The 122670-nt window shown below is 51.4% G+C and overlaps 3 protein-coding genes across 4 annotated transcripts in view; all 3 read left to right on the top strand.

The window, feature by feature from the left end:
• The first annotated feature begins 5661 nt into the window (after positions 1–5661).
• On the top strand, positions 5662–30305 carry ilf2 (interleukin enhancer binding factor 2). 2 transcript variants are annotated; one of them, XM_059642964.1, is made up of 14 exons: positions 5662–5739; positions 5835–5877; positions 12095–12199; positions 13018–13095; positions 14179–14281; positions 15996–16061; positions 18308–18424; positions 19744–19822; positions 21510–21597; positions 23842–23903; positions 24198–24312; positions 25858–25948; positions 28126–28270; positions 30140–30305. In XM_059642964.1, the coding sequence occupies exons 3-14, from the start codon at positions 12101–12103 to the stop codon at positions 30156–30158; spliced, it is 1062 nt and encodes a 353-aa protein (XP_059498947.1). In that variant the 5' UTR covers positions 5662–5739; positions 5835–5877; positions 12095–12100; the 3' UTR covers positions 30159–30305. The 2 variants fall into 2 exon arrangements, with proteins under 2 accessions (XP_059498947.1, XP_059498948.1); XM_059642965.1 differs by having other exon boundaries at positions 28126–28302.
• A 9073-nt stretch (positions 30306–39378) lies between these two features.
• LOC125449751 (atrial natriuretic peptide receptor 1-like) lies at positions 39379–85303 on the top strand. The gene is made up of 22 exons (XM_048525626.2): positions 39379–41399; positions 43506–43705; positions 44862–44975; positions 45619–45754; positions 47698–47792; positions 49296–49431; positions 51145–51232; positions 53038–53158; positions 54253–54327; positions 55416–55493; positions 57321–57425; positions 58104–58175; positions 62939–63098; positions 65698–65850; positions 67953–68124; positions 71030–71176; positions 72873–72996; positions 73709–73777; positions 75245–75419; positions 77050–77148; positions 79000–79091; positions 81748–85303. Exons 1-22 carry the CDS (start codon positions 40607–40609, stop codon positions 81808–81810), a joined length of 3267 nt encoding a protein of 1088 aa, XP_048381583.2. The 5' UTR covers positions 39379–40606; the 3' UTR covers positions 81811–85303.
• An 11172-nt stretch (positions 85304–96475) lies between these two features.
• Positions 96476–122670, top strand: part of ints3 (integrator complex subunit 3) — a 97434-nt gene continuing 71239 nt past the window's right edge. The window contains exons 1-6 of the mRNA XM_048525789.2: positions 96476–96685; positions 100071–100154; positions 104225–104308; positions 107720–107833; positions 119972–120056; positions 121105–121171. Of these exons, the coding sequence (XP_048381746.1) occupies positions 96611–96685; positions 100071–100154; positions 104225–104308; positions 107720–107833; positions 119972–120056; positions 121105–121171 (509 nt within the window). The 5' untranslated portion in view covers positions 96476–96610. The remainder of the gene's footprint in view (positions 96686–100070; positions 100155–104224; positions 104309–107719; positions 107834–119971; positions 120057–121104; positions 121172–122670) is intronic.

Here is a 122670-nt window from a genome sequence, read left to right as displayed (position 1 = left end):
ACAATGATGTACTGCATCCACTGTACCCGGTGCGGCTTTCTCTACATTGGGGAAACCAAGCGGAGGCTTGGGGACCGCTTTGCAGAACACCTCCGCTCAGTTCGCAACAAACAACTGCACCTCCCAGTCGCGAACCATTTCCAGTTCCCCTCCCATTCTCTTGATGACATGTCCATCATGGGCCTCCTGCACTGCCACAATGATGCCACCCGAAGGTTGCAGGAACAGCAACTCATATTCCGCCTGGGAACCCTGCAGCCATATGGTATCAATGTGGACTTCACCAGTTTCAAAATCTCCCCTTCCCCTACTGCATCCCTAAACCAGCCCAGTTCGTCCCCTCCCCCCACTGCACCACACAACCAGCCCAGCTCTTCCCCCCCCACCCACTGCATCCCAAAACCAGTCCAACCTGTCTCTGCCTCCCTAACCGGTTCTTCCTCTCACCCATCCCTTCCTCCCACCCCCAGCCGCACCCCCAGCTACCTACTAACCTCATCCCACCTCCTTGACCTGTCCGTCTTCCCTGGACTGACCTATCCCCTCCCTACCTCCCCACCTACACCCTCTCCACCTATCTTCTTTGCTCTCCATCTTCGGTCCGCCTCCCCCTCTCTCCCTATTTATTCCAGTTCCCTCCCCCCATCCCCCTCTCTGATGAAGGGTCTAGGCCCGAAACGTCAGCTTTTGTGCTCCTGAGATGCTGCTTGGCCTGCTGTGTTCATCCAGCCTCACATTTTATTAACTATATAAATACCATGGTTACAAAAGCAGGTCAGAGGCTAGGAATCCTGCAGCGAGTAACTTGCCACCTGACTCCCCAAAGCCTGTCCCACCATCGATGAGGCATAAGCCAGATGTGTGATGGAATATTCCTCGCTTGCTTTGGTGAGTGCAGCCCTGACGACACTCAAGAAGCTCAGCAACATCCAGGGCAAAGCATCAACTTTATTGGTACTATATACAGAAGCATTCACTCCCTCCACCACCGACGCTCAGTAGCAGCAGTGTGTACCATCTACGAGATGCACTGCAGAAATGATCATCTAAAGGACAAGGGCTGCATGTACTCGGGAACACTACCCCCTGCAAGTTTTCCTCCAAGCCACTCCCCATCCCGACTTGGAAATATATCAACGTTCCTTTGTTTCTGGGTCAAAATCCAGGAATTCCTTCCCTAAGGGCATTATGGGTCTACCTCCAGCACGTGGACCAGCTCACTGCCACCTTCTCAAGGGCAGCAAATGTTGGCCCAACCTGTGTGCTGTGAGTGAATAAAAATACCAACTGAAATGAGCACAGAGTGCTGGAGAAACTCATCAGGTCTGGCGGCATCTGTGGAGAGAAAGCAGAGCCAATGTTTGAGTCCAGAATATCTTGTCCTCAGAACTGAGCCATGCTAGACTTAAACAGAAATTGCTGGTGAAACTTAGCAGGTTTGGCAGCATTTTATGGAGAGAAAGCAGAGGCAAAGTTTCAATCCAGTGATCTTTCTTCAGAATCACTTTGCAGAAAGGTCATTGGGCCCAAATCATTGACTCTTTCTGTCCACGGATGCTGCTAGACCTGCTGAGTTTCGCCAGCACTTTCTGTTTTTGTTTCAGATTTACAGCATCCACAGTTTTTATGTTTTGTCTTTCACACTGGACTTCTTGGGCTGAATGGCCTACTTCTGCTACTGTGTCTTCTCTTCAAACCGGGCTGATGGGGGTTAGCTACAGATCAGCCATTGATCTAATAATGGAGAGATAGAGTTGTTAATTTGGTGCAAATCTTACGGAAGTAAAATTCTGCAGATGTTGGAAATCTTAAACAAATACAAAGAGTAGCAGAGTTGCCCTGGGCTCACAATGGTAACTGTGTTCCTCATTGCACAAATGCTGCCAGACCTGCTGACTTTCTCCACCGTTCCCTGTGTTTGTTACAGATTTTCAGCATCTGCAATGTTGCTATTATTTTAACATTTACACCTGTTTTACTCTGATTCCCCTTTACCTCATTGTCACTGCCTTTGTCTTTGGTCTGCATCACTTTTTCCATCTATTCCACTTGCTTTGTTTACAGCATAAAGCCATCATTTTCCAGCTCCTTTCAGTTTTGAAGAATAGCTGACCTGGACTCTGAAATGTTAACTGTGTTTCTATCTCCACAGCGGCTGCCAGACTTGATGAGATTCTACAGCATTGTGTTTGTTTCAGATTCACAGCATTTTGCTTTTCTAAAACTGACAAAGTCCTCTCTCTCTTTCATCTCTTAAAATTAATTAATGCCCTCTTGCTCACCCTGTTATTTGTCTTTTTCTGCTCGGAGAGCCGTGGTGGAGTTGTCACTGTGTGATAAGTATGGGCACCACATGGCTTTCGCATTGCCTCCCCTCTGGAATTCAGACTGCTTTGTCCACGTTTGGACATGTTTCGGAGATGGGGACCCTGTCAGAACTCAAACCTAACAGCAGTTATTGTCGAGTAAGTTAGTGCAGGTTGACAGCATTGTCGAAGACCTATTTTGGTGGTCCATCTTTGATGGCTGTGCTTTCATCTGCTTTGCTCCAAGCTCTGGAATTTGCTTTCCTTAAACCTCCCTGGTCTTCTCCCTTTAACACTGTTCTTAACACCTGTCTTTCCTATTGTGTCACCTACTTCCTTGGGAGCCTTGGCTTCTAATCTTGTCACAATCTCTCACTATGAAGCACTGTGGATTTTATCAAAAATTAAAACTGCTATGTCAACAATGTTGTTGTAAAGGTGCAGTGTAATAGTAGATGAGCTGTTAGATGACCTTGCTGAAGTCAAATAGTCGTTCTTTCAGCATCGTATTCTCTCAAACATTCAGAAATGTCAACGGCAAATTAAGTTACTTGACAGGCATGTGAATGTACCAAGGTTGTTGTTAATTTCCATGATTGGGGAAATGTTATAAAACAGCAGCTCTGTGAATTGTATACCTAATCATCTGGACTGTTGAGGCAGTGCAGCCTTGTTAATGAAGATCTCATTCTCAGTTAAGCACAATTCCAGGTAGCAAACCTTTTTGACTTCTGTTTTAAATGTAACCCCCTGGAATAAGTCACCTTGGCTTTTGGCGTTACTTCTATTTTGCTTTGAATTTAGTACTTGCCTTTAGCCTTTTGAGAGTTTGGTGCGTTACAGCAAAAACAGCATTGACATTTGCAATTGTCTACATTACCCAGTTGTAACTGATATCAACACTCTAATCAATGCAGGTGTAGAGAAAATGTGCAAAATTACAAAGGTCATGGTACTCACAGGAACATGTCTAGGTTCTCCATATTGGCCCTGAGGGATGGATGCTTGTGGTATAAGCACCAGTGATTAAAAATCTGCATTTTTGGGGCATTAATACATCTTACAGTAGATTTAATTGGATTAATAGAGATCAAATCATCCAATGGCAATGGATACCTATTGAATATAAATTTCCAGATTATAATCTGGATAAAGATGAGAAATTTCATTATAAGGAGGGTTAATTGTGTGTTGAATGCCCTACCAAAATATGGGTGTAAGCAGCTTTTTTGAAGGGAAGTTGTGTTATAATACAGATGGGCATGAGCTGGCACAGGCAGGCTGAATGTTGTGTCTGTGCTGTCACATTGAATAATTCTGAGATCCCCAAAGCAGGACGCTGTTGCAGAAAATTTTCGACATGAATGCGCAAAATTCCTATCTCAAAACCACATTTGAATGTGGCATTGATGATGCCCACGGTTAATTCTAGTGAAGACAGTGTATGTTGTACCCACAACCTGCCGCAAGGTTGGCAGTTTTCACTGTGTCAGGAGCAAGGCACAAAGCTGGAACACAAACACACACTCTGGTTACATTGCAAGAATTTAACCTGTTCTGAGAACTCCTTCCTCATTCCTCCAGAGTTTTGCTTCTCAGCCTTTCCCATTTAGTATCGGCTGTGATGAAGTGAGCAGAACTGTTGCCTTGAGGTCAGAACGTTGTGGGTTCAAATTCCACTTCAACACTTGTAAGTCCCTGTGCAACACTGAGGGGTGCTACGCTGTCGGAGGTACTGTCTGTGGATGAGACATCAAAAACAAGGGCCGATCAACCCCCTCATGTTGATATTGAAGATTCTCTGTCATTACTTTGACGAAGAGCAGGGAAATTATCCTGGTGTCCACACTGTCAACCTTGCACAAGCAGCTTGTTATCGCATAGCTAATTGTAGGAGTACATTTGACTTAAATTGAATGCCATATTTTAATAATGCACTTCATTTCAAACATACTTCATGGCTATAAAATACTACGGAGTGTTTGGCATTCATGAAAGGTGCTAGCCTTTTCCTTTTGGCTTTCTGGCAATGTGTCCTATTGATTTCCCCCCCCACACTGCTCTTGTATTGACCTGGAGTTTTCAGGATGGGACTCTGCACTTTTTTGTACACAGTGACTGCAGGCAGACCATTTACAGTCTGAACGCACGACACCATGGAGCAAATACTATGCACAGACAGCTCCCCTTCATGTTTAAAAAAAAACTGACTTTGAGAGCCAGTGAATTTCACCCTGGAAACTACAGATTAAGCTCACCTATTGGACATAGAATGCTAGGACGATGCAGGGACCTGGAGGGATAATGTTTTCACACAGAAGGTGGTGTATTTATGGAACCCAGGTGCCCAAGGAAGTGGTGGAGGCTGTACAATTACAACATTTAAAAGGCCATCCGCATGGGTATGCAAGTAGGAAAGGTTTAGAGGGATATGGGCTGTCTTTTTCTCTAAGGTGGGGGATTTCAAGACTGGGGGGATATATTTAAGGTGACATGAGAAAGATTTAAAACACGTGAGAGGCAATTTTTTTTGGCTCTGTTTACACTAGTTCATATGTGGAATGAACTTGCACAGAAAGAGGTGGATGTGTGTACAGCTGCGACATTGAAATGACATTTGGATGAGTACATGAGTAGAATATGATGGGAGGGATATGGGCCAAGCACAGACAGGTGGAGCTAGTTTAGTTTGGGATTATGGTCAGCATGGATTAGTTGGACCAAAGGGTCTGTGTCTGTGTTCTATGACTGTGAAAGTAGGACTAGACAACTCGCAACTGGAACGTTCCAAGGAAATGTTTCTCAATGACATCCAATTAGACCCCCATTTAGGGAGGTTTGGAGGGGCTGGGGGAATGATTGGGACTCACCATCTATGGAACAATGACGAGTGAATGTAGGATAGTGTGAATGAAAATATAGGTGCAGAAGGTAAGTAGATGTTGATGTTTTGAGGGAAATTGAATGTTAACTGACATTATTTAAGCAGCAGAACAAAATAGTTGTCGGGGATTAATGTAATGACTTCAGCGTATGTAAACAAGATGGTTCGTGAGCTTAGACTGGCCACTTTTCCCAACATTTCCTTTGGGGACTTTAAGATTCTGTCCCTGTTATTGCTGTCTTCTAGATTTGATGCCAGCATCATTTTTGATCTGTGCTCTTTTTGTTTTCGTTACTTGTGACTGATTTTAAAAAGTTGCTTTTGAATCCAGGACTTGGCTTGTTTGGTATTTTTGGCCACATCCAGGATTCAGGAGCTTGGACACACTACGCCACAGACCACCTTAATGCTGTTTCCTTGGGGTTGCATGTTTTCCCCACCTACGGAGCTTGTATCTGTTTTAACTGCGCATTCATATGCTTTCTATTGCAGAGGCGACAGAGGACGTGGCCGTGGACGTTTTGGTGCAAGGGGTGGCCCAGTTGGGGGGTACGTGTCACGAGACAGTCGTTTGCTAAAGATTTTTTCTGTTACAATCCAGATTTTATTAATTTGAAACTTTTATTTCTCTCCAACGTAAACAGGTTCAGACCATTCGTTCCTCACATCCCATTCGACTTCTATGTGGTAGGTGACAGTATCTTTTCTCAACACGTCACAGAGCACTGTGCAGCCGATGAGACAATTTTGACACCCAGTCATTGTTATATGTTAGCTAATTGTACACATTAAGCTGTATGGTAATGACTGGGTAAACTACAACAGGGAGTTGCTGGAGTGAATATTGACCTAGATGCCAGAGCCTGCCTTTGAGTGGTTACAATGGGCTCCTTTACCTCCACCTGAGAGTGGAGATGCCAGTGTTCGACTTGGGTAGACATAGTCAGAGATCACATGACACCAAGTAAGAGCCCCAACAGGAGATAGCAAGAACTGCAGGTGCTAGAGTCACAGTCCGAACAGGTTTATTTGAATCACAAGTTTCAAAACACTGCTCCTTCGTCAGTTGAAGTGGAAGGACCTGTACCGGCACAGAATTTATATGCAGAGAGATAATGGCAAGATAATTACAGGTAACTAAGAATGGTCATCCCCTCACTTGCTAGTCTGCTGTTGTCACTTCACTTACACCATTTAACACTTTTTTGATCACCTGCATAGAAATGTTATTCTGCTTGTCAATACTCTACTCACACACTATTGGGGAGCACTGTTGTGGGGAAATGTTAGCCCACTCAAGGACAGTGGAGTGAGTGTGTGTGTCTGTGTGTGTGTCTGTGTGTGTCCAGAAGAGGTCGGTGGAGAGGTCTTAAAAGATAACTCTGTACCAGTATTTGTGAAAGAGAAGTAATTGGAACAGGGGTGATCTCAGGGAACAGAGAGTCGCATTACTAAACCAAGTTGCTATTAAAAAAGAAGTGGTGATGTGTGTCTTAAAAAGTATTAAGATAGATAAGTCCTCTGGTCCTGGTGGGATCTATCACAGAATATTGAGGGAGGGAAGAAAGCCCGTCGCTGGACCACTGACAGGCATCTTTCTATCCTCTTTGGTGACAGGTGAGGTCCCAGAGGACTGGAGAATAACCATTGTTTAAAAAGCGTATTGGGGATAATCCAGGAAATTACAGGCCTCTAAGCCTCATGGTGGTAGGGAAATTAGTGCAATAGATTCTCAGGGTCAAGATCTATAAGCATTTAGAAGCAAATGGACTGACTAACACTCAACAGCATGGTTTTATGCAGGAGAGGCCGTGCCTCAATAACTGATTTGAATTTTTTGAGGAGGTGATGGAAATGATTGAGGGAAAAGTGGCTGAGGTTGTCTACATGGACTTCAGTAAAGCCTCTAACAAGGTCCCTCGTAGCAGACTGGTACAAAAGATGAAGTCACATGTTATTGAGGTGAGCTGGCAACATGGATACAGATCTGACTTAATGATTGGAGACAGGGTAGCAGTGGAAGAATGCTTTTCAGAAGGGAAGGTTGTGACTGGTGATGTTCCACAGGGATCACTGCTGGGACCTCTGCTTGCGATCTACATCAATGATTTGAAGGAAAACATAGCTGGTCTAATTAGTAAGTTTGCAGATTATAACAAAGATCGGTGGAATTGAGAATAGTGAGGAGGATTGTCAGAGGATACAGCAGGTTATAGATCATTCGGAGGTACGGGCAGAAAAATAGCAAATGCGTGTTTAATCCGGACAAATGCATTTTGGAAGGTCAAGTACAGGAACTTATACAGTGAATGGCAGAACCCTTAGGAGTATTGACATGCAGAGGGATCTTGCTGTGCAGATCCACAGATCACTAAGTGGCTGTGTACGTAGAAAGGTGGTTTAAAAAAGGCCTACAGCAGCGTGCTTGCTTTCTTTGGAAGGGGCGTTGACTACAAGGATAGTCAAGTTATGCTGCGGCTTTAGAGAAGTTTAGTTAGGCCATACCTAGAATATTGCTGACAATTCTGGTCCCCTCACTGCCAGAAAGATGTGGATGCTTTGGAAAGGAAATAGAAAAGGTTTGCTAGGATGTAGCCTGGAATGGGAATTTTAGCTATAAAGAAAGGTTGGATAGACTGGGCTTGTTTTCACTAGAATGCAGGAGGGCAGCTAGAAAGAAGTTCATAACATTGTGCATGGCCTAGATAGTGTGAAAAGAATGCGGTCTTTTCCCAGGGTGAAGGGGTCAATTACTAGAGATACAGATTCAAGGTACCATGGGGGTGTTCAAAAGAGATGTGTGAAAAATGTGCCTTGCACAAAAGTAGCATTCACGAATCACTTGAATGAATACAAGCATAGGAAGGGAATAGAGGGATATGGATCCTGTAAGTGAAGACCGTTCTAGTGTGGAACGGCAAAATGTGCTGGCGCAGGCTTGGAGGGCTGAAGGACCTGTTCCTGTGCTGGATTGTTCTTTGTTCTGTTGTACTTATCTTTTGATACTCTTAATTACCTTGAATTATCTTGTTGTTATATCTCCACGCATAAATTCTGTCCCAGTGCGCTTCCCTTCATGTCACCTGATGAAGGGGCTACACGCTGAAAGCTTGTGATTTCAAATAAACCTCTTGCACCATAACCTGGTGACAAGTAACTTCTGACTTTGTCCATCTGAAAGGGCAGGTGGGACCTTATTTTTACATTTCCCTTAAAGCTAGCGCCTCTGACACCACAGCCCTCCTTCAACTACCACACTGATTTGTTGGCCTGTATTTTGTCCTGATGTTCCTGGGCTGTGAACCCATGGCCTTTTGACTTGGGGGACAGTGCTCTGCGCTAATCCATGGCCGATGTACAGTGCTTGTTAAAGCTGGCACAGTGCATTGGCACCACCTGGGCTCCTCTGGTTATTCTGTTACATTCAAATGTCTGCCTGCTTCATTGGGCAATATGTAGGGTCCACTTGACCTCCATGAAAAGGAAAGTTGGGTTGTGTGTGTACTGTTGTTAGAGCAAGCATTTGGAGCTTTATATCTGCTCTGTAAATTCCACGAATTTGGTGCTTTGTAGCCTGACTTCCATTTGATGTTAAAGCTTGAGCGCATTGTTGAGACGAACACTCCACTGATGCCCGTTAGGCCAGACATTAAACCAAGGCACCTATTTGACTCGTTCAGTATAACATTCAAAGACTCAATGAGACTGTTCGGAAAGAAGCAGTGGTTTCTTGATCCATTGATTATTCTGTGAAAAAGCAGACTAAAGCAAGTTGTTGTAATGTTTTGTACATCAAGATAGCTGAATTTGGAGTGTAATTGATTAATGGGAGGTGTTTTTGAAATATTTGAATGTTTTATGTAGCATTTCTTTTGGTTAATGAGAAATAACTTGACACTGATGACTTGGTTGACTGTGGTCTGGTGAGAGTGGCAGCTTCTACCTTGTAAGACACCAGCTGGTTTAACCAGTTTGCTCCTGATGTTTACTTCGCTCAATCCACCTGCCTCACCTGGAGCAGTCAGAGTCATATAACATGGAAATAGACCCTTCGTCCAACTTGTCCTTGTTGACCAGATATACCAATCTGACCTAGTCCATTTGCAAGCATTTGGTTCATATCCCTGTAAACCCGTCTTATTCATATACCCGTCCAGATAACAAACGAATATTGTAATTGTACCCGCTCTGCCACTACCTCTGCCAGCTCATTCCATACACACACCACGCTTTGCGTTTTTAAAACAAGGTTATCCCTCAGGTACGTTCTAAATTCTTCCCCTCTCACCTTAAACCTATACTGTCGAGTTTTGGACTCCCCCCATGCTAGGAAAAAAGACCTTGGCTATTTGCCCTTTCTATGCCCCTCGTGACCTTATAAACATCTGCAAGTCACCCTTCAGGTGCCGATGGTCTGGAGAGAAAAACCCAGCATATTCAGTCTCTCCCTATAACTCATACCCTCTAGTCCCAGCAACATTCCTCTACATTGGGGAAACCAAGCGGAGGCTTGGGGACCGTTTTGCAGAACACCTCTGCTCGGTTTGCAATAAACAACTGCACCTCCCAGTTGCAAACCATTTCCACTCCCGCTCCCATTCTTAAGACAACATGTCCATCACGGGCCTCCTGCAGTGCCACAATGATGCCACCCAATGGTTGCAGGAACAGCAACTCATATTCCGCCTGGGAATCCTGCAGCCCAATGGTATCAATGTGGACTTCATCAGCTTCAAAATGTCCCCTTCCCCCACCACATCCCAAAACCAGCCCAGTTCGTCCCCTCCCCCCACTGCACCACACAACCAGCCCAGCTCTTCCCCTCCACCCACTGCATCCCAAAACCAGTCCAACCTGTCTCTCCCTCCCTAACCTGTTGTTCCTCTCACCCATCCCTTCCTCCCACCCCAAACCGCACCTCCATCTCCTACCTACTAACCTCATCCCACCTCCTTGACCTGTCCGTCTTCCCTGGACTGACCTATCCCCTCCCCACCTATACTCTCCTCTCCACCTATCTTCTTTTCTCTCCATCTTTGGTCCGCCTCCCCCTCTCTCCTTATATATTCCAGAACCCTCACCCCATCCCCCTCTCTGAAGGGTCTAGGCCTGAAACGTCAGCTTTTGTGCTCCCGAGATGCTGCTTGGCCTGCTGTGTTCATCCAGATTCACACTTTATTATCTAACATTCTTGTAAATCTTTACTGCACAATCTCAAGTTTAACAAATCCTTCCTATAGAAGGACGACCTGAACTGCGTGCAGTGTTTCAAAAATGACTTCACCGATGTCCTGTATAGCTGCAACGTGACATCCCAACTCTTGTCAGAGATAGTAAGGACTGCAGATGCTCGAATCAGAGGTAACTGCGTGCAGCTGGAGGAACGCAGCAGTCCGGGCAGCATCAGAGGAGCAGGAAAGTTGACGTTGCAGGAAGGGAGCTCAGAAATAGAGAGGAGGGGTGGGGCTGGGGAGGATAGGTGAATGCAGCTAGGGGAGATGGGGATTGGTCAGTGGGATGGATGGAGTGGATAGTAGAGAAGCTGGAAAGGTTGTGTCAGGTTAAGAAGGCGGGGATAAGAGGGAGGGTTGGACATGGGATGAGGCCACCTATCCGCCCCTTCCACCTTACTGACCAATCCTCTCTTTATTTCAGACCTCTGTTTCCCCCTCCCCATTTTTGAAGAAGGATCTCAAACCAAAACAGTAAAATTCCTGCTCCTCTGCTGCCTGGCCTCCTGTGTTCCTCCAGCTCCACACTGTGTTGTCTCTGACTCCTGTACTCTGTTCTGACCAATGAAGTCCTTCAGGCCCAGAAGTGATTGAGTCTTTTGAGCTTGTCAACATTAAGGAGAAAGATTTAATGTTTCAGGGGGTTTCAATTAGAACAATGCAAACATGAAATAACTGAACAAAATTCAACTTGAATCGCATTGAGACAGAAGCAGGAGAAATTTGTGATGGAGAATAAGGAAATGTTGGAGATACTAAACATTCTTAGTGCCTATCCTCATGTTGATAAACCAGGAAACTATTCAGAAATAGTGGGTGACCAAGATGCTAGGGAGACAAATGTGGAGAAATATGAAGTTATCCACTTTGATTAAAAAAAAAATCAAAGCAGACATTTTTGTTTTAAATGGGTATTGTTACTACCGATCCCTTATCTAATTAATATTAGTATTGAGTAGTTTTGTGTGTCCTTGAATACAAATTGCAAAGTTTACACACAGGTCCAGCAAGTGAAACAAATAGTGTGTTAACCGTACTGCTCCATAAAGGGAATAAGTAGGAGTGTTGAGTCTTACTGTAGTTATGTACAGCCTTCTTGGGACTACACCTGGAATACAGTGTACAGTTTTGATATAGTTATCTGGGAGGAGTGTATTGAAAGTTAACTAGATTGGTAACAGATATGAGGGATTGCTCTGAGCATAGGGTCTCAAATGAATTGGGAGGACATTTTAGTGGGTCATAGAATTCCAAAGAGGCTATAGGTTATGGGGGCTCAGCATCTCAGAATCATGAGTTGAGCTTTTGGGACTTGTACACATAAGCACCCAAATCCCTTCGATCTTCCACAGTGCTGAGTGTAATACCGTTTCCAAACCATGATCCTGCCGTTGAAGTCCTTTGCAATGGTCACTCCTCTGGTTATTACTGAAGGGCCCAATTGTCTCTGAACCACCCAACGTTTCAGGAAGTCTTTGCCCTATCTACCTGTCCTGTGGTTGACATTTCATTTAACCACATTCACTGCTTGCTGGTATTGCACTTTGTGTTTTATGTTGACCGGGTACTCGTGCCTTGTCCGTTATTTATTGAGAACAAATTGGTTATTTGACTTTATGTGCTTCCCAAGTTTTATTTTTCCAAATGGATAAGTTTCTGTTATCCTGTCACAGTGTGAAATGGCTTTTCCCCGGGTGAAGCCTGCCCCTGATGAAACTACTTTAAGTGAAGCCTTACTGAAGCGGAACCAGGATCTGTCTCCCACTCCATCTGAACAGGTAAGAATGTGGAAGTGCATGGGCAGGTTAATGAGCACCTCTTAACAATATACTGGCTGGTCAAAAGTTTAATTTCCACCAGAAGTTCAACCATACAATCCTTTGGTGGTGTGGTTTCCCAAACAACCAGGAGTGGGTGTGTCAGTGCAGCTTGGAAGAGTTTCCATGTGGGAAATAGATGCTGCAAAGTGGCTCTCCCTGCCACTCCCATCAGTAATGCTGAACAACCCCCAATCAGTAAGGGAGCACCCTTCTCCACCAGCACAAGCTGGTCCCCATGCACTGGAGCCATGACACTTCCACAGCTGGTGCTGTTCAGGCTAATGAAGAGTCTAGGCCCGAAACGTCAGCCTTCCTGTTTCTCTGCTGCTTGGCCTGCTGTGTTCATCCAGCTCCACACACTGTTATCTTGGATTCTCCAGCATCTGCAGTTTGTATTATCGCTGTTCTGGTTAACACCTCTCAATTCCTTTTGAAATGTGGGGTTAGAAATTGTCTCTCTGCTAAAGAGAGTTAGCCTGTCTGACTGGATACTTCCAGGACTTTGGTAGATTGCTAACAAATGACACCTTTGTGTTCAAAAGGCCCATGCAGTTGGTCTGTTTCTTTTTTGGAGTGACGTGGTTGCAAACTAGCTACCCTAGTTTTTCTGAAATGGTTCCTTCCACCGCAGCTAATGGAGAGGCTTGAGAGCTTCTTGCTGTCGTTGTATGACTGGAAGCAGGAGGTTCAGCATTTAAAGCCATCATGTTATGAAAACGTTTGAAATCAATCTGTCACCTAGTGATTCTCTTAATTGAGATATTGCAATTTCCTAGGCCTCAATACTGTCCTTGGTTACCAAGATTAACAATGTGATTGACAACCTGATTGTGGCTCCAGGCAACTTTGAAGTGGTAAGTTGCACAATTGCTGTCGCTGTTACATGGGTTTGTGTTAATATTTACATACGGCACCTTTTAAATGTATTAAAACACCCCAAAGTTCTTCACAGGGTCAATACTAAGGTAAAACATGCCAACTATAATGTAGAGATATTAGGGCAGATGACCAAAACTAACTCAAAAGTAGTACATATTATGAAATGTCTTCAAGACAGAGAGACGCAGAGGTGTAAGGAATGCCTTGCGCTATTTAGAGCCCATGCAGTATAAAACAAAAAGGCGATGTTGGTGATCAAAGGTGAGTGATTACTCCCTTGACTCTTTAAATGGCCTTTTGCCTACAAGAATTGTGCATCCCTTGTTCCTGTTCCTTTTCAGCTTTCCCTTGACAGCCGAGAGGGTGGAGAGTCAGGTGTGAATCCTTACTGGAGGTGGTTTTGATTACTTGTGTTTTCAGAGTTAGGGATGTCTTGCTACAGTTCTACCGGGCCTTGGTGAGACCACAACAATGGACTCTTTACCTAGGAGAGGATGTACTTTGCTCGTCAGGAGTGCAGCAGAGGTTCACTGAGCTGATACCAGGGCAAGCCATAAGGAGAGATTGGTTCCATTGGGCTTCAGTGGTCTAAAGGGGTCTGTCTGAAAGCATGCAGCTGTAATCTGTTTAATGATCGATTGTACATTCCCCATGACAGACGACAAAATAACTAGCCTGTAGTTTCCTGTTTACTTGAATTGAGAGTTATATCTGTTACTTTCTGGTCTGATGGGACTTTCTTGAATTGAGAGAATTTTGGATAGCCATTACCAATGCATCTGCTTCCTCATCAGCAACCCGTTTTAAGGCTCTAGAATGAAGGCCCTCTGGACTCAAACATGTCAGCCAACAGTTCACTTGGCACCACTTCTGTGGTGATTGTAATTTCATGAGGTTTCTCGCTCATTTCCATCTCCCGATTTACTAGAATTGGTCTATTTTTGTAACGTCTATAGTGAAGACAGAGGCTATGTTGTGATGGTCTAGTGCCACTTTGATCATGCTTATTGTGTTTAAATGTTGAATCTATTTTGTTATCCTGTCTTTTGTCCCTAAAGCAAATCGAGGAAGTCCGTCAAGTTGGCTCCTACAAGAAGGGAACGATGATGACTGGTCATAATGTCGCTGATCTTGTTGTTATCCTAAAGATCTTGCCAACTTGTGAGTACTGCCTACAGATCAAGGGAGTGCCTCAGTCACAGTCCTTTCATGGTTGTATTTAATATGTAACGCATGTCTTTAGCACTCTATCAGGATTGCGTTGTCAAAGTTCTGGATCTAATTCTACCCTGATGCCATTATCATGTCTCCTAACCCAAATGCTGCTGAATTTCCATGCAATCCTGATGTGACTGGTTTCCTTGTATGGTTCTGTTGCCCAGTCCTTGGGCCTGGTTCTAATAATGTCTTCCTTAGACTCTGCAGCAGCAAGGTGTCTAACAGCAAATCCTGAGCATGCAGGGCTGTTATCTTAGCCAGTCAGTCCCATTTGTCTGTCTGTTACGGTGACTGTTTCTTGTTATAGCACTTAGTTTTATTGAAAATTAATCCCCATGGTTTAGTCACCATGAGCCTGCATATTGCAAAATTTAATTGCTGTGTCCACAAACGTCCCCATCTGATCTTTTTTTTTAAATCAACCTGCTCAAAGATGTTATGATGCATCTCTGTGGCAGACAGGACTTGAGCCCAGAAAGTTCACTTTCTCCCCTTAGAGTCATAGTGATGTACAACACGGGAACAGACCCTTTGGTCTAACTCGTCCACGCCAACCAGATATCCTAAATTAATTTAGTCTTGTTTGCCAGCAGGTGGGCCCTCTGAGCCCTTCCTGTTCATGTACCCATTCAGGTACCTTTTTAAATGTGGTAATTGTAGCAGTCTCTTCCACCTCCTTTGGCAGCTTATTTCATGCACGCACCACCCTCTGCATGTAAAGGTGGCCCCTTACCTCCCTCCTAAATCTTTCTCCTCTCACCCTTAAATCTATGACCTCTAGTTTTGGACTCCATACCATGGGAAAAATACATTGGATATTCACTTTGTTCATGCCCCTCATTTTATAGACCTCTATGAAGTCACCCCTGATCCTCTGCTGCTGCAGTGAAAATAGTCCCAGCTTCCGCTTACAGTTTGAACCTTCCAACCCTGGCAACATCCGTGTAAACCTATGTGAACCATTTCAAGTTTCACAACCTCTTTGTACAGCGGGAAGACCAAAAGTGCACGCTATCTTCTCTGGCTCTATTCTTAATACACTGAAGAAATTTGTACTTGTTATGGCTATATCTCTCACGTCATTCCTGTGCACCTTGTGGATTGTCCAACCCTTTCCTTCCAATACTGTAACCTGATGTGCAGGTGTCGGTGTTGGACTGGAGTGGCAAAGTCAGAAGTCGCAACATCAGGTTATAGTTCAACAGGTTTATTTGAAATCACAAGTTTTCAGACGTGAGCTGATGAAGGAGCAACGCCCCGAAAGTTTGTGATTTCAAATATGTCTAGACTATAACCTGGTGTTGTGTGACTCTTGACTGTTGTAATGTGAGCTTCTCTAATCCTCCAAGTGGCTCACTCATTCACACTTGATGCTCAATCTTGGGCCATCCCTAGCTTCCTCCAACACCACAATATCATTCATCAAAAACGAGACACTCAAGATGCAAAGTCCTGGAAACACCCAGTAAGTTCTCCAACATCTGAGCCAAGAGGCCATTGGTCTTTAGCTGTTCTGAGGAAGGGTCTGCAGCAGCGCTGTGTTTTATTTTTCACTTTTTGTCTGTACATGCTATTGTTCAGCTTGTAACCAACTGTGCAAAATGGCTCTCAGATCAAATGTAATTATGTTTTTTGTTAAATTCTTGTTTGCCCTCAGTGGAAGCTGTTGCTGCTCTAGGTAACAAGGTGGCAGAAACCCTCCGGGCCCAGGAACCATCTGAGAGTAAGTGCTTGCTAATCTTGTCTCTTTAGTATTCATTCTGTCATTTATAGCTTTCCCTTCTGGTATTTATTTTTCACGTTGTGATTTGGTTTTACCTGGCATGAAGGTCCTAAGTGTTGTGACTAAACCACTCGTGGATTGCCTGTTGTCTTGTCCCCAGAAAGTCAAGATGGAAAAACCAGTGTGCTGTAGATGTAACTATTGGACCTGCAGTTTGTAGAGCTCGTATCTAGAACCGTAACGGAGATGGCTGAGAGTTCTAGTAACTAACGCTGTCATGTCCATTACACTATTTGTGACATACTGTAGATTAAATTTGTTAAAATGCCTTCAGGCAAACAAACTCTCCTCCAATGGGAGGGGAACTGACTGTGTTAAAAGTTCAGTGAGAAATAGTCCTTTGAATTCAGATGTGTGCAAGGGTCTTTACTGTGACAAGGAATGAGGTTTGACCAGTTGCAATTAGTTTGTAATGAGCGCAGTCCTGACATCAAACTGTACTCGGTCTGGACGAGGGCAGGGGTTTGAGAGAGACAGGCTGTGAATTATCAAACTTGCTGTGAGCATGGTTGCTGTGGATAATGCTTTCTTGGTGCTAAATGATGTAGTACAAGTTTGCAGTAACTTCTCCTTTTATCTTGTGTCTGCTCTGTTGTCAAATAACATTTGAGAGATCAGGGACACAATGGAGAAGTAAATGATAGAAACCTTTGCTGCTATTTGGAGTAGAGTTTAACAACCTGGTCTTGGGGAGTGTTGCTGAACAACATGACCTTGGAGCACAAGTTCATAGTTCCCTGAAACTGAAGTCACAGGTAGACAGGGTAGTGAAGAAGGCATTTGTTGCCTTTGTTGATAAGTGCATTAAGAGGTCATGTTGCAGCTGTACAGGACATTGGTTAGGCCACTTTTGGAATACTGTGTTCAGTTCTGGTCTCCCTGCTATAGGATGGATATTGTTAAACTTGAAAGGGTTCAGAAAAGATTTACAAAGACGTTGCCAGGATTGGAGGGTTTAGGAAGAGACTGAATAGGCTGGGATTATTTTTCCTGGAGCGTCGGAGGCTGAGGGGTGACCTTTATAGAGGTTTATAAGATCATGAGGGGCATGGATAGGGTTGATAATGAAGGTCTTTTCCCCAGGGTAGAGGTATCCGAAACTAGAGGGCATAGGTTTAAAGGTGAGAAGGGAAAGATTTAAAAGGGACCTGAGGGGCAACATTTTCAAGCACAGGGTGGTGCGTGTATGGACGAGCTGCCAGAGGAGTTGGTGGAGGCTGGTACAGTTACACCATTAAAAAGGCATCTGGATGGGGACATGAATAGAAAGGGTTTAGAGGGATATGGGCCGAATGCTGGCGAATGGAACTAGATCAATTTAACATATCTAGTCAGCACGGACATGTCGGACCAAAGGGCCTGTTTCTGCCGTGTTGACCCTATAAATTGGTATTTGTGATGGAATTCTGCCCAAGACCCATATAAAGGCACCATTAGACATACAACAGGGGAGTCGGTATGTTGGTGAAACCGTTGGACTTGAAGCCAGAGGCCCAGGTTCATGTGTAAGGGCAATCTCATTATGACAGCTAATAAATTTGAAGTTCTGTTACTAAATCTAGAATAAAAAGACAATCCCAGTGGTAGTGACCACAAAACTATCATGGACTGTCATTAAAAACGCAGGAAATCTGCAGTCTTTATCTGGTCAGCCCTATGTGTAATCCTGGGCCCACAGCAATGTCTTGACTATTAACTGCTGTCTGGCCCAGTCGCCAACCCTGGTCAAGCGCAGTTTATCATGGGTAACAGAGAGCCTTGTCAGTGACATCCATGTCCCATGAAAGAATACCCTTTCTAAAAAAATCTCTGCTGTCAGCTGGGACGAAGTAGATTTGACCAGAGCCCAACTCCTAATCAGTGGTTAGTGACTTTTCCTCCAGCAGGGTGGCATTTGGTCAGTATCTCTGCAAGTGACCAGTGTTCCCCAGCGCTTGGTACCTGATTGGATAGCAGAGGTCTCAGCACCTCTGCCTCTGTATCCCAGAAAAATATCCCTTTTCAGGATCCAAAGGAAGAAATTGATGGAGCGGTGGTGTTGAATTGCTGCTTGGTTTTATTTGAGCTGCGTGATATCATCAAGCTGTACAGCCAGACGATTGCCTTCTCTGGACAACTATGTTTCAATCAGGTGTTAAAAATGGTTTGGTGTTTGACTACACTAACTGTTCTCCTCTTGCATCCAGTTCTCACTATGATCACCAACGAGACTGGTTTTGAGATCAGCTCACCTGATGCCACTGTCAAAATCCTCATCACCACAGTCCCACCCAACCTACGTAAACTTGACCCAGAGCTTCATTGTAAGTATTCTTACTGCATATAAACATTCTGAAAACTTCACATTGTTTAACCTGCCCAATACTGCTTTTCCCAAAATGCACAACAACCCTGAAGCAACGTAGCTGCCAACTTATGGTGAGGGTGGCCTAATAGTCCAGAGAAGATAAACCCAATGCTGTCTACTCCTGTGTGTAGGAATGATTGGAACATCGTGGGCAAGTTCTCTGCTCTGCTTTGAAATAACCGCACACTGAAAACCGCTTTACTGAAAGCATACAGGTTCTCAGTTTTTAGTGTCCCATTGCAAGCCAGAACCTTCAACAAAACAGTATTCCCTCAATAGCACCCATTTGTAATGGTCAGAACTTAGGCTTTGGAGCGCAGTCCTTCAAATAGCAATGACACTTGGACTGCTGAGCCATTTTTTCTGTAACTTTTCAGTTCTAAATATCTTGGCATGCGATCCATTCCATTGGAAATCCTGACCGGTTCCATACCTGGAGCTTGGTGCAGTGTTTCCCTCCTTGATCAATGAGTACACTTAAGCACACACAAACCACCAAATCATCCTAGATAGTGACCTGCTCATCTGTGACAGGACGTGTAAATCGAATGGAATTCATTGTTATCTGTGGATTTTGGGTAACTGTTTTCTGACCTGTGAATGCAGTTAGTGGCATGAAGCTGTGGGAGATAGATTCTAATCTTGTTATTGTCCATTGTTTGCATGTACACTCCAGCAGGCAGTCAGCAGAGAACCATCAAGCCGCCACAACTAATTCTCACACTTCCCATGCCAAGATTGTTGTATCACTGTACCCCACAGTTCAGAATGAAACTTGGAACCCACCGATCTCTTTGCCTTGGTGCTGAAACGCTGTGGGAGCTTCGTAAATTGAATAATTGCTTTTAAAGTTTGCCCCATTTTATTGAAATTGTCAGGCTCATGGGTGAAAGTTTTAAATGCGTTACACTGTAATACAGAATAGAATTGATCTATTGGGGCTAACTGGTGTGGGTTGTTCAACCTAGTACTTGCTACATTAACTGCAAATTCCCACCCATCTTCAAATACTGACAGGGTTCACATTTCATTGGGAACAAACATCTTTTTTAATATTGTCAATGTCTCCTCATATAATCTGTTTCTTCATATTGGTATTAACATATTATAGACAGAAACACTGCAGGAGTTTTTTAAAATAGATATTCCTGTTGAAAGCTTGTTTTGTTTTATTAAAAATTGAGGGTATCCGATTGTCTCCACTGGTAAGATATGTGTTGTTTTTCTCTCTCTCTCTTTCTGCTGCTAATCTTGTAACATGGCTTTACTTTCTAGTGGACATCAAAGTCCTGCAGAGTGCTCTGGCAGCAATTCGTCATGCCCGTTGGTTTGAGGAGAACTCCTCACAGTCCACGTAAGTCAGTGTCTGATTCCACTCCTAGGGAAAACCTGTTCTCTGAAAGTTGTAAGAAATAACTTCATTATTCTACACTCTTCGTATTTAAAGGTGGTACTGACTGAGTTTGTACAACCCACTGGATAAAGAGTCATGCTTGGTTTTGTCCAAATATTGCATCCAAATTTGTTTACTCTTTTGAATGTTCTGGCTATTTGAGGAGAAAAATTCCAGAAGTGTAGAAAAGAGCCTACTCCATTTCACATAGCTAATATCTATGTTAAGTGTTCCCAAGAGCGGTGAACACTGGCTAAATTATACTTCACTACGCTGGCCCAGCAAACTCTTCTACACCATGGTAGAGATAGATATCAAGTTTCTTTCGTTACTGTTTTCCCAACTTGACATGAAGCAAAGCTCCACCCTACACTGTCCCCCATCAAGCCCACCCAGGATGGGGTTAGGTACAGAATAAAGCACCCTTAACTTTTTAAAATTGAAATTAAACTGAACGTGAAGCTCCCCTGATGCTGACCCCACTGCCCCAAAAAAAAACACTCCCCAGAAAGGGACAGCCTGGGGTCAGATATTGAGTAATGCACTCTGTACTCTTTTTTTACACAAAGTAAGTTGTAACTGAAGCTATCTCGCTTTTTAAAAAAAAACCTGCAAGTAAAAATGCCTTTACTCTTTTAAAGTAAAAAGAAAATCTCCCTCAATACTGTCCCTGCTGGACAGGGACAGCACAGGGCTAGCTACAGAGTAAAGCATCCTCTCTTCTTTTTTAACTGAAAATAAAGCTACTTCTTTCGAAAAGAAAGTGTCTCTCAACACTTTGCATCAACCACTCCCAAGACAGGGATTGCACAGAATTCAATGTGAGCCCTCCTTTCAGTTTTGTGCCTAAATACCCATTGCTGTTTTGCCAGCTTTTTTTATTTCCCACAGTTGTCTGTTTAACTCCCTGCTTGCTGGTTTGTGTACATATATGCAGCCCAGAACCGGGAGGGTGGTTTAGAATGTGGAGCAGTGTCTGCTACCATTTAGAGGAATGCAGGAAACAGAGACTGAATGATCCATGTTGTGATGGTTCTGTTGCAACTCCCTGCTCACCCTCGGCAACCCGTACGTTTGGTAAACATCATCAGTCGTGACTGGTGTCTCATATTAAACGAAACAACAATTTCCCATTAGCGGCCAGCGTTATTGGGAGTGCTGAAATGTTAAATTCAAGGGCTTACACTTGAGTCTAAACATCAGCAGAGACCAATTATCAGTGAAGATGGAATTCAAATTCAGATTTAGAAAAACATTATTTTCTTTTTAAGAGAAGAACATTTGCATTCAGTTACAAAGACTTTCTGCATTTGAATGTACATTGAATAATTCATTAAACTACAGGCCAAGGTTTGAATATTATTCCTGGGCTTGGCTAACATATCCTATACAACTAAACTCTACTTGTTTTGCTTATTGTGGTGTTGTTTTTCAATGTCCTGGAGCAATGGGACAGGCTTTTCCTCACACAGTTCCATCATTGATTCATAAATCCTAAACCGGAGATTGAGATTCTTATTGTTTGAAGTGTATTAATGGGGTGTTTGACTTCAGGCTATGGGGTCCTGAAGATCCATGCTGTGCTCACAGACTCAATGTTCACAAAGACAAAAGGGTGGCTTTACTAACTGCTTTCACCTTTCTTCAGAGTTAAAGTATTGATACGGCTCCTGAAGGATTTGAGATGTCGCTTCCCTGGATTTGAGCCTTTGACACCTTGGATCATCGATCTTCTGGTATGTATATGGTGACAGCAACAAATGGTCACATTTATCTGGCTCTTAAGAGCCTCTGACAGGTTAATCCAGTGAGGGACTGAGCTGGCTGCAGAAGGCCTCCTCTACGTTGGGGAAACCAAATGCCAGCTTGGGGACCACTTTGCAGAACACCTATGCTCAGTTTTCAATAACAACTGCACCTCCCAGTCACAAACCATTTCAACTCCTCCTCCCATTCCTGAGATGACATGTCCATCCTGAGCCTCCCGCAGTGCCACAATGATGGCACCCAAAAGTTGTAGGAGCAGCAACTCATATTCCGCTTGGGAACCCTGCAGCCCAATGGTATCAACGTGAACGTCACAAGCTTCAAAATCCGCCCCCCCCCCCGACTGCATCCCAAAACCAGCCCAGCTCGTCCCTGCCTCCCTCACCTCAAGCCGCACCCCCATTTCCTACCTATGAACCTCGTCTCGCCCTCTTAACCTTGCCATCTTCCCTGGACTGATCTATCCCCTCCCTACCTCCCCACCTACACGCACCTCTCCTGGCTCCATCCCCACCTCTTTAACTTGTTTGTCTCCATCCACCTATCTTCTCTATCCATCTTTGATCCGTCTCCCCCTCTCTCCTTATTTATTTCAGAACCCTCTCCCTCTCCCCTTCCCCCTTTTCTGGTGAAGGGTCTAGGCCCGAAACGTCAGCTTTTGTGCTCCTAAGATGCTGCTTGGCCTGCTGTGTTCATCCAGCTTCACACCTTGTTGTTTTTGTTACAGTATAAGCCCAGATGGGTAATGTGCGAATCAGCTGACTGCTGCTGGTATCAGTTTACAGTAGGACTTGATGCCTGTGAAGTGCGGAAAGGAGGGAACACTCCTTGTCCTGACTGCTATTTAGCTGCCTGCTGGCAATACTGTGTGTGTACTCCTTCAGGATAAGGCCTGGCTTGATGAATGGCCTGTCAACACTTCACTGTACACACCCTCAGATAAATAACAAAATAGGCAGTAACTCCACTGTTCCTATGGAAGGAAGGGCAGGTTTAGAACAGCGGGTGAAAAAAAGACACTTTTTAAAAAATATGTAGTCACAAAATAACATGATTGAGCTTATGTGAAATCTCTGTTCATCTACTGTATTGTCCCTCCCTCCCTTAGTGACGCCCATTTAACTACTGGCTGTCTGACTTTTTACTTAAGAAACCCTATCAGCGCAGGGGAGAAATAATTCTTTCTTCGCCATTTCACAATTGCTCCTGGGAACAAGCGGTTTTGTTTTGTTTTCTTCTGGGCTGTAGAAGTGTAGTTCTGTGGCGTGTGGAAGAGAGTGCGTCAGGGATGATTTGATTTCTGAATGGGAGGAGACGCAGATACAAAAACACAGTGCTGGAGAGGCTCAGCAGGTCTGCCAGCTCCTGCAGAGAGATGGTCCAAGTTCACATTTCGACTTTGATGTGACTGCAGAAGCATTCAGATTTCTGGCATGCATAGTGTTTTAGGCAGCAGAGGCAGTTTTGTTTTAAGATTTACAGACCAAGGAATGAAGTGCAAGGTGGCTTTGCCCCTTCCCATCCCTGCTGGATATGCTGCATTGAGGAGCAGCATCATGTGGCCATCCATTTCCAGTAACTTGCCCCAAATAAAACCCACTTTTATCCACTCCCAACACCAACCTCTGCATGCATAGACAGATTTGTTTGGATAATTCTCAGGAGCAGGGACTTCGATCAGTTCGAGACAGTAAGTTCCTTCCTGGCACTGGGTCTTGCAGGGGATTTGTAAAATCCAGGAAATTCAGCAAACTGCTCTTCATTTGTCATTCGACCGGACTTCCCTGTTTTAATTCTACCATTTGCAGTTGTCCTCTTCAAATAGTTCATGTAACTGTTCTAAACTCTTGTTTTAATCACCATTTATGTTAAATAAACCCTAGGGAAGGTACCTGTTGTTTCCCCTAAATTCTCCTGATGATGACTTTGAATCTCTGTCACTTTCTGAAAAACCAGTTCACAATTCCTAAAACGCAGAAACATTCTGAGGGTGTAAATAAGTGGCACAAGTAAAGCCTTTTACTTGACCTATCCCACTCTTGTCTGCTGAGTGCTTTCCTGTAGGATTGGAGAGAGCTGTGTTGTGACTTCCTTGGGCCTTGAGAGGGAGCAGTGGCTGGCAGAAGGCAAGACGACAACTTGTTACAAGAAATGTATAAAGTGACCAGAGTGTTTTCATCTGGAGCTGACTGTTCCCTTGAATTACCCTGCAGGGCCACTCTGCTGTAATGAACAACCCATCCAGACAGCCGTTGGCACTCAATGTTGGCTTCAGGTATGTGCCAGGAAGGGAGATGGGGATGATTCCTGTTGACTGTACATCCGTGGGTTTGATGATCCTCTTTCCCACATGTTTTATTCCAGCAAGATGATGATCAGAGAAAATGAAGGCGTCAGGCTGTGTGTGCCTGTTTGGGGTAGAGATGCATAACTTGAAAGTGGAGTAAGAGCTCCAGAGCAGTCTCTACTGTCATGGATTTGTAAGACACATCTGCCTGAGACATGATCGTCTCTGTTTTGGGAGTGAAATCAGACCAAATATTTGATGCTTGATTGTTTTCTTTTACAGGCGCTGCCTACAGCTCCTTGCAGCAGGTTTGTTCCTGCCAGGATCAGTGGGAATTACAGACCCTTGTGAAAGTGGAAATTTTCGAGTGCATACAGTGATGACTCTTGAGCAGCAGGTAAGGATCTTCCTTCAGACTGAGGTTACCGACTTACCATGCTTTCCTGAGGTTGTGGGACAGATGAATTTCAAAGTGACCCTGAGCCTGGTAGTTCACTGCTGAGCCATTGTTTCATTTAACTGGGATGTTTGCTGAATCTGACTTGTCAGAAAATGAATCCTTTCAGCGTACATCATATGGAGTACCATGTCCCAGCAAGGCCTTAGTACCTTCCAAAGAGTCGATAACAGGTAAGAAAGATGTGAAAAGCTGCTGAGAATTAGATGCATTTGGCTTCACAGAGGGTTCTGTCTCTCACAGTATGACACAATATTTTGCATTCCTTAAAAATAGCTGAAGTTATTAAGCTAAGTGCATTTGTGCCTTCTAACTGTTTCAGACCACTATATAAGTGTGTGGAAGAAATCTCCTCCCTTCCTGCTCCATTATAAACTTTGTACAACAGAAAGAAGCCCTTTGACGCATCATGTTGATGCTCTTTCTTTTGAAAGAGCAGTCTTGCTTAGTCCCCTTGCTTGACACACACTGCTGCAAGTTGCTCATCATCAAACCCCTATTCAGGTCCTTCCCATAAAATTATCTGTGGAATTCATCCTTTTCCAGAATGAGCATTCCAGGTCCCAGCAGCTGTTCAGTGAAAACATTTCTGCTCACCTCCTCTTTAGATCTTTGCCAGTGATTTTAGGTCCGTGGTCTCAGGTTGTTAATCCAATTGAGAGAGAAGCTCTATTTTATTCTTTATATGGACTGTACCGAAACCATGTACCAACTTCCAAAGCATTGTTTGAGTGACCTCTGTTCTGAGAAGAGTAGACCCCTAACTTTTCTAATCTCCCCATCCCATCCCTGGTCACATCCTGGTAAACCACCCTGGTCCCTTGTTAAAGGCCATTATGTTTTCCTTTTGTTGTGGACAATCTGGGCACCACAGTACTCCTGCTGACGCTGAGCCTGTAGTTTATAAACTTCCGAAATGAATTCTTTGAGTTAGGTTCTGTGCCCACGTTGAATGCTGTCTTAGCCACCTTATTAACCCACCCTGTCACTTTAGAGAGTTAGTGTAAATGGATGCTGAAGCTCCTATGGCCACCTGTACAGGCTTGTGGAGGCTACCTCTGCAACTCGCTCTCATCGATTCTTGAAGAACCTGGGTTGTTCTACTCCCGATGGGCTCAGTTTTTATGTAGCTGCCAGTTAATAGTTGAGTAATGAATTTTGAATGTGTCGGTGTTTCAATAGCAGTTCCTCCCCGAACTGAAATCTAATATATCCAGCCCCGCTGCAGGAGCTTGAGTACATGATGGCAGTTGACATGCTGGAGCAGGGGTGACAGAACACCCGCACTGTGCTGAGGTGCCACCTTTCTGATACAGCGTCAGTCTATTCACTTATCCCCTTCTCATTTGAGAGACCTTGCTGTGTAGCAGCAAGGGTGACCAAACTTCGGGCAGGCACTTTGGCTTTCAACAGAGCTTGGGTTGTTTTGTCTTCTGTTTCCCTTGTGACCGACCTGAGTGCACTGAATCTTATTTCCTCTTTTAGGACACAGTGTGTTTCACAGCGCAGACCCTGGTCCGCATCCTTTCTCATGGAGGGTACAGGAAAATCCTTGGGTTAGAAGGAGACGCCAGCAGTAAGTGCTACTTGACATTATCCCTCTGCCTTTCTCTCTCATCCTCCCAAATATGGGTGTCCAGGAATCTAAACCATTTCTCCACAAAACCACCTGTACTTGACAAGTTGGAATGGTGAAGCATTTGAAGCAAAAGGAATTCCTCCTGTAAGGATGACAAGAGGTGCCATCTTTGAATCCCCATGTTGTTATCTCACTGGGCAGTGGGGGTGGAGAGTGAAAACTACCCTTCTGGCCTTTTGCCTTTAGCCTGGGGAGGTGAGAAATCAGCTGGGCTTCATGCCCCTGACTGATATCCAACCAGCCACTGTGGATGGGCATGAATTGAACAAGGACTTGACCTGGTTTCTAATATCCTCATGATCAGTAGAGTGCTCTCAGAAGTTGACCACTTTGCACCAGAAAGTGATTGATTATACGCAAACTGCAAGGGTCTTCACAGGAGGAGGAGGAGAGAAACCCAAGCATGCATCGTCTGGTCATTGTGAACTTGAGAATTAGAGCAAAAGTAGGCCATTCGGCCCCTTTAGTCTTCTGCGCCATTCAGTAAGATCGTTGGGTTCTGAATTCCACTTGGCCATCTAAACCCAAAACCTTTAATTCTTCTACTAGACAAAAATCTGTGCCTTGTAAATATTCCGTGAGCTCTCACTTGCTCTGCCTTCTGTGGCGGAGCGTTCCCATCTCTCAAACTTCTGAGCGAAAAGAATTCTCATCTCTGCCATAAAAGACAATCCCTAATTTTGGAATAATATTCCCAGGTTCTTGAGAAACTGGACTCCCCAAGTTCCAGACTCGAGGAAACCACCTTCCTGTGCCCACCTTGTCGAGACCATTCAGGTTCTTACGCATTTCGTTACCCCTCACTTTTTAAGCTGCTGTGGAAACAAACCCAGTCTGTTCAAGCTTTCTTTGAGACAGCCCATTCGTTCCAGGTGTCAATCTGTTAAACCACTTCTGAACTCCCTTCAATGTCACATACATCAGCTGCTGTAATCCCAAACGTAGGCAGAAAGCAGTGGGAGGTTAGTTTCTTTTTAGTATTCTTTTACGTAACTATTTTCCTTTATCAGTACGTCACTGAAGTTAGCAGTAAGGCTGTTTTTAACAAACTGTTGCCTTGTGAATATTCAGCACACTGCAGGCAGGGCCAGCCTCAGTAGATCTGTGCTTGTCTATTGTGCTAATTTGTAACACAAGCATGTGAATATTTTGGTATTATTTAGATCTGAAACATTGAGTTTATATGTGCCTTCTTTGGACACCAGTGCTACAGATTTAATGCATTGTTTTAAGACCACAGGCTTTATCTATTGGCTTGATTTTTAAAAAAAAAATAAAACTTGGCATTCAGGGACTGACACACAGATTTTTCTCCTAGAGTGCTGGCTGCATTGCTTTTCAGTATTGAGCACTTCATTGAAGTGGCCAAATTTGTTCGAGCTCTGTGGGGAGAGCGTGTGACTTGGCTGCCCAAATGGACCTTGAACGTGAGGCACAAGGGACTGTCCCGAGCCACCGCTTAGTAATTCTAGAACAGGTGTACTAGCGTTGAGGCTAGTGGTCAGGTTAATACTGCCAAATTCTCTGAGGCTGTAGGGGGTAAGTTAAGAGGACCCCAGGTTTAGAGTAAATCTTTGCGCACACCTTCTCATGAGCTTACAAACGGAAGCATCAGGGGATAGGATAGTGACACAGCATCAGGGCTGGTCCCAACGGTAAAGGGGACTGGCAAAGAGGCAAGATGAGAGCTGTTTGTGTTCCACTGTCCAGTCCAGAAGTTATGAGGAACATGTCAAGAAGGTGCGTTAAATGTTGAATGGTACGCAGGAAGGTCAGCTCAGAGTGCCAGGCAATGTCAATCAAGCTTCTGGGACACTGCACAGATTAATGACAAGAACACATGAAGGAAACATCTTTGAGAATTATTTACAAAGCTGCTGAAGATTTGAATTAGTTCCAGAAAGGGGAATGGTTTCACACTGATTCTCCACTAGATTAATTAGAGTCCTGGAGACTACAGTTTAGGTACTGTCTCTTTTTTGTCTTGCTGTTCCAGGAATGATTATAACTTTGACTCCTGAGTATTTGGAGGTTGGGCTTTGACATGTGCTTGTGTTTGGTTCTGTGTGACCAGACCATTGTGTGAAGCAGTGATCTCTCACTTTGTTTGTTAGGTCTAGCTGTGGAAATGTCCACTTGGGATGGAGTGATAGTGACGCCCTCCGAGAAGGCATATGAGAAGCCACCTGAGAAGAAGGAGGGAGAGGAGGAGGCCACAGAAGGAGCTGAGGAAGAGGAAGAGAATATGGAGACTGCAGAGTAAAGAACTCTTACTGTGATGTAACTTGGTGGTATGTGCAATGTCACATGGTGTTATCATCAAGATTGTTTCGCCCACTACCACTGGTACTGTTTTGTTTAAAAAAATGTCTTCGGTTATATCCACACTGTCCTTGCCACAAGTGATAGATCTGTACCCACCGGCAAATCGCTCCCGTGTTATCTAGCTTTCATGGCCTGATCTCTCCAGATATAGCTCTGGCCAAGAACTGTACTGTTTCTCTGATCCACGGCTAATGTAAACTAAATGATGTGCCCATTATAGAAACATAGAAAATAGATGCAGGAGTGGGCTGTTCAGCCCTTCGAGCCTGCACTATCCTTTAATATGATCATGCAACCTCAGTCTCCCATTACCTCTTTCTATCCATAACTCCTTAATCCCTTTAGCCACAAGTGTCACAAACAGCTCCCTCTTGAATATATCTCACAAACTGGCCCGAGCAGTTTCCTGTGGGAGAGAATTCCACAGGTTCACAACTCTCCTGAATGAAGAATTTCTTGCTCATCTCAGTCCTGAATGACTTACCCTTTATTCTTAGATTGTGACCCCTAGCTTTGGCCTTCCCCAACATTAGGAACCTTATTCCTGCATCTAGCTGTCCAGTCCGATCATGATTTTATATGTTTCTATGAGATTTCCCATCTCTTCTTCGTCTTCTTCGTCTTCTTCGTCTTCTTCGTCTTCTTCGTCTTCTTCGTCTTCTTCGTCCCGTCCCCCCAAATCCTTCTTCTAAATGCCAGCAAGTACATGCCCAGTCTTTCCTCATGTCAGTCCTGCCACCCCAGGAATCAGTCTGGCGAACCTTCGCTGGACTCCCTCAGTAGCAAGAATGTCCCTCCTCAGACCTAGGAGACCAAAGCTGCACTCAATACTCAAGGTGTGGCCTCACCAAGGCCCTGTATGACTGCAACAAGACATCCTTACTGTGATACTCAAATTAAAGGGTACTGAAATTCTTATGACTACAATTTTTTGTTTAAATTCACACCTGCCAAATGCCATCGTGTTAATGAGTGATATTTGTGATGTTTAAAGCAGCTGTGTTCTGGTGCCAGTATTTGTAACAAAATATGACTTAAAGGGGAAGCTGTGCCATTTGGTAAGTTTAAAACCAAACTGGCGAGACCAGTTGGGTTTGATTTGTTCCTTCAGATACGGCGAGTGGAATGTCATGGGGATTTTAGTGGGTCCATGAGATCAATTGGTCATCTGTGGTCAGGTTTACTTAGTGAAGATGGCTGAGTGCACTGCTTGAAGGTGTGTTGCAACGTTAGCAATCCTGTAGTTCAGAACATCATGGAGTTATTCTGGGACCTGGTCCATCGCCATTCCTCCCTGTACCAAAATGTTAAAAGGCAAATTTGTTACCTCACCCAGAGTTGGTGGGACAGTGCATGGAGAAATGGTGTCAAGCTGGTCTGTTTTAGTGTCTACTGTTCAAAGTGAGAAATGTGCAACAGTTTGTGTCATCCTCAAGCTGTGATTGTGTGGCTTAATTATTACATACGTTTAAAGCAGTGGGTGATAATTTTTTGATTATTAATGGCATAGAGGGATAGTGTGGGTACAAGGCATTGGAAATGTTCAATTAGCCTCGATTTGTATTAAATGGTGCTGCAGGCTTGGTAGGATGAATGACCTGCTCTGCTCCTAGTTCCAGTGTCATTTGCATGCCATTTTGGTTAACGTTGCTGGCTGCTGCTCCCTGGTCAGATGAGTTTTTATTTATGAATTTCGCAGCCGGACATGTAGTCAGTCCTCTCTGCCAGGCTTTAACTGAAGTTTTTCTCTTTCTCCTTTTTTTAATTTAAAATGTTTGCTCCTTCCCCCTTTCTCTCTTTCAGGTCAGCCCCCAGTGTCTGAGCAACATTCTGACATTCACACACACACACGCTGCTGCCTTGCCACTGGACCAAGCAACAGACTGCTGCCCTCTCCTTTTTCGCCTTGTTTATTGTATTCTTTTTGTAGTTGATTCCAGTTGCAATAAAGTTGTTTTTTCTATTTCCATTTCTTGTCCATCGATTAAAATGTGACATTGGATGGTTCTTGAGGTTGTTTGCTTTTGGCTGAGTAGCAGAATGGTCTGTGGTAATGGACCTCTGTTCCTTGCCACTCCAAGCTTCTTGCTCTGTTTGCTTGTGATTTCACTGAGAATATAATAAGCCTATCAGAATGCGCACTTGCAAACTGGTTTCACTCAGAATGTAACTTCTTCCAGCTCCTGAATTTTGGAAGGGCCAGAGCTGAGTAACCGAGGGTAATCTAATCGAGGATTTTGGAATGGTTTATGTATAGAATAACAGACACCCAGGAGTTGCAGATTGGAATCTAATCAAGGATTTTTGGGTGGTTTATGTATAGAATAATGGATACCTGGGAATGACTTGCACTCTGGAAACTTAACAAGGGGTTAGTGGGTGTGTCTGTGTGATGCAGTGCTAATGGCTCTCTTTCTGGGACCGTGGGGTTGGGGGTTTCAAAAGCAAAGTGCTGTGAAAGCTGGAGATTGGAAACAAACGCTGATAACTTTGGAGGAACTCTGTAGGGTCAGGCAGCATCTGTGGAGAGCGAAACAAAGGTAATGTCTCAAGTCTGCTACATCTCATTCAGAAAAAGATTTAATTTGTCTGTTTCAGAAATGGGATCTTCGCTGAAAGCTCCACAACGTTTACCGTTTGCAGCTCCCGGATACTCAAGCAGTTTATGTCCAAATATGAGGTCAGGCTTAAGACAGACAAATGTCAAGTGTCAGATATTGGTCGTCTCCAATGTAGAAACCTGTTCATTGCCCTATGACATCACTGAATCCCCCAGTATCAACACCCTGGGCGTTACCACTAACCAGAGACACAACTACGCCTTATAAATATAGTGGCTTCAAGAGTAGGTCAGAGGGAATCCAGCAAACAATTCACCTCCTGACTCCCAAAGCCTGTCCACCATCTGCAAGACACAAGTCAGGAGTGTGATGGAATACTTCTCCACTTGCCTCGTTGAAGCAGCTCTAACAACATTTAAGAAGCTCTAGGATAAAGCAACCCCTGACCACAAACATCCACTCCCTCCACCACCAATGCTTGCTAGGAGGACTGTCTACTATCTACAAGATGCACTCCCACAACTCACTAAGGCTCCTTAACCACCACCAAGGCCCATATACTCTCCTATCTAGAAGGTCAGGGCAGCAGCTACATGGAAGCACCACTACCTGGAAATTCCCCTTAAAGCCACTCGCCATCCTGACTTGGAAATATATCAACATTTCTTTAGTATTGCTGGGTCACAATGTTGGAATTCCCTCTCATGGCATTATGGATCTACGTACAGTACATGATCACCAGTTCAAGAAGGCCACCTCAAGGGGCAGTTAGGGATGGCGAATGAATGCTGGTCCGCCAGTGGTGCCCTGAATGAATTGTAAACAATACAGGTCGGCAGAGTCAGTTACAAACAGATTTCTAATTGAGTGGCTAATAATATATCAGGAAAGAAATGTGAAATCTGTTGAGACCTAGAATGTGTTCCTTTGTAGGTTTGTGTTTCTGATTCCCAGTTTTATTGAGGTGTGGTGGTTTGGATTGTTAGAGCCAAAGAACGCTGGAAAATTGTGAATGACTAGATTTGCTCAGCTCTGGAATGGTTTGCTAAAACAGCTTTTTCTATCATTGTAGTCTATTTCCATCTTTTGGGTCATTGTTGCTTTTAAATGTTCCTTGTGTCTAACAGCTGAAGTCACTCGGATGGGGGTGTGGAGGACAGATAAAAACCTTGCTCATCTAATCTCCGTTTCCTTCACCTTGCAACTTTAGTCCCTCAGGGAGACTGCTCGGTGCTGGACAGTGTTGCTGAGGCCTGTGTCCTGTGGGAACATAAGTCCTTTCATGATATGAAAACATGAAGTAAACAGCATTTACAGTAGTCCATGCAGCCTCTGGTATTCGCTGTCCCATTTAATAATATCACTGATCTACTCACAGCCACCCGATGTGAAACATTAACTCGGCTTCCTTCCCATGGATGTTGCCAGAACAGTACAGCAGGGGAACGAGCCCTTTGGCCCATAGTGTTGTACTGAACATGATACTTCTGCCTGCCCTTGGTCTGTATCCCGCCATTCCTTACAAATTCATGTCCTTATCGAAAAGTCTCTTAAATGCCCCTATGGTATCTGATTCCTCCACCAGCAGCATGTTCCATATACCACACTGCCTAAAAACAAAAATAAACTTTGCCCTTCATATCATCTTTGAATTTTCTCCCTCTCACTTTAAATACATGCCCCCTTGTTTTAGACACTTCAGTTCTGGGAAAAAGAGCCTAACTGACAACCCTATCTATGCATCTCTCAAGTATCCCCTCAGCTTGCTGAGTTTCTCCAATGATTTCTGATCTGCACAACGACACCCCTCTGCTCATCCTTTCCCTATTCTGCCTACGTTCTGTCTACGCAAGAATTTATGGACGTCTATCTTGGAGTTTAGGCCAGTTGGCCCCCTCAAACCTGCCGCGTTATTCAGTAAAGCTGATCTGGATGTGCTCTATCTCTGTCCTCCCCCACATGACCCTGACTGCTTTCTTAAAAGTCTGGTGAATTAATTCAATGATCCAGTCTCCAGCTTTAACACAATACAAATGATTGCATTGAGTAACCTGAACAACTGAGTCCTGCAAAGGTTCACAACCCAACAAGGGAATAAACTTCTTAACTTTGTCCAAAATGACTGGCATCTCCTGAAGCGACAGCCCCTTGGATTCAGATCCTACAACAAGCAGAGTAGTCTATTCGCTTCCCATCCTTTGTTTCCATGAAGATGTTAGTTCATACTGTGTTCCAGCTCCACACGCGTCATCTGTGCTCCAGTAGAACTTTTAACTTTTTTGCTTATTTCTCTATTTTTGTACCGAATAATATATTTCAGTACCTAAGCATTGTAACTAGGTATTTTGTACCTAAGATGGTGCTGTGTGTGGTGACATTGTACACTTTTCACTGTATTCCTGTACATGACTACATGTGACAATAAAACCTATAGAACTCCAATTAGAGATAATGGGAACTGCAGATGCTGGAGATTCCAAGATAATAAAATGTGAGGCTGGATGAACACAGCAGGCCAAGCAGCATCTCAGGAGCACAAAAGCTGACGTTTCGGGCCTAGACCCTTCATCAGAGAGGGGGATGGGGGGAGGGAACTGGAATAAATAGGGAGAGAGGGGGAGGCAGACCGAAGATGGAGAGTAAAGAAGATAGGTGGAGAAGGTGTGGGTGGGGAGGTAGGGAGGGGATAGGTCAGTCCAGGGAAGACGGACAGGTCAAGGAGGTGGGATGAGGTTAGTAGGTAGCTGGGGGTGCGGCTTGGGGTGGGAGGAAGGGATGGGTGAGAGGAAGAACCGGTTAGGGAGGCAGAGACAGGTTGGACTGGTTTTGGGATGCAGTGGGTGGGGGGGAAGAGCTGGGCTGGTTGTGTGGTGCAGTGGGGGGAGGGGATGAACTGGGCTGGTTTAGGGATGCAGTGGGGGAAGGGGAGATTTTGAAACTGGTGAAGTCCACATTGATACCATATGGCTGCAGGGTTCCCAGGCGGAATATGAGTTGCTGTTCCTGCAACCTTCGGGTGCAACCCCCTCTCTCCCTATTTATTCCAGTTCCCTCCCCCCATCCCCCTCTCTGATGAAGGGTCTAGGCCCGAAACGTCAGCTTTTGTGCTCCTGAGATGCTGCTTGGCCTGCTGTGTTCATCCAGCCTCACATTTTATTATCTTAGAACTCCAATTAGGATGTGCTCAGAATAACACACCCGGTTCTGGTCCCCGCACTACCATTAGGATGTGGATATTTTAGAGATGGTGTGGAAGAGGTTTACCAGAATAGTATGGGGGATTTTAGCTACGAAGAAAGGTTGGATAGACTGGGTTTGTTTACACTGGAGCGCAGGAAGTGGCAAGATGACCTGATAGAAGTTAATAAGATGTGAATGTCATGGATAGAGTGGAAAGTATGAGGCTTTTTCCCAGGGTGGAGTGGTCAGTTACTAGGGGGCACAGGTTCAATATGCACGGTGAGGAGAAGGGATGTTTAAAGGAGATGTGCAAGGCACATTTTTCACACAAAGGGTGTGGAGGGCCTGGAACATGCTGCCAGAGGGGTTGGAAGCAGACACAATAGCAGCATACAAGAAACACCTGGATGAATGCATAAATAGGAAGGGAATAAAGGGATATAGATGCTGTAGGTGAGGACAGTTGTAGTATGGAAGGGCAAAATGTGTCAGCGCAGGTTTAGAGGGCCGAAGGGCTTGTTCCTGAGTTGTATTGTTCTTTGCTCTTGTTCTAACTCTGACCATGTCTGTCTCGGTGAATATCTGTGTCCTTTACAACTCTGTAATGTAGCGTGCCCACTTTCAGGAGATATATATATTTTCAAGCTAGTGTTAGGGTCTGGATAGTGATCCTGATTGAGGTTTGCTGACTGCAGTGGAGAGCAGACTCGTTCCCTCTGCAACAGGACTGATCCCACATTCCTCTGAGTTAGTGTTGAACTAATAAGCATCTTCGCAATTGCAATATCACCGGCAGGTTCTGGGCTGGAGGTGTCTGTGGAGCAGTATTATCCTGTTTCTCACACTGCGATTTTAATTTGCTGGAATATTCCTGACCACTGGAACACTTTCCCATCACATTCTGCTTGCAGAATCCTCCACTGACTATGCTAGGTTGTTTCTGGAATTGAGAGGGTTGGCTTATGAGGAGAGAATGAGTCGGCTGGGACTATACTCAGTGGAATTTAGAGGAATGAATGGGGGATCTTATAGAAATACGTGAAATTGTGAAGGCAATAGATGGGATAGAAGGAGGGAGGTTTCCACTCATGGGTGAAACTAGCATTCGGGGGCATAGCCTCAAAATAAGGGGGAGCAGATTCTTCGCCCAAAGTGTAGAACATCTGTAGAATTGCCTGCCCAGTGAGATTGCTTTGTTGAAAGCTTTTAAGGCAAAGATAGACTTTTGGACAGTAAAGGATTACGGTGAGCAGGTGGTTAAGTGGAGCTGAGCCCATGAAAAAGATCAGCCACAATCACATTGAATGGTAGGACAGGCTTGATGGGCCAAGTGGCCTCCTCCTCCTCCCTGTGTCTTATGTCCTTGTGACCATGTTTCCAGCCTCAGCCTTTCTGATTCTTCTCACTGTTTTGCTTTCTGCTCGGCATCCTTGAAAGCAAGCGACTAGTGATGCTTTCCTGTATATCTCCAACACCATAATAAATAGTATGGCATTTTCCTGGCTGTATTTAAAACAACCTGTCAAACCGTTTCATTCCGAAGATTTATATGCCCATTTATCCCTGATCTACTTAAAGCATCTGATGGATGGGAATAGTGTCAAAGAAGAAATGTTCCCTGAACTTGATTTGTTTATTTTACAGCGTATTCTGTCTGTCTCCCTTTAACCAGTGCTGGATAAAGACTTTCCGGGGGAGGGGGAGGGGGGGGCAGCACAGCAGCTCACTGGTTGGTACTGCTGCCTCACAGCACCAGGGACCCGGGCTCAACTCCAGCCTCGGACGACTGTCTGTGTAGAGTGGGCACATTCTCCCCGTGTCTGCGTGGTTTTCCTCCCACAGTCCAAAGATGTGCAGGTTAGGGTGGGTTAGCCATTGGAAATGTCGGGTTACAGGGATGAGGTATGTGTGGGTGGGATGCTTATTGGAGGGTCAGTGTGGACTCACTGGGCTAAATGGGATTCTGTGATTGGATGCAGACTTGAGTCGCAGTCATACAGAACCCTGGTTCGACCCTACTTGGAGCAGATCTGGGCCGCACACCTTAGGAAGTATAGCTTGGATCTTGGAGGGAGTATAACATGGATCTACAAGAATAAGACCTGGACTTCAGGGGTTAAATTATGAGGAGAGGTTATTTATTACAGTTTCTTTAAAAAATTAATTGATGGGATGAGGGCATTGCCAGCCAGGCCAGCATTTATTGCCCAGAGGGCAGTTAAGAGACCAACATGTGGGTCTGGAGTCACGTCTCGGCCAGACCAGGTAAAGGGTTTTTCAGTCAACCGACTCATGGCCATCATTAGACTCTCAGTTCCAGATTTTTATTGGATTCAAATCCCACCATCTGCCGTGGCAGGATTTGAACGCAGGCCCCAGAATGTTACCTGGACCTCTTGATTAGCAGCCACTCGGTCACTGTGTCCCTGGAGGGGAGATTAAGCCTGTTTTCCTATTAATTTAGAAGGTTGAAAGGTGATTTGATTGAAATTTTCAAGATGTGGAGAGGAAAAGACAGGGTGGATAAAGATAAACTATTTCCACCAGTTGGAGATTCTAGAATGAGGGACAAAATCCAAAAATTAGGGCCAGACTATTCAGGAGAGATGTTAGCGAGCAGTTCTACACACACAGCGAGGGAGAGGTTTGGAACGCTTCCACAAACTGCAGTGGATTCAGTTGTTCGTTTTAAATCTGAGAGAGATAAACTTTTGTTAAGCAAAGACACTAAGGGTTAGGGGCCAAAAGGGGATGTAAGGAGTCCGGCCACAAATCAGCTGTTATTGAATGGCAGAACAGACTCGAGGGGCTGAATGGCCCACTCCAGTTCCTGTGATTAGCAATGTTGATTTGGCTGTTAAGTTCAGGATTGTGTTCCAGCGGAGAGACAGTACCAGAGTGGCCCAGGAGATGGTAGCATCCCTCAGCTGATGCAGCAGCTCAGATTCAGTGATTGTATGTGTCCGGAGAGATAGAGAGGCCATTCGGGCCAAGATTCGCATGATAGCCCTCCAGAATCTCTGCTTTCAGGACAGCATCTCCCCTACCACTGTGTGACTGAACAGTTTCCTCCCCAGTGCCCCATTCCAATATGACTTGTCTCCAAGGGCCCTTTGACACCCCACCTTGTAGAGTTAGAATAGCCCAGCAGCTTTTGACTTGAAAGGGACCCTCTTATGTTTATTGTCGCGGTTTGAGGCTTTGTTAACTCTCTCTGCTGCTTCTGCGGGGGGGGGGAGGTGTACGTGGGCCTGCCACTTGCTCTGGAATTTGCAGCTGAAGCGGGGGGGGGGGGGGGGGGTCACGTGATTAAATATCCCAGCTGTTCCTGCTCTGCCAGGTCAACATTAAGGATACTGAGGAGGGTGGGGTGAGGGCAAATGAGGAATCATTGCTGGGGGGGGGGGGATGCTAATCACATCAGAAGTTGTGAGGGCAAACAAGCAAGGACTGCGATGCCCCTTGTTTTCGAATAGCTTACCCCCGTGGAAATCATACACTTTCCCACAAGAAAGGTGCCAGTCTGCAGTGTTGTGTTAAACGGCCCCATTCTCATGGGACCAACGAGCAACACCGGAGCAGGAGGAGGCCATTTGGCCCAGTGAAGCTGCTACCTCATTTGACTAGATTGTAGCTGGCCCACCTGGGCCGTGTTTGCCCTGCGCTACCCCTCAATATTTCAATACTTTTGAATCGAGGACTATATGTCATGTGACTGTGGGCCTCCCATAGTTTCCAGCTCAGGCAAGACCCCTCAGTTTGATAAGGAGGCCTGAATGAAAGGCCAGGCTGATGATAATTCATTCCTTGAGGGGTGAAGCTGCACTTTCTGACTGACAAACCCTCCCTCGCCTGCTCGGAAGCTGCTTTTCCTTTCAATCACTTTAGACTTATCATTGAATAAGCACACGTGTGTGTTTCTGGTTAGATAGGTCTGCGTTTGGTAGTGAGAGAGTGAGCATTTTCAGACCTATTGGAGGTCCATATCCTGACATCCAGACCACCCCTCTCCACCCACCCTTCTCCCCACCACTGTCTCCTCCTCCACGCCCTCCCTTCCACCTTCCCTGCAGATTTCTTACAGTGTGGAAGCAAGCCATTCAGCCCTTCAGGTCTACACCAACCCTCCAAAGAGCATCCCACCCAGACCTACACTAACCCTGTAACCTCGCATTCCCTGTGGCTAACCCACCTAGTCTGTACATCCTGGGCACTTTGGGACAATTTAGCACGGCCAATCCCACCCTAACCCGCACACCCCTGGGCACTACAGGACAATTTAGCACGGCCAATCCACCCTAACCCGCACACCCCTGGGCACTACAGGACAATTTAGCACGGCCAATCCACCCTAACCCGCATATCCCTGGGCACTACGGGACAATTTAGCACGGCCAATCCCACCCTAACCCGCACACCCCTGGGCACTACGGGACAATTTAGCACGGCCAATCCACCCTAACCCGCACATCCCTGGGCACTACAGGACAATTTAGCACGGCCAACCCACCCTAACCCGCACACCCCTGGGCACTACGGGACAATTTAGCACGGCCAATCCACCCTAACCCGCACATCCCAGGGCACCCGGGGGAAACTCACGCAGTCACAGGGAGAATGTGCAAACTCCACACAGACAGTCGCCTGAGGGTGGATTCAAACCATGCTGGCCACTGAGCTACCAAACCTGCCAGTGGAGATTATAGAAATGGGAGATGGGTTGCAGAAAAGTTTCCTTCGCTGATTTAACACAGAGGAGGCCCAGTGAGGCCAACATCCCTTATTCACCTCCTCAAGGGAGCAATTCACTTAATCCATACATATCCTCCTGTCCCACCTGCCCACCCTTCTGCTTTCCCCTGAGCCATGCACATCTTTGTCTCTTCCAAACATTGATCCAGTTCGAATTTGATTGTCCTTCTCTGATCCTGTCAATCAGTGCATCCCTAGACTGGGATGTGGGGCAAAATAAAAAGCCCCAGAGCTGTCTAGCACCCCCTCTGCTCCTGTAGGCAATGGTCCTAAGCCTGCCCTGTCATGGTGCTGTGGGGGGCGGGGTGCTAAACTTACAGCAGTTTAAGATAAGATCTGGTTTCCTCCCATCCCCAACTCACCAATGTCGCAAAAGCACACACTGAGAAGCAGGAGTGCATTGATCAGCCTGCATCTGGCAATGAAAGGGTCAAACAATTCAATCCCATTGAAGATCCACACGTTGTTCCTGTTCAGACCACCCACCCTCTCTCCCTCTTCCCCCTCCCTGCAATCTCATTCAGTACGTCCTCTGCTTTAGTACCTGGCACCAGTCACAGGCAAGCAATGCTGAACCTAACGTGTTGCAGGGGCTGTTGACCCAGTAGGGAAATTGACTGCATTGAAATTTGACAGCCTTTTCCGCAGTAATCCAGGAGGATGTGGACTGGAGCGATGGCTTGCTGCGAGTGATAGACAGACAGATCCGTGTGGGGGCGTTGGGGACACTGCTTGAGAGCGTTTGGATGGCAGACTGAGAAAAGAGTTTTGAGCATTTAGAGTGGGAAAGAGCGGGCTTGGTGTCACTGATCTCAGAGTGCCTCACTGAATCCTCACCGTCAGCACTGTATCCTTCTCCGAACAGGACAGCCCTGCTTGCTCAGGGAAAGAGGGTGACAGTGCACACTGAGGAGAGGGAGATATTGGAGGGGAGGAGAGAGTGAGGACATCTACGAGACGTGGGGGAGGGAGACAGTGCCTGTCACTAGAGGAGTGAGGGAATCTATGAGAATTGTAGAGGAGAGTGTGTGACGGCAAGGGGCACGGGGGGATTACATGTGCAAGCGACAAAAGAGAGTGTGTGAGAGGATAGGTGTGAATGAGAGGGAATGTGGGAGAAGAGGTGTGATTGAGAGAGAGAGTGTGGGAGGAGAGGTGTGATTGAGAGAGGGAGTGTGGGAGAAAAGGTGTGATTGAGAGAGGGAGTGTGGGAGGAGAAGTGTGATTGAGAGAGTGTGAGAGGAAGGGTGTGATTGAGAGGAGTGTGGGAGGAGAAGTGTGATTGAGAGAGTGTGAGAGGAAGGGTGTGATTGAGAGGAGTGTGGGAGGAGCAGTGTGATTGAGAGAGTGTGAGAGGAGAGGTGTGATTGAGAGAAGGGGTGTGGGAGAAGAGGTGTGATTGAGAGGGAGTGTAGGAGGAGAGAAGGCAAAGGAGAGGAGAGGTGTGTGACCGGAGAAAGGGAAGGGAAGGCTGTGTGAAAACAGTGCACAGGGTGAGGGAAGGTCTGTGAGAGACTGGAGAGTTTTGTGTGTGGGTGTCTGTGAGAGAGAGAAGAGTGTATGAAAGAGTGAGAGGCAGAGTGTATATGAGAGACAGAGACTGTGTGAGACAGTGAGTGTGCAAAGTGGAGAGTGCGCGAAGGGGAGAGTGTGAGCGGAGCAGGGAGTGTGTGTGAAGGGAGGAGCGTGTGCGAAGGGAGAGTGTGAGAAGAGCAGGGAGAGTGTGCGAAGGGGGGAGAGTGTGTGTGAAAGGCGAGGGAGGCAGTATGGGTTTGTGATGACTGACTGTGCATTGAGGATGGTGCTAACCAGAGTGACGCCAGCCAGCGGCTGCCTTGCTCTGAGCAGCCAAGGGCTGAAGGATTGGAGTGGCACGGTAAAGCTGGCCTGGGTAGCCTGGGCTCTCTATGGCCTCCTGCAGCTGGGGAGAGCCTCTGGGCCAGAGCTGCTAACTGTCGCTGTGGTGCTGCCTCAGAACAACACGTCGTACCCGTGGGTTTGGCAGAGAGTGGGGCCGGCTGTCCGGCTGGCACGGGATGCCATTAACAAAGACCCTCAGCTGCTGCCTGGGCACCGCCTGACCTATGTCTTTGGGAATTGCGAGGATGAGCTGGGGACCTGCTCCGAGTCCATCGCCCCACTGGTGGCTGTCGACCTCAAGTTTGCCAATAACCCCAACGTCTTTGTGGGGCCCGGCTGTGTGTACACAGCGGCACCCGTGGCCCGGTTCACCGGTCACTGGAAAGTTCCCATGCTCACGGCCGGAGCCCCGGCCTATGGCTTCTCTTTCAGGTCGGCCAGCTACCCGCTGATGACCAGGACTGGGCCATCTCACGGCAAGCTGGGCGAGTATGTGGCCCACGTCCACCAGCACTTCAACTGGACGAAGAGAGCCCTGTTCATCTACAACGATGAGAAGACAGACGACAGGCCGTGCTATTTTGCTGTCGAGGGCCTGTACCAAGAGGTGCCCAAATTCAGGAACCTCTCTGTGTTCGATGTCCCCTTCAAAGAGAGCGCAACCATTGACTACCACTTCTTGATTCAGGAGATCAGGCAGAAAGGACGCAGTGAGTACCAAACCAGAGACCAACCTTCTATTCCATAGGGATAGTGTGGAAAGTGGCCATTTGGCCCATCGATTCTGTGCTAGCCTTCCGATGAGCATCCAGCCCCGACCCAGCTCCACCCTGTCCCTCTAACCCCATGACTAACCCACCGAAACCTGGTCAGAAATCACGCGACACCAGGTTACCGTCCAACAGGTTCACCCAGAAACAAGAGCTTCCAGGGCCTCGCTCCTCCTTCAGGTGCGAGTGATTCACCCCACAGTGCTGCTTAAGAAGGCTTGAAGCCATCCACGGAAAAGCAGCTCTCGCTTGGATTGGCACTGCACCCACAAAAGTCCACTCCCTCTGCCACCGACGCTCAATAGCAGTGGTGTGTACCATCTACAAGATGCACTGCAGCAACTTGAGAAGCTTGACACCTTCCAGGACAGTGTTGTTGGAGCTGTCTCCATCAGGGATAAGTGGGGAGTATTCCATCACATTCCTGACTTGTGCCTTATAGATGGTGGGACAGGCTTTGAGGGGGAAGTCAGGTGGTGCTAGAGAATCCCCAGCCTTTGACTGTAGCACTTACACTTTAATATGTGATGTGGAACTGAATGGTATTGTCTTGCAGAGAGAGGAACAGCAGCACCCAAACTATTGAGAGTAATTTTGTGTCATAAAAAATGAAAGCGTTGAAAGGATTTGTCAGCCAAATATTGAGCAGTCTGTGTGGGCTGTGAACAGCAGGAAGTGAGTGATAGACCCAGTGATAACAGCACTGAAAAGCTGAATTTGATGCAGAGTTCTGGAATGGAGGTGGGAGGTACAGCTGACATCCCAGAGGAATTGCGGATGAGCCTAGATCAGGCACATGGGATAACCCAATATCCCGACCCCCTTTTCCCTCTCTGTCAATGTCTCCCCCCAGCCCTGTACCACATGCTAACTGCACTTGTTAAGATGGGTGGTCTCATTTCTCCACCCCCTCCCCGGGGGCCTCCGCACTATCCAATCAGGCAGCGCTTATTCTGTCGCACCCACCCACTGCTCGAGCAAGGCAGCAGTGTAAACACAACTCCCAATGAGGACATGGGGCTTAGTCATAGAGAGCTGTACAGCACAGGAACAGACTCTTTAGTCTAACACATCCATGCCGACTTGGTATCCTAAATTCATCCAGACCTAGTGGTCGTTGATATATATATTGAGACAAGGCGGGGGCTGGTGGAGGAGGTAGTGATGAATTCCTGAGGCTAGCAATAACAATTAGTGAGTGAAAGAAAACTGAGCAACTGCAGCCTCGGGCACTGAACCTCATTCAGGTGGTGAGTACATAGAGTACATAGAACATTACAGCACAGTACAGGCCCTTCGGCCCTCGATGTTGTGCCGACCTGTCATACCGATCTCAAGCCCATCTAACCTACACTATTCCATGTACATCGATATGCTTATCCAATGACGACTTAAATGTACCTAAAGTTGGCGAATCTACTACCGTTGCAGGCAAAGCGTTCCATTCCCTTACTACTCTTCGAGTAAAGAAACTACCTCTGACATCTGCCCTATATCTTTCACCCCTCAATTTAAAGCCATGCCCCCTCGTGCTCGCCGTCACCATCCTAGGAAAAAGGCTCTCCCTATCCACCCTATCTAACCCTCTGATTATTTTGTATGTTTCAAAAAGTGAGGTTGAGAGGAGGCGAGGGTTGTGGAGGGTAGGAGGCGACATCACCAGGGGCAGGATAGAAAGGTCAGACCCTAGGGGAGACCAATGTGGGGGCATGGAAGGGGTTTCAGAAGAACGGTGGGCGTTCACTGGTTGGGGAGCCTCGAAACTGGAGTTGGGGGGGTGGTTAGAGGCTGTGGTGTAATCACAGGGAAAGGGGAGTTAGGCTGCTGGGACGAGGAGGGGAATCTTTTGGAATTTGCGTTCCCCCCAAAGCAACCCCAGAGAAGTGGGAATGCTCAGATTGATAGGATGCAGCTAGAGGGGCCAAATGGAGGCCCAAATGTTCACCGTCGACGAGCTGCGGGATGGGAATTTGCAGGGGGAGCTGGGTTCTCATCGTTTATCATTGTTACTCTCCCACCTCCCATCTCTCTCCCCTCCCCTGATAGTTGTCTACATTTGCTGCTCTCCGGACACATTCCGCCAGCTGATGCTCAGCGCCAGGCGAGCAGGCCTGACCAGTGGGGACTACGCCTTCTTCCATGTGGACGTGTTCGGGGAGAGCCTCCAGGGAGGGCAGGGACGGGAAGCCCTATTGCCCTGGAAGCGGCAGGACCCAGAGGACCAGGATGCCAAAGAAGCCTACAGGGTAGGAGGGGCACCGTCACTGATCGGGGGTGGGAGGGGGTGTAGGTTTGGGTGGAGGAAACAGCACCCACCACGGCTTGTTCTGTTCACCAGGAAATTTCTGGGGACTCCCACTGGGTCATTGAATTCCATTGAGATCAGATTGAGGAGTCCCATGATGACCATGAAATCAGTTTGTGGATCTCCCCCTCAATCACATGATCCCGCCTCCCCCTCATCCTGCCTCCCCCCGATCCTGCCTCCCCCGCAATCCCACCTCCACCCCCGATCCCACCTCCGCCTGATCCTGCATCCCTCTGATCTCGCACCCTACTGTTCCTGCATTCCCCAATCCCACATCCTTCTGATCACACATCCCCCTGATTCTGACTCTCCCGATCCCAACTTCCCTGATCCTGACCACCCCTCTGATCCTGTATCGACCTTGATCCCGCATCCTTCTGATCCCACATCCCTGCTTCCCTCATCCCTCTGATCCCACATCCTTCTGAAACCACGTCCCCCGATGCAATGTCCCCCTGATTCCCCTGATCCTGCTTCCCCCCAATCACTGCTCCCTCCTATCCCAGCTCCCTCTCTTTACTGACTGTGTCTCTATTTTTGCCTTCCTCCAATCCTGTTGTTCTGCTGCACACGGACCTCCTGTTTTCCCACCCCCCCACCCACCATTCCCTTATGCTCCTCTCCCTTTCTCCATTGTGTGTTTATTCAGCTTCCGCCATCAATGCTGTCAGCTGGATGGACCTCATAGAATCTGAGTTCCCTGACTGGGGCTGTTAGTCTGGTCCAGTCAGGGAGCCCTGGCTGACAGGTATAAACAGGAGAGTCAGAGGACAGAGAGCTGGCTCTGAGGGAACTGGATCAGTGTCAAGGACTCCTCACGTGTAAATAAAGGGTGACGGAGTGGCAAGCTAGTGGCTTCTGTGAAGATATTTCAGTATCTCTGTCCCAACTCACTGTGGGAGCGAGCTGCACATTCTCCCAGCCTCACGGTAAAGACATTTATTCCTGAATTCTCGATGGAATTAATCAATATGTGAGGATTATGACCAGAAGTGAAGTATCCAGATTGGTTTCTTGGGGATTGGCCAGTGGCTGTGTCACTCACATACACACTTTTCCCAAACATATCTTTCTGTTGTGTTCCTCTCTAACAGGCAGTGATGATTATAACGCTGAGGGAGCCTGACAATTCCGAATACCAACAGTTCATGCACCATCTAAAACTCTATGCCAAGCAGTATTTCAATTTCACCGTCGAGGATACCCTGGTGAGTAGACGCAGGGTCAGAAAACTAGAGGTTTCGAGGATATCTGTGTGTGTACTTGTTCCTGTCACCGGCCCCTGTTCACCCTGTCAGCTCACAGTTACCCACCGGACCCCCAGTCACAGAATCTAGTCTTCAGAACTGACAGAGCAGGCACTTTGGGAGAGTCAGCGCTGAGGGAGGGGACACAGTCGGAGAGTAAGTGCTAAGGAAGGGGACACTGTCAGAGGATCAGCACTGAGGGAGTGGGCACAGTTGGAGGGTCAGTACTAAGGGAGTGCCGCACTGTCGGAGGGTCAGCGCTCAGGGAGCGGGCATTGTCGGAGGGTCAGTGCTGAGGGAGCAGGCGCTGTCGGAGGGTCAGCACTGAAGGAGCGGGTATTGTCGGAGGGTCAGCGCTGAGGTGTCAGGCGCTGTCGGAGGGTCAGCGCTGATGCAGCGGGCACTGTCGGAGGGTCAGCGCTGAGGGAGCAGGCGCTGTCGGAGGGTCAACGCTGAGGGAGCGGGCACTGTCGAAGGGTCAGTGCTGATTGAATTTTGATCTGTCAGATTCTCTGTCAGTCTGTGCCTCCCAGACCACAGCATTAGCCTGTTTCTCTCTGAAAAACACAGCCTGACCAGAGCTGTTTCCTGCCTCCTCCTCCAGATGAACTACGTGGCGGGAGCATTCTATGATGGGATTATGCTGTATGCACACGCTCTGAATGAGACCTTAGCTGCTGGAGGGACTGCTAGAGATGGAGTAGCCATTACCCAACAGATGTGGAACCGAACCTATCATGGTAAACTGTCCTTCTAATCCCACAAACATCTGGATCGATACCTCTCTGAGAGAGAGGGGACTGAGGGATGCCTGCCAGTGTACAGATATCTCTGTGTCAGAGAGAGAGATGTGACTGAGAGGCACCAGTCAGTGTACAGATATCTCCCTGAGAGAGACGGGGGGTACTGAGAGACACCAGTCAGTGTACAGATATCTCCCTGAAAGAGAGAGAGAGGGGACTGAGAGACACCAGCCAGTGTATGGGTATCTCCCTGAGAGAGAGAGGAGGGACTGAGAGACGTCAGTCAGTGTACAGATATCTCCCTGAGAGAGGGAGAGAGGGGACTGAGAGGCACCAGTCGGTGGGGCAGATATCTCCCTGAGAGACAAAGAGGGGAGACTGAGAGACACCAGTCAGTGTACAGATATCTCCCTGAGAGAGAGAGAGAGGGTGTTCTGAGAGACACCAGTCAGTGTACAGATATCTCCCTGAGAGAGAGAGGAGGGACTGAGAGACGTCAGTCAGTGTACAGATATCTCCCTGAGAGAGAGAGAGAGAGGGGACTGAGATACACCAGTCAGTGTACAGATATCTCCCTGAGAGAGAGAGGAGGGACTGAGAGACGTCAGTCAGTGTACGGGTATCTCCGTGAGAGAGAGAGAGAGGGGGTCTGAGAAACACCAGCCAGTGTATGACTATCTCCCTGAGAGAGAGAGAGGAGGGACTGAGAGACACCAGTTGGTGAGCAGATATCTCCCTGAGAGAGAGAGAGAGAGGGGACTGAGATACACCAGTCAGTGTACAGATATCTCCCTGAGAGAGAGAGGAGGGACTGAGAGACGTTAGTCAGTGTACGGGTATCTCCGTGAGAGAGAGAGAGGGGCGTTCTGAGAGATACCAGCCAGTGTATGGGTATCTCCCTGAGAGAGAGAGGAGGAACTGAGAGACACCAGTTGGTGAGCAGATATCTCCCTGAGAGAGAGAGAGAGGGGACTGAGACACACCAGCCAGTGTACGGGTATCTCCCTGAGAGAGAGAGAGGGGACTGAGAGACACCAGTCAGTGTACAGATATCTCCCTGAGAGAGAGAGGGGACTGAGATACACCAGTCAGTGTACAGATATCTCCCTGAGAGAGGGAGAGAGGGGACTGAGAGGCACCAGTCGGTGTGCAGATATCTCCCTGAGAGACAAAGAGGGGAGACTGAAAGACACCAGTCAGTGTACAGATATCTCCCTGAGAGAGAGAGGGGGGGTTCTGAGAGACACCAGTCAGTGTACAGATATCTCCCTGAGAGAGAGAGGGGGGTTCTGAGAGACACCAGTCAGTGTACAGATATCTCCCTGAGAGAGAGAGGAGGGACTGAGAGACGTCAGTCAGTGTACAGATATCTCCCTGAGAGAGAGAGAGAGGGGACTGAGATACACCAGTCATTGTACAGATATCTCCCTGAGAGAGAGAGGAGGGATTGAGAGACGTCAGTCAGTGTACGGGTATCTCCGTGAGAGAGAGAGAGAGAGGGGGTCTGTGAGACACCAGTCAGTGTATGGGTATCTCCGTGAGAGAGAGAGGGACCGAGAGACGTCAGCCAGTGTACAGGTATCTCCGTGAGAGTGCGCGTTGGTAAATATTACCTGTGTGGGGTGTCCTGGTGAAGTGCTGGGAACTGCCTTCTGGAAGCACTGGTCTCTGTGGTGCACAGGGCCCTGATGGTGCAGTTCAGGAGGTTGTATCAGTGACACGGGGGGGAAGAACTGGTGTCACTCCAAGGCAGACTGTTTATCTCTGATCGTGGGCATCTGTCACCCCCACTCCATGAACGGGACGTGTGACTGTGTCTGAATGGGGGGCAGCGTGCTGGTGGGGTCTGGGGTTCTCAGTCAGAGTTGGAGAAGATGATGTCATTTTGCTGACCATTCCATACTCTTGGAACATGTATTATTCTGTTTCACATTGTCCAGGGGTGACCGGGTTCCTGAAGATGGATGTAAATGGTGACAGGGAGAATGACTACTCCTTGTGGGACATGACCGATCCTGATCTCGGAACGTTCCAGGTCAGCAGCCCTACCTGCTCATGTTTCACTCTCACAGGCTTTTCGCTTCAGTCGCTTTCATTGTTTGTTTGTGGGAAACACTCTGATCAGTAACACCTCACTGTGGGTGCGGAATCACGCTATTGGAGACTTCATCAACAAATGTTTGTTTACACATGATTGCTGCCGACTGTCCAACAGTGTCTGCTTCCTCACCACGGAACCTCCGACAGTGCCCACTCCCTCAACGCTGACCCTCTGACAGCTCCTGCTCCCTCAGCTCTGACCCTCTGATAGTGCCAGCTCCCTCAGCACGGACCCTCCGACAGTGCCAGCTCCCTCAGCACTGACCCTCTGACAGTGCCAGCTCCCTCAGCATGGACCCTCTGACAGTGCCAGCTCCCTCAGCACTGACCCTCTGACAGTGCCAGCTCCCTCAGCATGGACCCTCCGACAGTGCCCGTTCCCTCAGCATTGTCCCTGCGATGTTGCCCACTCCCTTAGCACTTACCCTCTGATAGTGCCAGCTCCCTCAGCACTGACCCTCCGACAGCGCCTGCTCCCTCAGCTCTGACCCTCCGACAGTGCCAGCTCCCTCAGCACTGACCCTCTGACAGTGCCAGCTCCCTCAGCATGGACCCTCCGACAGCGCCTGCTCCCTCAGCTCTGACCCTCCGACAGTGCCAGCTCCCTCAGCACTGACCCTCTGACAGTGCCAGCTCCCTCAGCATGGACCCTCTGACAGTGCCAGCTCCCTCAGCACTGACCCTCTGACAGTGCCAGCTCCCTCAGCATGGACCCTCTGACAGTGCCAGCTCCCTCAGCACTGACCCTCTGACAGTGCCAGCTCCCTCAGCATGGACCCTCCGACAGTGCCCGCTCCATCAGCACTGACCCTCTGACAGTGCCAGCTCCCTCAGCACTGACCCGCCGACAGTGCCTGCTCCCTCAGCACTGACCCTCCGACAGTGCCCGATCCCTCAGCACTGACCCACTGACAGTGCCAGGTCCCTCAACGCTGACCCTCCGACAGTGCCCGTTCCCTTAGCATTGACCCTGCGGCGTTGCCCACTCCCTCAGCACTTACCCTCTGACAGTGCCCACTCACTCGGCGCTGATCCTCTAACAGTGCCCAGTCCCTGAGTACTGACCCTCTGACAGTGCCCACTGCCTGAGCACTGACCCTCCAACAGTTCCCGCTCCCTCGGCGCTGATCCTCCGACAGTGCCCACACCCTCAGCACTGATCCTCCGACAGTGCCCACTCTCTCAGCACTGACCCTCTGACAGTGCCTGCTCCCTCGGCGCTGACCCTCCAACAGTTCCCGCTCCCTCGGCGCTGATCCTCCAACAGTGCCCACACCCTCAGCACTGATCCTCCGACAATGCCCACTGCCTCAGCACTGACCCTCTGACAGCGCGTCCTCCCCTGTATTGATATGGGAGTATTCATTTCCCTTTGTCCATCTGAACCAGAGGTGAGAAAGTTCGACATTGATCTCAAGCTCCCCCCATGTTTCCGCAGGTTGTGTCCCACTACAATGGGACTCTGAAGAAGATCCTTCCCATTTCTGGATTAGAGATTCACTGGCCCGGGAACGCGGTCCCAAAAGATGTGCCTCGCTGTGGGTTTGAGAATGAGAACACAGCGTGTATGAAAGGTCAGTGTTTACCTACGGTACACCTCGGGACTCAGCCCTCACTCATTCCTTTCGACCCCAGCCCAGCCGAACTCAGAGATTGCACATCAATTACTCCCCAGTTACCCCCAGCACACTACCCACACACCCTGTCAGCCCTCCCCTGTGCTGTGGTGACCCTCAGGTTAAACCACTGACAGCCAATCTTTCTCTGCCTCTCTCACTCCCTCTCTGTCTCCCGCTCACTCACTGCCCCCCCCGCCCACCGGCTCACTCTGCACCCTCCACTCGATCACTCTCCCCTGCTCACTCACTCTCCCCCGCTCACTCACCGCCACCCCCCCCCCCCAACTTATTCACTCTCCCCCCGCTCACTCACTCACTGCCCCCCGCTCACTTGGTCTCCCACTCTCCTGCTCACTCACTCTCCCCCTTCTCACTCACTGCCCCCCACGTGCTCACTCTGCCACTCACTCACTCTCCCCTACTCACTCACTCTCCTGCTCACAGCCTCCCACTCACTCATTCTCCCACTCGCTCACTCTCACTCATTCTCCCACAAAGTTTCTCCCCTTTCTCACTGTCTCTCTCCCTTTGTCTCCCTCTCTGTCTCCTGCTCTCTCTCTCTACCGACCCCCCGCCGCTGTGTCTCTCTCTCTCTCTCTCTCTCTTTCTCTCTCACGCCCAGTCTCTCTCTGACTCCGTCTCTGTCTCACGCTCTCTCTCTCTACGCTACCTGCTCTGTCTCTGTGTCTCTCTCTCCCCCCGGTCTACCCCCACTCCCCTCTTCCCACCGCTCTCACCCCACCACTCTGCCCCTCCCCCTTCTCCATTACCCCCTCTCTATTCCCCCCACCTCCCTCTTCCCCCTTTCCTCTTCTCCCACTCCCCCCTCTTTCTCCCCATCTCTCTCTCCCCTCTCTCTCCCTCTCTCTCCCCACTCTCTCTCCCCCTCCTTCTCTCTCCCCCACCCCTCTCTCTCCACCCTCCTTCTGTCTCTCTCCCTTCTCCCTCCTCTCTATCTACCCCCCTCTCTCCCCCCTCTCTCTACCCTCTCTCTCCCCCTTTCTCTCCCTCTCTTTCCCCCCCTCACCCCCACCTCTCCCTTCCCCTTCTCTCCACCCTCTCTCCCCCCCCACCCCTGTCTCTTGCCCCTGTCACGCTCTCCCCCTCTCTATTCCCCATCGCCTCTCTCTCCCCTTCCCCCCTTTTTCCCCCACACCTCTCACTTCCGCCTCCACCTTTCTCTCCCCCTTCCCCCACACACCTCTCTCTCCCCCTCCTCCTCTCTCTCCCTTCTCCCCCACCTCTCCCCCCTTTCTCTCTCCCACCTCTCTCCTCTCTCTCTCGCCCCGAAGGAGACTATTGGGCCCCTCTGGCTTGTGTTGGCTCAGCTGCCGGGTTTGGCCCACTCCCTGTAGACCCTCCGCAGTTCCCCCTTAGGAAACCTCCCTTGCACCATCCATAGAGTCTGAGTGCCGTAAAGCATACAGCCCAGAACAGAGGACAATATTGTGGCTGGTCCTTTGGCAAAGGATTAGCCGACCATCTCAGTCCCTTCTACTGGAGAGTCACCATCTTCAGGCAGGGTTTCACCACCAACCACACCCCCCCCCAACCCCCTAGAAGCTGGGGTTGTCCCCGCCCTGGGGCCAGGGTCGGACCAGAATCCCGGCCCCATCCTTGTCCTGACTCGGTGTGTTCCTGACTGGGATTCTGTCGCCTGTTCCACAGGGAGGATGTTTACCATGCTGGAGGTGCTCGCTATTGTCGGCAGTCTGATCCTCCTCATCATCACCGTCACCTCGGTCCTCATCTACAGGTACGGGTAGGGGGTCGCATTCACTTGGAGAGCTTCCTCATGCGAGAGAGGGGAGTGTGACTGCCCCCCTGCACAGAGGCTGAGCCACAAGCTACAGCAATAAAACAGCCTCCATAATCCAGGGCTAATCGATCTCCTGACAGCTGGGAAGGTACGGTGTTATCACTGGGCTGTTAATCCAGACCCAGGTTTGAATCCTGCCACAGCAGGTGGTGGAATTTCAGTAAAAAAGAATCTGGAATTAAGAATCTGGCGGTGACCGTGAATCCATTGACGATTCTTGGACAAACCCATCTGGGTCACTAATGTCCTTCAGGGAAGGGAACTGTCACCCTTACCTGGTCTGGCCTACATGTGACTCCAGACCCACAGCAATGTGGTTGACTCTTAAATGCCCACTGCGTAATTAGGGATGAGCAATAAATGCTGCCCTAGCCAGTGATGCCCTTGTCCCGTGAATGAATAATTATTAAAAGCAGCAGGTGAGAAGCGCTGGGTCTGAGGAATTCAGTCCATGGGGTTACTTGTTGGAGCTGTAGATAAAGAGAGTAGGGGAAGGGTTGTAGTGGAATGGTGGTGTTGGGGGCGTCTGGCGGTAGTTATAGCCTGGTTGGTCAATGGGAGGGATGATTCTAGTTGGTGGCTGGGAGGGAAGGTCAGAAGGTGGAATGGAAGGCAGGAGATGGGGCTGGAAGGGGAAGCAGGCATGGGTCGGAAGGAGAGCTCAGTGTTGAGCCCTCCGGGCTGCAGGGTGCCCAGGTGGAAGATAAGATGGTGTTCTTCAGATTTGTGTCCTGAGTCACTGCGACACTGCAGTAGGTTGGGGATGGACATGTCGGAGGGGGAGTGGGGTCGGGGAGTTGAATTGGGCAGTCATGAGCCAGGCGAAGATGCTCGGTGAAATGATCATCTAGTGTAGGTTTGGTCTCATCGATGTAGAGAAGACCACAATGGGAGAACTGGATGCAGTAGACTAGGTTGGAGGAGATGCAGGTGAATCTCTGTCTCACCTGGAAGGGCTGTTTAGGGCCCTAGAACTGAGAGCTCCTTTCAGTGTCACAGTCACTGAAATTACAGCAAATTCTGTTTTAACCAGCACCTCACCGACTGGCATTCTGGATAAGCCAGTGACAATTATATATCTCAAATACCGCAATGCCTGTGTAACGATCCTGTAAATCAAGTATAGCACTGATGCGTATACCCCAGATACACTGACCCTCACACACTGACTGTCACATTGCAGACCCTCACACACTGACCCTATCACGCAGACCTCCCCCATCGCCGTACCGACTCAGTCACACTCTCCCCCACCATTGCCACACCGACCCATTTACCAACCCCCACCCCCCCAGGATCTTATATGTTTCATTTAAGTAGCCTCTGACTTTCTAAACTCCAGTGGTTACAGGCCAAGCCTGACCACCCTTTTCTAAGAGAATTCACCCTTTTCCAAGTAATAGTCCAGTCAATATTCTCTGCACTTCTTACAAAACATTAACGTTCTTCCTTAAATAAGGAGACCAGCCTTGTAACTGGTAACTTGTAGCTCCTGGGGTGGACTCAGCCACGCCCTGTGTCACTAAAATGATGCCTCCCTTCTTTTGCCTCCAATTCCATGAGCCTTCCGTATTACCTGCTGTATTTGCGCACCCTGCTCCTGTGATTCAGTCCCCAGGATACACAGACACCTCCCCATCTCCAAGCTCTACAACCCCGCACTGATTTTATTCTGTGAATGGCAGAGGAAATACAAGGATGTGGTGTGCTCCTGATTCTCTGGCTGTTCCAACCTTTTCTAGGAAGTTTAAATTGGAGAAGGAGCTGGTGAGTGAGCTGTGGCGGATACGCTGGGAGGACATTCAGTTCAGCAGCTTGGAGAAGAATCTCTGGAGTATGGGCAGCAAGCTGACCCTGTCGCTGGTAGGTATGGGTGTCAGTTTGTCTGTGAGTGCGTATGCACGTGTGTGTATATAGAACATAGAACAATACAGTGCAGAACAGGCCCTTCAGCCCTCAATGTTGCGCCGACCTGTGAACCAATGTAAGCCCATCCCCCTACACTATCCCATCATCATCCATATGCTTATCCAAGGACTGTTTAAATGCCCCTGATGTGGCTGAGTTAACTACACTGGCAGGCAGGGCATTCCACACCCTTACCACTCTCTGAGTAAAGAACCTGCCTCTGACATCTGTCTTAAATTTATCACCCCTCAATTTGTAGCTATGCCCCCTCATACAAGCTGACGTCATCATCCTCGGAAAAAGACTCTCGCTGTCCACCCTATCTAATCTCCTGATCATCTCGAATGTCTCTATTAAATCCCCCTCTTAGCCACCTTCTCTCCAATGAGAACAGACCTAAGTCCCTCAGCCTTTTTTCATAAGGCCCTTCCTCCAGACTAGGCAACATCCTGGTAAATCGCCTCTGCACCTTTTCCAGTGCTTCCACATTCTTCCTGTAATGGGGTCTCCAGAACTGCACGCAATATTCCAAACGAGGCCGCACTAGCGTTTTGTACAGTTGCAGCACGACATCACAGCATGTTGGTGTGTGTGTGTGTGTGTGCGTGCGTGTGCTCATGTGTATGTGTGTGTATATGTGTGTGCGCGCGTGCATGTGTATGTGTATATGTCTATGCGCGTGTGAATGTGTGTATGCATGCGTGCCTGTGTGTATGTGTGTATGCACACGCATGCGTGTGTGTGTATGCATGTGCACGCGCATGTGTATGTGTGCGTATGTGTATTTGTGTGTATGCGTGCACGTGTGTATGTGTGTGCATGTGTATCCTGATGGTATTATCCCCAGAATAACAAATACACCCAACATTAGCGGCCCATTCTGTCAGCAACTGGTGGCCTATTCCCTCCCAGCGAAAGGAGGTGAACTCCCCCAGTCATGGGGGCATGTCCACCCTCTGCCTTGCAGTTTGTTTGATGTCCATGTTAAACATGGAGGAAATATTTAAGGAAATTTGAGTTTGCTATTTTCAACAATCTGTCTCTTCTAGCGTGGCTCGAACTATGGCTTCCTGCTGACAAATGAAGGGCAGTGCCAGGTCTATGCCAAGACAGCGTATTACAAGGTAGGAAATCACACCAGGAACAGCATGGAACCTCCCTCCAGAATGAGCCCGTAATAGATTTTATCTGTTGCTGTGATACTGGACAATACAGCAATTATAGATGGTCCTAGGGGCACTGGGACGATAGTGGTGGGGACGGGGATGCTCTTGTGGGGTGTGGTGGGAAAATGGAGGACTCACTCCTAGAGGGAGTGGAGGAGAGTAGGAAGGGGGACTCGGTCCCACAGGGAGTGGTGGGGAGAGTGAGGAACTAGCTCCCACGGGGAGTGGGGGATAGGAGAATGGGGGAGTCATTAAGTGGGGAGGGGGAGAATGGGGGAGTCGCTCCATTGGCGGGGGGGGAGAATGGGGGAGTCGCTCCATCGAGGAGTGGAGTACTCGCTCCGGCGGGGAGTTTGTGGGGGGGAATGGCAGACTCCCTCCTGCAGGGAGTGGGGAGAGAATGGGGGGCTCGCTCAGGCAGGGAGTGGGGGGGGGGGTGTGGAGAACAGGGGACTTGCTCCCTTGGGGAGTGGGTGGGGGAGAATGAGGTACTTGCACTTGTGGGAGTGGGGAGAATGGGGTACTCGCTCCTGGGGGAGTTGGTAGGGGGGAATGGCGGACTTGCTCCCACGGGGAGTGGAGGGGGAGAATGGGGACTCGCTCCATGGGGGATTTGGTGGGCGGGAATGGCAGGCTCGCTCCCACAGGGATTTGGCAGGGAGAGAATGAGGGATTCGGTCCCGTGGGGAGCGGGAGAATGGGGGACTCGCTCCATCGGGGAGTGGGTGGGGGGAGAATTGGGGACTCGCTTCTGTGGAGAGTTGGAGGGGTGAATATCCAAGATGCGGAAAAGGGGGAAGCTGGATAAACACACGAGGGCTGAACAGACCGGAGAATGTACTGTTGGGATGTCAGGGTGGGTGGCACTGACAGACACGAGATGATGCCAGTGAGCAGACTGAGGTGTGGCATCTGCGTAATGACGAGGACATGGCCATCGGTGAATATCCATGATGAAACTGACCTTCTCTGTGAGAGTGGGGCCACCACCTCATGTCTCTCACACGCCCATCCTATTTGTGCTTTCCTCTCATTTCTCTCCTTAGGGAAATGTTGTGGCCATCAAACACATCAACCGCAAAAGGATGGAACTCACTCGAGACGTGCTTTTCGAGCTCAAACACGTATGTCCCAGACCAAGTGTCTTCCATTCTTCTGTGTCTGACCTTCTGAGCAAATGGGAAGAGGTTTGATCCATTGGGATCCTGTCCAATGAGAGAGAATGGGACAGGGTATGGGTCCATTGGGATTTTGTCGAGTGGGAGTGAATGGGAAGGGGTTTGGGTCCATTGGGAGTGTGTACAGTGGGAGTGAATGGGATGGGTTTGGGTCCATTGGGGTTGTGTACAGTGGGAGTGAATGGGAAAGGGTATGGTTCCATTGAGATTTTGTCGAGTGGGAGTGAATGGGAAGGGGTTTGGGTCCATTGGGAGTGTGTACAGTGGGAGTGAATGGGAAGGGGTTTGGGTCCATTGGGAGTGTGTACTGTGGGAGTGAATGGGAAGGGGTTTGGGTCCATTGGGATTGTGTAGAGTGGGAGTGAATGGGAAGGGGTTTGGGTCCATCGGGATTACGTACAGTGGGAGTGAACGGGAAGGGGTTTGGGTCCGTTGGGATGGTGTACAGTGGGAGTGAATGGGAAGGGGTTTGGGTCCATCGGGATTATGTACAGTGGGAGTGAATGGGAAGGGGTTTGGGTCCGTTGGGATTACGTACAGTGGGAGTGAACGGGAAGGGGTTTGGGTCCGTTGGGATGGTGTACAGTGGGAGTGAATGGAAAGGGGTTTGGGTCCATTGGGATTACGTACAGTGGGAGTGAATGGGAAGGGGTTTGGGTCCATTGGGATTACGTACAGTGGGAGTGAACGGGAAGGGGTTTGGGTCCGTTGGGATGGTGTACAGTGGGAGTGAATGGGAAGGGGTTTGGGTCCGTTGGGATTACGTACAGTGGGAGTGAATGGGAAGGGGTTTGGGTCCATTGGGATTACGTACAGTGGGAGTGAATGGGAAGGGGTTTGGGTCCATTGGGATTACGTACAGTGGGAGTGAATGGGAAGGGGTTTGGGTCCATTGGGAGTGTGTACAGTGGGAGTGAATGGGAAGGGGTTTGGGCCCATTGGGATTACGTACAATGGGAGTGAATGGGAAGGGGTTTGGGTCCATTGGGATTACGTACAGTGGGAGTGAATGGGAAGGGGTTTGGGTCTATTGGGAGTGTGTACAGTGGGAGTGAATGGGAAGGGGTTGAGGTCCGTTGGGATGGTGTACAGTGGGAGTGAATGGGAAGGGGTTTGGGTCCATTGGGATTGTGTACAGTGGGAGTGAATGGGAAGGGGTTTGGGTCCATTGGGATTACGTACAGTGGGAGTGAATGGGAAGGGGTTTGGGTCTGTTGGGATTACGTACAGTGGGAGTGAATGGGAAGGGGTTTGGGTCCATTGGGAATGTGTACAGTGGGAGTGAATGGGAAGGGGTTTGGGCCCACTGGGATTACGTACAATGGGAGTGAATGGGAAGGGGTTTGGGTCCATTGGGAGTGTGTACAGTGGGTGTGAATGGGAAGGGGTTTGGGCCCATTGGGATTACGTACAATGGGAGTGAATGGGAAGGGGTTTGGGTCCATTGGGATTACGTACAGTGGGAGTGAATGGGAAGGGGTTTGGGTCCATTGGGATTACGTACAGTGGGAGTGAATGGGAACATTTAGTCAGTTGGGATTTTATACAGAGGCAGTGTGGATTTTAGAAGCTGTCTGGTTAGCTGTAGCTATGATGTGATTAGCAAAACAAACTGCACATTCTTTTCATGGTGAATGAGTGTTGCAGCACAATTCAGGCTCCTTTGTGTGAGCCTGACAGACTGAATGGACTTATTCTGTAATGTAGACCGTCCATGAGTGTCAATCTCATCCGCAGCCTTTCTGTGTTTGTGCTTTCCCCCTCGCTCGGCAGATGAGAGACGTTCAGAATGAACATTTAACCCGTTTTATTGGAGCCAGCATCGATCCTCCAAACATCTGCATTGTTACTGAATACTGTACCCGCGGGAGCTTACAGGTATGGAGGCCGGCACTGTCAGAGGACCGGTATGTCCCACACATCATCACCCACCTAATCCCTCCTTTTTCTCTGTTTAAACCATTCCGCATTGGGCTTTCCCAATGGTCGGGATCCTCCAACTGAAGATATGAAGGGGGGAGTTCCCCTTCAAACACTCCATCCAGCCCTTTAGAAGTTACCTCTAGTTATTGCGGGGACAGCATGGCACAGCAGGTAGTGTTTCTGCCCCCTGAGCTGGGATAGCTCTGGGTTCAGTTCTCACTCTGGAACTTGATGGGTGTGTGTGTCTGTGTGTGTGTGTGTGTGTGTGTGTGTGTGTGTGTGTGTGTGTGTGTGTGTGTGTGTGTGAGTGTGCGTTTGGATGTGTGGGTGTGCATGGAGGTGGGGCTTTGTGCGTGTGTGTGTGTGTCTGTGAGTGTGCGTTTGGATGTGTGGGTGTGCATGGGGGTGGGTCTTTGTGCGTGTGTGCGCGTGTGCGCGCGCTCATATAAGACAGTTCAAGAGGTTGAGAACCGGCCTGTGAACCCTTCTGTCAGCGAGAGTTTCCTGGCCAGTGCTCTGCCAGCATTAGCTCCACCTGCAACTTGCAACTGGGCCTCCTTGATTGAAAACTACCAGCCCCGCCAAACACTTACTTTTTCATCAGATATATAAAATATGTATTTTTTTTATTAGGACATTTTGGAAAATGAGAGCATTACCCTGGACTGGATGTTTCGCTACTCGCTGATCAATGATATTGTGAAGGTAAGACCCCTTTACATTGATAGGAAAGGTTTGGAGGGAGATGGGCCAAACGCAGGCAAATGGGACTCGTTTGGTTTTGGAAATCTGGTCGGTACGGATGAATTGGGCCGAAGGGCCTGTTCCCGTGCTGTATGACTCTAAGCGTGTTGTTAGCTGTAGCCGTTTCATGTAGCTAAGGGCTGGTTAATGCGGTCTAGTAGGTTTGGAATAACGGCGGGGGAGGTGGCCATTCAGGAGTTGGGGGAAAAGACAGGAGTGGCTCAGAGGTTAGTGCCGCTGCCTCACAGTGCCAGAGATCCGGGTTCAATTCCAGCCTCAGCAACTGGCTGTGTGGGTTTCCTTATATCAGTATGTGGAGCTATGATGTTGTGACCATTACGGAGTCTCAGATATCGCAGGGGCGGGAATGGCTGTTGGATGTTCCGGGGTTTAGATGTTTAATAGAAATAGGGAGGGAGGTAAAAGAGGTGGGCGAGTGGCATGGCTAGTCACAGCTGCAGGAAGGGAGGACGTGGAGGAGGGTTTCTCCACTAGGTCAGTATGAGTGGAAGTCAGAAACAGGGAAGGAGCAGTCACCTTTTTGGGAGTTTTGTATAGACTCCCCCAGTAGCGACAGAGATGCTGAGGAACAGATTGGGAGACAGATTGTGGAAAGGTGCAGAAGCAATAGGGCTGTTGTCATTGGCCGACTTCAGATTCCCTGATGTAGACTGGAACCTCCTAAGTGCAAATAGTTTGGATGGAGCAGATTTTGTCAGGTGTGTCCAGGAAGGATTTCTGACTCAATGTGTAGATAGGCTGACTAGAGAGGAGACCATATTGGATTTGGTGCTTGGCAATGGACCAGGTCAGGTGTCAGATCTCTCGGTCGGAGAGCATTTCGGTGATAGTGACCACAACTCCCCTGACTTTTACTATAGTTGTGGAGAGGGATAGGAGCAGACGGTGTGGGAAGGTATTTAATTGGGGGATGGGGAATCACAATGCTATTAGGCAAGAACTGCGGAGCACCAATTGGGATCAGATGTTCTTGGGGAGATGCATGATAGAAATATGGAGGTTGTTTAGGGAGCAGTTGCTATGCAGGTACTGGATAGGTTTGTCCCACTGTGACAAGGAAAGGATGGGAACGTGTAGGATGACAAGACAAGTGGAACACCTGGTCAAGAGGAAGAAGGAAGATTACTTAAGGTTGAGGAAGCAAGGATCAGACAGGGCTCTAGAGGTCTAAAAGGTAGCCAAGAAGGAATTGAAGAATGGACTCAGGAGAGCTAGAAAGGGGTATGAGAAAACCTTGGCGGGTTGGATCAAGGAAAACCCCAAGGCTTTCTATGCTTATGTGAGGAACAAGAGGATGGCCAGAGTGAGGGTAGGGCCCATCAGGGACATTGGAGAGAACTTGATGGTCGAGTCAGAGAAGGTAGGGGAGGTCCTTAATGAATACTTTGCTTCAGCATTCACCAGTGAGAGGGACCTTGATGTTTGTGAGGACAGCATGAAACAGGCAGATATGCTCGAACAGGTTGTTGTTAGGAAGGAGGATGTGCTAGAAATTTTGAAAAACATGAGGATAGATAAATCCCTGGGCCAGACAGGATATACCCAAGGTTACTACGGGAAGCGAGGGAAGAGATTGCTGCCCCTTTGGCAATGATCTTCGCATCCACATGGTCCATCGGAGGTTGTCAGGAGAATTGAGTTGAAGAGCCGCGAGGTTATGCTGCAGCTCTATAAAACCCTGGTTAGACCACACTTGGAATATTGTGTTCAGTATTGGTCACCTCATTATAGGAAGATTGTGGAAGCTTTATAGGGTGCAGAGGAGATTTACCAGGATGCTGCCTGGTCTGGAGGGCAGGTCTTATGAGGAAAGGTTGAGGGAGCTAGAGCTTTTTTCATTAGAGCGAAGAAGGATGAAAGGTGACTTGATAGAGGTGCACAAGATGATGAAGGGCATAGATAAAGTGGATAGTCAGAGACTTTTTCCCAGGGCAGAAATGCCTGTTACCAGGACGCATAATTTTAATGTGCTTGGAGAAAGGCTTTGGGGAGATGTCAGAGGCAGGTTCTTCACACAGAGGGCAGTGGGTGTGTAGAATGCGCTGCTGGCAGTGGTAATGGAGTCAGATAGTGTAGAGACTTTTAAACGACTCGTGGGTAGGCACATGGATGACCATAAGATGTAGGGTGTACAGGGTAGGATAATAGGTCGGCACAACATTGTGGGCAAATGGGCCTGTACTGTGCTTGACTGTTCTATGTTCTGTGTATGTCCTCTGGGTGCTCTGGTTTCTTCCCACTGTCCAAAGATGTGTAGATGGCCGTGGGAAATTGCCAATGTCCCCAGGGATGTGCAGGTTAGGGTGGATTGGCCGTGCTAAATTGTCCCGTAGTGCCCAGGGATATGCGGGTTAGGGTGGACAGGCCGTGCTAAATTGTCCCGTATTACCCAGGGATGTGCGGGTTAGGGTGGATTGGCCATGCTAAATTGTCCCATAGTGCCCAGGGATGTGCGGGTTAGGGTGGATTGGCCGTGCTAAATTGTCCCGTAGTACCCAGGGATGTGCGGGTTAGGGTGGATTGGCTGTGCTAAATTGTCCCATAGTGCCCAGGGATGTGCAGGTTAGGGTGGGTTGGCCGTGCTAAATTGTCCCATAGTGCTCAGGGATGTGCGGGTTAGGGTGGGATTGGCCGAGCTGAATTGTCCCGTAGTGCCCAGGGATGTGCGGGTTAGGGTGGGTTGGCCGTGCTAAATTGTCCCATAGTTCTCAGGGATGTGCGGGTTAGGGTGGGATTGGCCGTGCTAAATTGTCCCGTAGTGCCCAGGGACGTGCGGATTAGGGTGGATTGGCCGTGCTAAATTGTCCCGTAGTGCCCAGGGATGTGCGGGTTAGGGTGGATTGGCCGTTCTAAATTGTCCCGTAGTGCCCAGGGATGTGCGGGTTAGGGTGGATTGGCCGTTCTAAATTGTCCCGTAGTGCCCAAGGATGTGCGGGTTAGGGTGGGATTGGCCGTGCTAAATTGTCCCGTAGTGCCCAGGGATGTGCGGGTTAGGGTGGGATTGGCCGTGCTAAATTGTCCCGTAGCACCCAGGGATGTGCAGGTTAGGGTGGATTGGCCGTGCTAAATTGTCCCATAGTGCCCAGGGATGTGCGGGTTAGGGTGGGTTGGCTGTGGGAAATTGCCCCGTAGTGCCCAGGGATGTGCAGGTTAGGGTGGATTGGCCGTGCTAAATTGTCCCGTAGCACCCAGGGATGTGCGGGTTTGGGTGGGTTGGCCGTGCTAAATTGTCCCATAGTGCTCAGGGATGTGCGGGTTCGGGTGGGTTGGCCGTGCTGAATTGTCCCATAGTGCCCAGGGATGTGCAGGTTAGGGTGGGTTGGCCATGCTAAATTGTCCCATAGTGCTCAGGGATGTGCGGGTTAGGGTGTGATTGGCCGTGCTAAATTGCCCCGTAGTGCCCAGGGATGTGCGGGTTAGGGTGGATTGGCCTTGCTAAATTGTCCCGTAGTGGCCTGGGATGTGCGGGTTAGGGTGGGTTGGCCGTGGGGAATGCAGGGTTGTAGGTGTGGGCCGTGGTAATGTGTCAGTGTGAGGGGTTGGAGTGGTCCCGATGGGCCACATGGGCTCTAACGGCACTATGATCCTGCTGTGGAGACTAAGCAGACTCAAGAGTTGATAGGTACCTGCTCCCAGTTCCTTATGTTGTTGAATGGCAAGGCCAGCAAAAGGAAAAACCCCTGGTTTCCCTGAATGACGGAGAGCACCAAGAGATTAGGCCAGTGTCCAGCAGAGGTGAGGACAACCTGGAAACCACCTCATTGCCGCAGCATGTTTGTTTTTTCTTCCCCTTTGTCTCAAAGTGTGCCACTTGTTGGAGGAAGAGAAGGGGAGGGGATCAAAAGAGGTTTACCTAGCGCTCCCTGCCACCCCCCCCCCCACCCCAACCACCACCACCTTCCCAACTCCCTCCATTTACTTACAGTTGGCGATTGGGTCTGCGGTTCGATGAAAATACAACAACAAGGTGGCATTGCCGTCCCAAATTGAACTCGGCAATGGAGTGGAAGATGAGAAAAGCAGCCATGTGGGGCGGCACTAAGGCAGGCCAAGCCAGGGAGGTGGGATTTCAGGAGTGTCTTCATTAAAGGAGATGTGTGAGAGGGAGACTGGGAATTCCACATCTCAGGCAGCAGAGGATGCAGGTGGAGCGCTGACAATGCACAGGAGCCTAAAGCCAGCAGAGATCGCGGAGAGTCGGAGATTTATCAGCGAGGAGGAGGTGACGGGGATGGAGAATGGGGCCTCAGCGGGGCAAAGTCTGAGGCTCTGGAGCGGCGATGCTAAATTGCCCCACTGAGACCAGGGATGTGCTGGCTTAGGTGGGTGAGCCATGGGAAGTGCAGGGTTGGCTATAAGGGGATGGGTCTGGGTGGGATTCTCCAAGGGGCAGTGTGGACTTGTTGGGCTGAAGCGCCAGTTTCCACACTATAGGGAATCTAATCTAAACTAATAGGATATCATGGAGGGGCAGGATTGGGTGGAATGCTCTTTGGAGGGCTGGTGTGGACTTGATGGGCTGAATGGCCTGCGTCCGCACCACAGGGATCCTGTGACCCTGGAGAGAAGGATGTGAATGTTCAATTAAGGACTTGAATGCTAGCATTGGGAAAGGTCTCTTCTAGACTTAGCAGCACACCCCAGCCTGCTCCAGTCCTCTCCACACACCCGATCCCTGAACTCCCTCCGTTCTGTCTCTCCAGGGAATGGCTTTTTTGCACAACAGCGTCATTGGTTGCCACGGAAACCTCAAATCCTCCAACTGTGTGGTTGACAGTCGGTTTGTTCTGAAGATCACAGATTATGGTCTGGCCAGCCTCCGATCAACTGCAGAATCACGCAACCAGGGTCTGATGTATGCAAGTGCGTCACTGAGTGATCAGGTCACCATTACACAGTGCGGTTACATGGGCAAGGCCACGGGGGTGGGAGGGTGTTATTCCAAGCCCCCTCCCCACCCGGCCATCGGCAACACTCGAAATGCATTCAACACCATCAAGCCAAGGCGCAAGCGGGCATTCGCATTCCGCAAGGAAATTCAGGGGAGGTTCTTTACCCAGAGAGCAGGGAGAATGGGGACTCACTTCCATACCGTAGTGAGAGTCAGTGTGTGTGTGTGTGGGACCCCGTACCCCAGTGTGAGTCTGTGTGTGTGTGTGTGTGTGTGTGTGTGTGTGTGTGTGTGTGTGTGTGTGTGTGTGTGACCCCGTACCCCAGTGTGAGTCTGTGTGTGTGTGGACCCTATACACCAGTGTGAGTCAGTGTGTGTGTGTGGGACCCCGTAACCCACTTGAGTCAGTGTGTGAGTGTGTGTGTTGGACCCCGTACCCCAGTGTGAGTCAGTGTGTGTGTGTGGGGCCCTGTACCCCAGTGTGAGTCAGTGTGTGTGGGATCCCGTACCCCAGTGTGAGTCAGTGTGTGTGTGGGACCCTGTACCCCAGTGTGAGTCAGTGTGTGTGGGATCCCGTACCCCAGTGTGAGTCAGTGTGTGTGTGGGACCCCGTACCCCAGTGTGAGTCAGCGTGTGTGTGTGGGACCCCCTACCCCAGTGTGAGTCAGTGTATGTGTGTGGGACCCTGTACCCCAGTGAGACTCAGTGTGTGTGTGGGACCCTGTAGCCCAGTGTGAGTCAGTGTGTGTGTGTGGGATCCTGTAGCCCAGTGTGAGTCAGTGTGTGTGTGGGACCCCTGTACCCCAGTGAGAGTCAGTGTGTGTGTGGGACCCCGTATTCCAGTGTGAGTCAGTGTGTGTGTGGGACCCCGTAACTCAGTGTGAGTCAGTGTGTGTGTGTGTGGACCCTATACCCCAGTGTGAATCAGTGTGTGTGTGTGAGACCCCGTATCCCAGTGTGAGTCAGTGTGTGTGTGGGATCTCGTACCCCAGTGTGAGTCAGTGTGTGTGTGTGGGACCCCGTACCCCCGTGTGCGTCAGTGTGTGTGTGTGGGATCCCGTACCCCAGTGTGAGTCAGTGTGTGTGTGGGACCCCGTACCCCAGTGTGCGTCAGTGTGTGTGTGTGGGATCCCGTACCCCAGTGTGAGTCAGTGTGTGTGTGGGATCCCGTACCCCAGTGTGAGTCAGTGTGTGTGTGTGAGGCCCTGTACCCCAGTGTGAGTCAGTGTGTGTGTGGGACCCTGTACCCCAGTGTGAGTCAGTGTGTGTCGGTGTGTGTGTGGGACCCTGTACCCCAGTGTGAGTCAGTGTGTGTGTGTGGGACCCCGTACCCCAGTGTGAGTCAGTGTGTGTGTGGGACCCTGTCCCCAGTGTGAGTCAGTGTGTGTGTGAGACCCCGTACCCCAGTGAGAGTCAGTGTGTGTGTGTGGGACCCTGTACCCCAGTGTCAGTCAGTGTGTGTGTGGGATCCCGTACCCCAGTGTGAGTCAGTGTGTGTGTGTGTGGGATCCCATACCCCAGTGTGAGTCAGTGTGTGAGTGTGGGACCCCGTACCCCAATGTGAGTGTGTGTGTGTGTGGGACCCCGTGCCCCAGTGTGAGTCAGTGTGTGAGTGGGACCCCGTACCCCAGTGTGAGTCAGTGTGTGAGTGGGACCCCTACCCCAGTGTGAGTCAGTGTGTGTGTGGGATCCCGTACCCCAGTGTGAGTCAGTGTGTGTGTGTGTGGGATCCCGTGCCCCAGTGTGAGTCAGTGTGTGTGTGGGACCCCGTACCCCAGTGTGAGTCAGTGTGTGTGTGGGACCCCGTGCCCCAGTGTGAGTCAGTGTGTGTGTGGGACCCCGTGCCCCAGTGTGAGTCAGTGTGTGTGTGGGACCCCGTACCCCAGTGTGAGTCAGTGTGTGTGTGGGATCCCGTACCCCAGTGTGAGTCAGTGTGTGTATGTGTGGGACCCGATCCCCAATGTGTGTGTGTGTGTGTGTGTGTGTGTGTGTGTGTGTGTGTGTGTGTGTGTGTGAGAGAGAGAGTCTGTGTGTGTGTGTGTGTGTGTGTGTGTGTGTGTGTGTGTGGGATCCCGTATCCCAGTGTGAGTCAGTGTGTGTGTGTGGGATCCCATACCCCAGTGTGAGTCAGTGTGTGTGTGTGTGGTACCCGATACCCCAGTGTGTGTGTGTGTGTGTGTGTGTGTGTGTGTGTGTGTGTGTGTGTGTGTGTGTGTGTGTGTGTGTGTGTGTGTGTGTGTGTGTGTGTGGGATCCCGTACCCCAGTGTGAGTCAGTGTGAGTGTGTGGGACCTCGTACCCCAGTGTGAGTCAGTGTGTGAGTGACCCTGAATCCCAGTGTGACTCAGTGTGTGTATGGGATCCCGTACCCCAGTGTGAGTCAGTGTGTGTGACCCTGAATCCCAGTGTGAGTCAGTGTCTGAGTGACCCCGAATCCCAGTGTGAGTCAGCGTAAGCAGGACTAGATGAATTAGTGGAGAGGTTTGGGAATCCCGGTTAAACGTAATCTCCCCCTCCTGGCACAGAGCTGACAGATGCCGTTTTTGAGTTAAGTGGCTGTTTCTTGTGATAGAGAAACTCTGGACTGCACCCGAAATCCTAAGGATGGAGAGTCCATCGACAAGCACTCAGAAAGGGGATGTGTACAGCTTTGGGATCATCCTGCAGGAGGTAGCACTGCGTAATGGCCCCTTCTACATCGAGGGACGTGACCCCAGTCCCAAAGGTAAGGCCAGTGTTAGTGTGTGTTACCTACAGAAGAACTGCGTTGGGGAACGGTGGGCATGGCTGCCAAATGGACCAAACAGAAAAGCCTATTCCCGCTCAGGTGGCTGTGTCCACTACTGTGGGAAAGAGGCTGGCAATGCTGAAATGAGGTCTGTAATTTCTCTTGGTGGGGTCTTGCTGTGTATGCTCTGACAGCCCTGTACAGAGTGCCGGTACAACATTGGCTGCACAGCCCCATGTGCCGATGAGGGGCGGAAGGGTCTGCATGTGCCTGAAATCCTTATCATCCCCTCTGCAGGCCAGGGATTGAGCGCATCATCTGACTACCATCTACCAGATGCAGGAACGCACTGCCCTCCTTCCCTCTGGAATGGTGGGCACGATGGAAGCTCAGACAGAGCTGGCAATAAATGTGGGACACGGGAACTCCAGGAATTAAGCCACTGTGTGTCCTTCCTACTACAGTTCGGATCATCTCCAGGCATTTCGAGAAATCAGTTGCTGTTCATTGCCATCTTCAGAGAGTTATAATGGGTGCTGCTCTGATCAGCAACCATCAGGCCCACCTTGAGGAATTGTGAGTCTGACCATGACCGTGAATCCATTGTCGATTGTTGGAAAATCCCATCTGGTTCTCTAAGGTCCTTTAGGGAAGGAAACTACTATCCTTACCTGGTCTGGGTCTACATGTGACTCCAGACCCACAGCAATGTGGTTGACTCGTAACTGCCCTCTGGGCAATTAGGGATGGGCAATAAATGCTGCCTGGTCAGCAACGCCCTCATCCTGTGAATGGTTTTTTTTAAAGATCCTGAATCCACCCTGTATCATTTAAAATGTCAACATACATCTTGAGTCCAAGTCAGAAACAACAGGACCTGACGTTACACAGAAATTCGATGTCCACAGGAGGAAAAGTGAGCCTTTCACGGCACATTGAGATGACTGTTCGATAATTTTGTGTTTCACAGATTATAGATTATAAATGAACTGAGCCAGAAATTATTTTCCTACTTCCTTTACTCTCACATTCCCACATTCAGCAACTTCAACCTTTACAGATTCAGTATGGTCCCACACACACACTGACTCACACTGGGGTACGGGATCCCACACACACACACTGACTCACACTGGGATATGGGGTCCCACACAAACTGACTCACACTGGGGTACGGGGTCCCACACACACACTGACTCACACTGGGGTACGGAGTCCACACACACACTGACTCACACTAGGGTACAGGGTCCCACACACACACTGACTCACACTAGGGTACGGGGTCCCACACACACATACTGACTCACACTGGGGTACGGAGTCCCACATACACACTGACTCTCACTGGGGTACAGGGTCCCACACACACACTGACTCACACTGGGTTACGGGGTCCCACACACACATACTGACTCTCACTGGGTTACGGGGTCCCACACACACACACTGACTCACGCTGGGGTACAGGGTCCCACACACACACTGACTCACACTGGGATACAGGGTCCCACACACACACTGACTCACACTGGGGTACAGGGTCCCACACACACTGACTCACACTGGGGTACAGGGTCCCACACACACACTGACTCTCACCGGGATACAGGGTCCCACACACACACTGACTCTCACTGGGTTACGGGATCCCACACACACACTGACTCTCACCGGGATACAGGGTCCCACACACACACACTGACTCTCACTGGGTTACGGGATCCCACACACACACTGACTCTCACTGGGATACAGGGTCCCACACACACACACTGACTCTCACTGGGTTACGGGATTCCACACACACACTGACTCTCACTGGGATACAGGGTCCCACACCCACACACTGGCTCTCACTGGGTTACGGGATCCCACACACACACTGACTCTCACTGGGTTATGGGGTCACACACACACACACTCATACTGGGGTACAGGGTCTCTCGCACACACACACACGCTCACACACTCTCGCGCACACACACATACACACACACACACACACACACACACACACACACACACACACACACACACACACACACACACACACACTCACTCTGATTAATGATCAGTTTCTGATTTGTCTCCCTCAGAGATTGTGGAGAATGTGGTGCGTATCCAGAGGCCCCACTTTCGGCCCACCGCACGTGCATGCGGTCAGGGGGTGGAGGAGCTGAGCACCCTGATGCAACGATGCTGGGCTGAAGATGCGCTCGAGAGACCCGACTTCAACCAGATCAAGATCCTGCTCCGCAAATTCAACAGGTAGGCTGCAGGACCCAAGGGTGAGAAACCCTGCCTGACCCATCTGTCCCAAATAGTCCCCCCAACAGCTTGGCTCTGGCTGGAGAAAGTGGTCACTACTATAGCTGCCAGAGGATTCACTGTCACCCGGAATCACCGTGGTTGTTGTTTTCCCCAAGGGCTTGGCTATTAAAGTGTCTGTTCTTGGAGGGGACGATGTGGGAGGGTCAGTGCTGAGGGAGCGGGTACTATCATAGGATCAGCGCCAAGGAAGCGGGCGCTTTCGGAGGGTCAGTGCTAAGGGAGTGGGCACTGTCATAGGGTCAGTGCTGAGGAAGCGGGCGCTGTCGGAGGTCAGTGCTGGGGAGCGGACACTGTTGGAGGGTCAGTGCTGAGGTAGCGGGTGCTGTCGGAGGTCAGTGCTGGGGAGCGGACACTGTTTGAGGGTTAGTGCTAAGGGAGTGGACACCGTAGGAGGGTCAGCACTGAGGTAGCGGGTACTGTCAGAGGGTCAGTGCTGAGGGAGCTGGCACTGTTGGAGGGCCAGCGCTGAGGGAGCGCCGCACTGTCAGAGGGAAGATGTGAAAGGTCACCAAGACAACATTGGAAAAAGAGCTTATGGAGCTCGATTCCAATATTATTTTCTGGTGAAAGGTGAGGAAATAACCAGATGATCTGTTCATTGTGAGGTTGCTGGGTTTGAAAGGTTTGATTAGATTAGATTCCCTACAGTGTGAAAACAGGCCCTTTGGCCCAACAAGTCCACACTGCCCCTTGAGGCATCCCAGCCAGACCCATTCCCAAATAACCCACACACCCCTGAACACTACGGGCAATTTAGCATGGCCAATCCACCTAACCTGCACATCTTTGGATTGTGGGAGGAAACCGGAGCACCCGGAGGAAACCCACGCAGACACGGGGAGATATGCAAACTCCACACAGACAGTTACCCGAGGCTGGAATCGAACCCAGGTCCCTGGCGCTGTGAGGCTGCAGTGCGAACCACTGAGCCACCGTGCCACTCTTGTTGTGTGCACATGGTGGTTTCAATGCAGCATCAGCGGGCCGTATGGCCTGTTTTGGCACTGGGGGGATTCTGTGATCTCGTATGATTCTAAGTTGGCTGTTGATTCCCTTACAAAGTGCAGTAAATATATCTCAAAATGATTTCATTGGCTGCAATGGGTTTGACAATTTTCTTAGGATGAGACAGGCACTATTGAAATGCAAATTTGTTCTCTCCTGCTGAATTTAAATTGCTGGTGTCTGGCCCTCGCCAGTCTGTTCATGGAAATCATCAAACAATGTAGACATTGTCTTGCCCTCTGATTATTAAATACTGGTCGAGTGGTTCTCTGCTTTAAGGATAAGATTCCTCCTAGCCAGTGACTAAAACTCAATTTGCTTCTTTGAGTGTCGGAGATGACTTAAGGTGCCTGTTTAATGTGGATGGCTGGTCTCAGTGAAAGTTTATTCCACCTTGCAGTTAATCAGCAGCTGGCTGATTCCAGCAGCCTGTCAGATGCAGCAGTTTGTGAACTGCTCTTTCTGAGGCAGCTCTCAGCTCAAACCAGGCGAGGTGGCACTAAACGTGAGATCCACTCCTCCCAGCTGTGTGTGTCAGACAGACAGCCAGGAAGACCACACACCCAGTCACACCCACTTAAACCCACTCTCATAACACACACATTGGCGCGTGCACTCTCACGCATACACAAATACACACTCACTTTTTACACACACACACACATCACCCCCTCCGGTTACCCTCTGTGTGTCCAAATATCCCACTGAGTGCATTGAACATTGTTCTGGACTAGCCCCAGAGCCTGTGGGTCCACCTTTTTAATCTTTCCAGTATTTGCACCCATCCCCCATTCTCCCCAGCATTACCTTCAGTACACGAGGTGGAAGGGTCATGTTGGGGCTGTACAGGACATTGGTGAGGCCACTTTTGGAATAGTGTGTTCAGTTCTGGTCTCCCTGCTATAGGATGGATTTTGAGAAACTTGAAAGGGTTCAGAAAAGATTTACGAGGATATTGCGAGGGTTGGAGGGTTTGAGCTACAGGGAGAGGCTGAATAGGCTGGGGCTATTTTCCCCAGAGCAGTGGAGGCTGAGGGGGGTGACCTTATAGAGGTTTATAACATCATGAGGGGCAGGGAGAGGGTGAATAGACAAGGTCATTTCCCCAGGGTAGAGGAGTCCAAAATCTTTCCCTGGGATCGATGAGAGGAGAAAGGTTTAAAAGGGACCTGAGGGGTAACTATTTCACACAGAGGGTGGTGCATGCATGGAACGAGCTGCCAGAGGAAGTGGTGGCGCCTGGTACAGTTACAGCATTTAAAAGGCATCTGGGTGGGTACGTGAATAGAAAATGTTTAGAGGGATATGGGCCATATACTGGCAAATGGGACTAGATTAATTCTGGATATCTGGGTCAGCAGGGATGAGTTGGACCAAAAGGTCTGTTTCTGCACTGTGCATCTCTATGGCTGTATGACTTAGGTATCTTTACTTGGGAATCCCATCACCAACATAACCACCCACCCCGGCACAGTCTCCACCTTTTGGGAAATATTCCCACTTGGGGCCAATGCGAATGGTCCCCTGTGCCTCCTCCTTCGTTTCCTACTGTTCCCAGCTCACTGAGTTTCCTGATAATCTGAACTCCTCAACAGATGTGACAGATATTTGGAGAAGTACATGGATAGGAAAGGTTTGGAGGCATATGGGCCAGGAGCAGGGCAGGTGGGACTAGCTTAGTTTGGCATTATGGGTCGTCATGGACTGGTTGGGCCGAAGGGCCTGTTTTCATGGTGTAGGACTGTATGACCCTCCGCCATCCCCTTCTGCAAGGTCATTGTGTGATACAGTCAGCATCTCTCTGGTGAGTGGCTTTCCATCCTGTCTGGTTCCTCAGGGAGAACAGCTCCAACATTCTGGACAACCTGCTGTCGAGGATGGAGCAGTACGCCAACAATCTGGAGGAGCTGGTGGAGGACCGAACACAGGCCTACCTGGAAGAGAAGGGGAAAGCCGAAGCCCTGCTCTACCAGATCCTGCCGCAGTAAGTACCTTCGGCCCATCTACTGTGTTGTTCACTCTTGGGACACAAAAGCTGCTCACTTCCCTGGAGCATGCCTATAGCATCCCCAAAGGCCTATGGATACCACTGAGACGGTGGCTCACTGGTTAGCACTGCAGCCTCACAGCGCCAGGGACCCGGGTTTGATTCCACCCTCGGGAGACTGTCTGTGTGGAGTTTGCACATTCTCCTCGTGTCTGCGTGGGTTTCCTCTGGGTGCTCCGGTTTCCTCCCACAGTCCAAGTGTTGGATTGGAATAGAATCCCTACAGAGTGGAAACAGGCTCTTTGGGCCAACAAGTCCCCAATGACTCTCAGAGCATCCCACCCAGACCCATCCCTCTATAACCCACCTAATCTACACATCCCTGGGCACTACGGGGCAATTTAGCATGGCCAATCCACCGTAGCCTGCACATCTTTGGACTGTGGGAGGAAACCCACGCAGACACAGGGAGAACATACAAACTCCACACAGACAGTCGCCTGTGGGTGGGATCAAACCCGGGTCCCCGGAACCGTGAGGCAGCAATGCTAACCAGTGAGCCACATAGTGTTGTACAGGATGTTGGTGAGGCCTCTTCTGGTCTCCCAGTTATAGAGAGGACATTATTAAACTGGAGATTTGCCAGGGATGGGAGGGTTTGAGTTATAAGGAGAGCCTGGTTAAGTTGGGGTTTTGGAGCGTGAGAGGTGACTCTTCTGGAGGTTTATAGATAAGGTGAACGGCAGGTGTATTTTCCCTTGGGCGATAAGAGTTCAAAACGAGGGGGCATGTTTTTAAGGTGAGAGAAGAGAGATTTATAAAAGACACGAGGGCTAAAATTTCTTTTCACAGGGAGTGGTTCGCATGTGGAATGAACTACCTGAGGGAGTGGTGGGTGTGGGTACAGTTACAGCGTTTAAAGGAGATTTGGATAAGTACAGGAACAGGAAGGGTTTGGAGGGATACAGGCCAGGAGCAGGCAGGTGGGACTATTTTGGTTTGGGATTATGGGTCGGCACGCACGGGTTGGGCCGAAGGGTTGTTTCTGTGCTGTATGACTGTGACTTTCAATGCAGGTTAGGGTGGCTTGTTCATGTTTAAATTGCCTGTAGTGACCAGAGATGTGCAGGCTAGGTGGGTTAGCCATTAGGTTATGGGGAAGGGAGAGGGTGTGGGTCTGAGTGGGACACTCCTTCGGACGGTCAGCACAGACTGGATGGGCCGAATGGCCTGAATCTGCACTGTCAGGATCCGATGATACTACACTCTGAGAGACTTGCTGGGGCTATTTCAGAGGGCCAGGGGTCCCAAATCAGCCCAGACCAGGTAAGGACAGCAGATTTCACCTCCCTGTCAGTGAACGAGATGGGTTTTCTTTCAATGATTGTTAATTCCAGATTTTATTCACGTTTCGATTTAATTTAAATGCTGCCAGCTTCCCCGGGTGGGCAGATTAGACCACACGTTTCCTAATGCCCTCACTGGTTTACTGGCACAGTGTTACATTCTCACCCTGTGTGTCCCTGTCCCCCACCCAGGGACCCAGCTCCAGGATTGGGACCCAGCAAAACTGAGACTGTTCCAGGAGGTGGGCGCAGGGGGGATAGAGTGTGGTTCAGCGGGGAGTTGGTGGGGGAGGGGTGGTGGTGTTACTGTGGTCACACAGCCTGATGGCCGTGTCTGTCATTCCCAGCTCGGTGGCTGAGCAGCTGAAGAGGGGGGAGACGGTCCAGGCTGAGGCCTTCGACAGCGTCACCATCTATTTCAGCGACATTGTAGGTTTCACAGCACTGTCAGCGGAGAGCACGCCGATGCAGGTACCCCACGGGTGGGGGGGTGTGGCAGGTACTATCAACCCTGACACCGTGTCCTCCCCACGTCAAATGCACTAACCCTGAGTCTCTCCCCCACTCACCCTGAGTTTCCGCCCACCCTGGGGCTATAACCCCTCCCCCTCCCTCCACCCTGGGGCTCTAACCCCACACTCTGTTCCCTTCCCCCTACCCCCAGGGCTCTAACCCCACACGCTGACCCCCTCCCACCATCCCGGGGCTCAAACCCACACACAGTCTGCCTGTCCCCCACCCTGGGGCTCTAACCCCACACCCTGTCCCCCTCCCCCATCCCGGGGCTCAAACTCCACACACGGTCTGCCTGTCTCCCACCCTGGGGCTCTAACCCCACACCCTGCCCCCCCCCCATCCCAGGGCTCTAACCCATACCCTGTCCGCCTGTCCCCCATCCTGGGGCTCTAACCCCACACCCTGAAACCCTCCCCCCACTGCCAGGGCTATAACCCCACACCCTGTCCCCCTCCTCCAACCACCCACCCCCAGGGCTCTACCCTAAATCCTGACCCTCCTTTTGAACTGCCCTGGGACAGATCCTCCCTGCCCCCATCCATGCTCTACCTCCTACCCCTGGGGACCCTGCGCACCCAAACCCACGATTTCCCTCCTTTATCTCACCTCGAATGGGTCATGTTCTGGCTGCCAACCTGCCAGTAAACTCTTCTCTGATTGGCCGCAGGTAGTGACCTTGCTCAACGATCTCTATACCTGTTTTGATGCCATCATTGACAACTTTGATGTTTATAAGGTAAACCCAACCTCCCCCCCACCACAGCAGTCTCACCCAACCCTATACCCACAACCCCTACGCAGCAGCCCCACCCAACCCTATCCCTACCCTCCCAGCAGTCCCACCCAACCCTATCCCCAACCCCCACCCAGCAGTCTCACCCAACCCTATACCCACACCTCCCCCGGCAGTCCCACCCAACCCTATCCCCAACCCCCCCAGCAGACTCACCCAACCCTATCCCCAAGCCCCACCCAGCAGTCTCACCCAACCCTATACCCACACCCCCTACCCAGCAGCCCCACCCAACCCTATCCCTACCCTCCCAGCAGTCCCACCCAACCCTATCCCTACCGCCCCCAGCAGTCTCACCCAACCCTATACCCACACCTCCCCCGGCAGTCCCACCCAACCCTATCCCCAACCCCCCCAGCAGACTCACCCAACACTATCCCCAACCCCCACCCAGCAGTCTCACCCAACCCTATACCCACACCCCCTACCCAGCAGTCTCACCCAACCCTATCCCCACCCCCCACCCAGCAATCACCCAACCCTATCCCCACCACCCCCCACTGATCAGCCATATCTCCCTCATCATCTCGCTCCTCCCTCTCACTTCTACTCTCTCCCTCATTATCTCTCTCCTCTTTCTGCCTCCCACTGTCTGTCTCCTTCACTCTCTTCCGTCACTCACTCTCACTCTCCTCCTCTCTCTGTCTTTACCTCACTCTCTCTCTCTCCGTCACATAATGTCTCACTCTACTCCTCTCTGTCTCTCTCTTTCTCACTCTGTCACTCACTCTCTCCCTCATTGTCTTTCTCCTCTCTCTCTGCCTCCCTCGCTCTCTCCTTCTCTCCACCTCTCACTCTGTCTCACTCTACTCCGTTCTGTCTCTCTCAATCTCTCTCCATATCTCTCATTCTCTCCCCCAATCTCTTTCTCTCTCCTTCTCCATCACTCACTCTATTCGTCTGTCTCTCCTTCTCTCTTTCTTTCTCTCTCACTCTCTCCTTTCCTGAGGCTTTCCCTCAATCTCTCTCCCTTTTGGGATGAGACGGAGAGTCTACCTTCTCTCTCTCTCTATTCACCCACTCACTCCTTCCTCTCACCCTCCCTCCCTCTCTCTCTGATTATGAATCCCTACATACTCACTGTCTCCCTCTTTCCCTCCGTCTCTCTTACCCCCTCTCATTCTCTCTGTCTGTTACCCCTTCATTCTCCCTCTCTCTTACCCCTTCTCATTCTCCCTCTCACTTACCCTCCCTCTTTCTCTCCCCACTCCCACCCTGTCTCTTTCCCCACCCTCCCTCCCCCAACCCACCCTCTCTCCACCCCCATCCTCTCTCTCCCTTCCTTCCCCACTCTCTCCCCCCCCCACCCTCTCTCCCCTCCCCTCCACCCTCTCCCTGCCCCCCCCCCCCCACCCCGGGCTGGGTGTGATGGGGAGTGCCTCCCTGCCTCTCTCTGTTGTTGGGTTGCAGGTGGAGACGATTGGAGATGCCTATATGGTGGTGTCTGGCCTTCCAGAGCGGAACGGGAAGCTACACGCCCGGGAGGTGGCTCGGATGTCCCTCGCTCTCCTTGCTGCTGTCAAAACCTTCAAAACCCGGCACCGGCCTGACCAGCAGCTCAGGCTCAGGATTGGGATCCACACGGGTAAGGGGCATCCTGAAGGGTATGGTGGGGCATTCACTCCAGGGAGCTGGCACCACAGCAAGGATCAGACAGAGGGATCAGCTGGAATGGGGTCAACGGGAACTTTCAAAAAGTAGGCCCAGGTGGTCGAATGAATGCCTGGAAAACTGAAATCTCTTGCAGGGATACGGCGGGGGGGGGGAGATGTTGGGGGGGGTTGGTGTGGGGAGGTGGTGTTGGGGGTGATGATACTAGATACAGCTTCCACAGAGCCAGGGAAGAGGTGGGTTAATGGCTTAACCGTTGGACAGACAGATGTGGAAAATTCTTCATTTTGTGCTGAAGACAGCCTAGCAACAGCCTCTGAACTTAAGTTGGTTGCTTATGTACATGGCGGCATGGTGGCTCAGTGTTTAGCACTGCTGTCTCTCAGCGCCAGGATTTCATTCCAGCTTCGGGCAACTGTCTGTGTGGAGTTTGCATATTCTCCCTGTGTCTGCGTGAAATTCCTCCGGATGCTCCAGTTACTTCCAACAGTCCAGAGGTGTGCAGGTTAGGGTGGATTGGCCCTGTTAAATTGCCCATCGTATCTATGGATGTGCAGGCTAGGTGGGTTAGCCATGGAAAAGGCAGGGTTACAGGGATAGGATCTGGATGGGTTGGTCTTCAGAGGGTCAGTGACAACTAGATGGGCCAAATGGTCTGCTTTCACAATTTAGGGATTCGATGATACTACAATTGTTGGGCCTAAGCACACTACATCATTATCTCCCTCCCAGCATGGAGCCCTGTGCCTCATTGGGCAGGACATGAGGATGGGATCCCTTACAGCCTGTTTCAGAACATAAGACCATTCAGCCCTTCTGATCTGATCCATCATTCAATCAGATTGTAGCTTGTACAAGGCCTCTCCTGGAGCACTGTGCCCCGTTCTGGTCGCCCGGTTATGGGAAGGATATTATTAAACTGGAGAAAGTTCAGAAGAGATTTACCAGGATGTTGCTGGGTATGGAAGGTTTGAGTTATAAAGAAGGGCTGGGACTTATTTCGCTGGAGCGTGGGAGGTTAAGAGATGATCTTATAAAAGTTCATAAAACTGTGGGAGGTACCAATAGATGTGGCAGGTGTCTTTTTCCTGGGATAGGGGATTTCAAGAATGCGGGGGTCACATTTTCAAGGTGAGAGGAGAGAGATTTAACAAAGACATGAGGGGCAATTTTTTGACACAGAGGGTGGTTCATGTGTGTGAATGAACTTCCTGAGGGAGCGGTGGATGTGGCTGCAGTTACTTGAAGAAGGCATTTGGAGAAGTAGATGGATAGGAAAGGTTTGGAGGGATATGATCCCAGAACAGGCAGGTGGGACTAGTTTATTTTGGGTTTACCATCCACTGACTTCATTCATCGTCAGAAACTGCGAGATTTCTGTGTTGAGCCTGCTCAATGTCAGGGTTTCCAGAGACACACCTCCCTCGAACTGAGAAAATCCTTCCTCGCTTCCGTCCCATTGTTTATCCTGAGAGGAGGGCCCAGGTTTTGGGTGGACCAGGCACATGGCCCACCGGCACCGTGTCTCAGCCCAGAGCAGTGTGTGTAGGTTCAGAGTCGCTTTGCTTGTCAGTAGGTGAATGCCCCCCTTTTTGTTCACACAGGGCCTGTGTGCGCTGGTGTGGTCGGCTTAAAGATGCCTAGGTACTGCCTGTTTGGGGACACGGTAAACACAGCGTCCCGCATGGAGTCCAATGGTGAAGGTACGGCTGGTAGTCTGCTCGTTCTCACTGCCTCGTTTCTCAGGAGTGACATCCTGCATTTCTCCAGCCGCCCAGATCATCCCCAACACAGGCCAACTTCAGCTTTACGACAGTGCCCCACTCCCTCAGCCCTGACCCTCCGACAGTGCCCACTGTCTCAGCCTTGACCCTCTGACTGTGCCCACTCCCTCAGCACTGACCCTGTCACGGTACCCACTCCCCCAGCACTGATCCTCCAACAGTGCCCACTGCCTCAGCACTGACCCTCCGACAGTGCCCACTCCCTCAGCACTGACCCTCCAACAGTGTGGCACTCCCTCAGCACTGACCCTCCGAGAGTGTCCGCTCCCTCAGCACTGACCCTCCGAGAGTGTCCGCTCCCTCAGCACTGACCCTCCAACCGTGCCCACTCCCTCAACGCTGACCCTCTGACAGTGCCCGTTCCCTCAGCGCTGACCCTCCGACAGTGCCAACTCCCTCAGCACTGACCCTCCGACAGTGTGGCGCTCTCTCAGCACCTATCCTCTGACAGTGTGGCGCTCCCTCAGCACTGAGCCTCCGACAGTGCCCACTCCCTCAGCACTGACACTCCGACAGTGCCCGCACCCTCAGCGCTGACCCTCCAACAGTGCCCGCTCCCTTAGCACAGACCCTCCGACAGTGCCTGCTCCCTCAGCACTGACCGTCTGACAATGCCCACTCCCTCAGCCCTCACCCTCGACAGCGCCTGCTCCCTCAGCACTGACCCTCCGACACTGCCCGCTCCCTCAGCCCTGACCCTCTGACAGCGCACGCTCCCCTCAGCACTGACCCTCTGACACTGCCCACTCCCTCAGCACTGACCATCCGACAGTGCCCGCTCCCGCAGTGCTGACCCTCCGACAACGCCCGCTCCCTCAGCGCTGACATTCCGACAGTGCCCGCTCCCTGAACACTGACCCTCCGACAATGCCTGCTCCCTCAGCACTGACCCTCCGACAGTGCCCGCTCCCTGAACACTGACCCTCCGACAGTGCCCGCTCCCTGAACACTGACCCTCCGACAATGCCCGCTCCCTCAGCGCTGACCCTCCGACAGTGCCCGCACCCTCAGTGCTGACCCTCCGACAGCGCCCGCTCCCTCAGCACTGACCCTCCAACAGTGCCCGCTCTCTCAGTGCTGACCCTCTGACAGTGTGGGCTTCCTCAGCACTGACCCTCCGACTGTGCCCACTCCCTCAGTGCTGACCCTGCGACAGTGCCCACTCCCTCAGCACTGACACTCTCACAGTGCCCGCTCCCTCAGGGCCCGCTCCCTGAGCACTGACCCTCCAACAGTACCCACTCCCTCCGTGCTGACCCTCCAACAGTACCCACTCCCTCTGTGCTGACCCTCCAACAGTGCCCATTCTCTCAGTGCTGACCCTCCGACAGTGCCCACTCCCTCAGCACTGACCCTCTCACAGTGCCTGCTCCCTCAGGACCCGCTCTCAGAGCACTGACCCTCCGATGGTGTACAGTCCAGTGATTTTGTTTCTCCAGATCTCGAGTGTAATTTTGGGAAATGGGTCTGGAATTATTAACCTTGTGCCTGGGAATGACTGTGCCACCCATTTTGTTGTGAGCAGGTGAGGGACACACTGCGTTCAAGATGTGAGTCCCACCTCCTGCCATACCTGTGAGACTTCAATGGGGTGTGAGAGGACAGTGCCTCTGAGTGATAAGGAAACCGAGGAGGTCTGGGGTAACTGTCTGATGGGGAGGGAAGCGGGGACCCTCAGTGTTTTAGCAGCATTACATGGGAAGTTAGGGTGAGACGCAGTCCCAGAGGGAGACAGTCACGTTCACTCTGCCTTTATCTTTCTCCTTGTAGCCTTGAAGATCCACATGTCTGCAGCTACAAAGGCTGTGCTGGAGGAGTTCAGCTGCTTCGAGCTAGATTTACGAGGAGATATAGAATTGAAGGTAAACAGTGGCAGGAGAACATCCTGGTTCCACACAGGCCTGAGGTGTGCCTCGTCAGCAGGCAGTATTGTCCCTGATCCCCATCGGGGTACACTGTGACAAGTGTCTGTATCCGATACACCCTGCTGCCCACGGGGTACCCTATAACCAGCGTCTGTATCCCATACACCCTGCTCCCCACGGGGTACCCTATAACCAGTGTCTGTATCCCAAACACCCTGCTCCCCACGGGGTACCCTATAACCAGTGTCTGTATCCCATACACCCTGCTCCCCACGGGGTACCCTATAACCAGTGTCTGTATCCCATACACAATGCTCCCCACGGGGTACCCTATAACCAGTGCCTGTATCCCATACACCCTGCTCCCCACGGGGTACCCTATAACCAGTGTCTGTATCCCATACACCCTGCTCCCCACGGGGTACCCTATAACCAGTGTCTGTATCCCATACACTCTTCTGCCCACGGGGTACCCTATAACCAGTGTCTGTATCCCATACACCCTGCTCCCCACGGGGTACCCTATAACCAGTGTCTGTATCCCATACACCCTGCTCCCCACGGGGTACCCTATAACCAGTGTCTGTATCCCATACACCCTGCTCCCCACGGGGTACCCTATAACCAGTGTCTGTATCCCATACACCCTGCTCCCCACGGGGTACCCTATAACCAGTGTCTGTATCCCATACACCCTGCTCCCCACGGGGTACCCTATAACCAATGTCTGTATCCCATACACCCTGCTCCCCACGGGGTACCCTATAACCAGTGTCTGTATCCCATACACCTTGCTCCCCACGGGGTACCCTATAACCAGTGTCTGTATCCCATACACCCTGCTCCCCACGGGGTACCCTATAACCAGTGTCTGTATCCCATACACCCTGCTGCCCACGGGGTACCCTATAACCAGTGTCTGTATCCCATACACCCTGCTCCCCACGGGGTACCCTATAACCAGTGTCTGTATCCCATACACCCTGCTCCCCACGGGGTACCCTATAACCAGTGTCTGTATCCCATACACCCTGCTCCCCACGGGGTACCCTATAACCAGTGTCTGTATCCCATACACCCTGCTCCCCACGGGGTACCCTATAACCAGTGTCTGTATCCCATACACCCTGCTCCCCACGGGGTACCCTACAACCAGCGTCTGTATCCCATACACCCTGCTCCCCACGGGGTACCCTATAACCAGTGTCTGTATCCCATACACCCTGCTCCCCACGGGGTACCCTATAACCAGTGTCTGTATCCCATACACTCTGCTCCCCACGGGGTACCCTATAACCAGTGTCTGTATCCCATACACTCTGCTCCCCACGGGGTACCCTATAACCAGTGTCTGTATCCCATACACCCTGCTCCCCACGGGGTACCCTACAACCAGTGTCTGTATCCCATACACCCTGCTCCCCACGGGGTACCCTATAACCAGTGTCTGTATCCCATACACCCTGCTCCCCACGGGGTACCCTATAACCAGTGTCTGTATCCCATACACCCTGCTCCCCACGGGGTACCCTATAACCAGTGTCTGTATCCCATACACCCTGCTCCCCACGGGGTACCCTATAACCAGTGTCTGTATCCCATACACCCTGCTCCCCACGGGGTACCCTATAACCAGTGTCTGTATCCCATACACCCTGCTCCCCACGGGGTACCCTATAACCAGTGTCTGTATCCCATACACCCTGCTCCCCACGGGGTACCCTATAACCAGTGTCTGTATCCCATACACCCTGCTCCCCACGGGGTACCCTATAACCAGTGTCTGTATCCCATACACCCTGCTCCCCACGGGGTACCCTATAACCAGTGTCTGTATCCCATACACCCTGCTCCCCACGGGGTACCCTATAACCAGTGTCTGTATCCCATACACCCTGCTCCCCACGGGGTACCCTATAACCAGTGTCTGTATCCCATACACCCTGCTCCCCACGGGGTACCCTATAACCAGTGTCTGTATCCCATACACCCTGCTCCCCACGGGGTACCCTATAACCAGTGTCTGTATCCCATACACTCTGCTCCTCAACCCTGGGTACCCCTCCATCAAACACTCCCGGGACAGGGACAGCACGGAGTTAGATACAGAGTAAAGCTCCCTCTACTCTCCCCCTATCAAATGCTCCCAGGATGTGGACAGCACGGGTTTCGATACAGGGTAAAGCTACCTATACACTGTGCCCCACCCCCCATCAAACACTCCCATGGACAGGATGTAGTTAAATACAGAGTAAAGCGCCGTCTGCACTGTCCCCCCATCAAACATTCCCAGGGACAAGGACAGCATGGGGTTAGATACAGAGTAAAGCTCCCTGTACCTGTCAGACTGGCGCTCAGCAGATTCTCTGACTTGGTATCTGTGGTTGTGTGTGAGAGGAGAGCAGGACATTAACTGCTGCCCAGTCTGCTTCTTCAGCTGGAGGGTGCGGATGCTGGGCTGCTGGCATCCTGCGACACAGGCTGTATGGAAAGGCTGTGGGGAGACTGAGTGTCCCAGCTCAGAGTGGCACTGTGTCCCTCTCACAGAAACATCTTCCAAACACACGCACAGGCTGCTATTTGAATTGTGGTTGGAGGGAAGCACGATGCTGGGGAAGCTGTGTGTCTCACACCATGCCCACTTGTCTTCCAGGGTAAAGGCAAGATGAGGACCTACTGGCTCCTGGGGGAACGCCCCATCAGCACTCACGGTTGATATCCCAGTGCGATCCTTCCCATCCGTGGAACTGCCGGGCACAGCAGTAACTGCACCCACCCCCTGAACCCCATCAGCCTCCTGCTTCCTGTCCGTACACAGCAGCATCTCTCCACCTCTGGCATATTGGGATGTCTCTGTCCGGAGTGTGGGGGAGCACAGTGTCCAGACTCTGCTGCTTCTGCCCATTGACTGGGATCACAGGGAGAATCTCCCGCTCCCTTTCAACTCGATCACACCTCTGCCTTTGCTGTGTTCTCAGTTGAGACTGTTGTCCTGTATTGCTGAGAGGCCTGTGATTTTATAACCAGCTCTTCATTGATGTTAAAACCCAGAATGTGTCACCGATACTCATCAGCTGACACATCTCGCTCTCTCCCTGTCTCTCTCTCTCTCCCCCCGGTCTCTCTCTCTCTCTCTGTCTCTCCCCCTCTTTCTCTCCCTGTCTGTCTCTCTCTCTGTCTCTCCCCCTCTCTCTCTCCCTGTCTCTGTCTCTGTCTCTCTCTCTCTCTCTCTCTGTCTCTCCCCCTCTTTCTCTCCCTGTCTCTCTCTCTCTCTGTCTCTCCCCCTCTCTCTCTCCCTGTCTCTCTCTCTCCCTGTCTCTCCCTCTCTCTCTCCCTGTCTCTCTCTGTCTCTCTCTCTCTCTCCGCCTGTCCCTCTCTCTGTCTGTCTCTCCCCATCTCTCTTTCTCTCTCCCTGTCTCTCTCCCTCTCCGTCTCTCCCCCTCTCTCTCTCCCGGTCTCTATCTCTCATGTACACATGTGACCCCATTGTATCTTGTCTCCATTTCCATGCTTACAAATCCCTCTCATTTCTGTCCCTCCCCAAACTGTATCCCACCTTCCACTCTATCGCCTTATCTGTTTGTCTATCACTCACGCATTGTCTTCCCTGTCCCTCCCTCTGTCCCCTTCCACTATCTCCCACGATGCCCCCCTTTCCCTGTCTCCCACAATTCCCACCCTTTCCCTGTCTCCCACAATTCCCCCCACCTTTTCCCTGTTTCCCACAATTCCCCCCCACTTTTCCCTATCTCCCACGATGCCCCCGTTCCCCTATCTCCCATAATTCCCCCCCTTTTCCCTGTCTCCCACAATTCCCCCCACTTTTCCCTGTCTCCCACAATTCTCCCCCTTTCCCTGTCTCCCACGATGGTACCCCCTGCCCCGTCCTGTCTCCCACGATGGCTCCCCCATTCCCTGCTCCCACAATGGCCCTCCCATTCCCCATCTCCCTCAATGCCCCCCATTCCATGTCTCCCACGATGTCCTCCCCTTTCCCTGCCTCCCTCAATGCCCCCCCTTTCCCTGTCTCCCTCGATGCTCCCCGTTCCCCATCTCCCATGATCCCCCTCTGTTCCCCATCTCACACAAATACCCCGTTTCCCATCTCACACAATTGCTCCCCCATTCCCTGTCTGCCACGATTGCTGCCCCTTTCCTTGTCTCCCTCGATGACCCCCATTCCGCGTCTCCGTCAATGCTCCCCCATTCCCCATCTCCCTTGATGCCCCCCATTCCCCATCCCCCTTGATGCCCCCCCCCCCATTCCGTGTCTCCCTCGATGCCCATTGTAGTGGTTGTAATGAGGTCAGCCTGTTGTATCTGAATCCCATACACCCTTTTCCAGGAGCTCCCTGATTGAGGCTGTTAGTCTGGTCCAACTAGGGAGCCCTGGCTGACAGATAAGAACAGGAGTGTCAGAGATGCTGACCTGCTGGTCGCTGACTGTGTTAGGGGCAGTACGATGGTCAATGACCGTTCATGTGTAAATAAAAGGTGACCTGCTGATGGCATATTGGCCTCTGGAGTTATTTCAGCCCCCACTTCCTGTCCCCCTCTCGACATGACCCATTTTGTAAGTGGGTCACTCACTGTCCCTCTCTCACTGACTCCATTTCCTGTCTGCCACTCCACAGCCTCATACTCCTCTCTGTGTTTCTGTCACTCACTCACTGGGCTCTGTCTTTTTGTCCCTCTCTCACCCTCCTGCACTATACACATCTCCCTATCTCTCTCTCTCTGTCTCTCTTTCTCTGCAATTTGTATTTTTGAGTGACCTGTGACCTGTTTGATGGAAGGTTCCAAGTTAGTGGCATTTGATTCCTGCAGACTATTCCAGTCGTGAGGTTTTGCCAATGGGCCAGTGACTAGTATAACCTGCTACCTGACAGTGACTATGTTCGACTGGCTTGGAAACGTCCGCAGGCCAGGCAAGGCACTATGCGAATGAAAGCCCTTCTCGCCCAGCCTTTGCCCTCAGCCTTACCAGCTTGCACTGGCTCACTGCCACATCACTGTCTTCACCTCGACTGTTCTTGGGAGGTCTGGGGGTGGCATGTGTCACCTGTTTGTGTGGCAAAGGGGTGGGGGCTGGGGAGACAAGGTGAGCCAGAGCGTAAAGGGAAGGTTGTTATGTGACACCTGAGGGAAACATGAGCTTCGACCCTGTAGTGATCGGGACCAGCGTACCCTCGTTCAGTACGACAACCTTTGATTGAGGTTGTCAGCCTGGACCAATTGGCTGAGCAATACAACCAGGCGATTGGAATCTCCTCAGCCCGGGGGGCCTGATTCTGAGCTGGCTGGCCACAGTGTACCAGTAAATAAAGGGTGACTTGGTGATGGGATAGCAGCCTCTGTGCTGTTATTTCAGATCCCCTTCTGATAGCTCGAATAGACACGCTGTGTCCTGGGAGGGTATAACAGATAGTATCGGATCCATGTTAACGACAATGATGAGTTTGGATGCATTAAACAGAAGGAAGCATATTCACCACTTTCCAAAGCTGTATTCTGATTGTTTCCGCCTGAGTTCGCAGATGGAGAAACATCAGCTTCTTATCAGCACACTAGTTGCTTTCCAGCAATGCCTACACACCAATGGATCCATCAGATTCTACAGCACAGAAACAGATCCTTCGGCCCAACCAGTCCATGCTAGACATAATCCCAAACTAAACTAGCCCCACCTGCTTGCTCCTGGCCCATATCCCTTCAACCCTTTCTTATTCACGTACTTATCCAAATATTTTTTAAACGCTGTAACGGTACCCACATCCACCACTTCCTCAGGAACCCCATTCCACACACAAGCAATTCTTTGTGTAAAAAAAGTCTGCCCCCCCATGCCTTTTTTTAAAAACCTTTTTCCTCTCACCTTAAAAATATGCCATCTGAGTCTTGGACTCCCCCACCCTGCCATTCCCCTTATCTATACCCCTTATGATTTTATACACCTCTACAAGGTCACCTGTCAAACAACGACACCAGTGAAAGAGGTCCCAGCCTATCCAACATCTTGTACGCCAGAGCTGCCATTCTAATCAATATCCTGGTAAATCTCTTGTGAGCCCTCTCCAGCTCAATAATGTAGCCTCCCTGTTACAGGGAGGACAGCTATGGTACGGAGCTGGAGCAACACAGCTGGTCTGGCAGCACCAGTGCAGCAGGAAACTCGAGTCCTGATGAACGGTCAAAACAGTGACCTCCCTGCTCCCCTGCTACTGCCTGACCTGTGTTCCTCCAGCTCCACACTGTGTTATTCCCGCTCCCCTGCTGCTGCCTGACCTGTGTTCCTCCAGCTCCACACTGTGTTATTCCCACTCCCCTGCTACTGCCTGACCTGTGTTCCTCCAGCTCCACACTGTGTTATTCCCGCTCCCCTGCTGCTGCCTGACCTGTGTTCCTCCAGCTCCACACTGTGTTATTCCCGCTCCCCTGCTACTGCCTGACCTGTGTTCCTCCAGCTCCACACTGTGTTATTCCCGCTCCCCTGCTACTGCCTGACGTGCTTTGTTCCTCCAGCTCCACACTGTGTTATTCCCACTCCCCTGCTGCTGCCTGACCTGTGTTCCTCCAGCTCCACACTGTGTTATTCCCGCTCCCCTGCTACTGTCTGACGTGCTTTGTTCCTCCAGCTCCACACTGTGTTATTCCCACTCCCCTGCTGCTGCCTGACCTGTGTTCCTCCAGCTCCACACTGTGTTATTCCCACTCCCCTGCTACTGCCTGACCTGTGTTCCTCCAGCTCCACACTGTGTTATTCCCACTCCGCTGCTACTGCCTGACCTGTGTTCCTCCAGCTCCACACTGTGTTATTCCCACTCCCCTGCTACTGCCTGACCTGTGTTCCTCCAGCTCCACACTGTGTTATTCCCACTCCCCTGCTACTGCCTGACGTGCTGTGTTCCTCCAGCTCCACACTGTGTTATTCCCGCTCCCCTGCTACTGCCTGACCTGTGTTCCTCCAGCTCCACACTGTGTTATTCCCACTCCCCTGCTACTGCCTGACCTGTGTTCCTCCAGCTCTACACTGTGTTATTCCCACTCCCCTGCTACTGCCTGACGTGCTGTGTTCCTCCAGATCTACACTGTGTTATTCCCACTCCCCTGCTGCTGCCTGACCTGCTGTGTTCCTCCAGCTCCACACTGTGTTATTCCTGCTCCCCTGCTACTGCCTGACGTGCTGTGTTCCTCCAGCTCCACACTGTGTTATTCCCACTCCCCTGCTACTACCTGACGTGCTGTGTTCCTCCAGCTCCACACTGTGTTATTCCCACTCCCCTGCTACTGCCTGACCTGTGTTCCTCCAGCTCCACACTGTGTTATTCCCACTCCCCTGCTACTGCCTGACCTGTGTTCCTCCAGCTCCACACTGTGTTATTCCCACTCCCCTGCTACTGCCTGACCTGCTTTGTTCCTCCAGCTCCACACTGTGTTATTCCCACTCCCCTGCTACTGCCTGACCTGTGTTCCTCCAGCTCCACACTGTGTTATTCCCACTCCCCTGCTGCTGCCTGACCTGTGTTCCTCCAGCTCCACACTGTGTTATTCCCACTCCCCTGCTACTGCCTGACCTGTGTTCCTCCAGATCTACACTGTGTTATTCCCACTCCCCTGCTGCTGCCTGACCTGCTTTGTTCCTCCAGCTCCACACTGTGTTATTCCCACTCCCCTGCTGCTGCCTGATGTGCTGTGTTCCTCCAGCTCCACACTGTTATTCCCGCTCCAGCTCCACACTGTGTTAACTCTGACTCCAGCATCTGCAGTTCTTGCTGTCTCCGAGACCAGAACCGCACACAGTGCTCCAGAAGAGGTCTCACCAATGTCCTGTATGAGCTCAACGTGACGTCCCAACTGTTATACTCAAACTCATAGAGTTCTGAAGGCACACACCCCTTTGTGAGAAAGAGCTGTATTTTATGTTTAAAAGTTCATAATTGGCCCACATCATCCTTTCCACATCCACCTGGTGACGTCCCCTCAGGATCTTCAGACCAATGGAGGGGGGTGGGGTCTCATAGAGACTTATACAATGCTAACAGGCCTGGGCAGGGAGGATGTTCCCCAATGGTGGGTGTGTCCAGAACCAGGGGTCACAGTCTGAGGATTTGGGGTATACAATTTAGGGCGGAGAAGAGGATACATTTCTTCACCCAGAGAGTGATGAGCCTGTGGAAGTCACTACCACAGGAGGTAGTTGATGCCAAAACATTGAATGTATTCAAGAGGGACCCAGATATAGCACTTGGGGCAAATGGGATCAAAGGTTAAGGGGAGCAAGCAGGACTAGGCTATTGAGTTGGACAATCAGCCATGATCATGACGAATGGCAGAGCAGGATTGAAGGGCTGAATGGCCTCCTCCAGCTCCTATCTTCAATGTTTCAACCCAGTGACCAGTCATTTAGTCTTGCAACCATTAGTGGGTACAAGCTTAGCCTGTCTCATAAGATAACCCTCTTATTCCCAGCTAATACCCTTCTTAGAACAGCTTCCAGATCAAAGGATGTTTACAGCCCTCCTTAAATAAGGAGACCTATACAGTACCATTACGTTCCAATACACCACACAAATACCAAGTAATAACCACATCCAACAAGAGAGAATCTAACCAGTGCCCTGAGCTTTGCTTGGCGTTATCATCGCTGACTCCCCTACTGTCAATGTCCTTTGGGTTACCAATAACCAGAAACTGACTGGATTTCCCATATAAATAGTGGCTATAAGAGCAGGTCAGAGGCTGGGAATCCTGCAGCAAGTAACTCCTGTCCTGACTCTCCCAAAGCCTGTCCCACCATCGACAAGGCAGGAGGGTGATAGAACACTCCCCACTTGCCCTGGATGGGGGCAGCTCCAACAACACTTGAGAAGGTCAAAGCCATCCGGGGACAAAGCAACCCACTTAATAGGCACCAGCATTCACTCCCTCCACCACTGACGCTCAGTAACAGCAGCGTGTACCATCTACAAGATGCACCACAGCGACTCACCAAGGCTCCTTAGGCAGCATCTTCCAAACGTTAGATCACTGAGACGGACAAGGGGCAGCAGACACATGGGAACACCACCCCCTCTAGGTTCTCCTCCAAGCCACTCACCGTCCTGACTTGGAAATATATCGCCGTTCCTTCAGTGTTGCTGGGTCACAATCCTGGATTTCCCTCCCTGAGGGCATTGTGGGCCAACCACAGCAGGAGGACTACAGTGGTTCAAGGAGGCAGCTCACCCCCACTTTCTTAAGGGGGCAACTAGGGACGGGTAAGAAATGCTGGCCAAGGCAGTGACGCCCACGTCCCAGAAATGAATAGAAAAGGAAGGTCACCCCTTACTAAACAGGAAAGCAGACATAAATGTGACCTGTCCAACCTTTCTACATGACACAACCTGTCTATCTGAGGTGTTGTTGGTAAACCTCCAAACTGCTACAGTGGGATATTGACACTAACTGGTCTAAATGGCTGTGTGTTTTGTGCATTTCTACGTTGTCTGATGAACTGTGGCCCAGCTCTGACTCAAAGCAGTGCCTTCTGTTTTGATTGGAACTTGTTGCTGGGAGCAGGTGGAGGGAGTATGTCAGAAGCAGCCCTTAGATGGCGGCTGAAGCCTTGCTGCCTGTGATCAATTTGGCATGGCTTTCTGACTGGCAGCTCTGTTCCTCGTAGGCTGTGCTGCTCCAAGTGAGTGACACTAATTTGCCTTGCACTGCACAGTTAAATCACAGCATTTCTGTTGTTGCTGAGCTGATTCAGAATGGATTCTGGATGGATAGAGACAGCCCGCATTTGAATACAAGCGCAAGGGAGCTGCCAAACACTCCCCCTCCTAAAGGGAGGTCCCAACAGCTCCAGTCTCTGGTTACAGATCAGGCAAACACGAGTGGCAATGGAATCACAGCCCTGATGCCCAACCCAGATCCTCGCCCTTCGGCCCTACTCATCTGTGCCAGCCAGATATCCTACGTTAATCCAGTCCCATTTGCCAGCATTTGGCCCATATCCCTCTAAATCCTTCCTATTCATGTCCCCATCCAGCTGCCTTTTAAATGCTGTAACTGTACCAGCCCCCACTACTTCCTCTGGCAGCTCTTTCCATACACGCACCACCCTCTGTGTGAAAAAGTTGCCCCTCAGGTCCTTTTTAAATCTTCATCTTCTCACCTTAACCTACTCCCTTCTAGTTTCAGACAGCCCCTTCCCTGGTGGGAAAAGACCACGGCTATTCACCCTATCCATGCTCCTCGTGATTTTATAAACTTCAATAAGGTAACCCCTCAGCGTCCAACCCTCCAGGGAAAATAGCTCCAGCCTAAACCCTCCCACATCCTCCAGCCTCTCCCTACACCTCAAACCCTCCCACATCCTTCAGCCTCTCCCTACAGCTCAAACCCTCCAACATCCTTCAGCCTCACCCTCCACCTCAAACCCTCCCACATCCTTCAGCCTCTCCCTACACCTCAAACCCTCCTACATCCTCCAGCCTCTCCCTACACCTCAAACCCTCCCACATCCTCCAGCCTCTCCCTACACCTCAAACCCTCCTACATCCTCCAGCCTCTCCCTGCACCTCAAACCCTCCCACATCCTCCAGCCTCTCCCTACACCTCAAACCCTCCTACATCCTCCAGCCTCTCCCTGCACCTCAAACCCTCCCACATCCTCCAGCCTCTCCCTACAGCTCAAACCCTTCCACATCCTCCAGTCTCTCCCTACACCTCAAACCCTCCCACATCCTCCAGCCTCACCCTACAGCCCAAACCCTCCCACATCCTCCAGCCTCTCCCACATCCTCCAGCCTCTCCCTACAGCTCAAACCCTCCCACATCCTTCAGCCTCTCCCTACACCTCAAACCCTCCCACATCCTCCAGCCTCTCCCTACAGCTCAAACCCTCCCATATCCTTCAGCCTCTCCCTACCCCTCAAACCCTCCCACATCCTCCAGCCTCTCCCTACACCTCAAACCCTCCCATATCCTTCAGCCTCTCCCTACCCCTCAAACCCTCCCACATCCTTCAGCCTCTCCCTACCCCACAAACCCTCCCACATCCTCCAGCCTCTCCCTGCACCTCAAACCCTCCCACATCCTCCAGCCTCTCCCTACAGCTCAAACCCTTCCACATCCTCCAGCCTCTCCCTGCACCTCAAACCCTTCCACATCCTCCAGCCTCTCCCTACAGCTCAAACCCTGCCACATCCTCCAGCCTCTCCCTACACCTCAAACCCTCCCACATCCTCCAGCCTCTCCCTACAGCTCAAACCCTTCCACATCCTTCAGCCTCTCCCTACACCTCAAACCCTCCCACATCCTCCAGCCTCTCCCTACAGCTCAAACCCTCCCACATCCTCCAGCCTCTCCCTACAGCTCAAACCCTCCCACATCCTCCAGCCTCTCCCTACAGCTCAAACCCTCCCACATCCTCCAGCCTCTCCCTACAGCTCAAACCCTCCCACATCCTCCAGCCTCTCCCTACAGCTCAAACCCTCCCACATCCTCCAGCCTCTCCCTACAGCTCAAACCCTCCCACATCCTCCAGCCTCTCCCTACACCTCAAACCCTCCCATATCCTTCAGCCTCTCCCTACACCTCAAACCCTCCCACATCCTCCAGCCTCTCCCTACCCCTCAAACCCTCCAACATCCTTGTAAATCTTTCCACAGAATGTCAGCCTGGGGTACCGAGTCATGTCTCTGGAATAGGATTTGAACTTTGGACCTTCTGATTAGGAGATGGCTGAGGTCCCCGCTGTGAAGGGGACAGTCAGCTTCCTGTCACTGAAGACGGCTCTCCTGACTTGCTCGACGCAATTGATATTTCTCTCGACAGTGACTGCAGTCTGATTCCTGTTGGGAGCTGGGCAGTAGCCCTTTCTTTCCGAAAGGATTTTCACCAGAGAGGCTTTTCAAATCGGTGTTGCTTTGAGAAGGATTTCTGAAGCGATACAGAAAATTGTGTCATTTCTGACAAAACAGACGTGGAGTGTTTTCTGCTGATTGTAACAGTCAGAGAGGCCGACAGCTCGGAAAAAGACCCTTTGGTTCATCGAGTCTGCGTTGGTCATAAACACCCCCCTAACTATTCTAATCCCATTTCCCAGCTCTGAGAGGCTACAGACACTTCAGCCCAACCCCTCCCTGCTTGACCCGGTATCCCAAATTAACTTTGCCCCATTTACCAGCTTTTGGCCCATACCCCTGCCTTGGCTTCACAGGTGCCCATCCATACCCTTCTTCAATGTTACGTGGACTTCTGACTCTCCCTCACTTATAGGCGAGTTCCAGATTCCCATCGCCCTCTGCATTTCTTCCAAAAATTGTCTCCTGGGTGCAGACATCTCTGGGAAAACAGCAACCTGGCACAGGTGGAAGTGAGCTACGCAGGCAGAGTTTTCCTTCATTGAGGTGTCTTGTATAATGTGGTAATCCTGATAGCATTCCCTGCAACGTAAGTCACTATGCATGAGTAGTGGTGTTAAGGAATCCGACAAACATTGATGACAACTAAACTTTTGTGAACAAACATTGCTTTCTGTCCCTTGGTGCTTTGCTGACACTTTGGTAATGCACCATCCTGATGTTGTGGCCTTTGTAACAATACTGTGGCTTAAAGAGGCATATTTTGTCCTGGAGGAACGCAGCAGGCCAGGCAGCATCAGCCGAACAGAAAAGAATTCGCAGCGGGGTTACAAAGAAGGGTCCCAACCCGAAACATCAGCATTCCTGCTCCTCCGATGCTGCCTGGCCTGCCGTGTTCCTCCAGCTCCACCCTGTGTTGTCTCTGACTCCAGCATCAGGCAGTTCTGACCATCCTGTCTTTTGTCCTGTTTGGTTTTGAAGAGAGGTTGTAAGGCAGAGATGTTGAGCCGTCAAACCGAGACATGAGAGTAAACAGCTTGTGAGGCCTTGAGCTTTGTTTTGGAAGTTGGAACAATAGAAGCAGCCTGGCTGGTTGGGGTCAGGCTCAAACCGGTCTAGAATTTTCCATTTCAGCAGAGGCTGCTGAGGTCTCAGCAGGGATAATGGGAACTGCAGATGCTGGAGAATCCAAGGTAACAAACTGTGGAGCTGAATGAACACAGCAGGCCGAGCAGCTTGTTATCTGAGGTCTCAGCAGGGTTTTGATTTTGACTTTATTAACAATATGTGTTTTACAGTGAGAAAGCAATGGCCGAGTGGTATTATCACTGGACTGTTAATCCAGAGACCCCAGATCATGTCCTGAGGACCCAAGTTCGAATCCCGCCACAGCAGATGGTGGAATTTGAATTCAATTTTAAAAAATCTGGAATTAAGAATCCAATGATTACTGTGATTCCACCGTTGATTGTCAGAAAATTCCATCTGGTTCACTAATGCCCTCTAGGGAAGGGAACTACCATCCTTACCTGGTCTGGCCTACATGTGACTCCAGACCCACAGCCAATGTGGTTGACTCTTAACTGCCCCCTGGGCTACTAGGGATGGGCAATAAATGCTGCCTAGTCAGCAACATTCTGATCCCATGAATGAATAAAGAAAAAAGCACGACAGAATACAGTGGAAAGCTTTCATTTGTTGCCACAAAATGATGCCACTTGAATCATTTAAGAATAAGGTGGAAAAAACTGTAGCTTGAAGACAGGCCGTCAGTCCTGAGTGAGCTCATCACCATCAAATGATGCCTACCTCACCATCCACCCTGTATGGGCTTGCTGCCCATCTACACCAGACCCAACCAACACCCAAATCGCCAAACCTCAGGTGCCATCTGTGCCGCTGGGTTGATTGTCCACCACTGCCAGCTGTGCCAGACCAAGCAGCGTCAGAGCCGCGTCTCTCACTGCTGGACCCACCTTATCGATGCTGCCATGACGCACTTCACCGCTGCCAGCGTTGGACCCACCCCAAGTGGTTGATCCTCGGGCGCCGTCTTTTTCTGCCTGGCCTACGTCATGGACGCCGCCTCTGCCGACACCGCAACCATCGATTTCGGGTCCTGTGCCCGCACCGGTAAAGGAGGTAGGGGCTCACTCTCCTCCGCTCTGGGCTTGCCTAGGATCCGCGCCCTGAGCCTGGCTCGAGACCCCTCAGTGCCTGCCCACCAACAATGCTGAAAAGCTCAGGGCAAGGTAAGTAATCGAGATAGAAAGTAACAAGATGGAGAAAAAGAGAAAAGGAAAAGCAGACGAGCTCCAGCATGGGACCTTTACTCCACCGCCATATTGGATTGGGAGCAGCGATGGGTTGGAAGCTGCAAGTCTCCCCCCGGCTGCTACACTCGCTCAGATTTTTCTGTTGATGTTTCTTTCCCCTCCTGGGCTGCTGGGGTTACATGTGACACAATCTGTTTTCTGAACTTGCCTTTTGCCAAAGGGTGTGTTTATGGGATGTTACTATATTGGAGCAGTTAATTGGTAATAGCTACTGTATCTGTCGTTCTGTTATGATTTCCAGTAGAGCTAAGTTATCCTAATTGTTTCTTTCTGTTGTTGTAATTTAACCATAATGGATGAATAAAAGTGTGTTTCACATTAAATCGAGTAGTTTGACCAAACGAATTGCGTCTGGAATGCAATGCCTTACATTTCCCTTTAAATAAGGAAATGTTAGGATCTAGGCTACCTTGTGAATTTTGAAGGGGTGTTGCTCTGGTCCATAAGAAATTCCAGAATCATTTCAATGACACCGTCGCAGTAATAATTCAGACGCAAAAGCGTGTTGAGAACATTTTGACATCACACATTGGGGAAGGGTGGTGGCTTTAGTACGATATGTCTGAGGCACTCGGTGGATCAGTAATACATCCGTGTTCTGCCTCTTTGGTGACAGTGATGTGAATGCATAGCATTTTGGCAACGGAAATTCCATCAGTGTTGCTGGGCCAAAATCCTGGAATCCCCTCCTTACTGATATTGTGGGGCTACCCATACTGCAGTTTTTGTAAATTTTCCCCAGGATGACTATGGATGGTTGGCGCTGGCTCAGCCACTAAAATCCACATCCTCTGAAGAAATCGAGAAAAAGCATTGAGTGATGCTTTGAAGAAACAAAATCACAGTGACATTGAACGACAGCATGTGATACAAAAGTACCACCAAGGAGAATGAGTGGGCTACTTCGAGCCTGGTCCACCATTTTATTTATTTTATTTAAAGTCCGTAGCTTTATTTTACATTTTATTGTCATGTTTATACAAGTTCAGAGAAAAGCATATAATGTCAAATGGCACCATCTTAGGTACCAAGGTACTTAGATACAAAACAACTTCGGTACAAAGTAGTAACAGAAATGAAAGTTCAAATTGAGAGTTACTTCATAGATTAGTAGAAAACAAAGAAATAGAAAATAGTTTAAAGTCTTTTGTAGTTTAAACTAGGAAAATAAAGGAATAAGTTAAAAGTTGATGAGTCCTCCACTTCCCTTGTTCTCAATGTCGCCATCACAGATACTGTCACTTCTGTTGCAAGTGTGGCATCTCCGATCTCCCCCGGTGCCTCGGGAACACACTCGGGCAGGATCAGTCACATGCCAAGCCCGGACACTGCCATGAGCCACCAAGAGACTGCGGCTGACAGCCAGGCTGGCACCCATCAAGAGATTTTATTTATTCACAGGATGAGGGCATCGCTGGCTAGGGCAGCATTTATTGCCTGTTCCAAATTGCCCAGAGGGCAGGTAAGAGTCAACCGCATTGGCTGTGGGTCTGGAGTCACATCTAGACCCAGACCAGGTAAGGATGGCAGTTTCCTTCCCTAAAGGACATTAGTGACCCAGATGGGTTTTTCCAACAATTGACAATGGATTCACGGTCATTGTTAGACCCTTAATTTCAGATATTTGTTGATTTAAAATTCCACTGTCTGCCGTGGCAGGATTCGAACCCAGGGATGATACCCAGAATGTTATCTGGGATTAACAGTCCAGTGATAATACCTCTAGGCCATCATCTCCATAGACCATGGCTGATCTCATTTTGTCCTCAATTCCGCAACCCTGCATATTCCCGATAATCTTTGAACTTCTTAGTCATCAAGTATCTATCTACCTCTGCTGTAAACATATTTAAAGGTCCTGCATCCGCTGCCTTTTTTATTCACCCAGCGAAATTCCGAGAAGTAATTGGATATAGTTCTGAGGACTAGAAAGGCAGGACAAAGGTACTGAGTTTGATGTTTAGTAGTGAGTGGTGGAGCAGGTTTGAAGGGCTGAAGATCCTGATGAAGGGACCAGGCCCAAACTGTCAACTTTTGTACTCCTCTGATGTTGCCTGACCTGCTGTGTTCCCCCTGCTCCATGCTGTATTGAGTCTGACTCCGGTATCTGCGGTTCTTGCTATCTCTGAAGGGCTGAATGGCCTACTGCTGCTCCAATTTTCTACCTTTTAACAAAGGGTATTCTTAAAACTCACAACCCTCTAAGAAATTAAAAATCCTCATCTCTCTATAATCCACTGTCTGGAAGGATTGTGTTGTGAGCAAAGGTTGGGACAGATTCTTGATCAGTTAGGAATCAGTGATTTTTGAGTAAAGGCAGGAACGGGGACCATGAGGCATATCAGATCGACCATGATCCCATTGAATGGTGGAGCAGAATTGAGGGGCCGAACAGCCTATTCCTATTTTTTATTGCATATAGTTTTGCAGATCCCTTGTATTTAAACGCTGACCTATGCCGTTTACAAAAAGTGCAGAAGGAGCATAACGTTTCCATTCATTAACAGAAGTGGAAAACACACATTGCAGGGGACTTCCGGGAAACGTGGAACCGCCCCTTTTCTCCAAGACGATTGGTGAACTGGACACCGATTTGGCAAATGATTGGTGAATATGGCTGCCAGTCTGACAGGTACCGTCCTAACCTCTCACACCAATCTGTTTGGGCCGGGGTAAGGGTGTTTCCGAATGGCGCACGACGCCGTCAATCAGAAGGCGGGACGTAAAGATCCGTTTTTGATTGGGAAATTTGGCGGTCAATCAGAAGGCGGTACGCCCAGGCTGTGGTTTCGGATTGGGGGAATTATCATAAAGAGCGAGTGGACAACCACGATTTAGGATTGGACAAAGAGCTGTCAATTATAAGGCGGGTCGTCAAGCGCGGTCTTCGATTGGGGAATTCCGCAGTCAATCAGAAGGCGGGCTGTTCAACCTTATGGTGCGATTGACGGAACGAGTTGCCCATCGGTAGGGGCGGGATATTGTCTCCGGACTTCGATTGGTGCAGGTTGCCGGCTGTCAACGGGGGGAGATCTAAGTGTGCTTCTATTGGCTACCTGGGCCGTCTATCGGCAGGGAGGGCCCACCACATCGGTTTCGGAATGGCGGAGAACGATGTCAGTCAAGATGGTGTGGGCGGGAGCTTCCGGCTGTCGGTTTCGGTGGGGGATGGGGATCTGATGGGGGGGGAGGGGCCGAATGGAGTGTTGTTGCCCATCGGCCTCCATGTCCGCCCCGCCGCCGCCGCCGCTGAGGTGATCCCTTTCCCGGCCTTCGAGCATCCAGGCGGGGTGCGGGGGGTGTCGGACGCCCCGGCGCTCCGCCTCGCCGCATGGAGGCCGCTCTCAAAGCCAAGGGGAGGCTGCTGGCCTCCAGCGCCTTGGACGCGAAGGACGAGCTGGAAGAGGTGAGCGGGAGTGGGGATAAGCTGGCTACTACCAGGCGCAGGCTTCATCCGCCGCTAGGCCGCTCAGTGATGGCTATGGTGGGGAAGGAGTGTGTGGGGATGGTTGTTGTGGGGGTGGGGAACACTGATTTACCCCTGCTCCCACAGCTCCATATCATGGAGGGAACACTGCACCATTATTTCGCTCAAATATCATCTTATTAATAAGTCGTCTGTCTTTGGCTTTAGTCCCTAATACTTTCACATTTAAACCTCAATCTTTCAACTTAGTTACAACAGCTGTACAGCATGGAAACAGTCCCCTTGGTCCAACTTGTCCATACTGTCCTTTTAAATGTTGTTCAAATCTCATTTTCGAATCCAACCACCGTATTTTTACATAAACATAAAATCTTTAAGCCACAATTTTATGCCAAAAAATTCTTTAAAATTTAATCTATTTAAGTTAAATCGAATTTTTGAATTGAATCTAATATTACAAAAATAAATCTAATAACTTTTAACTTAATCTAATTTTTTAAATTATGTTTCTATAGAAAAACTTCTTACCCTAGTTTCTTTTAATTGAATTTAATGTCTTTACAGAAATCTAACTTTGTTAAAATACATCTTCAAACAAAACATTAAATGTCTAGTTGTATTAAAACCATGGTATTTTCAAAGCCTCATGTTTTAAAACTTAATGTTAAGTCAGTGAATGGCTCCTAAATTAGTTTGATATTCATAACTGTTAAACTTTCAGATTCAGTCCTTTTCTTCCTAAATTAAATCTGTTTTAGTTTTTCATTGGTGTTGGGGCAAACAAAAGTCTGCAAAGGAAATTTGTTGATACCTCCAAATTTCAAGCATCCCTCCCTCCCCATACCTCACCTCTCTTTTTTGTTCTGGGTCAGTATTGCAGGAATGCAGCAGTGTTGCAGGAGCAGTGCATGCTTATTTTTAGCTCCCTGTTGGAAGTTGTTGTTGAATCTGTTCCCACTTGTATTGCTCCTAATATCTCCTGATGTGGTTAAGTGTTGAAGTTTGACAAAAGACAATAGGTGCTGGAATAGGCCATTCAGCCCTTTGAGCCAGCACCACCATTCATTATGATCCCGGCTGATCATCCACAATCAGTATCCTGTTCCTGCCTTATCCCCATAACTCTTGATTCCACTAACTTTCAGAGCTCTGTCTCTCTCTTTCTTGAAAGCATCCAGAGAGTTGGCCTCCACTGCCTTCTGGGGCAGAGCATTCCATATATCCACCACTCTCTGGGTGAAGAAGTTTTTCCTCAACTCTGTTCTAAATGGGCTATCCTTTATTTTTAAACTGTGTCCTCTGGTCCTGGACTCACCCATCAACGGAAACATGCTTCCTGCCTCCACAGTGTCCAATCTCTTAATAATTTTATACGTCTCAATCAGATCCCCTCTCATCCTTCTAAACTCAAGAGTATACAAGCCCAGTCGCTCCAATCTTTCAACATATGATAGCCCCACCATTCCGGGAATTGACCTTGTGAACCTACGCTGCACTCCCTCAATAGCAAGAATGTCCTTCCTCAAATTGGGAGACCAAAACTGCACACAATACTCCAGGTGTGGTCTCACTAGGGCTTTCAGATGCTCCCTAATGGCACTGTTATTCTGTTGAAAGTGCTGCGTTAATATAATATAATTAATCCTGTCATAAAGGAGGAGAGACTAGGTTGTTGGAAAGAGTCCTCAAGCAAAGTATCCAAGTAACTGAAGGCGTAGTTACTAATAGTGAGGTACTTTCAGTTGAAGGCAGAATTGGAGAATAACTTCCTATTGGATTAGGGGGCTTTCTGAGGATTTAAAAGGGTCAGCTTGGTGTTTGTTGCTTTTACATGGGTTCCAGTGAGTAGCCAATACTTTTAGGAATAACCTGATGACTTGAACACTACACCACCCTAACTGATGTACAGTGAGCCGGTCTGATGAGGACTGGACGACTCAGGCTTGGGAGAGAAAGGAGGGTCAGTGGGATTTCATCCTGTTAATTGTTTTTGTGATCAGAATCTTCCATCCTGAAAGAATGCGGGAAGCAGATTCCAAAGGGAATTTGAGAAATTCTGCAGGCAGTGAGCTGTAAGGGAGAAGGCAGTTAGACAGTTGCTTGGAGACCATGCGGGTCTGGGAAAGATTCAGACAAAACCTTCCTGTTGTCTGTCCAGTTCCTTTGCAACTTTTCTAAAGCATGACACCATAGCTCTGAGGCCGAACTCATGCCCAAGACAAGTTCAGCCGAACCTTGGTCTTGTATTTGGCAGGATGCGGTGGCGCTCCCTCAGCACTGACCTTCCAGCGACGCTCCCCTGACAATTCAGAGAATGTTCACTCAGATGATCCCTGGTATGAGGGATTTCCTTATGAGCAAAGGCTAAATAGGTTGGGACTTTACTCACTGGAGTTTAGAAGAAGGAGGAGTGTTTCACTGAAACATGTCCAGTCCTTAAGGGCTAAACAGGGTCAATACTGAGAGTGTTTTCTACAACATGGAAGGATACATAACCAAAGGGTTTCCCCTCAGAATAAACGGGTACCAATTTAAGACTGAGATGGGAAGGAAAATCCTTCTGGCAGAGGATTGAGTGTCTTTCAGGTTCCTTGCCACAGAGAGCTGTGGGGCAGAGTCCTTGCCTATATTTGAGGCTGGGATATACAGATTCTTGATCAGTAATGGAATCAGTATTTATCGGGAAAGGGCAGGCAAGTGGATGTGAGGAATGTCAATCGTACTCATTGAGACATAGTCATAGAGTACAGCACAGAAACAGACCCTTTGGTCCAAAACATCCATGCTGACCAAATCTCCCAAACTGGACTTGCCTGCACTTGGCCCATATCTTTCATTTCATGTACTGTCATCTTACTTGTCCATCACTCATGTATCTGGAACTGTGGCATCCTAACTCCTTAACCAACTGCCACCTAAACACACACTTACCTGTAGAGTCATAGAGTAGTACAGCACGGAAACAGACCCTTTGGTCCAAAGGTGATGTAACAGGCTCCAGGGGCTGAATGGCCTACTCGTGCTGCTGTTCCTGTCAGCCTTGTGGACAGGCGCAGTGTCAGATTTTGGCTTTGCACCCAATGGGGCTGCAGTATCTCATGTCGGAGTGAAACATTCGCCTTCTTTTGTCAGCCAGGATGGGTAACAGCAGTTGATTCCTGCTCGCTGCTCCTTACTGCCTGCTGGCTCGAGTGTCATTAGAGAATTATAAACTTGCAAACCTCAGTGTTTCACAGAGTTCCTTTTGACACGGACTGCCCGAGAGAGCACGTTCTCCCAGACCCCAGCCTCTCCCCTTGGGAATGCTGTTTTTCCAGGCTTAATGGGGAAATATTCACTGCAGATGTTTTCTGTTCCTGTTCAGAAGCTGGAGAGGTGTTTCAGTGTGATATCACCAATGGTCAATGGAGTGTCTGAGAGAGAAGCTAACGATGCGTTGAATGCTCATGTAAGTACGGGGCACCGTTTCTTTCAGTATCTGTGTTGTCATGTCATCAAATCTCAGTAGCAATTACCACATTGCTGCTGCCTTCCCTGCCTTTTACCCTTCAAACACACAATCCTAACCTCTTCACTGATTGTTTAATGTAAACATTTCATGCTGTAATTGCTTCTCCATGTCAGCGGTGGGTCTCTTGCACCTATTCACCATCTCCCAAGTTCTCATCCTGTCCTCCTCGCGATGTTATACTGCTTCCCAGATGTTGTGTCCTACACTGCGCCTTCTCCTGTGCTCGATGACTGTACACACACTGTTGCCCAGGTAGCTTTGTCCCGATCGGCCACCATCCACATTGATGAGTGAACAGTCAGGGTCCCCCTGTACCAACTCTGGCTTGTCAGGGAGATGGTGCTGACCCTGGGGCTCTGAGTAACCCTGAACATTCCTGACCCACCCCACCCGACCCCCCATCCCGGGGCTGTGTCAGGACCATCCAGCAGCAGGCTGTCATCAGGTTTGCACCATGGATTTGATCTTGGGAAAGAGCTAACAAGGTGTAGATCTGGATGAACACAGCAGGCCGAGGAGCAGGAAAGCTGACGTTTCGGGTCTGGACCCTTCTTCAGAAATCTGAAGAAGGGTCCAGACCCGAAACGTCAGCTTTCCTGCTCCTCTGATGCTGCTTGGCCTGTTGTGTTCATCCAGCTCTACACCTTGTTAGCTCAGATTCTCTAGCATCTGCAGTTCCTGCTATCTCTGCTGTGGGTCTGGAGTCACATGTAGGCCAGACCAGGTAAGGATGGCAGTTTCCTTCGCTGAAGTACATTAGTGACCCAGATGGGTTTTTCCAACAACGGTTTCATGATCATCAGTAGATTCTTAATTCCAGATTCTTCCTTCCTTGAATTCATATTCCCCCTCTGCGGAGATGGGATTTGTGCTCATGTCCCCAGAACATTGGGTGAGCTTTTTAATTGCATTATTAGTCTAATGATAATACCACCTCCTCCCCGAACCAGACTCAGACCCTGCTCGGAGTTGAGGGGTCCCACTGTAAGCAGCAGCAACAGATAAGGGATAATGGGAACTGCAGATGCTGGAGATTCCAAGATAATAAAATGTGAGGCTGGATGAACACAGCAGGCCAAGCAGCATCTCAGGAGCACAAAAGCTGACGTTTCGGGCCTAGACCCTTCATCAGAGAGGGGGATGGGGGGAGGGAACTGGAATAAATAGGGAGAGACGGGGAGGCGGACCGAAGATGGAGAGTAAAGAAGATAGGTGGAGAGAGTGTAGGTGGGGAGGTAGGGAGGGGATAGGTCAGTCCAGGGAAGACGGACAGGTCAAGGAGGTGGGATGAGGTTAGTAGGTAGCTGGGGGTGCGGCTTGGGGTGGGAGGAAGGGATGGGTGAGAGGAAGAACCGGTTAGGGAGGCAGAGACAGGTTGGACTGGTTTTGGGATGCAGTGGGTGGGGGGGAAGAGCTGGGCTGGTTGTGTGGTGCAGTGGGGGGAGGGGATGAACTGGGCTGGTTTAGGGATGCAGTAGGGGAAGGGGAGATTTTGAAACTGGTGAAGTCCACATTGATACCATATGGCTGCAGGGTTCCCAGGCGGAATATGAGTTGCTGTTCCTGCAACCTTCGGGTGGCATCATTGTGGCAGTGCAGGAGGCCCATGATGGACATGTCATCAAGAGAATGGGAGGGGGAGTGGAAATGGTTTGCGACTGGGAGGTGCAGTTGTTTGTTGCGAACTGAGCGGAGGCGTTCTGCAAAGCGGTCCCCAAGCCTCCGCTTGGTTTCCCCAATGTAGAGGAAGCCGCACCGGGTACAGTGGATGCAGTATACCACATTGGCAGATGTGCAGGTGAACCTCTGCTTGATGTGGAAAGTCATCTTGGGGCCTGGGATGGGGGTGAGGGAGGAGGTGTGGGGACAAGTGTAGCATTTCCTGCGGTTGCAGGGGAAGGTGCCGGGTGTGGTGGGGTTGGAGGGCAGTGTGGAGCGAACAAGGGAGTCACGGAGAGAGTGGTCTCTCCGGAAAGCAGACAGGGGAGGGGATGGAAAAATGTCTTGGGTGGTGGGGTCGGATTGTAAATGGCGGAAGTGTCGGAGGATAATGCGTTGTATCCGGAGGTTGGTAGGGTGGTGTGTGAGAACGAGGGGGATCCTCTTGGGGCGGTTGTGGCGGGGGCGGGGTGTGAGGGATGTGTCGCGGGAAATGCGGGAGACGCGGTCAAGGGCGTTCTCGATCACCGTGGGGGGAAAGTTGCAGTCCTTAAAGAACTTGGACATCTGGGATGTGCGGGAGTGGAATGTCTTATCGTGGGAGCAGATGCGGCGGAGGCGGAGGAATTGGGAATAGGGGATGGAATTTTTGCAGGAGGGTGGGTGGGAGGAGGTGTATTCTAGGTAGCTGTGGGAGTCGGTGGGCTTGAAATGGACATCAGTTACAAGCTGGTTGCCTGAGATGGAGACTGAGAGGTCCAGGAAGGTGAGGGATGTGCTGGAGATGGCCCAGGTGAACTGAAGGTTGGGGTGGAAGGCGTTGGTGAAGTGGATGAACTGTTCGAGCTCCTCTGGGGAGCAAGAGGCGGCGCCGATACAGTCATCAATGTACCGGAGGAAGAGGTGGGGTTTGGGGCCTGTGTAGGTGCGGAAGAGGGACTGTTCCACGTAACCTACAAAGAGGCAGGCATAGCTGGGGCCCATGCGGGTGCCCATGGCCACGCCCTTAGTCTGTAGGAAGTGGGAGGAGTCAAAAGAGAAGTTGTTGAGTGTGAGGACGAGTTCAGCTAGGCGGATGAGTGTGTCGGTGGAGGGGGCCTGGTCGGGCCTGCGGGACAGGAAGAAGCGGAGGGCCTTGAGGCCATCTCCATGCGGAATGCAGGTGTACAGGGACTGGACGTCCATGGTGAATATGAGGTGTTGGGGGCCAGGGAATTGGAAGTCCTGGAGGAGGTGGAGGGCGTGGGTGGTGTCACGGACGTAGGTGGGGAGTTCCTGGACCAAAGGGGAGAAAATGGAGTCCAGATAGGTGGAGATGAGTTCGGTGGGGCAGGAGCAGGCTGAGACGATGGGTCGACCAGGGCAGGCAGGTTTGTGGATTTTGGGAAGGAGATAGAAACGGGCCGTGCGGGGTTGGGGAACAGTGAGGTTGGAGGCTGTGGCTGGGAGGTCCCCTGAGGTGATGAGGTCGTGAATGGTGTTGGAGATGATCCCAGGCCCCAAGATGACATTCCACATCAAGCAGAGGTTCACCTGCACATCTGCCAATGTGGTATACTGCATCCACTGTACCCGGTGCGGCTTCCTCTACATTGGGGAAACCAAGCGGCGGCTTGGGGACCGCTTTGCAGAACATCTCCGCTCAGTTCGCAACAAACAACTGCACCTCCCAGTCGCAAACCATTTCCACTCCCCCTCCCATTCTCTTGATGACATGTCCATCATGGGCCTCCTGCACTGCCACAATGATGCCACCCGAAGGTTGCAGGAACAGCAACTCATATTCCGCCTGGGAACCCTGCAGCCATATGGTATCAATGTGGACTTCACCAGTTTCAAAATCTCCCCTTCCCCCACTGCATCCCTAAACCAGCCCAGTTCATCCCCTCCCCCCACTGCACCACACAACCAGCCCAGCTCTTCCCCCCCCCCACCCACTGCATCCCAAAACCAGTCCAACCTGTCTCTGCCTCCCTAACCGGTTCTTCCTCTCACCCATCCCTTCCTCCCACCCCAAGCCGCACCCCCAGCTACCTACTAACCTCATCCCACCTCCTTGACCTGTCCGTCTTCCCTGGACTGACCTATCCCCTCCCTACCTCCCCACCTACACTCTCTCCACCTATCTTCTTTACTCTCCATCTTCGGTCCGCCTCCCCGTCTCTCCCTATTTATTCCAGTTCCCTCCCCCCATCCCCCTCTCTGATGAAGGGTCTAGGCCCGAAACGTCAGCTTTTGTGCTCCTGAGATGCTGCTTGGCCTGCTGTGTTCATCCAGCCTCACATTTTATTATCTAGCAACAGATAAGGATTGGGTTGGGGTCTGAACACTCTGTCTTTGCTCGACAGGTCTGCAAAGGTGCCCAGCAGCATGAAGAAGTTTGTTTGGGGCTTTTAACGATGATTCTAACGGAACCTTCGCAGGCACAAAGAGTGAGTCTTTTCTCCTGCCATTGTACTCCTGTCTAATCAGCCTGTTCAGATATGTTACGTCACACCTCCAGGGCTAGAGGCAGGACACCACCACAATGTCACACGGCCCCAAACTCTTTAAACTTGCTGATTTCTGATGTTTGCAGGAGGAGTACAGTACTGTACCAAAAGTGGAAATGCTTTAATCAATCAGCAAAGTGGTCAGCGTGTTTCACTTTATTGTTGTTACTGAGACCAAAAAGAAGGTTGTCATCAGGCTCCTTCAATAAGTTCAAAAATAACCTGTTTCTTAAACAAATGCATTCTTTAAGTACCTGGTAAAATGAGTTCTGAGTTAAAGATACTATGCAGACTTGAAGTACATTCACTTAATGAACACGATAATGCCGCTATCGTTTTTTTTTGGGGCCGGGGCAGGGGGAGGGGAGAGAGAGAGAGAGAGAGAGAGAGGTGAATGGTGTGAATTGAGGAGACAGAATGGGTGTTCTCACTGCTCCTTTGAGTTCCTGTCAGCGATACCTGGTTGTTGATGGTTGCAGAATGATGGAAGGGCTTCAGACTCACTTTCAGATCGTTCTGACAATTTCAGGTTTTTCCAACTGCTTCCCCAACAGAGGGCGAGCATTTCAGCTCACTTTTTTTGTTCAGAGGGTTATTCCCTTCCTGACTGAAAGAGATGGAGAGTGAGTGATGCTTCTCCAGCCAACCTGTCCTCACCTACTCCATCCAGGTCAGTCACAGAATCCCGACAATGGTGGTAGAAGCCACTTAGGCTCATTGAGTCTGCGCCACTCCCTCTGAAGAACATCCCACCCGGAGTTTTACCCCGTGGCTAAACCACCTAGCTGGTATATTTCTGGGCACTACAGCCAGTTTAGTATGACTAACACACCAAAGCTGTGCATCTTTGGGCTGTGGGAGGAAACCAATGCAGACATGGAATGGACGTGCACACCCAACACAGTTCCCTGAGGCTGGAATCAACCCTGGGCCCCTCGTGCAGTGAGGCAGTTGTGCTAACCATGCTGCCCATGTACATGTGAAAACATCCTTAGTTCAGAGGCTGTTGCTAGGCAGTCTTCAGCGCAGTTGGAAGGGTTTTCTACATGTCTTGGTTCAGCAATTAAAAGTGGTGCTACAATGCTTTCCACAGTTAGTTGACTTGAGTAAACAGTGGGCCAAGACATTATTTTTGGATATTTTTGCTTCCAGGGAAGTAACTGGTAAATCCCCCTTAAGCCCAGAATGTCTCACCAGTTTATGTATTCCAGTGATAGAGCACAGAAACCGACCTTTCAGTCCGACTCGTCCATGCCAACCAGATATCCTGTGTAAATCTAGTCCCATGTGTCGGCATTTAGCCCATATCCCTCTAAAGCCGGCCTATTCACAGAGCCGCCCAGATGGCTTTTTAAATGTTTAATCGTACCAGCCTCCGCCACTTCTTGTGGCACCTCACTCCGTACCCTCTGCAGGAAGATGAGCTCTCGGATGCGCAGAGGTATTTGAAATCAGACAGCAGTGGCAGTATGTGTGAAGGTTTGCTGCTGGGTCAGACAGCACTGCAGGTTTGTTTCTGTGATTCCCTTCCAGTGTGCTGACTGCACTTGTCTCCCTTCCTTTTCTAAAGTGCTGTTGTTCTGATCTTTCTCCCCAAAGTTCCAAAACAATGCAACAGATTATAAAATGATAATCCCTGATCCTAGAATGTGAGGAAATCAGCCACAACTCAAAAAAAACTTCAAAAAGTGGACTGGCTCTTTGAGCCACAAATGTTTTCCCATCCTCCACCTTGGATTGCCTGGAATCCCTTTTTTATAATCCATGAAAATGTATTTCTAGCGGACATGACCCTGAGCAACAAATTGGGCCTTTAGATAAAAACCGAAAGAACTGCAGATGCTGTAAATCAGGAGCAAAAACACAAGTTGCTGGAAAAGCTCAGCAGGTCTTGCAGCATCTGTGAAGGAGGAAAAAGAAAAATCGAGTTAACGTTTCCTCAGAACTGTTGTAAGGAAGGGTCACCGGACCCGAAACAAAACGTTAACTCTGATTTTTTTTTATAATGCACAGCTGCTGCCAGACCTGCTGAACTTTTCCTAAAACAGAAGTTGCTGGACCTTTTAGATGATGTGCCCCAAGCTCAGCAATAAATGCAAGTCAGCGTCAGTTTAGTGATGCTGGTGGTCTGTTGCATTTTGCTATTCATGCACAGAAGGTGCCCCAGCAAGCTGTCTGGTAGGGAGTTACGTAGGAGTGCGGTGGATCCTTCAGTCCCTTGAGTGTGTTCTGCCATTCTGTGTGATTGTGGCGAGAGTGCAAACTAATCTAGACCCTGCAATCGAGCAGCGTGGCAAATAAATCTTCAATAATATTTGGAGGTGCTGCCAGGTGATTGCTTTCTTGTCCTATTTCATTCAGAAGCTGTTACAAATGTCATGTGGAAGAATGATAAGGGGCCATGGAGAGGCTGTCCCTGCAGAGCCTGGGAAATGAGAAGTGAGGTGGACTGATACATAATTGTGTTACCTCCACCATTAAGTCTGAGAGCTGCCTGCTTCAGCAGGTTTAATGTTTAATTCAGTTCAGTACCGTGTCTGAGATTGGCTTTATTCCACAGCCTCAAATTACTGTCTTCACTGGAGTGGGCATAGCCCAAGAGGGTTGTCGGGGTGGGGGGAGGTGTTGTGTTGCGTTTACGCAAGTTGCAAGGGGTCAAAAAGGTTGAGAGACGATCCTGGTAGAAGCTTATCAGAGGCTGGTATATTTGGAGGAGCGTTAATGAGGGGGATGCTTTTCTATCGGCGAAGGGAGTGGGAGGCTGGGTGCAGAGCAGGAGCCCCATGTTTCACAAGGGCTGGGCCAGAGAGCAGCAGGGGAGAAGAGAATCCCTCTTCCCCTCGCTGAGTTCCCAGGATCTAGGGTGTGCAGCCTGAAAGGATGCCAGTGGCAGATTCTGTAAAGCGTGTTAGGAGCTGTGTCTGACAGCTGGGTGTGAGTGGTCACTTTTCCTTACTCGTAAAGTTAGTCCCATCCTAAAAAACTCTGGCACATTGCTGTTCTGCAGCCATCTTTATTTTTAAACTGTTGGAAAAGACCCTTTGGCCCATCAAGCCTGTGCTTGTCAAAACCTAGGCCCAAGTTCTAAACCAGCAAAGCTGATGAACATACAGGGACAGGCTGCACAGAGCAGGTTATATTCTCTCTCTCCCAGAGAGGGTTAAGGAACGGTTTCATTGAGGTGTTGAAAATCATAAGAGGTATAGGCTGTTGTCTGGAAAGGACAGTTCTCTCCTGAGGTGTTTGCAGCATTTGCTGAAGTCCAGTTTTTGATAGAAATGCATGTATTGTCCCTCAGTGTGTGCTAGCAAGTCCCCTGCATGCCCTAACACTGATCTCTGACTGTTGCAGTGCTACCGGGACCTGATGTTGGTGAGCAGAGACGGCATGAACCTCATTTTAATAAAGATTAACCAGCTCCTCATGGAGAAATACCTGAAACTACAGGATACTGTCAGGATACAGGTGAGGGGAAGGACTGTGGGTATTATTCTCGTCTCTGCATTCAGAACGTAGTTTCCATTTCAGAAAGAAGGAACACCGTACTGGCTAAGTCGGTCAGCACACTGAGAGAGGGTGGCACTGAGGGTCCTAATAGAATCCTTACAGTGCAAGAAGAGGCCGTTCGGCCCATTGAGTCTGTACCGAAGGGGATACCACCCGGGCTGAATCCCTTACCCTGTGCCCCCCCATAACCCCACCTTTCCCCGGCTAATCCACCCAGCCTGCAGCACCCTAGTCACTGTGGGCAGACGCTGCTCATCATTCCAATGAGCATGATTTGGGGAGGAATCCTTCATGTAATCAGCTGGGAGTTGCTGTGTTGTGGAGCTGCGAAGGCAGTGATAGCAGCAATATGGGGGAGGGCTAACACAGTGCTAAAGGTAACAGAGGGTAACACTGGCAGTGTTGAAGAGTGGGCCAATGTAGTGCCTGGTGTTATGCCTTTCCTCTGCTCACCCTGGGACTGTCCAGAACTGAGCCTCGGGGCCCAGGCACTCACCTTGGGTCTTGGCATTACCATGATCACACACCAACCGGGATAATTGTAGCAACACACTGTTGTGGTGGAAACTGTCAAGATGGGTCAGGACTGACAGAATCTGTTTGATAATTTGCCGTGACGGTATGTGAGTGCGTTGCAAAGCTTCTTCGAGGCTAGTGTAAAAGCTGCTTCCCACTGAGAATTCCATCTTAGAGCTGTCAGCACACTGCTGACAATACCAAATGCATTATTTCATGCTGTTTTTGCCTGACCTGTGAAAGCATTCAGCTGAATAATGACAGGTCTGTCGCTGTATAACACTGGGGGACGGTACCGGTGGGGGACGGGGTCTGTCGCTGTATAACACTGGGGGACGGGACCGGTGGGGGACGGGGTCTGTCGCTGTATAACACTGGGGGACGGGACCGGTGGGAGACGGGGTCTGTCGCTGTATAACACTGGGGGACGGGACCGGTGGGGGACGGGGTCTGTCGCTGTATAACACTGGGGGACGGGACCGGTGGGGGACGGGGTCTGTCGCTGTATAACACTGGGGGACGGGACCGGTGGGGGACGGGGTCTGTCGCTGTATAACACAGGGGGACGGGACCGGTGGGGGACGGGGTCTGTCGCTGTATAACACTGGGGGACGGGACCGGTGGGGGACGGGGTCTGTCGCTGTATAACACTGGGGGACGGGACCGGTGGGGGACGGGGTCTGTCGCTGTATAACACTGGGGGACGGGACCGGTGGGGGACGGGGTCTGTCGCTGTATAACACTGGGGGACGGGACCGGTGGGGGACGGGGTCTGTCGCTGTATAACACTGGGGGACGGGACCGGTGGGGGACGGGGTCTGTCGCTGTATAACACTGGGGGACGGGACCAGTGGGGGACGGGGTCTGTCGCTGTATAACACTGGGGGACGGGACCGGTGGGGGACGGGGTCTGTCGCTGTATAACGGTGGGGGACGGGACCTGTGGGGGACGGGGTCTGTCGCTGTATAACGGTGGGGGACGGGACTGGTGGGGGACGGGACCGTTGGGGGACGGGGTCTGTCGCTGTATAACGGTGGGGGACGGGACTGGTGGGGGACGGGACCGTTGGGGGACGGGGTCTGTCGCTGTATAACGGTGGGGGACGGGACCTGTGGGAGACGGGGTCTGTCGCTGTATAACTGTGGGGGACGGGGTCTGTCGCTGTATAACGGTGGGGGACGGGACCGGTGGGGGACGGGGTCTGTCGCTGTATAACGGTGGGGGACGGGTCCGGTGGGGGACGGGGTCTGTCGCTGTATAACACTGGGGGACGGGACCGGTGGGGGACGGGGTCTGTCGCTGTATAACGGTGGGGGACGGGACCGGTGGGGGACGGGACCGGTGGGGGACGGGGTCTGTCGCTGTATAACGGTGGGGGACGGGGTCTGTCGCTGTATAACGGTGGGGGACGGGACCGGTGGGGGACGGGGTCTGTCGCTGTATAACACTGGGGGACGGGGTCTGTCGCTGTCTAACACTGGGGGACGGGACCGGTGAGGGACGGGGTCAGTCGCTGTATAACGGTGGGGGACGGGGTCTGTCGCTGTATAACGCTGGGGGACGGGGTCTGTCGCTGTATAACGGTGGGGGACGGGACCGGTGGGGGACGGGGTCTGTCGCTGTATAACACTGGGGGACGGGACCGGTGGGGGACGGGGTCTGTCGCTGTATAACACTGGGGGACGGGACCGGTGGGGGACGGGGTCTGTCGCTGTATAACACTGGGGGACGGGACCGGTGGGGGACGGGGTCTGTCGCTGTATAACGGTGGGGGACGGGGTCTGTCGCTGTATAACGGTGGGGGACGGGACCGGTGGGGGACGGGGTCTGTCGCTGTATAACACTGGGGGACGGGACCGGTGGGGGACGGGGTCTGTCGCTGTATAACACTGGGGGACGGGACCGGTGAGGGACGGGGTCAGTCGCTGTATAACGGTGGGGGACGGGGTCTGTCGCTGTATAACGCTGGGGGACGGGGTCTGTCGCTGTATAACGGTGGGGGACGGGACCGGTGGGGGACGGGGTCTGTCGCTGTATAACACTGGGGGACGGGACCGGTGGGGGACGGGGTCTGTCGCTGTATAACACTGGGGGACGGGACCGGTGGGGGACGGGGTCTGTCGCTGTATAACACTGGGGGACGGGACCGGTGGGGGACGGGGTCTGTCGCTGTATAACGGTGGGGGACGGGACCGGTGGGGGACGGGACCTGTCGCTGTATAACGGTGGGGGACGGGGTCTGTCGCTGTATAACGGTGGGGGACGGGACCGGTGGGGGACGGGGTCTGTCGCTGTATAACACTGGGGTACGGTACCGGTGGGGGACGGGGTCTGTCGCTGTATAACACTGGGGGACGGGACCGGTGGGGGACGGGGTCTGTCGCTGTATAACACTGGGGGACGGGACCGGTGGGGGACGGGGTCTGTCGCTGTATAACACTGGGGGACGGGACCGGTGAGGGACGGGGTCAGTCGCTGTATAACGGTGGGGGACGGGGTCTGTCGCTGTATAACGGTGGGGGACGGGACCGGTGGGGGACGGGGTCTGTCGCTGTATAACGGTGGGGGACGGGACCGGTGGGGGACGGGGTCTGTCGCTGTATAACGCTGGGGGACGGGACCGGTGGGGGACGGGGTCTGTCGCTGTATAACGCTGGGGGACGGGACCGGTGGGGGACGGGGTCTGTCGCTGTATAACGCTGGGGGACGGGACCGGTGGGGGACGGGGTCTGTCGCTGTATAACGCTGGGGGACGGGACCGGTGGGGGACGGGGTCTGTCGCTGTATAACGCTGGGGGACGGGACCGGTGGGGGACGGGGTCTGTCGCTGTATAACGCTGGGGGACGGGACCGGTGGGGGACGGGGTCTGTCGCTGTATAACGCTGGGGGACGGGACCGGTGGGGGACGGGGTCTGTCGCTGTATAACGCTGGGGGACGGGACCGGTGGGGGACGGGGTCTGTCGCTGTATAACGGTGGGGGACGGGACCGGTGGGGGACGGGGTCTGTCGCTGTATAACGGTGGGGGACGGGACCGGTGGGGGACGGGGTCTGTCGCTGTATAACGCTGGGGGACGGGACCGGTGGGGGACGGGGTCTGTCGCTGTATAACGCTGGGGGACGGGACCGGTGGGGGACGGGGTCTGTCGCTGTATAACGCTGGGGGACGGGACCGGTGGGGGACGGGGTCTGTCGCTGTATAACGGTGGGGGACGGGACCGGTGGGGGACGGGGTCTGTCGCTGTATAACGCTGGGGGACGGGACCGGTGGGGGACGGGGTCTGTCGCTGTATAACGGTGGGGGACGGGACCGGTGGGGGACGGGGTCTGTCGCTGTATAACGCTGGGGGACGGGACCGGTGGGGGACGGGGTCTGTCGCTGTATAACGGTGGGGTCGGGACCGGTGGGGGACGGGGTCTGTCGCTGTATAACGGTGGGGGACGGGACCGGTGGGGGACGGGGTCTGTCGCTGTATAACGGTGGGGGACGGGACCGGTGGGGGACGGGGTCTGTCGCTGTATAACGGTGGGGGACGGGACCGGTGGGGGACGGGGTCTGTCGCTGTATAACACTGGGGGACGGGGTCTGTCGCTGTATAACACTGGGGGGCGGGACCGGTGGGGGACGGGGTCTGTCGCTGTATAACGGTGGGGGACGGGACCGGTGGGGGACGGGGTCTGTCGCTGTATAACGGTGGGGGACGGGGTCTGTCGCTGTATAACGGTGGGGGGCGGGACCGGTGGGGGACGGGGTCTGTCGCTGTATAACGGTGGGGGGCGGGACCGGTGGGGGACGGGGTCTGTCGCTGTATAACACTGGGGGACGGGGTCTGTCGCTGTATAACGGTGGGGGACGGGGTCTGTCGCTGTATAACACTGGGGGACGGGGTCTGTCGCTGTATAACGGTGGGGGACGGGGTCTGTCGCTGTATAACGGTGGGGGACGGGGTCTGTCGCTGTATAACGGTGGGGGACGGGGTCTGTCGCTGTATAACGGTGGGGGACGGGGTCTGTCGCTGTATAACGGTGGGGGACGGGGTCTGTCGCTGTATAACGGTGGGGGACGGGGTCTGTCGCTGTATAACGGTGGGGGACGGGGTCTGTCGCTGTATAACGGTGGGGGACGGGGTCTGTCGCTGTATAACGGTGGGGGACGGGGTCTGTCGCTGTATAACACTGGGGGACGGGGTCTGTCGCTGTATAACGGTGGGGGACGGGGTCTGTCGCTGTATAACACTGGGGGACGGCGTCTGTCGCTGTATAACGGTGGGGGACGGGGTCTGTCGCTGTATAACACTGGGGGACGGGACCGGTGGGGGACGGGACCTGTCGCTGTATAACACTGGGGGACGGGACCTGTCGCTGTATAACACTGGGGGACGGGACCTGTCGCTGTATAACACTGGGGGACGGGACCTGTCGCTGTATAACACTGGGGGACGGGACCTGTCGCTGTATAACACTGGGGGACGGCGTCTGTCGCTGTATAACAGTGGGGGACGTGGTCTGTCGCTGTATAACGCTGGGGGACGGGACCGGTGGGGGACGGGGTCTGTCGCTGTATAACGCTGGGGGATGGGACCGGTGGGGGACGGGGTCTGTCGCTGTATAACGCTGGGGGACGGGACCGGTGGGGGACGGGGTCTGTCGCTGTATAACGGTGGGGGACGGGACCGGTGGGGGACGGGGTCTGTCGCTGTATAACGGTGGGGGACGGGACCGGTGGGGGACGGGGTCTGTCGCTGTATAACACTGGGGGGCGGGACCGGTGGGGGACGGGGTCTGTCGCTGTATAACGCTGGGGGACGGGACCGGTGGGGGACGGGGTCTGTCGCTGTATAACGGTGGGGGACGGGACCGGTGGGGGACGGGGTCTGTCGCTGTATAACGGTGGGGGACGGGACCGGTGGGGGACGGGGTCTGTCGCTGTATAACGGTGGGGGACGGGACCGGTGGGGGACGGGGTCTGTCGCTGTATAACGGTGGGGGACGGGACCGGTGGGGGACGGGGTCTGTCGCTGTATAACGGTGGGGGACGGGACCGGTGGGGGACGGGGTCTGTCGCTGTATAACGGTGGGGGACGGGACCGGTGGGGGACGGGGTCTGTCGCTGTATAACGGTGGGGGACGGGACCGGTGGGGGACGGGGTCTGTCGCTGTATAACACTGGGGGACGGGACCGGTGGGGGACGGGGTCTGTCGCTGTATAACACTGGGGGACGGGACCGGTGAGGGACGGGGTCTGTCGCTGTATAACGGTGGGGGACGGGGCCTGTCGCTGTATAACGGTGGGGGACGGGACCGGTGGGGGACGGGGTCTGTCGCTGTATAACGGTGGGGGACGGGACCGGTGGGGGACGGGGTCTGTCGCTGTATAACACTGGGGGACGGGACCGGTGGGGGACGGGGTCTGTCGCTGTATAACACTGGGGGACGGGACCGGTGAGGGACGGGGTCAGTCGCTGTATAACGGTGGGGGACGGGGTCTGTCGCTGTATAACGCTGGGGGACGGGACCGGTGGGGGACGGGGTCTGTCGCTGTATAACGCTGGGGGACGGGACCGGTGGGGGACGGGGTCTGTCGCTGTATAACGCTGGGGGACGGGACCGGTGGGGGACGGGGTCTGTCGCTGTATAACGCTGGGGGACGGGACCGGTGGAGGACGGGGTCTGTCGCTGTATAACGCTGGGGGACGGGACCGGTGGGGGAAGGGGTCTGTCGCTGTATAACGCTGGGGGACGGGACCGGTGGGGGACGGGGTCTGTCGCTGTATAACGCTGGGGGACGGGACCGGTGGGGGACGGGGTCTGTCGCTGTATAACGCTGGGGGACGGGACCGGTGGGGGACGGGGTCTGTCGCTGTATAACGGTGGGGGACGGGACCGGTGGGGGACGGGGTCTGTCGCTGTATAACGGTGGGGGACGGGACCGGTGGGGGACGGGGTCTGTCGCTGTATAACGCTGGGGGACGGGACCGGTGGGGGACGGGGTCTGTCGCTGTATAACGCTGGGGGACGGGACCGGTGGGGGACGGGGTCTGTCGCTGTATAACGCTGGGGGACGGGACCGGTGGGGGACGGGGTCTGTCGCTGTATAACGCTGGGGGACGGGACCGGTGGGGGACGGGGTCTGTCGCTGTATAACGGTGGGGGACGGGACCGGTGGGGGACGGGGTCTGTCGCTGTATAACGCTGGGGGACGGGACCGGTGGGGGACGGGGTCTGTCGCTGTATAACGCTGGGGGACGGGACCGGTGGGGGACGGGGTCTGTCGCTGTATAACGCTGGGGGACGGGACCGGTGGGGGACGGGGTCTGTCGCTGTATAACGGTGGGGTCGGGACCGGTGGGGGACGGGGTCTGTCGCTGTATAACGGTGGGGGACGGGACCGGTGGGGGACGGGGTCTGTCGCTGTATAACGCTGGGGGACGGGACCGGTGGGGGACGGGGTCTGTCGCTGTATAACGCTGGGGGACGGGACCGGTGGGGGACGGGGTCTGTCGCTGTATAACGGTGGGGGACGGGGTCTGTCGCTGTATAACGGTGGGGGACGGGACCGGTGGGGGACGGGGTCTGTCGCTGTATAACGGTGGGGGACGGGACCGGTGGGGGACGGGGTCTGTCGCTGTATAACACTGGGGGACGGGGTCTGTCGCTGTATAACACTGGGGGGCGGGACCGGTGGGGGACGGGGTCTGTCGCTGTATAACGGTGGGGGACGGGACCGGTGGGGGACGGGGTCTGTCGCTGTATAACGGTGGGGGACGGGGTCTGTCGCTGTATAACGGTGGGGGGCGGGACCGGTGGGGGACGGGGTCTGTCGCTGTATAACGGTGGGGGGCGGGACCGGTGGGGGACGGGGTCTGTCGCTGTATAACACTGGGGGACGGGGTCTGTCGCTGTATAACGGTGGGGGACGGGGTCTGTCGCTGTATAACGGTGGGGGACGGGGTCTGTCGCTGTATAACGGTGGGGGACGGGGTCTGTCGCTGTATAACGGTGGGGGACGGGGTCTGTCGCTGTATAACGGTGGGGGACGGGGTCTGTCGCTGTATAACGGTGGGGGACGGCGTCTGTCGCTGTATAACGGTGGGGGACGGGGTCTGTCGCTGTATAACACTGGGGGACGGGACCGGTGGGGGACGGGACCTGTCGCTGTATAACACTGGGGGACGGGACCTGTCGCTGTATAACACTGGGGGACGGGACCTGTCGCTGTATAACACTGGGGGACGGGACCTGTCGCTGTATAACACTGGGGGACGGCGTCTGTCGCTGTATAACACTGGGGGACGGCGTCTGTCGCTGTATAACAGTGGGGGACGTGGTCTGTCGCTGTATAACGCTGGGGGACTGGACCGGTGGGGGACGGGGTCTGTCGCTGTATAACGCTGGGGGACGGGACCGGTGGGGGACGGGACCGGTGGGGGACGGGGTCTGTCGCTGTATAACGCTGGGGGACGGGACCGGTGGGGGACGGGGTCTGTCGCTGTATAACGGTGGGGGACGGGACCGGTGGGGGACGGGGTCTGTCGCTGTATAACGGTGGGGGACGGGACCGGTGGGGGACGGGGTCTGTCGCTGTATAACGCTGGGGGACGGGACCGGTGGGGGACGGGGTCTGTCGCTGTATAACGGTGGGGGACGGGACCGGTGGGGGACGGGGTCTGTCGCTGTATAACGGTGGGGGACGGGACCGGTGGGGGACGGGGTCTGTCGCTGTATAACGGTGGGGGACGGGACCGGTGGGGGACGGGGTCTGTCGCTGTATAACGGTGGGGGACGGGACCGGTGGGGGACGGGGTCTGTCGCTGTATAACACTGGGGGCTGGGACCGGTGGGGGACGGGGTCTGTCGCTGTATAACACTGGGGGACGGTACCGGTGGGGGACGGGGTCTGTCGCTGTATAACACTGGGGGACGGGGTCTGTCGCTGTATAACACTGGGGGACGGGGTCTGTCGCTGTATAACACTGGGGGACGGGGTCTGTCGCTGTATAGCACTGGGGGACGGGGTCTGTCGCTGTATAACACTGGGGGACGGGGTCTGTCGCTGTATAACACTGGGGGACGGGGTCTGTCGCTGTATAGCACTGGGGGACGGGGTCTGTCGCTGTATAGCACTGGGGGACGGGGTCTGTCGCTGTATAGCACTGGGGGGCGGGGTCTGTCGCTGTATAACACTGGGGGACGGGACCGGTGGGGGACGGGGTCTGTCGCTGTATAACACTGGGGGACGGGACCGGTGGGGGACGGGGTCTGTCGCTGTATAACACTGGGGGACGGGACCGGTGGGGGACGGGGTTCTGTCGCTGTATAACGGTGGGGGACGGGACCGGTGTGGGACGGGGTCTGTCGCTGTATAACGGTGGGGGACGGGACCGGTGGGGGACGGGGTCTGTCTCTGTATAACGGTGGGGGACGGGACCGGTGTGGGACGGGGTCTGTCGCTGTATAACACTGGGGGACGGGACCGGTGGGGGACGGGGTCTGTCGCTGTATAACACTGGGGGACGGGGTCTGTCGCTGTATAACACTGGGGGACGGGGTCTGTCGCTGTATAACACTGGGGGACGGGGTCTGTCGCTGTATAACACTGGGGGACGGGACCGGTGGGGGACGGGGTCTGTCGCTGTATAACGGTGGGGGACGGGACCGGTGGGGGACGGGGTCTGTCGCTGTATAACGGTGGGGGACGGGACCGGTGGGGGACGGGGTCTTTCGCTGTATAACGGTGGGGGACGGGACCGGTGGGGGACGGGGTCTGTCCCTGTATAACACTGGGGGACGGGACCGGTGGGGGACGGGGTCTGTCGCTGTATAACACTGGGGGACGGGGTCTGTCGCTGTATAACACTGGGGGACGGGACCGGTGGGGGACGGGGTCTGTCGCTGTATAACGGTGGGGGGCGGGACCGGTGGGGGACGGGACCTGTCGCTGTATAACGGTGGGGGACGGGGTCTGTCGCTGTATAACGGTGGGGGACGGGACCAGTGGGGGACGGGGTCTGTCGCTGTATAACACTGGGGGGCGGGACCGGTGGGGGACGGGACCTGTCGCTGTATAACACTGGGGGACGGGTCCGGTGGGGGACGGGGTCTCTCGCTGTATAACGGTGGGGGACGGGACCGGTGGGGGACGGGGTCTGTCGCTGTATAACACTGGGGGCTGGGACCGGTGGGGGACGGGGTCTGTCGCTGTATAACACTGGGGGACGGTACCGGTGGGGGACGGGGTCTGTCGCTGTATAACGGTGGGGGACGGGGTCTGTCGCTGTATAACGGTGGGGGACGGGACCAGTGGGGGACGGGGTCTGTCGCTGTATAACACTGGGGTCGGGACCGGTGGGGGACGGGGTCTGTCGCTGTATAACACTGGGGGCTGGGACCGGTGGGGGACGGGGTCTGTCGCTGTATAACACTGGGGGACGGTACCGGTGGGGGACGGGGTCTGTCGCTGTTTAACGGTGGGGGACGGGACCGGTGGGGGACGGGGTCTGTCGCTGTATAACGGTGGGCGACGGGACCGGTGGGGGACGGGGTCTGTCGCTGTATAACGGTGGGGGACGGGACCGGTGGGGGACGGGTCTGTCGCTGTATAACGGTGGGGGACGGGACCGGTGGGGGACGGGGTCTGTCGCTGTATAACACTGGGGGCTGGGACCGGTGGGGGACGGGGTCTGTCGCTGTATAACACTGGGGGACGGTACCGGTGGGGGACGGGGTCTGTCGCTGTATAACGGTGGGGGACGGGACCAGTGGGGGACGGGGTCTGTCGCTGTATAACGGTGGGGGACGGGACCAGTGGGGGACGGGGTCTGTCGCTGTATAACACTGGGGTCGGGACCGGTGGGGGACGGGGTCTGTCGCTGTATAACACTGGGGGCTGGGACCGGTGGGGGACGGGGTCTGTCGCTGTATAACACTGGGGGACGGTACCGGTGGGGGACGGGGTCTGTCGCTGTTTAACGGTGGGGGACGGGACCGGTGGGGGACGGGGTCTGTCGCTGTATAACGGTGGGGGACGGGACCGGTGGGGGACGGGGTCTGTCGCTGTATAACGGTGGGGGACGGGACCGGTGGGGGACGGGGTCTGTCGCTGTATAACACTGGGGTACAGTACCGGTGGGGGACGGGGTCTGTCGCTGTATAACACTGGGGGAACGGGACCGGTGGGGGACGGGGTCTGTCGCTGTATAACACTGGGGGCTGGGACCGTTGGGGGACGGGGTCTGTCGCTGTATAACACTGGGGGATGGGACCGTTGGGGGACGGGGTCTGTCGCTGTATAACACTGGGCGACGGGGTCTGTCGCTGTATAACACTGGGGGACGGGACCGGTGGGGGACGGGGCCTGTCGCTGTATAACACTGGGGGACGGGACCGGTGGGGGACGGGGCCTGTCGCTGTGTAACACTGGGGGACGGGGCCTGTCGCTGTGTAACACTGGGGGACGGGGCCTGTCGCTGTGTAACACTGGGGGACGGGGCCTGTCGCTGTGTAACACTGGGGGACGGGGCCTGTCGCTGTGTAACACTGGGGGACGGGGCCTGTCGCTGTGTAACACTGGGGGACGGGGCCTGTCGCTGTGTAACACTGGGGGACGGGGCCTGTCGCTGTGTAACACTGGGGGACGGGGCCTGTCGCTGTGTAACACTGGGGGACGGGGCCTGTCGCTGTGTAACACTGGGGGACGGGGCCTGTCGCTGTGTAACACTGGGGGACGGGGCCTGTCGCTGTGTAACACTGGGGGACGGGGTCTGTCGCTGTGTAACACTGGGGGACGGGACCGGTGGGGGACGGGGCCTGTCGCTGTATAACACTGGGGGACGGGACCTGTCGCTGTGTAACACTGGGGGACGGGGTCTGTCGCTGTATAACACTGGGGGACGGGACCGGTGGGGGACGGGGCCTGTCGCTGTGTAACACTGGGGGACGGGACCTGTCGCTGTGTAACACTGGGGGACGGGGCCTGTCGCTGTGTAACACTGGGGGACGGGGTCTGTCGGGACGGGTCTGTCTCTGTATAACACTGGGGTACGGTACCGGTGGGGGACGGTTCTGTCTCTGTACAACGCTGGGGGACGGGGTCTGTCGCCGTGCAACGCTGGGGGACGGGGTCTGTCGCCGTGCAACGCTGGGGGACGGGGTCTGTCGCCGTGCAACGCTGGGGGACGGGGTCTGTCGCCGTGCAACGCTGGGGGACGGGGTCTGTCGCCGTGCAACGCTGGGGGACGGGGTCTGTCGCCGTGCAACGCTGGGGGACGGGGTCTGTCGCCGTGCAACGCTGGGGGACGGGGTCTGTCGCCGTGCAACGCTGGGGGACGGGGTCTGTCGCCGTGCAACGCTGGGGGACGGGGTCTGTCGCCGTGCAACGCTGGGGGACGGGGTCTGTCGCCGTGCAACGCTGGGGGACGGGGTCTGTCGCCGTGCAACGCTGGGGGACGGGGTCTGTCGCCGTGCAACGCTGGGGGACGGGGTCTGGTATTGGAGTGAAGTTGATTTGAAGTAATGCTGTGCTGTTTTGTAACAACACTTGATGACGAATTATGCTAATTCAGCCTCCTGTTTGTGCACAGTTGGTGTGGACAGTGCGGGAAGTTGTGAAGAATGCAGTGCTAGGAGCAGATGGAGTGTGTATGACGTTAATGAAGCAGATTGCTGGTGAGTTCCTGTTTGAGCAGGCAGCAGATAGCCCACTGTCTTGCTGGCTGTCCTGTGCAATGCCTGGTTGTCTTCTGAATGATCTCTGCAAGTTCGGCTGAAACCTGACGTGACCCAACTTTTTGTCTGGACACAAGTAGCAACTCATTTTCTTTCAGCATTTTCCCTCTGGCATTGTGTCATTGTCCTTTTTCTCACAAGTTGTTGCCTGAATTGTATGCTGGGTCCATGCCAGCGTCTCACTGAGGGGAGGGAGAGAAAGAGAGTGAGAGAGAGAGAGATTGTTGGAAGTACTCCAGTGAGAGAGGTCACAACCTGGACCCTCCACTCAGTTTCTCCCTCCAAGAATCCATGGTTTGTTTATTTGAGTTCCAGCAATTGTTGCATTTTGCTTTTAAATGAGCTGACTTTTGTTCTGTCCGGTTTCTTTCCTATGTCTCTCTGTCACTCTGGCCTTTAACTGCACCTCAGACATTCATGCCCAGGGAGTAAGACATCCCCACATGTTGGCCCTCCCACTCCCCAGGCACTGATACTCCCTTGTCCTCTCTCTGCACGCCCCTGTGCCAGGTCTCCCCCCTCTCCAGGCTGTAGTCCCCCACCTCGCTGGCCTTTCCCTCTCCCCAGCTGCTGACACCTGCTCCCCCTGTTGGCTCTGGTTCTCCATCTCCCCGGATGCTGATACTCCTATGCTGGCTTACCCCTCTTCATTGGTGCAGACCACCTTGCCCACATTAACATTCATTCCCCCGGCTTCACAGATGCAGGACACCATCTCGTTCTCAGTTCTAGACCATCGATGATTGATTAAGGAGTGTACTACCTGCATGGGGCCGGAAGCAGATACAGCAGTCATGTTTGAAAGGCTGTTGGATACATTGTCAGAGTGTGACTGATCAGAGCTTTGATGAAGGTGCTATCACAGGATGTTGGGCCAAATGGCCTCCTGTGCGATAAGAATGAGTGTTGGTCGCTGCATTAAACTCCCTCAGCAGCAACGTCCACACGATTAGGACGGTGATCTCTCTCATGTTGTCTTTCCCTGCAGGCGGAGATGTTACTCCAAAGAATATCTGGCTGGCTGAAAATGTCCTTGAAATCCTCGTGGAGCAAAGGTAGGAGTGAGGCGAGGGCTCTGCTGCAGAGCCCTTGACACCCTGTGCCCAGAAAAGTATGAATATAGCTGAGGAAAACCGGAAAGAAATTACAGCAAGACAGCCGAGGGCAGAAAGCAGCCTGCTTAGGCCAGTGGGCTGCTTAAGTGTCATAGAGCCATGCAGCACAGGAACAGACCTTTGGTCTAACTCGTCCATAATGACCGACTTAAGCAACTAAACTTCCATGATTGTGTGACTCTAACTATAAACCATTGGCTTATAAGTCTACCAATTAAAACGCTGACCCACATATAAATTCCCCTCATACACTGGCGCACCTAGACGCTGATATAGACAGCAAACAAAAGGCGCAGACAGAGGGCGAAACTGAAAATACTGTCCACGAGTCTTTGTCGAGTTGGCTGTTGCTAATCAGGGAGTTTCTATTCCACCTTTCCTTTTGTGAATGCTTCAAGGATGGCTGGTCCATTTGTAAAAGATTTCTGGTGTATTCACTAAAGGTCACAGGTTAGTGCAACTCCTGAAGGAGAAATAAGCTGGTTTTCTTTGAGCTTAATGTGGGGTTTTGACTGCAGAGAACAGAGAGCAGCTCCTGTCCGGCTGGAGATCTTATTGCTTCTCTGTATCTTTATGTCAGCCCAAACCATCAGTTGCCTCAGACCCTATCGTTTGGCCCCTTCAAGGCCTTTGTCATCACAAACTGGTCACCAGTCCACAGACCAGTCAGCATTTTGCCAACCGAAGCTGTACCTGTGTGCAGTTCTCCAACTCCAGTTCATCTGCAGAATTAACCTTCAGTTGCTGCCAGCAGTTCTCACCATGAGTGTCAGATTACTTTTCAAAAACATGCAGCAACCCTTACAAAACTCTGGTTTTAAAAGGAGTGCTTTCTTGTCTCATTCTGTAATGTTGAAAAGCATTTTAAATAAAAAAGAAGGCTTTTACATTCGGCAGAGATGTAGGCTGTTGGCAGGTATCATCTCATGGTTCTGTTTAGTTTCACGTGTCAGGCATCTTGATTAAAAAATAAATGATGCCTGGTGCAGAGGCGGTTCCTGCCGGGAGAGGGTGAAGCCAAATGTATATTGTGCTGGTTATCTTTTGAAAGCCGTTGGGCTGGGGGGTGAAAAAGCCGAGAGAGAGATTGCTGATCTCAAGGCACCATGAGGTCGGGAGATGTAGCGGTGATTCCTGATCTGAGGGGAGGGGGCTCTGAGTCCTTGTCAGGAAGCGTGCATGGGTAATGAGGTGGATGGAGTTGGCATATTGGCAGACCCCTGCCACTCTGGAACAACCTAGGCCACAGCTCTTTGCCTAGCTTTGTGTATCCCTGTATTGTAACAGCCTGTGCTGTACTGAGGCGCAGTTGTCTCTGACAGTTCTGACGTGTCGAGAATGTCACAGAGGAATTCATTTTGGGGAAGATGTCAGGAGTAAGGTGGTGGTTTTTTTTCCCCAATCCTTATAACTGCCCGTCATTGGTAATGCTCTGCAGT

This window comes from Stegostoma tigrinum, chromosome 47 (genome assembly GCF_030684315.1).
Source record: "Stegostoma tigrinum isolate sSteTig4 chromosome 47, sSteTig4.hap1, whole genome shotgun sequence".
Lineage (NCBI taxonomy): Eukaryota > Metazoa > Chordata > Chondrichthyes > Orectolobiformes > Stegostomatidae > Stegostoma > Stegostoma tigrinum.
The sequence above is the reverse complement of the archived record's forward strand: the minus strand, read 5'-3'. Positions and strand labels throughout refer to the sequence as shown.

Coding starts and splice junctions, on each gene's coding strand:
- LOC125449751 (XM_048525626.2), top strand. CDS start 40,607: ATGACTGACTGTGCATTGAGGATGGTGCTAACCAGAGTGACGCCAGCC. Junction 47,793..49,295: donor CTGATCTCGGAACGTTCCAG/GTCAGCAGCCCT, acceptor ATGTTTCCGCAG/GTTGTGTCCCACTACAATGG. Junction 75,420..77,049: donor CAGGATTGGGATCCACACGG/GTAAGGGGCATC, acceptor TTGTTCACACAG/GGCCTGTGTGCGCTGGTGTG.
- ilf2 (XM_059642964.1), top strand. CDS start 12,101: ATGGCTTTTCCCCGGGTGAAGCCTGCCCCTGATGAAACTACTTTAAGT. Junction 14,282..15,995: donor CCTAAAGATCTTGCCAACTT/GTGAGTACTGCC, acceptor GTTTGCCCTCAG/TGGAAGCTGTTGCTGCTCTA. Junction 16,062..18,307: donor GGCCCAGGAACCATCTGAGA/GTAAGTGCTTGC, acceptor TCTTGCATCCAG/TTCTCACTATGATCACCAAC.